At 48.9% G+C, this 121,896-nt stretch overlaps 4 protein-coding genes and 3 long non-coding RNA genes across 18 annotated transcripts; 3 read left to right on the top strand and 4 right to left on the bottom strand.

The window, feature by feature from the left end:
• Positions 1 to 21,241: 21,241 nt before the first annotated feature.
• On the bottom strand, positions 21,242 to 35,728 carry LOC116668253. The gene is made up of 3 exons (XR_004325336.1): positions 35,608 to 35,728; positions 26,353 to 26,570; positions 21,242 to 25,515 (listed from the first exon to the last, which is right to left on the bottom strand). It is a non-coding gene; the product is annotated as an uncharacterized LOC116668253 (long non-coding RNA).
• An 11,308-nt stretch (positions 35,729 to 47,036) lies between these two features.
• C13H1orf127 (chromosome 13 C1orf127 homolog) lies at positions 47,037 to 86,863 on the bottom strand. Its single transcript, XM_032494794.1, is given in 11 exon segments — positions 47,037 to 48,021; positions 48,024 to 48,443; positions 48,476 to 48,671; positions 48,673 to 48,765; positions 48,865 to 48,990; positions 49,509 to 49,770; positions 52,557 to 52,598; positions 52,601 to 52,748; positions 52,882 to 53,123; positions 54,688 to 54,874; positions 85,091 to 86,863. Coding segments are annotated over 11 exon segments (2,283 nt in total). The 5' UTR covers positions 85,358 to 86,863; the 3' UTR covers positions 47,037 to 47,721.
• Positions 86,864 to 87,851: 988 nt separating this feature from the next.
• Positions 87,852 to 96,797, top strand: TARDBP (TAR DNA binding protein). 3 transcript variants are annotated; one of them, XR_004325339.1, is made up of 7 exons: positions 87,852 to 88,001; positions 88,993 to 89,239; positions 90,763 to 90,926; positions 92,088 to 92,228; positions 92,878 to 93,048; positions 93,430 to 95,648; positions 96,424 to 96,797. XR_004325339.1 is itself a non-coding variant. In XM_006179910.3 (6 exons), exons 2-6 carry the CDS (start codon positions 89,002 to 89,004, stop codon positions 93,958 to 93,960), a joined length of 1,245 nt encoding a protein of 414 aa, XP_006179972.1. In that variant the 5' UTR covers positions 87,852 to 88,001; positions 88,993 to 89,001; the 3' UTR covers positions 93,961 to 96,797. The 3 variants fall into 3 exon arrangements, 1 of the variants encoding a protein (XP_006179972.1); XR_004325340.1 differs by having other exon boundaries at positions 93,430 to 94,645; positions 95,380 to 96,797; XM_006179910.3 differs by having other exon boundaries at positions 93,430 to 96,797.
• Positions 96,798 to 97,279: 482 nt separating this feature from the next.
• On the bottom strand, positions 97,280 to 112,412 carry MASP2 (mannan binding lectin serine peptidase 2). 10 transcript variants are annotated; one of them, XM_006179918.3, is made up of 11 exons: positions 112,269 to 112,412; positions 111,954 to 112,182; positions 111,613 to 111,790; positions 110,741 to 110,872; positions 108,590 to 108,786; positions 108,371 to 108,518; positions 104,730 to 104,848; positions 102,634 to 102,712; positions 100,716 to 100,847; positions 100,138 to 100,212; positions 97,280 to 98,784 (listed from the first exon to the last, which is right to left on the bottom strand). In XM_006179918.3, the coding sequence occupies exons 1-11, from the start codon at positions 112,271 to 112,273 to the stop codon at positions 98,021 to 98,023; spliced, it is 2,058 nt and encodes a 685-aa protein (XP_006179980.1). In that variant the 5' UTR covers positions 112,274 to 112,412; the 3' UTR covers positions 97,280 to 98,020. The 10 variants fall into 10 exon arrangements, with proteins under 10 accessions (XP_006179980.1, XP_032351060.1, XP_032351059.1 ...); XM_032495170.1 differs by lacking the exon at positions 97,280 to 98,784 and having other exon boundaries at positions 99,427 to 100,212; XM_032495172.1 differs by lacking the exons at positions 97,280 to 98,784; positions 100,138 to 100,212 and having other exon boundaries at positions 100,712 to 100,847; positions 102,630 to 102,712.
• LOC116668255 lies at positions 103,090 to 103,758 on the top strand. Its single transcript, XR_004325342.1, has 2 exons — positions 103,090 to 103,444; positions 103,612 to 103,758. It is a non-coding gene; the product is annotated as an uncharacterized LOC116668255 (long non-coding RNA).
• On the top strand, positions 103,987 to 108,048 carry LOC116668254. Its single transcript, XR_004325341.1, has 3 exons — positions 103,987 to 104,047; positions 104,736 to 104,852; positions 107,920 to 108,048. It is a non-coding gene; the product is annotated as an uncharacterized LOC116668254 (long non-coding RNA).
• A 5,130-nt stretch (positions 112,413 to 117,542) lies between the features above and the next one.
• SRM (spermidine synthase) lies at positions 117,543 to 121,535 on the bottom strand. The gene is made up of 8 exons (XM_032495175.1): positions 121,245 to 121,535; positions 120,551 to 120,671; positions 119,964 to 120,056; positions 119,076 to 119,229; positions 118,412 to 118,495; positions 118,155 to 118,300; positions 117,931 to 118,053; positions 117,543 to 117,829 (listed from the first exon to the last, which is right to left on the bottom strand). Exons 1-8 carry the CDS (start codon positions 121,409 to 121,411, stop codon positions 117,809 to 117,811), a joined length of 909 nt encoding a protein of 302 aa, XP_032351066.1. The 5' UTR covers positions 121,412 to 121,535; the 3' UTR covers positions 117,543 to 117,808.
• Between the last annotated feature and the right edge of the window lie 361 nt (positions 121,536 to 121,896).

A 121,896-nucleotide genomic window follows, 5' to 3' on the forward strand; every position in this document is an offset into this window, starting at 1 on the left:
TTCTGGTGAAGCGTGAGGGATTGAGGAGGCAGGCGGGCGGAGGTGCTGTTTATCCAGTGCAGAGGGGACAGTCGGAGGCAGGAGAGGGCAGTGGGGGCCAGAGAGGGTGCCTGACCTTCAGGGGCACCGGAATCAGGACTCAGAGCTCTCAAGGACACAGGCCAGGTAGGGACGTGGAGGCTGTGCCTGCCCCAGTGCCCTCCCTGCCTTCGAGTGAGTGTGTGGCCACTTCCTCTGCCCACCTTCCCTAGGGAGGGAGTTTCCAAAGCACATGCAGTTATATGGTCTGGCTAGAGCCTCCCAGCCTAACTCTGTCCATCATAGGAAGTGTGGGGTGGTCGCTAATGTGCTGTTGCTCCAGCTTATCTGTTCCATTATACAGATGAGCAGACTAAGGCTGAAGGAACTCACCTAAAGTATCTTGGGGAACAAATGCTGGGGTTCTGGGTGCTGGCTGCAAAGCCAGAATTGAGACTCTGCAACCCAAGGGCTTCTGGCTGTCAGGGAAGACCCTGTAGTAACTGCATCCCCGAGGACATCAGGGCAGTGAGCAGAGTGGTTGAGGACACAGGCTTTGGGTTCAGATAGTCCTGGGTCCAAATCCTGGCCCCTGTATAGTGCTATGAGGACTCTCTACCACTGTAAAGCCCCTAGGAGATTACTTCTGTTCCTCCCTTGCCGGGAGTCTATGGTGGGGTTGGAGTGGGGGGCTTTGGGCCCAGGGATGGGGGTTTTCAAAATGTGGGTAGGGATTTCTCTTGAGCCCTCAGGGCACAGCCTCCAAGCCTTACTTCCGGGTCTTCCGGGTTCCTGAACACTCCCCTTCCCCTGTCCTCCAGGTGACTGGCAGCTCATTATTTGGGGACCCTCCTGCCACCTTCACTACATTGTGAGCCCCCTGGAGGGCAGGGGCCAGCTCTCCTTGTTGGTCATTGTGTCTTCAGCAACAGCACGTTGTGGGACCTCTGCATGAATGAAATGCAGAAAACAGCATGAATGAAATGCTCCGGTCAACTGGCTGATTTCAATGGCCAGTTCTCAGCCTTCCTTAGTCCATCAGTGGCATTCGCCACACTGAGCCCCCTCCTCCCCAGAACGCTCTCTTGCCTTGGCTTCCTGGCTCCCACATTCCCTCCGACCTCCTTGGTTGCTCCTTCTCGAGTCCCGTGGGATTCCTCGCGTCCTCTTCTTCACCTTGGAGGGCTAAGGGCCCATCCTCAGGGCTCGCCTCTCCCACAGTCGCTCCCAGGGTGACCCTATCCTGCGCACACGTTAACGTCCACCTAGACCCGCACTGTCCAATAGGAACAGCACGCAAGCTTCTTAGGCAATTTAAAAAAAAATTTGATAGCTGCATTTTTGAAAAGTGAAAAGAAAAAAAAGGAAGGTAAATATTGTACTTTATCTAACCAAATATACTCCAAATCTTGTCATTATCATTTCAACTTCTTCTTAATATAAAATATCATTGATCACCTATTTTCCTTTTTTAAAATCCTAAGCCTGTGAAATCCGCTGTGTATTTTACATGTATAGCACATCTCAATTGGACTAGCTGCATTTCAAGTGCACGTGTGGCTCCTGGCTACAGCGTGGAGCAGGAGATGTTTTTATACTAACCATTTCCAATATGCATGTCCAGCCTAAATCTACTTCTCAGTGGTGGACACTGACTCCTGCTCAATGTCTTCGTCTGAACATCTGAGAGGCATCTCAAACTCCAAACGCCCAAAGCTGAGTGCCTGTTCTCCTCCACACCTGCTCTACCCACAGCCTTCCTGCCTCTATTAATGGCAGCTGCAGCCTTCCAAGGCTCAGGTCAAAACCCTTGAAGTGACCCTTGACTCTTCTTCCCTGCCAACCCCTGCTCCACCCATCCACTATCAGCAAATCCTCTCCCTTCTGTCTTCAAAATACACCCAGAATCTGGCTACTTCCCACTTCCTCTACTGCTGCCACCTGGCCCAAACTACCAACACCTCTCACCTGGATAACTGCCTCCCAAGCCCACTCTTGCCCTGGACCCTACAATCTATGTTCCATCCAGATCCCAGAGCAGTCCAGTTAAAACATAAGTAAGTTCCTGTCACCCTTCTGCTCATAACCCTTCAATACCTCCCATCTCCCTCAGGGTGAAAGTTCAAGCCCATAAACCTCGAAACACATAAGCATGTTCCTGCCTCAGGACCTTTGCACTGTCTGTTCCCTTGGCCCATATGGCCCTTCTTATAGATATCTACAAGGCCAATGTTCTCATCTCCTTCAATTTTTTGCTGAAATATCACCTTTTCATTGGAATCTTTCTTGACCTTTCTATTTAAAATTGCCATTTCTTTCTCCATCCTCCCTTTAACCCTCTTTAATTCTCTCCTTTATTTCTCATATGTATAATTCACTCATTTATTTTATTGATTGACTGCCTCTCCCACCAGAATGTCATCTCTACAAAGCCAGGAATTTTTGTCCTTTTGTCTGTTTTGTTTACTACTCCGCCCCAGCGCCGTCCACATGCATGGTGCCTGGTCTGTGTTAGGCATTCATAAATATTTGATGAAGAAATGAATAAACATTTACTACCAAATGGATAGCCATTTGAACCAAGACCATTTATCGAATTCCGTTTATTTGAAATGTCACCATAATCATAAACTAAATTTTCATATAAACATGAATCTGTTTCTTTCTGTTGATTGATTTATCTAATCTCATTCCAATACTACACTGTTTTAATTACTATAACTCTATAAGATATTTTGCCAACTGTTAGGGCTATTCACCTTTGACCTTTTTTTCCAATATTATTCACATTTTATTTATATGAACTCTACAAGTGGACTATCACACTTGGTGAAAATTTGTCAAGAACTTCATTGAGATGGCATTAGATACAGTAATTCATTTAAGAATTAATTTTATTTCAATATTTTCATCACATCCAAAATATATCTCTCCATTTTTTAACTTAAAAATACTAGAGGAAAATATTTTCACAATTTTCAGTAGCAAAAACAAGACATGAAACCCAGGAGACAAAAAGGAAAAGGGTTGCAATCAAAATTTAACATTTCTATGTCACAAAAGATCACCAGCAGGCTGGGAGAAAAATGACCCATATCCAGAATATATAAAAATAGTCCATTAGAAAAATGGACAAAAGATATAAACAGACATTTCACAGGAGATGAAATTAAAATGGCCAATAACCATATTTTTTAAAGTTCACACTCAGTGATCAGGCAAATGAAAATTAAAACAATGGAATTTTTTTGTTTTGTTTTTTGCTTGACAAATTGGCAAAAATTAAGGAGAGTGATAATATCAAGAGTTGATAAAGATGTAATGAGGGCACATTCACACAATGCTGGTGAAGGCGATTGTGAGTCAAATTTTGGGAGAACAATTTGTTAACATCTATTGAAATAAAAAAATGTTTCACCCAGCAATTCCACTTCTAGGGCTTTCTTTACCAAAAAGACTCACCTGGATGCACAAAGATGCGTGTGAGGATGTTTATTACCTTGCTTTGTAACAGAAAACATTTCTGAAAAAAACATGAATGTCCATCAATCAGAGATTGGACAAAAACTGATAGTGCAGCCAAACTGTGAAACCTTGAATAGGTACTTCAAAACAGTGAAGTAGATCTATAAAAATCTACAAAGATCACAGAAAGAGCTCCATAGCACACTGTCAAGTACAAAGAAACAAGTCAGAACAACAAATGTAGTGTGATTTACATAAAAGATAATTAAGATACTTGAAAAATTGGCAAAGGGTTTGAACAGACATTTCTCCAAAGAAGATATACTAATGTCCAAAAAGCACGTGAAAAAGTGCTCAACATCATTAGCCATTAGGGAAATGCAAATCACCATCACAAGATAACCACTTCGCACACACTAAGAAAGCTATAATCAAAAGGACAGACGATAGCAAGTGTTGGTGAAGATGTGGAGAAATTGGAGACTTCATACATTGCTGGGGGGGGGAAGGCTATAACAAGGTGCAACCACTTGGGGAAAGAGTCTAGCAGTTCCTCAAAAGGTTAAACACAGAGCTACCATATGACCCAGAAGTTCCACTCTAAGTATATACCCAAGAGAAATGAAAACATAGGTCCACACAAAAACTTGTACACAAATGAATGTAACAGCATTATTCATTATGGCCAAAAAATAGAAACCCAAATGTCCACTAACTGCTGAATGGATAAATAAAATATAGTGTATCCATATAATGGAATACTATTGAGCAATATAAAGGAATGAAATACTACAGATGCATGCCACGGCAAGGATGAACCTTGAACACATTACACTTAAGTGCAAAAGCCGTACACAAGAGACCACCTATTGTATGGCTCCATTTATATGAAATACCCAGAACAGGCAAATCCACAGAGATAGAAAAATTAGCGGTTGTTTCGGGCTGGGGAAATTGAGGGGAATGGAGAGAGGCTGCTAGTAGGTAGAAAGCTTCTTCCAGAGAAGAAAAGTGTTCCAAAATTGGTGCGGTGATGGTTGCACAACTGAATACACTAAAAACCGCTGAATTGGACACTTTAAGTGGGTGAACTGTATGGTATGTAAATTATACCCCAATAAAGCTGTTTTTTTTTTTAAAAAAAATCATTAAGATGCTTGCATTTGGTGCTTTCTCACTATTTAATCATAATCGAGTGCGTGGACTCTTGCCCACAATCCAATCCACAGCCTGTATCAGCCTCCTTTAAAATCATGGTGAACAATCCATGATGAACAAAATACCAACATTTTAAGTAAAACAGGACCTTATTCCTGATTTTTCATCCGCCATAGGCTTCAATAGGGCTCAGTTCAGCAGTTACTGATCTCGTCTTTAAAATGTTGATAGTTTGTCCATCACTGAATTTTTTGCATTAATTTTGCTTTTTTAAAACTATTGTATTAAAGTATTATTTATCTTGGTTTCTGGAAGTTTTTGGTGCTCCTTAAGTTTTGCATCCGAGTGCTTCAGTCGCCCCACCCTAGTCTGGGCCCTGGGTCACAAGACTATTACCCCTGGCCTTGGCCTTGTCCCCAAAGGAGCCACCTGGGACTCCCAGGCTCCAAAGGGCTAGGAAGGGGAACTTGGTGGCGAGAGGCTGCAAAGCCACTGCCCCGGGCTGTGGACAGAGGCCACCGCCTCCCGCCTGGGGCAGTTGACTGGTCGTCCCCAAGACCAGGATAGCAAGAGACAGAGACCACAGAGAGATGCGAGATGTAAGGGGAACCAGAAGGTGGGAGTCCGGGAAGGAGGGAGAGAGGGAGAGACTGGAGAGAGTCAGGGGCTAGCCGGGAGAGACCAAGAGGAGCCAGGTGGGCGCGGGGGCGGAAGTCCCACCGCGAGGCGCCCCTCCCCGCATCCAGCCCGCCCCCTCCACCTCCCGCCGGCAGCGCGGGAGGCCCCGGAACGACCGTCAGAGGCGCCCGGGCGGAGGGGGCGCTCCCGGCCGCCCGCCGCCTGATGCGTATCGATCGGCGCCCGGGGTCGACGCGGGGGCACCAGCTGCCGGCGGGCGGGGCGACCGCACATTAGCGCGGCCGGCGACCACTCCCCGGAACGCGGGCCCGGACGCCCATTAGACGCCCCTAGCGGGCCGCGCGACCACCGCGCGGGCGGGGCGAGGCTGGCTCCGCCGAGGCGGCCCCTGCGGCGGGCGGGCAGGCTGCGGGGGCCGAGAGGGGTTGCAGGAGCCCCCGAAGCCCCACCTTGCCCCATCGCCCGCTTCCAACAGCTGGTTTCCTGAACTTCTGGAGCGTGCTGTGCCCTCTGCAGGGATGTGCGTCCTCGCATCGCTCCTCACACAGCTGAACCTCCCTCATTCTTTGGCTCTTGCTTGAAAGTAGAGTCTTTCAGAAGCCTTCCCTGAACCCCCAGGCGCAGTTGGGCGCCCACTTTTTCACCCACCTCCTGAACAGCCCCCACGAAAGCTGGGGGTTAGTAATTGAAATCAAGGATTGATCTCAAGTTGTCTGGTCCACCTGGGTGCCAGGTGCGCCGTTGGGAGCTCCTCTCCATGTCACACCTTGTGGATCCTGGGACCAGCAGTTGGAGGCACCTGGCACACCTGTAATGAAGGAGTAAACACAAGAGCTAGTCAGGAGGCAAAATCTGCAGGGCCAACAGGGACCTTTGACAAGGACCTCTTGTCCCCTTTACTTACTCTCCAAGGACGGTGTTGGGCAGAATTAGGGTTGAATTCTAGTTTTGCCACTAAACAGCTGCATGACCAAGTTATTTAACCTCTCTGGGCCTCCGTTCCCCCATCGGCAGCTTTATCAAGCTGTATTCTAATTCCTGTTCCTGCAAGAGACCCCCAGAGATCCTACCCAAGCTGGGAAGGGGACTGGAAACCCCATAAGGGGTGGCTTCAAAGGATGCGAAATGTGCCAATGGGATGTGAGCATGCAGGAAAAACAGGCCATCCTGAAATGCTATTGCTGGTTGGGATTGGGGATGGGGAACTTTGTGGCCGCAGTGACTTTCTCTATCTTCAATCTCTTTCTCAACAGCCTCATTTTTCTCCCATGCATCACTTCTTCCTTGACCCCACCTCCCCACCGACTACCACCCTCTTCTCTCTCTGCTCCTTACCCAGTAAGATTCCATGAAAGAGGTGCCTGAGCCCACTGTTCTCCGATTCCTCTGTTCCCAATGTCTCTTGAACCCACCCCACACAGCTGCTCTAGTCCGGGACACCAATGACTCCATGTCACTAAGGCCAACAATGGTCAATTCTCATCTCTCAATTTACTTGCCCCATCAGTGCCCTGGACCAAGGTGGTTACTCCATCCTCCTTGGAACCCTTTCCTTACTCCGCTAGTGCTCTCCCTTCCCCCCAACTGCTCCTTCCAGTCTTCTCTGCAATATCAGAAGCTCAGTCTTCTGACTCTTCTCCGTGTACCCTCTTTCCGCCGTGATTCCCCACCCCCCAGTGCCATGGCTCTTTAAACATCAGTATATGCTGACAATTCCCAAATTTATGTCTGTAGCTCAAACCTCTCCCTGGAGCTCCAATCCTGTCTATACATCTGTCAACTCAACATCTTCACTTGGTAATAGGCAGGGCTGCCTCTAGCTCATCACAGTCACTTGCAAGTTAGGAGAAATTATCTTTCTTAAGTTTAAAATTAAAACTTAAAAAAAATTATACTACATACTATTCTATCCAACTGTAGGCAGGCTGGCCAGGAGAAAGCAGAATGCACCTGCCCCCTCCAAGCCCTGCTAGGCAACCCCAGACTGGCCCTTGTATAAAGGATGAGGATGGGAGGAGAGGGAAGAGAGACAGGAGAGGGAGAGGGAGAGGTCGGGGAGCACTGGCTCTGGGGTTTAATCAGTAACATCCAGCTTAAACTCATCTGAGTGGCAGTTCCATAAATCAGACTTCTTGTTACATCTGTGGCCAGAGCATATGCGTCCCGTTAGGAAGTGGTGAAGCTTCTGGAGCATGGCTGTGCTCCCTCACTCATCCCCTCAGCTTGGCCAGGATCTGCCCAGAAGGATTTTCCTGGGGGCGCAGCCCTGGCTGGGGCTCATAGCCACACTGTTGTTCACTTCTACCCAGACGCTAAGACAACAGTCACACAGTGAACACTCCTTCCACCACCCCTGTCCTGTGAGGTGGCTGTAGCAGGTTTAGAGTTGGGTAGGGGGTGCGGGGTGGAAATCAGGCCTCCTGAGAGAGTCTGGTAAATAAGAAGAGCAGCCTCAGGGGATGCCCTGAGCATAATTGCAACTGGACACAGTCCTTCACACATGTGCCAGATCTAGAAGTTAGACAAGTCTGTGATCAGAGTGAAACTTCCTTGGATATACTGCCCTTGGACAGTGTACAACCTGCACAACCTAACATGGCAGTCCTACTAATAGGTGTCTGTATTATTCAGAATAGGATAAATTATGCTGTGATAGCAAACAACATTGAAATCTCAGTGCCTTACGACAACAAGCATTCATTTCTTTGCAATGACATATCCAGGGCATGTGGGCAGAGGGCTCTCTTCCATGAGTCACTCAGGGTCTCAGGCTGATGGAGGTTCCAGCTCAGCACATGCTCCTGTGAAAACTCAGCAGGGGACCAGCAGAGTTGGAAGTGATTAGAGGCCCAGCCCAGAAATTACACATATCACTCCACCCACAACTCTCTGGCCAGAGTTCATCCTGTGGCCACATCTAATTTAGGTGGGCAGGAAGTACCATCTTCCTGTACGTCCAAATAGAGAGCAGGCTATGAGGCTGGCAGTGATGGCTGCCTCAGCGCCCCAAACTTAACATGTTGAAACAGAATTCCTCCCACAGTTTTCTCAGCTGTATTAAATGTGTCTCCCATTCTCCAGGGTTCAAGCACCAGACTTTGGAGACATCCTTGATTCCTCTCTAATATCCCATAGCCAAGGGATTTGTGAATCCTGTCAACTCCATTTTCAAAATATATCCAGAAGGAAACCACTCCTTTCCACTCCACACCACCAGCCTAGTCTGAACCACCATCATTTCCCGTCCTAGCTGTCTCAGGGGCCTCCTTGCTGTCACCTTTGCTGGCTAAAGAGATTCTCCACCCAGGGGCCAGAGGGGTCCTGTTAGATGTAAGCTGGACCACATCACTGCTCTGCTCAGAACCCTCCATGACTCCCACTTCCCTCAGAGGAAAGTCCAAGTCCTTACAGTGGCCCTCAGGGCCTAGAGACCTGTACCCCCTCCATTACCTCTCTGACCTCACTGCTCTTCCTCTAGTCTAGCCCCACTGGCCTCCTTGCTGCTCCTTGGTCAATCAATTCACGCTTGCCTCAGGGCCTTTGCACTTGCAGGTCACTGTCTGGAGTGCTCTCCCCTCAGATCCCAGTTTAGCTCTCTCGTTCACCTCCTTCAAGACTTTGCTCTAATGTCTCCTTCTCAGTGAGGCCTTCCCAGTCCTTCTTATTTTAAATTGCACCCCCACCTCTCCGTTCCCTCTCTAATGCAATTTTTTTTTTTTTGGCCGGGAAACTTACCATCTTCGAAAAATCTAAAGATTTCACTTACTGTGTTTACCATCTGTCTTCCCATCTAGAACATAGGGCAGAGATCTTTATCTGTCTATTTCATTGCTGTATATCTATCATCTGTACTAGTGCCTGGCACACAGTAGCTGCTCAGTAAATATTGTTGAGTAAATGAACAAACCTAAACATGGCATAGTGGTGAAGGGCTCAGGCTCTGGAATCAGGCTGCTGGTGTCCAAAGACCAGCTTTGCCACTAACTATCATGAGATTTGGGGCAATTCCCCTACCTTCCTTGACCCTCAGTTTGCTCATCTGTACAGTGGGGATAAGAGCATTATCTACACATGGAATTGTAAATTTCGATGAGCTAATGCATATGAAGCTGTCTGTACAATGCCTTGCGAAGAAATGCTTGGTGTGGGCTGGCTATTCCTGTTTTAATACATTGACCCTATAATTCTACTTCTATCCACTGAAATGAAGAAATCATCAGAGGTTGTTCGGATTATGGGCAAAGATTTACATGTAACAGTGCTCATCACAGTGTTCTTTTAATAGTAAAAGGTTGGAAACAATCTACATTTCTAAGAAGATAAGATTTATTAAATAAAATATGGTACGCCCTTTGAAGGAATACCAGGCAGCCATTAAAACTCAAGTTCTCAAAGAATATTTCATGGCGTGGGAAAATGTTCAGAGCCTAGTGCTAAGTGAGAAAACAGGATATGACTTTTAAATTGAGTAGGGATATCTGGCTATTTGTTTCATTATTGTTCTTTAACTGTATATACGCTTCTCTGTGTATTAAGTAAGTCATAAAAATGCAGGAAAAAAGGCAGGATGCAAAACTATGTGAATCCCAATTTACATTTACATGTTTTATGCACCTTCCTACACCCCTACACATTCATAGAAAAAAAAAAGTCTGTAAAGAAATGGATAAAATGTTAACAGTGGTTCCTTCTGGTTTATCAGATATTAAAAGATCTAAACAATCTTTCCTAGTCCTTATTACATTTTCTAGATTTCTTACAATGAACATGAAAACTGAAATGCTTTGGTAATTAGGAAAAGGGGGAGTTTAAAGATTCAGGTCAGAGTTTTCCAAACACTAGTTCCACGGATGGTTGAAACAAAGGTTCCAGGGGGTCAGGGAAGGGAGACAGTGGTGGGGACAAGGGAGTACAAGCAGTTTCACTCCTGCAGGGCGTCGCAGAGCCTCTCCTGTGGCACCTGTGAGGACTGTCAGTGAGAGCAGCCGCCTGCTGCTTGTGGCGAATCCCTGGGTATGACGTGGCACTGTGGGCGCCACCCTTACCCACTGCGGGGCCTCTGTGCTGATCTCTCCAGGCTCCCCAGACAGGATCAGAAGCCTGGGCCTGGATCTGCCTCTTCCGGTCCCTTTGCCAAGCCTCTGTCCATCTGGAATGCCCTTCCTCTGCACTAACCCCTGCCCAACCCATCCTCAGGGCTCCTCTCTCCCTGGAAGCCCAAGCCCCTTCAGCTGCAGTGGCACCGACTGAGTCACCAGACTGAGTTGGGGGAGTTATAGACACCTCCCTCCCCAACCAGTGGTTTCGTGATTGTATTTGGAGGAGGGAATTGATTTGCCGTCCCAGCTGATCTGCAAGACCCTGGAGATGACGCTCTCTCCGAGGGCTTCCCTGGTCTCACATGACCCCCCGCACAGCCTGAACACGTGCCCCACCAGGAAGCCCACCCCACCCTGCTGCCCTCTGCTCGCAGAAGCCGCCTCCATTCCCTCACCCAAGCCAAGACACCCAGCTGCCACCAGCTCCCAAGGGTCCCGTCCCCCAGTTCCTGTTCCTCTCCTTTCTGAAGACCCCCTGCCCATCCCCTCCTCAAAAAGTTCCCCCGATCCTCGGTCCAGGTGGAAGTAATCCCTTTCTCAGGCATTGCTAGAAAGAGCTGCTTCTCCGCACCCACACCCATGCCAGGCCCAGAGGTGCCCAGACAAATGCGGCACACAGAGAGGCATTGGCCTGTTTCTCTGGAGCACCCCGAATCCAGGTAATTTCCTGGGGTTTGCTGCCTGCTGACTCACCCAGAGTCTGAATCATTTCCCTTCCCTAGGTTTCGGGTTGCCCATCTCTCCGATAGGACCAGGAGGAGAAACATCCCGTTTCTCACCATCGAAGACCCTCTGGTCCATGTGCATGCACTCGGACTAGTCTGGAGTGGGGCTTTTATTCCTGCGATGTGACTTCTTGGGGTAAACAAATCTGAGTGCAATCCTGGGACAGTGCTCACCCATGTCAAGTGCTCATTTCCGTGGGTGTGATGCCTCGGGGAACTGACTCTGTCCCTATGAATCCTGGTGTGTATGTGTGTGTGTACCTATGAATAGACATGTGTGGAGGTGGGAGTACACGTAAGCCAAAAAGCATGTGAACATTAATGAGGGTCTAGTGTCTGACTGTGTGACCATAAGGGTGTAAACACCGCATGCCTGCAAGCGCAAACCCCAGAGGTGTGTGTGGATTGTGTGTGTCTTTGCGCTCGTGGACCCATGGCTCTCAAATGACTCCTTCTCCCATAAGCCCCTCCTTCCCCAGTAAGCCCCTAGAGATCTCTGCGGGCCTCTGGGCTTGGATCACAGGGCCAGAGTCCCAGCTGGGCTGGGGTCTGCTGCTTGGCATGGGGCAGGACCTCACTCCCCTCACACCTCCATGCCCTGCCCAGGGAGACACTACTAAATTCACACCTGCAAACAAAGGAGGGCTGACGAGGCCACTTCTCCCTACACACACAGCCCCTGGAGTAACGTGGTCCCTGAGTCCAGCCAGGCATGTGCTCTAAGGGGCAGGCCAGGAGCCCAAGGTGTCAGAGGCCGCTTCAATACTGCTGGGTCCCCCTATGGCCCAGGACTCATTGTGGAGGCTCCATAGAGCCCTCTCTGTCCCCCCACAACTGGGCTGAGCAACTGGGGAACACCTCCTGCCCTGTCTGCAGGGACCTAGCTTTGACTCACAGCCACAAACAAATGGAGTGAGGACCCCTGGCGCCCCAGCGCCGGCCCTGGTGGCCGCTCTTCCCGCAAAATCAATCATCCTGCCACCGCGTTTGCGGGAAGTGAGGCGCAGGCAGGATACGCACAGGGCACCTGCTTCCTCGTGGGGTGGCAGCCCAGCACAGGCGGTGAGCGCGGCTCGTGGGCACTGGCTGGGGGGCCTGCCGCAGACCCCAACCAAACCCCGGCTCCAGGCCCCTTCCCTGCTGGCCCTGAGCTGAGGGGGTAGAGTGGGTGGGAGTGACCCCAGGGGTGCAGCCAAGGGTGCGGCAGACCGGGCGGGGCGCAGAACAGGGCCCCCGGGAGGCTGGGGTGGAGAGAGGTGAGGAAGAGGGTGAGTGTAACTGCTTAAGCCGTGTTAAGTGTCTCCTGAGTGGGAAGTCGGACCTGATTCATTCATTCGTGTGTTCAAGAACCTTCCCCACGCCCTGGCAGCCCCGGAGGTGACCGCCGAGCCCTCTCAGCGCTCCAGGAGCTGGCATGTTATGATGCAGGAGTCTCGACTGTGGGCGTGGGGTGGGTGGGGCTGATGAGGAAGAGCCCCAGGCACCTCCCCCAGGGGTTGGCATCTGCTGCCCGGATTCCACCATTAGAGAGCTGTCTCCCCACCCCTGGGGAGGGTGACCTCCCCTGCTCCTCTTGTTACAAGGATGCCCCATGGTTGGGAAACAGATAAGGAGCTGACTACAGCCTCCACTCCCACCATCACTACTACTAAAAACCACCATTAACACCTAACATTTACACTGGGCTTTAGCAGATAAAAAGTGCCCTGTGAGGGTGGGCAGGGGAGCAGGCACTTATTTTCACACCTATTTTACAGATGAGGAAACTGAGGCTCAGAGAAGTCCATCTGTTTGCATCAATGAGCAAATGGCAATGGATTGGGGCAGCTAGAGGAGCAGAGGAGAGGCCAGAGTGTGCAGGGCATGTGGTGGGAGGTGGGGGCGGTGAAGTGAGGGGGAGGGGGAGGGCAGACAATCTCCCAGGAGATGTGTTCTCCTGGGAAGAGCACTGGACTAGGAGTCCTGCAGCCTGAGTCGAGCCCTGGCTCCTTGCTGAGCAAGCCTTGTCGCCTCCCTGGGCCTCTACTTCTCCGTCTGTAAAATGGAGTTAATAATCCCTGCCCTGCCCTGTGGGATGTTGCAGGGACCAAACCAGTGTTACTGGATGGGAATGGGCTTTAGAAACTGCAGGGAGCTGCCAGCATGCAGGAGTCATTAGCCCACGTCTGCCTGCCAGCATCTCTGTGCCCAGAGGGAGGCAACCCAGCTGGACCCTGGGTTGTGGAACCTGGAAGTCTGCCCAGCTCAGAGTCCCAGAGCCACACCTCGGAGCCCATTCGGCTCAACTACTGCTCTCCTCTCCGGGCTTTGAGGGGCTGAGGTGGGAACAGAATGTGACAGCCCAAGACCCACTGGGAGCTCCCTCTACTCTCCTCAGAATCTGGGTTGGGGAGGAGGGGCGTGGGGAGTCCAGGCTGCCAACGTGAATATTAGCTAGTGTGAACTAATTTGATGGTGCCGATAAAGTCTGGGCTGCCTGGGGCCCCTGAGCCCCACCCAGCACCCCCCCTCCACCCCCGCTGATAACATCGAGGCTGAGCTGTCCCGGCTCCATTCTCGGTGATGAAATCCCAGCTCTGTGGCGCTGGCTAGCGCTGCAGTTACCAAATCGCTGTAATTGAGATTAATTTGGGTGCCTGATTGGGTCAGCCCTCACAGGCACCCATTAATTAGTGGGGGTGGCTCAAAACCCTAACAGCTGGGCCCTGCACCCAGCAGGGGCTGGGGCCATGGGATAGGGGGTGCTGAAAGATGCCCAGGTAGGTATATGGGGGGGACGTGCCACTCCCTCAGCCCACCTCTTCCTGAGCTCTTCCTCCTCTGCCCAGGACGGGAGGGGGCAGCAGGCCTTTGACTCAGACCCAAATATAGCTCTGGGTCTCCAAGGGTTAAAGGGCTCATTATAGTGGTGGGGGGGTGGGGGTGGGAGCTCAGAGGCTTCTTGGACATCAAATAGCTCTTGCAAAACTTCTAGATGAGTTAAGTGCAAATGAATTTGAAACAGACAATGAAGTTCCCTTTAGAGACACCTGGGCAGAAAAATGAAGGGAAAAGCGCCCCAGGGAGAGCTCATTTGGGGATTTTTTTTTCCTGATCCCAAAACACACAGGGAAAAACAAACCCACCAGTCTACCCTGCCTACACTGGGTGCCAGAGGCAGGCTGGCACACCCTGACTTAGGGCTGGGCTGGCAGTGAGCAGGGCACACACGTGAGGCCCGGGCACACGCATGTGAGTGGAGAGCGGCAATGTGAACTCCTGCAGAGCTGGGAGTGCCCGGGACACACATGCGGGGGTGGCACAGCCCCACAATGGGAGCGCAGCCCGGGCTCGCTGGTGAAGGATGAGGGCACGCGTGTGTGGGTAGCTGGAAGGAGGCCAGATGGGGTGGGGGATCTGGTCCTCTGGGGTGAGGGGCAGAGCCCCAGGGCCCCCCAGGGTGGCAGTGGGCAGGGCCCCCCAGTCACGTGTATGCTCCTGGCCCTGGCAGGGTCCTCCTGATTGCCAGCCAGGTGCCCCACCCACCCCACCCTACTCACCTGACTTGCTCCAGTTAATTGCCTGTGTGTTTTATTTTTTTCCTGTGAATCTCGCAGAGGGACAAAAGCAGGTTCTGAGTCACCAGGAACCAGCCCCTGCTTCCGCCCACTCTCGGACTTACCCTTGCTCCCACCCCAAAGACCCGAGGACCTTGAGGTAGCTGGGGCCTGGCCCAGGGTGGCTGCAGGGCGAGGGCGGGGGTGGTGCCGGACCCTGCTGTGTCTGTGAGGTGTCCCCACCGCTGACCAGCAGGGCCCCCCTCCCCGGGCCCCAGGGCGTGTGACCTCCCTGGGGGGCCTAATGAAGCAGCCTCCTCACTGCAGTGCATTTGCAATTCATGGCTCCAGCCGAGATTGCATTAGGGCCCGACTGTCACTCGTGATGAATGTCGCTTGTTTTTCAGAAAAAAACAGGCCCTGGATGCAGAGTGACAGGGCTGAGGGAGGCGCCCGGCCCTTCCCCAGCCTGAGGACCACAGCATGACTGGCATCCTCAGCGGCCTGTCAGTGGTCTTGGAACTTGACCCATCCGCAGGGCTCTCAGGGGCCCACGCAGCCTTTCCTGTTCGCTGAGCCCCGAGACCTTCAAGCCCTTCAAGCCCTTCGCGTTGCCTGTCCCCTGGGGTTCTCCCAGCAGTCCCTGCCAGAAGGACTCTGAGCTGTTCCACTTGACAGATGAGCAAACTGAGGTTTGCAGAAAAAGGGAAGTTGACGGAAGTGTGTTGGCTGGAGGTGAATCAGAGAGTGGTCCAGGGGTCTGCAGGCATAGGAGGCTTCCTGAAGAGGAAGGTCTGGGAGACTTTAGGGGGAGGCCGATTGAAGAGGTGGGAGGATGAACCCCGGTAGGCACAGCTCTCCCTACTCCACCCTACCTGCAGGGAGTAGGGCCGCCCCAGGGATGGGAGGTGCTGTCTGCCCACGCTCTACCTGTGCTCTGCCTTCTCTCTCCCTGGCGCCATCCTTCCTGTCCAGAAGAGGGGAGGCCCAGAGGTCTGAGGCTCTGGGCACTGCCTCTCGCTAGATGCTAACTTCTATGAAGGCAGAGGGAGTTCTTTCCTTTCCATCCCACTCCAACCCCAGGCCCACAACCAACTCGGAGAAGCAGGGAACTGGGGTGCAGGAATTAGTTGAAGGTCTCAGCTATGGCTCCTCCAACATGTCCCCACCCCTCGGCTTCGCAAAGAGCCAGCATTTCCCAGGACTTTTGGAACAGAGAAGCCTAGAACGGCCTCCTGGGTGACTGCTGGGGCTCAAGAGCCCAACATGGCTCCCACCTTCCCAAAGTTCCCCACCTCTTATTTTGGTTCACCCTTGCTCTTGGCCTTCCCATCTGGTGGCCCCAGCCTGGCAGGGCAGCAGACATAAAAAGAATTCCATCCATGGGTGTCTTATCAGGCCCATTCATGGTAAAAAGAACAATAGCTCATCTGGGGACAGCTTTTACCACGTGACATTTCACCTTTGTGATTTCACACAATTTAGCCGGAAGTTGGTGAAACGGGCGACCGACCGCTAATCCCCCATCACAGATGAGGAAACACGGGGCAGAGTTTTCATGGCAGAAGGTTGAGGCTCTGTCTTCGCCTGGGAGTGCTGTTCTGTGCACTGATATGTCCCTGTCCCGAGAACAGTGCCTGGGTTAGAGTAGGTATCTGATGAAAGAGTGAATGAATGAATGAATGAATGAGTTCATGGCCTCAGCGAGAGACTGGAAGCTGTGGGCTGTTGGAGAGGCTGAGCCATGGGGCCAGGCACTCAGGCCCTGATGCCCCCACTCCTGACCTCCCTGCGTCCCTGTGCCCTCAGTCTGGGAGTAGGCAACCTGCTGACACAGCCTTAAGGGTTTTCCTTGGGCAAAGCCAGCTGTCAGGGGTGGGAGCCTGGCTCTCACCCAATCAGAGGCCAGGTTTCTTGGCACCCAGCCCCAGAGCCCCAAACCCACCCAAAGGAACCAGAGCAATGCAGACCAGAAGCGGGGAAAATGCATTCTCCGCTGGTCTAGAGCCCAAGTCTGACTCCAGATATGTCATAGTAGCAGCTTCTGTGGCCCCAGGCCGTGCTAAGTGGGCACTTCCTGTGTGTTATTTCCTCTCCAGGACAACCCACCACCTAGGAGGGGCCATCTCTGTCTCTACTGCACAGATGTGAAATGAGACTCAGAGACTAAGAGGTGGGCTGGGACTGCAGCTCGTGGACCTGAAAACATCCCTGGTGATGACTTGGATCCTCCTGCCCATCCTTTCTGGGCTCATGAAGCAGCAAGGCGCTACTCCTCTTGTGGCCCTCCCCTCCCCGGTTCAAGCTCCCATTGTGGCATTTTTGTCCAGCGTGGAAAGCCTCACCTAGAATACCAGGGGTCCACTACCACCTGTCCATCTGTTCCAGGGGGTCTCAGGGACATCACTGTCAGAGGGCATCCCTCACTGTCAGTCCAACACGTGGATTTTCCTTGGCAACGAGGCCAGGTAAAGTCCAGCTCTGGAATCCCTTGAGGGACCCTCCCCTGGCTCCCCAGAGTCCAGGGACCAGACAGGTTTCTAGAATCCCTGTCCTTCCCCATGTGGGCAGATGTCGATCCTGTCTGCCTAGACTGCAAACAGCTGCATGGCAACTCAGGAGCCTGTCAGAGGCTGAGGCTCAGGGCCAACATCCTACCCACCCCACCAAATGCACCTTCCAAGAGAAGCTTGGAGACCATTGGCTCTAGAGCAAGCTGGCTCTGGGTTCAGATCCACCCATTGTCCTAGCTGTGTGACCTCAGACAAATCCTTCACCACTCTGAACTCTGGCTTTCTCATCTATAAAATGGACATGACCATGCTTCATGGTTCACGGTGGATGTGAGGCTCACGTGAGCTATATGTGAAGCACCAGACACGGCAGGTGCTTGCTAAGTGGGGTAGGTAATATAACCCACTCTACAAACCGGATGCGCAGTTCAGTGCTCTGAGCCAGTGGGCACCATTCCCGGGTCCCTGGGTCCCCTCCACTCTTGTCATCAGTCGATGCTGCTGTGTCACTTCTGTGGCCATCTGTCAGCACCAGCTGTTGCCTGCGGCCATCAGGGCACCACTAGAGGCCCCAGATGCCCCTGGGCCCTGCCACGCCCTGTCCTCCCCTTCCCACCCACCCCCCCACCCCACCCCCGCCGACTGCCCCAGCCTGCCTCTGGGCTCTCAGATGCAGGACTCCAGCAGCTTCCCCACATCCCAAGGGCACCCTCTTTATCCTCACCCCAGGGCCTTCTGCATCCCCAGGGGCTCCTCACGAAGGTGTGGGGCCCAGGGACCAGACTGGAAGCCCCTCTGTTCCCACAGCACGGCCCCCGCCCCTCCTGCCCCTCCGCTGGCTCTTACCACATCCTGCCGCAGCCCTGCCTCTATTTCATCAGGCCAAGGATTGCTTTTTAAATAAATCTAAAAAACTCCACTTCCTCCTTGGCAAGTTCATTTTAAGTCATTTTATCTCTTTCCCCCCTATATTTTTCCCAAATAATGTGATTAAGTGACTCAGCGCCGGCTGCCTCTGGCAGGCCTGGCCTCTAATTCAGTTTGAGGACGGCCACCTCTGACCCCACTCCACTCTGGCTAAGAGAACACTTAAGCGATAGTCTACCGCTTCCTACAGAGAGAGGCTTGGGGAGGGGGGCGGCGAGGTGGGGGGGCGGCAGCGGGCGGGGGGAAGCGAAACAAACTTTCACATAAAATTATGGTATATGGATAATTGAGAAGTTTAAAAACATGAATCTAATTGTACAGTCCCCGGAGAAGCCCATATCGAGCCACCCTATAAGAGGCCTGGAATCTCCCGATGATGATTTATTGCTAAATCCTAGTATTTTTCAATACATTATAGTTTTTAAATTGTGTTTAAATTGAGTGTAGAGGAGCAGAGGCCATTAGGAGATGCAGAAATGATGATTATATTTAAATATTCATGCACGCAGTACCTTATTATTGAATCTGAACACTAACAAAATCAATATTAAGTGCGGTTTGACATGAATTTATTTATGAATTTCGACTTTCTAAGTACTGTATTTTTTCACTCAAAAATTGTGAGTATAATGTAGTAATGATATCAAAACACAGTGTCAGAGAGCATTAGCTGGGGAGGTTATAAACCTCGGGATTAGGGGGCCCCAGATTGCCCTCAAAAGTGCTTAGTACACAAAACCCAATTCCATTTTTTTTTTCCTTCCCTGTTTCTGAATCGTGCAAATCCACATCCACTCAGAGAGGGCGGCCAGGCGGGGGTGGGGGTGGGGGGAGGGCGGCTCAGCTGGAGTGGCAGGCGGGGCTGCGGGCACTCAGCTCATCGAGGCTGGGGTGCAGGGGAGCCGGGGTTCTCTGTGCGCTCCTCCCCTGAGCTCCGTGCCTGGGAAACAGCCCCTCTGGCCAGGGGGTCCCGAAGGTCTCAAGGAATCAGGTGCTCTGACTCCCTAGAGGGGGACACTACAGGGGCGGGGGTGGTCTGAGGGTCTCTTTATTTCCCAGACTTTTGATTCTGGGGGCAGAGTGAAGGGTGGTGGGATCTGGCCCAAGGAAACCAAGGTAGAGGAGCTAAAAAGAGAGCCTTTGCCCCACCAGATTCTGCATCGGGCCCCCAGGTGCATACCCAGGGCAGAAAGTTGAGGCCACCTCCTCCTGCTCGGCCCTACTCAGCTCACCAGGACCTGCTGCCCAGACTTGGGCGCTTATGCTGGCAAAGGTGATGAGTGCACAAGTCATCCTCCCTGGGCCCCCTTTCCTTCTGTTCACCCACAGCTTCTCCCTCGTGCAGCCCGGGACCCTTTCCCAGCCTACTGTTCCTATGCCACTCGTCCCAGTAGACCACCTGCAGCTGAAGGGTTGCTCCTCCCAGCCCTTCTGGAGACTTGATGTCTGCCTGTTGGCTTATGCAGCCCCTCCACTCACCCTCACCCAGCAGAGTCACAGCTGGTGGTGGTCCCCATACACGTGGAACCACCTTGCCCTGCCCCATTTATACAACCTGGACCTCACAGAGCTCTGTGTAGACACACACACACACACACACACACACACACACACAGACACACACACACACACTACTAGTGTGAGAAGAGACCAGTGGCCAGCTGGGGTGAGAGCCCATCTTTCAGATGGAAAGTGACTCCTGGATTTGGATTTGCAGTCTTTTGGAAAACAGGCAACATGCATTCCCCATAGGGAAGGAACCAAATACAGAAATACTGCTACTCTCAGCCTGCCCCCAAGTATCACACGATTCTGACTCTGATGGTCTGTGATCCCAGTGTCTTCCAAATAGACTCATGACACCCCATCCATAAACCCACAGACACCCCACAGCCCGGCACTCACCACATCCTGCCCCCAGGACCCCCCAGTAATGTAACACACAAGCACACACACCTCAAAACCCACAACTCCCAGCTCTCCCACGCAGAAACAATCACACAGGCACACACACTAGCACACATCCTGGAACACACAGTCAGACCACAATCATCTTGACACACAGCCCCACACACCTTAATACACGGGCACCTCGACACCCCCATTTCCCAACACCCCAGGTCCTCAGCACACGCACACCCCCATCCCGAAGGTGGCTGGAGGCCAGGTGGGCAGTGCAGTCTGTCCAGCGGTAAGTGGATGCAACCTGGGGTCGAAGGTCAAAAAGCACTTAGAAGCTTTGATTCAGAATATTCATCAGCCTTTGGTGGGGGTGGGGGAAGAAGCCCACATAAGGGGGAGGGGGAGGAAAAAACTCAACCCCGACCCTAAACTCTTTTCCAGTAAATCGATGTATTTTGCTATAATTTTATTAGGAATATAAAAGGAGCCTTTTCAAAAGTGCTTAGGACGCAAAAAAAAGAGGCGGGCGATGGAAACATTAGTCTGTCTGTATTAGCAATCCCATAGTCACATTTTATTGTTACTGTCAGGATGCAAAAGCTGTGCTTAAAACAAAATAATACATAATGTATTACTGAGGCATAAACATCAGCGAGCCGCGAGCGGTCGGCATTTTTATTTTAAAAAGAAGATGCAGGAAAAAAAATACATCGAGGGACAGAGAGTGGGGGATGGGATGCGGGCAGCCTCTAAGAATCACAGTTGAGCTGGGATCCCAGACCCGGAGGATTGGGGAGCCCCGAGCAGGGGTGGGGCTGACCCCCAGACGTGATTTCAACCACAATGTCACCACCTTTTCAGCTCCCTTCAGAACAATCCATTCCCCAAATTAACCCCAGGCTCAGGGAGCTCCCACCTGCTAGCTCACCCTTAGCGCCTTGTGATTTATAGAGCTTTGTCCTTCCCCAACCCTGACCCTTGATGAATCCCCAGGAAAGGAGGCCGGGCAGTTATTCTTGTCCCCATTCTGCAGATAAAGGCATTGGGGCCTAGAGAGGGACAGTTATGGACTCTAAGTCACATAGCCAGTGAGTGATGTGATTAGGACTAGAATCCAGGGCAGAGCACCAGAGTCTCCGTTCAGTGTCCTTTCCACTGTACTCAGCTACCCAGGTGCTTGACAGTCTCCAGACAGGCCCCTGGCTCCCTGGGGTGAGCTCTTTGCCCCACCCTACCCCCCCCTGTAATTCACTCTCCAATGTCAACAAGTATAATCTTCCAAAATGCAAAGCAAATCTTGTCTCTCCTGTGCTAATACCCTCCAGGCACATTCCACCCCACCTAGGAAACAATCTGTGCCTTGGCTGGACCCTCCTCCATCAGGCCTTGCCCTCCTCTGTCACCTCCTCTCCTGCCCCTGCCCAGTGTTCCCTCTGCATCACATTCACAGACCTTCACTCTATTTCTTCAGCCCACTAAGCTCACTCCTGCCTTAGGGCCTGGGCTTCTGCTGTTCCCTCTGCCTGGAGAGTCTTTTCTGACTCTTTCATCAAACACCACCTCCTCTGAAAAGTCCTCCTGGTTTACCCAATCTAAACCTGACCCTCTGTTTTTTATTTACTTGCTTATTGCCTATTTCCCCCAAACTAGAGCATAAGTCCCAAGAAAACAGGGAGCTTATTGGTCTTGTTCACTTTAGTGTCCCCAGGTCCTGGCACGTGCACAATCCTTGTGTCAATGGAAGGATGAATGGATGGACAGCACTGCCACTTGGCTGTCATCCTGGGCTGAGGCTGGAGCACATCTGGCCTGTGGCCTATCCTTCCCCAATTCCCAGAGTTCCCTGGGCAAGCCCAGCCTCCCACGTTTGGGGGCTCTACCACCCTACCAGAGCCAGGGCCTCCAACCTGGGCTGGGCCCACCACAGCCTGCACAGGTGGAAATAGGGCCTCCTGATTTCAGCACCATCTGGACCCAGCACTGTCTCTAGTCCCTGGGACAGCTCCTCCCCCATCCTGTGCCTGCCCCCCAAGTTTCTCCCAGCTGTTCTTGGCCCTTTAGGGGAGCTGGTTCTGCTTCCCCACCCTGGGTTTCCTCTCCAGGCCTCTCCCTGTGTTTTTTTCCTCCATTTCCTGGACCCTCAGTCAGGCAGCTGCTGGGGGATCGGGAGAAAGACTCTTCCATCCTCCCCTCCACCTGGCTTTCAGGCCCTGGCATTTCCCCTCCCAAACCCACTCCAACCCTTCAAGTCCCCCTGCTCTGAAGGCTTTCTCAGAGTGTCTGGCCAGCTAGCTCTAGGACCCACTGGTTCATCCAGGGGACCACTGACCCTTATGAGACAGCTTTAGGGAAGCAATAGTTAAGAACAGAACTGGGAAGATAGGATTTGAGTCCTGGCTCTCCTTCTTATTAGCTATGTGACTTGGATACATTGCTTTAACCTCTCCGTGCCTCAGTTTCCTAATCTGTAAAATGGGGACAAGAATGATGTCTACCTCACTGGGCCTTTGTGAGGTTTGCAGGGAAATGTAATGTATGAAAATCCTTTAGCACAGGGCTCAGCACCTGGGGGCTGCCATGACATTCAAGGGAAGGGCCATGGGGACAGGGGGCCCAGCCAGTGCCAGCATGGAGGATGCTGGGACCAGCCCCTCCACCCATGCCAACCCCTGAGCCCTTCTGGGGCAGCTCCCCACTGTCTCAGGGCTCTTGGTGCCACCTAGTGGTGGGTGGGTGCACCAGGGGGCCCAGCAGGGGCAGGGTGGGGTCGTAGGGCAGGATGGATACGAGAGAGGAAAGAAGTAGCCAGGAACAGGTATCCACCTGTCTCGCTGGGCACTGCCTGGGGCCAGCATGCATCCAAGAGGCCACCCCACCCTTGGCCTGGCAGCCATCCTGGGAGGACAGAACAGGGAGGAGCCACCTCCAGGATGCCCTGTGCCTGGCTTAGGAGCCCCTACCAGCCACAGCTCAGATGCCTGCACTCTGATTGAGGGAGACTGACAGCGAAGCAGGAAGGGGCTGGGAACGTGGTCTGCAGCCCTGAAGTGGCCCCAGCCTCCTGCCCATCACAGCCCCTCCATTCTCAGGGCCTGGGACAGTAGGAGGTCTTTTGTGTCAATGCTGGATGACCCTGTCCATTCAGGCACCAAGTCCTTCCACGCAACACATGTCTGTTGAGTCCCTGCTATGTGCCAAGACACTCAGGACAGAGGGAACACGACAAACGCTTGTTTGAAAGTCAGTGGGGCTCATATAGGGAGTAGGATGCGACGGGTGGGGAAAGGCAGAGGAAGGAGCAGAAAAGCAAACAGCAAAAATTCAGTGTGTTTAGCCAGCACAGATGGTTAAAGTACCCAGAGTCACAAAGCAGGGGAGAGGGTCAGCAGGGGAGGCTGCAGTGGAACAGGGTGCAAGGGCCACCTACAGCCGCAGCATCGCCTGGTGGTTAAGGCCTTGGGCTCTGAGTTGCCAAGCTGCCTGACTCTAATCTAGCTGTGTGGCTTTGGATGAGTGTTTTAACCTCTCTGGGCTTCTGTTTCATCATTGTTGAACTGAGGAATAATAAGAGCTACTATCTTACTACCTGATGGCTGGGTTTGTCCCCAGAACTGAATGAAGCTCAGAACACAGGGAGGATCTGTGGCTTTGATAGTAGCATCACCTCTAGGACCCTCTGCTTCTTAAGACCCTGCTCCAGCTTCTTCATCACACACACACACACACACACACACACACACACACACACACACACACACGAGTCTGGGAACACCGGGGGCCATATTCGTGTAGACTTACCCAGGTGGTCTCAGGAATCAGGGCTGAGCCTGTACAAGGCCCTGAATGTGCAAGGCCATGCGTGCCTGTGGATGCCCAGCCCGGGGAGCCCATCTGTGCATCCTCACACACAGTGGGCATGCACGCATGAGCCTGTGAAAACGACTGTGTGTGTACCTGTGTGTCTACAGGGCTGGGGGTCTGCCCCGTGTATGTGTGCACCCTGGTGTGGGGGTCAGGGTTACTGGGAGCAGGGCTGTGCTCATGGGTGCGGAGGACCCTGGCAGGGCTTGTAATTATCATCAATTGCACGGGGAAATCACTGGCGGGGAAATGTCACTCAACCGCTCCTCTCAGCCTGTCCCCAGCCTGGTGGGGTTACCCCTGCTGCAGCCTCTGCCTGTCTAGCAACATCCTGGTGCTTACTCGGGGATCCCCCTGGAGCTGTGGGGGTTCAGCCCTGGGGTTGAGGAGTCTGCCCATGGAGGAAGGCCACACTCCTGTCTTCCACCATCACAAAGCAGAGATTGGCTCTCCCTGCAGCAGTGTCAGATGTCACAGTTCTAGGTTCTGCCTTGCATGGAGGTACCCAAGGATGGGTGGCCACAAGATCTCTGTGGTCAGACAGACCTGGGTTCTAATTTTCAGCCTCACCCCTTCATGGCTGTGTGGCCTTGGACAAGTCATCTAACCTCTCTGTGCCTTGTTCCCTCCCCTATAAAACAGCAGGATTTCTGGTGGGAACTGACATCATAAGAGTGTGTGACGCTTGGCCCATGACACTTGGCATGTTCTCATTAATGGCCTCTTCCATTGTATTACCAGCCACGTTTGTGGAGCCCTTTGCCTGCACTATCTCGGTCTTCAGATCCTCCCAGGAGTTCTCCATAGTGGCTCCTTTATTGCCGTCTCCATTCTTCAGATGAGGAAACTGAGGCTTGCTGAAGTGGAATGATTTGCTTCAGTCATCAGTGTATGAGTGGGTGAAGCAGAACTTGCCTGGGAGATTCCAAACCTGCACTCTTGACCCCCTGTAGTCCTGGTCCTGCCCTTGAAGTTCTCCTCATCCCAGCAGTCCCTCCATTGTGCCCCAGTTCAGCCCCCAGGGCTGAATTTTGCTGAGTGTCAGCAGGCTTCAAACAAAGGCTGTGAAAAGGAACCAGGATGGCCAGGCAGAACTTCCTTGCCCCACCCTATACCTCCCCGACTTCCCGTGTCTTATTATTAGATCAGTGGTGGAGAAGTTGCCTCGTCCCTCTCGAAGGATCCCAGAGCAAGTGAGCTGGAGGACCGACCCCTCAGCCCCTGGCCAGTTCCAGTGTTCTCATTGCTCAGGTGGGGAGACTGAGACTTGAACTGGGAAAAGCCCAACCCCGGTTTCACACAACATCCAAGTCAGGCCGCGTGTCCAACAGTGATCCGTGCAACGAGAGCTCAGGGGATGCAGGCAGCGGGTGGAATCAAACTTGAGGGAGGGATCCGCAGGCCCCTGGGAACAGCGCGCATTCACTGTGCCTTCCATCAGTAGAAGAAGCCCTTCCTGTGCACTTCCTCTGGGCAGGAGGCGAGGGTGCCTAGGGAAACAGGACATGCCGCCTGCCCACCAAGAACTCACAGCCTGGCGGGGGAAACCGATCACTAAAGCTGGGACTTCAGCCAGGCTTTTGGCCAGATCACCACGCGTGACCTCTCTATCCAGTCTTTCCACGTGGGTGAGCTTGGGTTTCCTCACAGCATGGTGACTGGGCTCCAAAGGCTAGTGTCCCAAGAAAACAAAGCAGAAGTGCATGAAACTTAATGATTTAGCCTTGGTGGTCACACAGTGCCACTGCCATCTTGCCCCATTGGCCGAGGTAATCCCAGAGGTCTGCTCAGATTCAAGGGGAGAAGCACAGACCCCACCGCTGGGAGGACTGTTGAGATCACACTGTAAGACCTTGCGGGGTGAGAGGCACTGGCAGCATATTTGGAAAATGCAATTGGCTACAGAGACCATGCACATCTGAATCCTTGGCTAATGGGGCCAACTTCCCTTGGTGTGTGCAGGAGGAAAAGGACACCAGGAAATAGAAAAGAAGACAGAAAACCTTGGGGGTCCAGTGGCCAGTCAGGGGCAGCTGATATCCTGGGTTAGGACTTCCTGGATCGTCCACCAAGGATGCTGCCCAGACCCAGCCTTTCTTGCACACACACAAGAATGGGGCTCCAGGGCCCTTCCACAGCTTTGGAAGGCTCTGAGTTCGGGAAGGGGTGTCCTCCTGGGGCCCCTTTATTCTGAGTGGAGGGTCCTGGCCTCTGGCTGCCTTCTCTCAGGTGCTGGACCACCCCAGGCGCAGGTAAAGGGAGCAGCAGCAAGTCTCAGTCTCCCCCATTCTTGCTCTCACACCCCTGCTTCTGCAGCAGCCCAGGATGCCTCTCAGCAGGTGGGAAACCTCACAAAAGAGCCAGCTGTCCTCTCTGTAGTCGAAGACAGGGATCAATGTACAGGAAGGGACAAAAAAGAGGCTTCTCTCCCAGACCCTACCAGGCTGGGCCTCACATCTCCTCACCACCATGGCCGGACCAGGTGGACAGTCACCTGCAGAGCCCCCACCTTGTCGTCAGGCTCACAAGCCCAGGTGGCAGTGTCAGCAGCCGGCACGGTGTCCCTCCCTCCGCTGGGCAGCCTCCATCAGCAAGGGAACAACGCAGGCAGGGTTTGGCCTTCCAGCCCAATAAACCCAGTGAGTCTGAGTTTATCTGCCTGGACGTCTGTTTTCCCAGCCGCACTGTGAGCCCAGCCTGCTTCGTCTCTGGGACCCAGCACAGCACCTGGCACATAGTAGGGTCTTAGTTAGTATATGTTGAATGGACAAACAAATGAATGAATGAATCTTGCCAATTTCTGTATTCCCAGTGCCTAGCACTGTGCTTGGCACATAATAGGGACCCAATAATCATTTGTTGAATAAATGAGTTTTATTCTTCTCTGGATCCCGAATGCCCAGAACATAGTAGGTATTTAGGATCTACTGAATTGAAAGGACAAAGCAAAACTCCTGAGGGCCTATCTGGTCCAAAGGGGACTTCGGTGATGGGTTACTGCTTAGACTGGTCCATGGGGCTCCAGCCTCAGAATCCTGGGAGGGCCTGGCTTCTGGGCATGCCCCATGCTGTTCCCACATCCCACGAGCTCCCCACCCCCACCCTCCTCCATGTCCAGGGCAGGGGTGAGGGGAGGGAGCTTCCTCTCCCTCGGCACAGAAGCAGATGGAACAGAGGCAGAAGGGAGAGGGGAAAGGCAGACAGCCAAGACAGATGCCACTGCAATGGGCCCTCCCCGCCAACATGACACCAGGGCCCCCGTCAGCATCTCTGGAGGCCCCCTCCTGACAAATCAGATGGTCCCTGTGAGTCCCCCAGTGGAAAAGTCTCCCCGCAGGTCCCACTCCACAGGGCCCTGTTTCCCGCCTCTCAGTGTGCTCAGTAAGTCGGGGATGGAGTGGGGGGGGGGGCAAGTGGAAGGGGGGATATAAAATTCTTCCTGGCAGTTTAAGGAGTTTTGGCATTTTCACTATGGTACATGTAATATTTAAATTACTTCCCCTCAGCACGCCCTCATGCCTGCCTTGGCTTCCCCAGGTGAATTTGTAGGCGCTGAAATGGTCTAATTTCCCACACAAGCCATGTCAAATATAATTTGGGTGCAAAGTTGGTAATTATACGTAACATCAGTCTGATGTTAAAAACACTGAAAAATTTAGCAAGAAGAGTCTACTAGAGAGACACAAGTCTGAGGCCCAGCCAGAAAAAGGCAGGCCCGGGCCCCGCAGAAGCCAAAGTCTTTAATTAATGATAGCATGTTTTCAGGGACTCAAAGGACGCAGGTCCCCAACTGTCTGAAGCTCCTTTGTCTACCAATTACCAGCATCTGGTGGGAGGCAGGCAGGGAGGAAGTCGCAGGGGGGCACCAGATCCTGGCTGAGAGTTGCCAAGGTTTGGGTGGGGCCACAGCTCACCTGAGGGCCAGGGTCCTGCCGCCAGGTGATCCCACTCTGCTCTTCTGTCCCTGAGACCAACCCCCATGAGCCCAGGGTCAGTGGGAGGAGGAAGTTTGTCTCCCCTTGACTCTGTGGGTGAATTGTGGGGAGGGGGTGAGGTTTGGCTACTAGCCAAGCAGCCCCACAGGCTTCGAGGGTCCAGAAGCAAAGCTTGTTCCCCTTTTGATTTAGGTGGGGCTTTTTTCTTTTCTTTTCAAACCATTTAAAGGACTGTTTCTGTTAGGACTGGGACAACATCTTGTTTGCTCACCTCTGTGTCCCTGGATCTGGCACATAGTAGGTGCTCAGTAAATATTTGTTACCTGGACGTACTGTGTGAAACAAGCTCTAATTACTCCTCACTCTAACCCTGTGTGGACCGAGAGGAAGCCCTCCCTCCTGAGGAACAGCACAGGAGACATCCGAGTGACTAAGGGCCCAGGGGCAGAGCCTGGATTAGGATGGTGATTCCACATTTCCGGTTCCCCAAACTCTGCATCAGTTTCTTCATCTGCAAAATGGGCATAGTAATAGATCGACTTCCCAGGAGGAGATTCTCGGCACAGAGGGCTCTGAACAGTGCCAGACAGGTAGCTCTTGTTTTGCTAAGGGGGAAGGGTGAGGTGTGGCTTTGTAGGACTGCTCTTCAGAGGGGTTTCCAGAGGCTGCGTGAGGACTGAGGAGAGGAGGGGCAGCCAGCAGGGCACAGGAACCCAGAGTGACGAAACAGATTTCCAGTGGACAGTTTGGAAAAGTTTCTGCCATGGGGAGCATGACAAAAAATACCTTCTTCCTTGATTCCCTAAGAAATCTTTCATAAACTATTCTGTCTCCTGGTCCGTGTTATGGAGTAATGTCTGTTTGGGATGGATGGCCTCCAGGAGGGCATGGATGTGAGTGGACACCTGTGGGAGATGGCTACATCCAGAGGTGGGTGCTATTATTATTAACATTCTGTCGATGTGAGAGCAAGGCTGAGAGAAGTTAAGTGCTGGGCCCACACATCGCACTTCGGCCTGGTGGGTTTGCTGTCTGACTCTTCACTTACCCTCTGAATGTACCTGAAGATTCTGCCAAACAGTAACAAGAGCCGTAGCTGACACGAAGCCCCTGCTGAGAGCGAGACGTCCTAGTTTAGCCCGCTTCATTGTAACCACTCTGGGAAGTAGGCACTATTAGTATCCTCATCTTATAGACGAGGAGGCTGTGGCTCCGAGGGGTTAATTAACTCGCCCCACGTCACAGGACATGGGACATGGGATGAAGTCCAGGCTGACCCCAGAGGAGCCCTTAACTGGGAAGGGACCACCGCCTCAAACATGGCCCTTTTCCTGCACCCCTGCCGCGGCTACACCTTCTACAAAGTGGTCTCAGCCCTGCACATTGGACTCATCCAGGGATCTTTAAAACCACTGATGTCCAGGTTTGAAGTGACCTGGGTGCTGCCAGGGCAACAGGATTTTTAAAAACTCCCAGGTTGTCCTAACATTGGGGACCACTCACTGCCTCTGCCCTGCTGCAGCTAAGCCCTCATAAGCTTCTCCAACTGTATCGTGGACACGCATCACCCAGATATCCCGATAGAAGGCAGGCTCTGACGTGGTGGGGTCTCTGTGGGCTGGAGCCTGGGATTCTGCATTTCTAACAAGCTCCCCAGATGATGGTGAGGCTGCTTCTCCAAGGCCCGCACACTGAGTACTGAGGGTCCGCACCAATGGCTCTTGGACTTGTCTGCACATTGGGAATCATCTGTGGAGTTTGAAAAAATTCAGATGCCCAGGTCCCAGCCCAGAGATTCTGCTGTCATTGGAAAGGAAAGCTGGCAATTTGGAGGGGCACTTTGGAAAAAATACCAATGCCCAGACCACATCCCAGGACAATTAAATGAGCCTCTGGAGTGGTACCTGGGCACCTGCATTTTTACAGCCCCCAGGTGATTCTGACAAACAGCCAGACTTGAGAACAAGAGCTTTGAGCTGCATATAGTGTTTGCTGTCACCAAATCCTATCAGACCTAGGCTTTGATTTCCTTCTTTACGATTTCACATTCATTGGGTCTAGGGTGGGACCCAGGATTCAGCATTCTTAACACACTTCCCAGGGGAGGCTGACGCAGGTGGACCCCAGGCCATATGTCAAGAAAGGCTCCTCCATCTTCCTCACCTTCAGCCCCTGCTCAGGCAGCAAGAAGTCACTGGGCTCACAGGGCTCCAGGACCCCAACATGGGGAGATGGGAAGACCACACAGGGAGACCAGAGGCGAGGCTGAAGAGGGGCTGGCCCAGACTGTAGCCTTCCGTCACCACCTCTGTGTCTGACCAGCGCTCAGAGGTCAGCTTCGCCCTGGGACAGCCTCGGAGGCAGGACACCGGGCATCTGAGGACAGCAGAGGTGGGGCCACAACTAGAAAACCAGACAGGAGTCCTGTCTAGCCAGTTCCTCTCCTGGTTCCCTGTGCCACCCACCTGGGCAAGTCAGGGCAACACCCCCGACTCCATGCCTCCATTCCCATATTTCTAAAATAAAGAGTAATCTCACCCCACCTCACCTTGTATGTGTGATTGTTTGCGTGTTTTATTTTTAGATTAAAGTAGTAACAGCTCAAGGCAATGAAATCAAACAGATCAGAAGCATGTGAAGTGAAAGGTCTCTTTTGGAGGTACCATTGATAATAGTTTCTTGTGTGTGTTTCCAGATGTTTTCTTTGCATGTACAAATATACAGCTGTGAACACTTTAAAAAACGGGATCGTATATGTTGTTGCAATTTGATTTTTACACTTAGCAATATATCATCAGTACCTTTCCATGGAAGTCCGTAAGAGCTATCTCATCTGGTTTGAAGGCTGCATAATATTCCACAGTATGGATATACCATTGTTTATTTAGCCATTCTCCTATTGGTGGACATTTAGGTTCTTTTGGGTTTTTTCCCCTACAATAGACAATGATACTATGGACATCATTATACCAGTGCCTCTCAGTACTTCTACAAGTATATCCCCACTACCCTCCTGAAAATGGCATTAAGGTTCACCCAATTTCCAGCTCTCCCATTTTATGAGAGACTGACAAACTGGAGGCTGCAATATGCATAGATCTTTAATGAGAAGGGTCAAGTTGGTGACAAACAGTAACTGTCCAGAGTGGACAGGGCTGCCATGGATTTTGTACCACAGTAGGATTTTGCTTAGTAACTGATCAACAACACCTCCCTCATTTCCATTATCACCACCAGCACTAACACTATGGTCAAGTCATAGCTGCCAGCACCACTGTCCCCACGAGTCAGCCCATCAACACCAAAGCCATCACCATAACCACCAACACCATCATTTCCACATCAGCCAGTGTTCTCACTTGCAGACAACAGAACCCTCTTTAATTTAAGTGGAAAAGTATTATAAAAGGGTATTAGGCAAACATCTAAATGTGAAATCTAAAACTGTAAAACTCCCAGGAAAAAGCCATAAGAAAAATCCTCTAAGACCTTGAGTGGAACAAAGATTCCTTAAGACAAAAGAACACACCGTAAAAGAAAAAAACCGATAAAATTAACTTCATCAAAATTAAAAATGTCTGCTTTTTAAGTAGGAAGATAAGAAAATAACAAATCACAGACTGGGAGAAAATATTTGTAAAATGCTTATCTGATAAAAGACTGGTAACCAGATGTATAAAGGACTTTCAAAACTCAAAAATAAGAAAAGAGATGACCCAACAAAAATGTGGGCTAAAGATTTGCATAGGCACTTTACTAAAGAAGATAGATACATTGATGGAAAATAAGCACTTGAAAACATGCTCAACATCAGTAGTCATTAGAAAAATGAAAATCATAATTTTGAATGGTTCAAATTTTTAAAACTGACTCTATGAAATGCTAGTGAGGATGCAGAGCACTTGGAACTCTCATACAATGCTGGTAGGAATGCAGAATGATGCAGCCACTTTGAAAAACTGTTAGGCAGTTTCTCATAAAGTTAAGCACATACTTAACACAGAACCCACCAATCCCCAGATATTTACCAAAGAGAAATCGAGATATATGTCCTTGCCAAAAAAATTGTATGTGAATGTTTATAGAAGCTTTATTCATTACCAAAAATTGGAAACAACCCAAATAGCCATCCACAGGTGAATGGATAAATATATTGTGGTATGTCCATTCGATGGAATACTACTCAAAAATAAAAAGGAACAAAGTACTGGGATATGCAATGACATGGATGACTCTCAAAAGCATTATGCTGAGTTAAGAAAGCTAGACTCAAAAGGCTACATATAGGATAATTCAACTTATATAACATTGCAGAAATATAAGAAATATAATATTATAATATAATATGACATTCTAGAAGAGGCAAAAGTATAGCAACAGAAATCAGATGAATGGTTGTAAGAGCCTGGGAGTAAAGGAAGGGATACAACAGCATCAATGAGGCAATGTCAATGTTTAACGACCAGCTCAGGAGAGGTGGGAGGGATTTCATATATATATAAACGTATGTATATAGATATATGTGTGTGTATATATGTGTGTATACACACACACACACACACACATGCTTATTATAAGTCTTACTGATATAAAAGATGTGCAGCATGTATATTTTAAAAAATTTCTTTACTTTTTTTTGGGGGGGTAATTATGTTTATTTATTTACTTATTTTTGGAGGCGGTACTGGGGACTGAACACAGGACCTTCTGCATGCTAAGCATACACTCTACCCCTTGAGCTATACCCTCTCCTGGCACGTATATTTTTTATTGGGTGAAATTTGTATAACATAAAATTAATCATTTTAAAGTATACAGTTCAACGGCATTTGGTGCAGTCACAATGTTGTGCAACCACCATTTCTCTCTAGTTTCAAAACATTTTTGTCCTCCCTGAAGAAAACCCCATACCCATCAAATAATCACTCCCGTTCTCCCCTCCCCCATCTCTGGCAACCACTACTTTGCTGTCTTTATGGATTTGCGTATTCTGGGTATTTCGTATAAAGAGAACCCTACAATATGTGACTTTTCATGTCTGGCTTCTTTTATTGAACATAACATTTGCAAGGTTCATCCAAGTATCAGTACTTCATTCCTGTTTGTGGCTGAAAAATATTCCGGTGTATAGATACACAATAATATGTTTACACACTTTTCCATTGATAGATATTTGGGTTGTTTCTAGCCTTTGACTGTATAAATAATGTTGCTATGAACATCTACATTCAAGTTTCTATTTAGACATATGTTTTCATTTCTTTTGGGTATGTACCTAGGTAGGGAATTGCTGGATCATATGATAATTCTATGTTTAACTTTTTGAGGGACCACCAAAGTGTTTTCCACAGTGGTTGCCCCATTTTATACTCCCACCAGTAAAGTATAAGGGTTCCTATTTCCTTCGGTAAAGTTTTGTAGTTTTCAGTGTACAAGTCTTTCACCTCCTTGAATTTTTTTTCCTAAGTATTTTCATCTTTGGATGCTATTATAAATGAGATTGCTTTATTTCCTTTGCAGATAGTTCATTGCTTTCATAGAAAAACAACTGATTTTTGTGTGTTGATCCTTTATCCTGCAATTTTGTTGAATTTAAAGCACACAATTTATAAATAATAACATTATAAATTTCATATAGTAAATCGACTCTCACAGAACACTTTAGTTAACTTTGCCAAACTCACACATCTATAGCCAAACTGTGGTTGCAACCGACAAACATATGTTGCTCCAACAAGAATGTCAGTTGATAATTTCCCTCTCATTAAAGAGTGAGGATTGAAACCACCAACCACCTACCTTTGCACAGCTTGGACTCTGAAGACTGAAACTCTCTCTCTGCACACAGTCACGAGACTTCATGCTACTCCAGCAGACTCCAGCCCCTGCACTGAAAAACCCTCCTTAAGCCAAACTTCCAATCCTCAATAAATTCTGACTTCTCTCCCCATCTCAAGATACAATAAAGCCCTGTCAATGTGGTGGTCTCCTTACCATGGTGAGCGATAAACTCAACTTTGTTTTATCGATAGAGTGTGTCGGGGTGATACCTGGGGAGCCACCTTTTGAAACAAGTAAGACCAAAACAAAACTAAGATGAATGTCAGAACATCCTTCATCCACCAACGATGTGAGTGACTTATTTGCTTAGATACTGGAAGAATATTTCCTTAATTTTTTTGCACTATTCACAATGTAATGGCTGCAAGCACAGCACATGTTTAAGTTTAATTTGCATTATTTGCATTTTCTTTACCTCTTTCTTATGTCTAGACAATCAACAAAAAAATAAATCAAACATTGATTTGCAGTTACCAATTTCTCTGGTGCAAATACTCCCACCCACATGAGGTCACTGAATTCAGAGTTGAGAAGAGCTGTTTAATAGCACAACATTATAAGGTATTTCTACCAAACAGATAGACTAAACATGATCTCACGAGCATAAACAGTAAAATGTAGCAAAATCATCAGGAAGTGATGAGTTTATGTATTACTTTTGTTATGAATGTAAGTTGTTAGTCAGTTTATATAATTTCATATTTAACAATGGCTAGGTTTAACAGTCAGCTTGTAAATCTCCTGAAAATTCAACGACTGACTGTCACGAAGGGGTACTAGCCAGATCTAGCACACCACCGGGAGGGACTACAAAGTGGCACTCGGGAACTTTTGAGGGAGATGGAAATGTTTTATATCTTGATTGTGGCAGCAACTATAAGACTGTATAAGTTTGTAAAGATATATAGAACTGTGCGTCTAAAAACCGTGCATATAATTTTACTGGATGTCAGTTATACTTCAATAAACCTGAAATAAGGGATATTTGGTAACTTGCAAGCTTTCCAGAGGCATCATGGAATTAGACTTGGAGGATGGAATAGCACCCAGGGCTAGTGGAAAGACTTCTGCTGCTGTCACTGAACACAGGTATGGCAGTTTACACTACCCAAGATGGGCCAGGATACCCCTGCCAGGACTCCACCCTGCTGCCTCTGGACCCTGGCTGTCTCTCCATCCTGCTCTGGCACACTCATCAGCACTGAGCCTACCGGTGCCTCTTCCCAATCAAAACCCTGTTTCGGCATCTGATTGGTGGAGGAGAGAGGTCACATGGCCACACCCTAGCTGCAAGGGAGGCTGGAAAGTGAATTTCTGGTTTCAGTCTTGAGAAAGCAGGACCCATAGGGTGGGAGATGCCTCAAGTCTAGGAATAGAGTTCACAGGATGCCGATCGGCCACATGAGCACGAAAACTGTCCCCTACAATGACCACAGTTACTGTCACCAGCACATGGCCACTGACACAAGCAACAGGGTCATCCCAGTTATGGTCATAAGTCTGGCCCTGGCCCTTCTGTGTGAAGGCCACACAGTTAGAAATCACTTGGGACAGGTGTTGGACAGGACTTTCTTAGAGAAGCTTACTGTCTGGTTAGAAGGCCCGGTCACCTGCCCTGCAGGGCAAGGTGTGCTCAGCTGCCACAAGGGAGGTTGAGACGTGGAGGACTTTGGGAGTCAGAAGAAGAGGTCCCAGGGACTGGAGAGGCACAGGAAGGCTTCCTGGAGAAGGAGGCATTTGAGCTGAGCTTTGAAGGGTGGGAAAGACTGGACAAGGGCAGCTAGGGAGGAGGGCACCTCACAGAAAGACCCATGTGGGCAAAGACTTGGAGCAGGAACATGCTTGTCATGCGAGGGCGTTTAGCTGGTGCAGAAATGTAGGCAATGCTTCTCAAAATTCTTGACCACCGCTTCAGAGTAAGAAGTACATTTTACATCGTAATACACATACATATAAATGAAATAAAAATTTCACAAAGCAGTACTTACCCTAGTACATGCAGTGCGCTTTGATGTTTTCCATTCTAATCGATTCTGTTTCATTATTTTTTTCAAATGCTTGTCATCACTCATTAGATGGACTTCATGACCCATCTGTGTCTCACAACCTGCTATTTGAAAGTCACAAATGTAGGGGTCATAGATTGGGGGGAAAGAAGCAGGGGCAGGGCTGTAGAGGGCTTTGAACCCCAAGTCATGGCATTTGGACTTCACCCTGCAGACTCTTGAGCCCAGAGGTCACGTGTGAAATGATCACCATACACCATCTATCAATCTTTAAATGCACGTAACATCCGACCCAGCAATCCCACTTCTAGGAGTGCAGCCTGGAGAAATACCCACTGAGGAGCCCAGAGAGGCACAAAAGAGGGTGTTTGCTGCCTCACTGACTCTCGCTGGAAAAATTGAAAGCAACTAAATGTGGACTGCACAGTCCTTCAAAACGATGACGTCAGTCTCCATTGTGGAGAGGTCTCTGGGACATTTTAGGAGGGAGACAAAATCGAGTCACAGAGCCTGACATGTGGGTTGTTTTCAGTTTTGGATAGAACATACTTGTATACGTGAACACACATTTACGCGTGTGGATGGCTTTTTTAAAGATCTAGAAGGAAATGCAGACACATGCTACAACGTGGGTGAACCTTGAGGACATTATGCTGGGTGAAACAAGCCAGTCACAGAAGGGCAAACATTGTCTGATTCTGTTTCTATGAGGTACCGAGAGTAGTCAGATTCCTAGAGACAGAAAGTGGAGGGCGGTTGCTGGTGGCTGGTTGGAGGGAGGGGTGGGGAGTGACGGTTTTATGGGGACAGAGCTTCAGTCTGAGAAGAAGTTCTGGAGATGGGTGGTGGGGACGGTGGCACAGCAGCATGAATGTGCTTAATGCCGCTGACCTGTACCTTTAAAACTGGTTCAAATGGTCAATTTTATGTTACGTATATTTCACCCCGAGCCCCACACTTCCCACACACAGATTTAGAAGGCTCTCCACCAGCCCTAACAGTGGTTGCCATCAGGAGGGGAGTGACCTGGAACTAGTGCAGGTAAAGGGGGTTTTTCACATTTTACTCTCTTTGCTTCTCTGTGGTTTATAATCTTTACAACGAGCACTTATTCTTGAATCACTCACAGGATTTTTTTTAAAACCCAATTAAAAAAAATATACATATATAAAGTTCAAGTGACCCTAGGAGGGCTGGAGGGTGGGTGTGAGGGAGGTGTTAGGGTCCAGAGAGGCCCAAAGGTGCCGGAGGGCATGGCCAAAAGGGTTACCTTATTAGGACCAAAGCTGAGTACAGGGGGGATGTCTAGGTAGCTCACTGGAAGAGGCAGTTATAATCCACTGCAATAAATTGAGAGCTCTGGGAACCCAGAGAAGGTGTTTAAACCAACCAGAGAATCAGGGAGGGCTTCCTGGAGGAAATGGTTGGAGCCAGATCATGGACTATGAGTAACAAGGCTGAATAGCAGCAGCAGGAGACTAGGAGGATGCACCCTCTGCAGCCTGGAGCCTGGTCCCCCAAGCATCCCCTGGGCTGGAGGCTGAGTGAGGGCTGGGCTGGGGGCTGTTGGTCTCACCACCTCCCCGCCGCCACATGGTTCCTGCCCAGCCCCCTCCCCAGAGACTAGTGGAGGGGCAGTATGGGAGCAGTTCCACAAATCACCTCCTGGGTGTAGCTCTCAATATTCCTCAGTGACTGGTAGCTGCAGAACCTCTCTGGCCTGGGTGGGGGTGGGAACAGATGCCTTGCTCCCTTCTCTTCCCCCAGCCCCTCAGCAAGAGCCCCCAACCCTAATTACATCTGGTTCACATTGGCCCTGTTTGGTTCCAATTGTCTCACTTCCTGCTACCGACTCTGGACACCCCAACCCCCACCACCCCCATTTGTGGGAACAGACCCCACCCCCTCTCCTTCTGTCAGCCTTCAGCCAGCCCTGCACAGTGAGGTCCCCAACAGCCTCGTGGATGTCCCCCTGACCCCAGTCATGAATGTGATGGGCCATCTCACTGCTCCCCAAATGTGCTTCCTGGCCAATTATTCTGGGATGCCCTGGCTCTGGTAACACCTACCCACATCCTTCCAGGTCTGGTCTGGACATCTAAGAGCCCTACTCTGCCCTTCACCTGGTCCCCTTCACCTCCTGGGGAAGGAGGGTCTCCTGTGCCTGGCACTGTGCTGGGCTCCTCCATCCTCACACGCAGCCCTCCCTGGGAGGTCCTTGGTCAAGTGAACCAGAGAAGGTGTTTTACTGGAGGGCATTCATCTCCAAAGAAGATAGTCTTAAAGCCACTTCCAGGGGCTGCTGGGCCTCAGGGACAGAGCTAGGATAGGGCAGGGATGGGAGTATCAGGAAACAAAGAGATGATGGGACAGGAGGGGAGGGGAAATGACTGACCTCAGAGAGTAGGCACTCCAGGCACCTACCCAGGTAGAATCAGAGAAGTGATTTGGAGGAAAGTCACCTCTGCAATAAGCTGGGAATGCAGCTGTCTGTCCAGTGCAGGACTGTGCCCCATTGACATATGCTCTGCAGCATTTGTCCCAAATTATCACTGATCACTGATATGCTGCACTTACGGTGAGCCAAGCCCTGAAAGTGTTTAACTCTTTTAATCCTCATGACAACCCCATGAAGGAGCTATCATCCTCCTCCTCCTCTTCATCATCCCCATTTTGCAGATGAGAAAGCTGAGGCAAGAAGAGGTTAAGTTACTGGCCCAAGGTCACACAACCGGTAAGTAGTGAAGCCAGGATCTGGGCCCAGAAGCCTCTTAATCACAGAGGCTTGGAGTCCCTTGGAGAGCTGGGATCTCTGGTTTTATCACTAACCCCCACACCCCACCGACTGGACTAGACTCTGGACAGGGAGCTCCTGAGGGCAGGAACAGGGGACAGGGTTCTTCCGAGCCTCTCCTGCAGCCAGCACTAGACAATGATTCATTCATTCATTCCATAGAATGTTTACTGACTGCCACCAGGCAGTCATGTGCCAAAACCCCTCGGAGCCTCAGGCCCCTCAGCTGCAAGATGGGAATGTTGTCTGAGCAGAAGGGTCCAAATAAAATACATCGGGCCATGGATATATAATCGTAAGTCTCCTAGTAACCACATTTAAATGAGTAAAAATTAACAAATGGAATTGGTTTTAACAACAGACTTTTTGAACTCAATATCTCCAAAATACTATCATCTCAGCCTGCAATCAATGTAAAAAAGATGAATGAGATATTTTACATGCTTTTGTTCTGATTGGCTCCGAGAAATCCTGTGAATATCCCCCTTCAAGTACGCCTTCCTTTGGGAAGGTATTCTGGGCCCGGTAGCCACATGTGGCTATCGAACTGGACAGCACGGCCCCAGGCTGGAGGGTTCTATGGAGATCAGAGGGCACGGGGTGGGTAAGCCTCCAGCTCCCAGCCCGGCCTGCAGAGGGAACCGTACAGGTGCGAGGGCCCCAGCACCGCCCCCCAACCCGGCCAGGAGTCGAGCCCCTCCGGGGGTGCCCCTGGGAAGGCGGCACCGCCAGGGTTCCCGGAAGGAGCAGGAGGGAGGGAGGAGGGGAACAGCAGTCTGGGGCCTCGAGGAGGGAGCTGCTGCCTCCTGGCACGGGGACAGAGTTTGTTTTCACCTCTTTGAAGCCGGGAGATGAAAGCGGGGCCCACATGGCTGCCTTTGATTCCCTCCTCCCCGGGCCCTCGCAGCTGCAGCCAGGCCAGGCCCAGCCCTTCGCTGCCCCAGGGGGAGCAGAAGAGGCCCCAGGCAGGGGCGCTTCTCCCCTGGGTGGCTGGGTGGGTAAGCAGAGGAAGCACCCTCCATCCTGGAGATCTCCCCTCCCGTAGACAGACCCACCCAAAAGGGCGAGTGACAGCCTCCCTGGACAAGAAGGAGCAGATGCGATGCGCAGGATGTGGGGGCGCCTGCTCCCCCAAGTCTCTCTCCTGCTGATGCCCGAGTGTCCACCGTTAGTGTCAGGCCTTATGAATACACACAAGGACATGGCCACTGAGATTCGGGGGAGTCACTTTACCTCTCTAAGCCTCTTTAATTCAACAAATATTTATTGAGGGCCTACTATGTGCCAGCGCTGTTCTAGGTGCCCTCCTAGTAGGCATCACAGAGCAGGTGGAATGAAACAATGCATGTAAAGTGCTTTGCATGATGACAGGCAGGTAGGAGTTGCTCAGTACATGCCATTCAGCGTCATCGGCAGTAGCAGCATCACTGCGAAGTTCTGCAGGGTCCCTTGACCCCTCCTGGCACTGGGGGAAGAGAACCAGCTGCTGGAATAGCACCCACCCCCCGGGCTAATCCCTGGTGCTTTCGCCTGAGCTCTCCTGCCTCGTTTCTCCTAAGTCCCTTGGGGACAGCCCTTGGCCTGGAGGAAACAGGACCACTGACTTTGACCATGACCACTGATGTCTGTGCCCCAAAAATGTAGCATGACAAGCCCTCAGACTTGTCCTCAAGCAGCTGGGGGCCACGGGGCAGTAGCACCACTTCAGAGCAGCAGAGATTAGGGCATCTGCTGTACCAGGGGTGTGGCTTCTGTGCCAAACCCCATACCGTCCCAGCAGCATGGACCGCTATCCTGGGCCCTAATCCCCATCCAAACAGCTTCTGGAGTCTCCCAGCCACCCCGCCTCAGAGGAAGAGCCACCTATGTCCTCCTCATTTTCCTGGCACAGGGCACTGGCTGCATCATCCTGATCACAGCATCCTTGCACACACACTGCTTGTTCATGCTGCTTAGTACACGGGGGAAGGGGGAGGGTCTATGAGCCCCTTGGGGGCCTGCCCCTCACTCCTGGTCCCCTCCTTCTTGACATCCTGCTCCCTCTCATGGGTCAGGGAGGAGTAGTGTTGGCGCCAGAGCTACAGACAGGAGCAAAGTGGGTAAGACCCAGGTCCTGAGCATTCCTGGATGACCACTGGGTTTGCAGGCGAACCGATGCAGGCCCTTCCAGATGCATCTCTAACCCTCACGTGTAGTTGTCCCCATTTCACAGGTGGGGAGATTGAGGCTCTTCCACATCACAGACTTAGGAGGGAGGGCAGCCCGGATCTGGACCCAGGTCCTATTGATTCCAAAGTTTGTGTTCTTTTCACTCAACCACACCACTAAGGAACTCAGCCCTCTCCTCAGTGAGCTCAGAGCAGCCCCAGGCGGTTCCCCCAAAGCCAGAAACTCCAAGGACCAAGAAGCCTGCCCTATAAACAGATGTGATGCAGCAGGAGGAGCGCTGGCCTTGGCGACAGGACCAACTGGCTGGGAATCTCAGCGACCCTGTGACCTGGGGCGGGTCACCTCCCATCCAGACCTTTGTCTTCTCTTCCGGGGATTTCCTGAAACACCCACGGCTGGCAGGATGGTTTTAGGTGATATGGAGGCTTTTCTTTGTATTTTGGTTGTTAGATTTGTTTTATTGTGCGTTAGGACCAGAGAGATGTAACTAACACATCAAACTCACAACTTCATGGATACTTTGCTTAGGTTGTGTCTACATAAGTGAGAAAGGTGCCCTGGCTTAAGGGATGATACTGAGTAAGTGGAAACACGGGTACTTGGAGGATGCGGCGTATTAACACTCCCATGTCTGGGAAGCAGGAGCTGGTACAGTGACCAGCATCAGCCGGAGGGGGACACCAGGTGGCTAAGGGGCTGGAAGCAGTGTGACCTGGCCCCACTGGCTGGGGCGAACTCCACGGAGGCCGGCGGCCGGGACAGGACAGAGGGGAGCAGGCCGGGAGGAGGGAAGACACAGAGAGGCAAGTGGGGCTGCAGGGCTCACCCCGGCCAACTGGCCGTCTGCATCCACCCTGGCCTCGGAGCCTGGAGGCCACATTGCCGCCTCCCCTCCCCGGGCTGCGCAGGCCACAGCTGGCTGATGTAAAACACACATGTTTTGACTGAAGCTGCTCTCCCCCCACCCCTTGAAAAAACGCCAACATTAAAGGGAGCGTAGCTTTGTAAAACTGAAACTGTAAAACGCTTCTGAAACCCAGCCCGGGGATTAAAGAAACCACATGAAAGGGGATTTGGGACGACCTGGGCCCTGACTTCCTGTTCAGAAGTTCGCTCACCATGTGCCTCCCACCCGGCCGGTGGCATGTAGCGAGGAGGAACAGGAGGGAAGAGGAAGGCCTGGGCCCGTGGGGCCCTCGGAGGGCCTCCAGAAGTCCCGAGCTCCCTAAGGTCCAAGGCCTGACAACCTCAGCTGCGGCCCTCCCAGACCTCCAACCTCTGAGGGCTCAGAGGAGAAGGTGCTGTGTTGCCCTTGGTCTTGCAGTAACAGAGGGGTCGCGTGAGCAAAGGAGACCCCAGCCAGCCACCATCTACCTCCTAGCCTTGCCAGTCTCCCTGCTGCTCCCAACATGGTCCTTACTGGCCCTGGTCCTTGGAGATGCAGGAAGTGTTAGGACCCCAGCTCAGCCTCCTGTCTGACCACAGTTAAGAGCGTCCCCCAGGCACAGGAGCCTACTGAACCGAAATCCCAGCTCTGCACTGACTCACTGTGGGACGTCCAAGAGCCACCATTGCAAGCTCCCCGCCTTTTGCCTCCCTATCACTGAGCAGTGTGAAGGTGGAACAAGGATGCTGTCCATGATGGTGCAAAGGTGGCTCTTCCCTCGCTCTCACAAGACTGGGGTTGGTGATCCCGCATTGGTCTCTGTCTTGCTACATGACCTTGGATAAGTCACATTCCCTCTCTGGGCCCAGGACCCTCATCCTTGGGAAAAAGGGTAAGATGGGCTGGGTCAGAGGAGAAGCCTGGTCTACGGACGGACACACACATGCGCGCACACATACACACACACACATCATATCCACTCCCGCAGGGACACACGTGCATACCCCCATCACACACGACACATACCCAGACACACATCACAGGCCACTTGGTGGCCACTGCCACCCCCAGCTTCATTACAGCCCTCCTTCCGTTATATAAACTCCTCGTGCCCTCCAGTGTCCCCCGCAATCACTTACCTAATATTAGGATATTAAAAAATATGGCAAGATTTTAAGAGACTTATTAAAATGCAATTAGCAGCGTGTACGACTTAAGCAGGGAGATTATTTTTAAAAATGACTTGATTGTGCGGAATACCACGCACCTTCCTGAGGCCGTAAACCTGCCAATCACACGCACTCTCAAATGAGGTTTCCTCGCTTTCTCTTTGTCCTTCAAGGTTTTCTTCTGCCCCCAGGTGACCATGAAAGCTGTGGCCCCCACCCACAGAAGCCACCTGCCTACACACGTACACTCTGAGCCCCTCAAGAGGCCCCTTAGAAGGAAGCCAAGAGGTTAATCAGGTCCAGAGCCAAGCCTGAAGAAGTTTCTAGAAACCAGCCAGAGGGTAGCCATGGAAGTGAAGAAGCCCCCACCCCCGACTTACATCCACCCTCATTAAGGTTTGGGTCTGGCAGGGGCTGCAGCCAGATTAAGGGTGACAAACTGTCCTTCGAAGGGCCTGGGGATGGGGAGAGCCCAGGGTGGAGGAAGAGGTCCCAGGGAGTGGGCTGCTGCTGACCTCTTCCAAGGGCTAAGCCTCAGAGACCACCCCCACCCCCACCACGCTGAAGCCCCCCACCCAGCGCCCACTCTCAGGGCTGGAACAGTGGGTTATGCTGCCCCCTGCTGCCCACTCTTCACACTGCAGCCCCACTCCTAGGACTCGCCTGAGCAGAGGAGATGACCTGGTCCCGGGGCAGCCTTTCTCCAGCTGCAAAGTCCATGATAAGGATCCCAGGATCCTCCAGGCTCTTACCCAGAGAGAGAAACATGTGTCTGGAAACACGGACCTGCTCTCCAGCCACCCGCTCCCGGGCAGCCCCACCCCTGGCTGAAGGAGTTTATCAAATGTGCTCACTACTTCCTGGCATTAGGCTCCCGCTGGCACTTTTATTCCAACCATAAAAAGGCTATTTCATTGAGAAATAAAGTCCCATCTTCCTGACGTGTAACTCCTTTCAGAGCTCTTAGTCAGCCGCCAGGCAAAATTTATGTTTCCTGGATGCTTTCTCCTGGGATTGCAACTGGAAATTGGGGGGAGGGGGCTGGAAGGGAGAATTTCCTTTCTGGCTGGTGGACATGTATTTATTCCTTTGGTCTAAGCATCCCCAGAAACCCAAGGTGCCCAGGAGGGAGCTCTGGCCTTGGAACAAGGTGGTCAGGGTTTAATCCCTGATTCTGCGCTCTATTAGCTGCATGGCCTTGGGCAAGGCCAAGTTTCCTATCTGTAAAGTGGGGAGAACACGTCCTCTCTTCCTCAGAGCGGTGGTGCTAGATGCAGTGAGCAGAGGGAGGGGGAGAGTACTTGGACGCTGTACAAGTGCAAGTGTTGCTATTCTTAAGGAGGCAGGAGAGTTCTCTGACTTCGGGGGGTGCCCCTAGCACAGAGTCTCCCAGGCAGTGAGTGGTCCTCAACTGCCATGTGCATCGGAATCACCTGGAGGACTTGTTAAAACACAGGATGCTGGGCCCCACCCCCTGAGTTTCTGGATCTGTAGGTCCGGGATGGAGCCCAAGAATTTGCATCTCTAATGAGTTCTCAGGTGATGCCGATGCCGCTGGTGGTCCGGGGACCCCACTATGAGAACCACTGTTCTGAGATCTGGGATGTGGGACGGCTCAGCCTGGGCCTTGGGAGAGGAATGAGGGACAGGTGGGAAGTCACCTGTGGAGCAAGTTGGGGCCGAGCCATTACAACTAAATGGGAAAAGGCATCGGTCCACAGTCACCCCATCTTGTCCCCCCACTGGCTTGGCCTGATGTCTCAAGCAGCCTCCACCCCCAGAGACCAGACCTGTGAATAGCAAAAGTGTCGGGAGGTGGGCTGAGCTGGGGAGGATGGACCCTTAGGGGTGAGGGGTTCTCTCGGAGCTGTGTTAGAGACTCTTGAGTTGCTATCTTCATGCGCTGACCCCCAGGTCACCCTAGAAAAGAGGTCCCCTGGCCACCGGCTCCTGTTTCCAAACAGCCCCATGCTGAAGCAGGAGCTCAGAGAAGTGAACTGACTTGCTCAAGGTCACACAGCTTAGGCAGGACACCCAGAAGAAAGCTTGTCCCACCACGCTGCCTCTCTGGTTATGCAGTAATTTGGAGGAATACTAAATTGATGACTCCAATTCCAGTTTAAGTAATATTCAAATACCCAACAGAGACTTGCAGCTAAGGCTGAAGGAGCGCATCGTGAAGGAGGAAATCTGACGTGGGAAGCATCTAAAATCTGGAAATTCGAGACCTTCAACAAGGGAAAAACAATGAGCATGGAGGTTTCCGGTTGTGAAAACTGGCTTTGTGCTTAAGAAAGAAAACCCAAAAGGGAAACTGGACCACTGGCTGTTTCATGCAACAGGAGAGAAAGACAACAGATGTATCAGAGACCCTGGACTTTACACACAGTGTCAGGGGTGCGGGGAATGATGGGGATCCAGACTGCCGAGGGTAGGGAGCCCCCAGTTTCTAACTTTCCCAAATCCCGGGTTGTCTGAGATCCCTCTTGGCAGGGTGCTGATCAGGAGGGGAAGAGCCGCTCTCTGCCAGCAATTCACTGATCACGGACGCATCAGCCATCAGCCATAAACAAATGACTGCAAGACCTGGGAGGTCTCAACAGAAAACTGGAGGTCCCCAGGGTAAGGGAAACATTTGTGCACATGCATGCACGGCTGCGGGTCAGACACAGATGCTACTGGGGCCCTGGTCACAGAGCTGGGGTTGCCCCGTCTTGAAGGAGAACAGGAGACCTCCGGAGAAGCCTGATCACTCTCTAATTAAACACAACCGTCCGGGTTTTGAGCCGATGCAGAGCAACGCGAAGGGAAGCAAGAGAAGTAAAGCGGTTTGTTCCAGCTGAGCTGGGAAGAGTGCCCAGAACAGTTAATGCCCAGACCCTCTCAGCCTTGCAAATCGCCGCCCGCCTGGGGGGTGAAGAGCCGTTCATGCCAGGTAAAGGCTGGCGATTTCATTAACTCCTTTCCCTTTGCCTCGTCTCCAAGGGCGCAGGGAGTTAAACATGGGCAGGACTTGGTAAAGGGTCAGCCTGGTTTGCAGGACTCTTCGGGGTGTGTGCACCCCTGGTCTACAAGGTCCCAAAGCTGAGCGGCTCTGCAGAGATGGAGAGGGGACGAGGTGGATGGAGGCAGAGGAGAGACCGACAGACACAGACAGACTGATTCCTGGTAGAAATACTGCCGGCCGGTGTGGTGGGGTAGAAAATATATCGCATCTCAAACAGCACCAGCAGCCACCTCCGCCAAGTCCTCTGGATTCAGGGTGGGAGTGGCACAAGCCCGCAACAAAGAGCCCTTTGAGTCACCTCTCCTCCTAATGGCGCTTCTCCCACCCCCTGCCTTGTCCCTCCGATGTCCCTTGTTCCAGCTGTTTAAAGCCAGAATAAAGGTGGGCGGCTGCCTCAGGCCCACTCCTCCCCTCCACTTCCTCCTGCCAGATGGCCATCTTTCTGTCCCTCCAGCCCTCCTCAGGGCCCTTGCACTTGCTGTCCCTCTGCGGGACATCCCCCCAGCTCCTTCCAGAGTTACTTCCTCAGAGAAACCGCCCCGACCATCCCACCCAAAGCAGCCCGCAACCTGCCCCCACCCATGTTGCGTTTTGGACTCTTGGGAGCACTTGGTGTTATCTGAAATCGTCCATGCGTGGGTTTATTGTCAGTTTCTCTGCCCCTTCACACGCGTGTACGTGAAAATTTCTCTGTCTCATTCACCTTTCCCTTCCGAGCTAGAACGGTGTCTACCCAGAAGATGCTGGTCCATAAATGAGTGATGGGGTCCAGAGTAAGCACTATGGGAAGGCAAGTGATCTGGGGAGCCAGCCAACAGTAAGTCCATCACATCAGTACTGGGCTCTAACCGCTTGCCCACCAGCCTCTGAAGACCTTCTAGCCCTGAAGCCATGGACTCCCGGAGCGGATCCAGGCTTGGATCCTCATCAGCCCAGGCCGCCCAGCCAGGTGTCCAGGGCAGCAGCCAGAGGCTTGGTCCTCCTCCCACTGGCTTCCCCTCTAGGTGTCAGGCTTGCCCTGGCATGGGGGCCGCCATCCCTGGGCAGCAGCTGCCCACAGGGGAACCGCCTGGCGGGGCGGGGGACTGGCCTTGGAGTCACGGCTTGGATTCAAGAAGGGAAATCATCTGAGCTTTTAAAAAATTAAATGGAGTCAGTAATTTGATTTCAGAGAGAAGCTGAAAACCTCGTAATGGCAGGAGCAGCTCAATTCCGTGGTGAAAAGGAAAAGCCTTAAATGGGGCTATTAAGCTTTTGCCTGGGATGGATCTGCCCGGAGAAGGAGGAAGGGGGGTGCGGGGGGGGGGGGGAGAAGTCGTCCTCGAGGTAGAGACCGTTTATCAGCCAAGACAACCCTGATTAGGTATTTATTTATTTATTTCTCGTTCCGGGCGTTGCCGAAGGCCTCCTCTCCTTGGCTGCGTTTCAAATCCCACTTCCAGTGATGGGCCGGCCTGGGGGTGGGGGCGGGGTTGCCACTCTTCCAGGGAAACACAGTGCAGCTCTGGCTCAGGCCACAGATGGGCTTCTAGGCCAGGGAGTCCGGGAACACTAGTGTCCCCAGGGGTCCGCAGGGGTCACGGGGGCTGTCCAAGCCAGCAGGGTACCAGCTGCTGCCATGGGAGCCAGAGGAAGGGAGTGGTGAGTCATGAAAACAAAGCAGTGACACTCCTCGTTCCTCCCATGGGGTACTTTAGAGACCTGGGGTCACGGCCCCCCAGGGCCTGGGGGAGGGGGCCTCTCACACCGTAGGATTTTTCATCACCCACTTCCCTCTGCCAAAGATGTCTGAACTATAACTAAAGGCTTTCCATGCTCTGCTGAAATCAGCGAACACCCCTCTGCCTGGGCCTGGGTGCCCGACTAGTCAGCTTCTCAGATTTGCAGGATTTCTGGGTGACTGCAGTAATAACCTCAAGGATGGTTCTCAGACTCTGAGCTAGAGGCCTGTGTCTGTCCATTTTCTCACCTGCCCCTAAACCCATTCGGGAGGAACTGAATCTCACCCTCTGTTTGACTGATCAGGAAACTGAGGCACAGAGAGGTTAGTGCCTTGCCCAAGGTTACACAGCTAAAGAGTGAAAGGACAGGGACTTGAAACCACAGCAGCCTGGCTACAGAGCCTGCAACCTTTCCCCTCCCCCATGCCAAGTGCAAAAACATTGGGCCGTGCACTCATGAGCAGTCCAAGCAGGGGGGAGGCATGCCCAAACACTGCCCACCTCACTCCTTTGCACTTGGCACCCCCTGGGGAGCTCCCAGGACTCACCCCAGCAAGAATGCCTCTCAGAAGCCCCTCCATGACGTTCTGAAGCTCAGGAGGCCTGTGCCTTTCAGGGCTGGCTGCCAGCGTGAGCTCTGTTGGCTCCTGCTTTGTGGGGGGGTCCCCTGGCCAGCATGGAAAGGGTCTCTAGGCTCGGCCAGGCTGGGTGAGGGAATGTCTGTAGGAGCCTGCAGGCTCCGAGTTTGCTGGATGTGCATGTAGCCCCTGCTCAGCCTCTCCACTGCCCAGGCCCGGCCTAACTTGAGGCCTTGGGCTCTGTGTGACTGTCCCACGGATGAGGCGGCAGGCTTCTTGGAGGCGGAGGCCAGAGGGCTCTTGGGAAGAGCTGTCAGGCGGCTGCCCCCTGCTGGCAGCTGCTCAGGGGTAAGAACTGGTGGGGAAGGGATGGGGGTGGGGGGTGGCGGGGGAGTGGGGGTTGCTGCTGGGCCCACCCTGTGCCTCCTGAGGCCCTCAGATGGGCACTGCTGTCTGGCTGCTGCCACCACACCTTGGAAGTGTTCACGGTTGGGGCAGTGACTGGGGCATCTGTCCCAAGCAGGAGGGTGAGTCTTGGCCCCTCCATGTCCTGACTCCGGGATGACAGGTCCAGGTGCCATCTGGCCCCGTCCCGGGTGCCTCCATTCTAGAGGACATTTCCCAAGTCTCCAGGGGAACAGTGGGAACCCAGTACCTCTCAAGCTGGCCGGTCACCCTAGAGCCTTGTCCGTGGCTGGACCTCCTTGCTGGCCTGGCCGGGGCCCCCGTGTGGGCTCATAGGCAGCCGCATTGCCCCTGTAACAACCCTCCAGCAGGAGGGGCCTTCCTGGTGGCTGGGAAGGGCTCTGCTCAGGCCTAGACTATCAGGGTAACAGACGGCCTTGAGGCCGAGAACACTTTGGACTGCTCGGACCCCCAGAGAGGCAGCTGAAAAGGAGACATCTGAGGACAAACGCGTGGTCCAGGCCTTGGGGCGGGGAAGCCTGGACGGCTACTGTGGACTCTGAGGTCATTGCAGCTGAAGGCGGCGGATCCAGGTAGCACTGCTCTCCCGGGGAAGGCCTAGGGGCCACGCCGATCCTCTGGGAAAGGGGGAAAGGGAGCCAATCGTTTCCCAGCTTCCTCCACAGGTTTAGCCGTGTGCAGGAGGGGTCCAAGCCCCTTCTTCAGCGGGAGAGCAGCAGAGAGAGAGCAAAAGCATCAGAAGTAAGAGGATGTGGCTTCGGTGCTCTGAGGATGGCAGCACAGAGGAGGGCCTGTGGCAGCTGCAATCTCAGGTTAGTTCTCCAGGCCTGGCTCCCAGGCCCTGGCAACAAGGTCCTCTGAGACGTGCCTCAATTTCCCTCCTGTTGGTGTGCACAGCCTCTGACCCTCCCCACCACCTCCTTGAGCCTGGCCCCAAGGCCCTGGGAGGCTGTGAGCCAGGCAGGACAGCGGGGAGTGGGGCTGCCCTCAGGTGGGAGCTCTCAGGGGTCCCCCGCCTTCTCTGGGGAATGGTCTGAATTTGAGGAGGAGGAGACATGGCCAGAGGTCAGAGTGCAGCTCCCTTTGGAAGAATGATGCTGAAAGAGAGGGGCCGCGTGCCTGGCTGAGTTCACCACTGCCTCATGGGGATGGGCCCTTCAGGGGAAACCATGGGTGCAAGACAAGGCAGTGGACGTCCATCGGTCAGTCCATGTGAAGGCTGACAGGCAAGGCTCTGAGAAAGCCCCTCCCGGAGGCCCCTGAAGGCAGCTGATCCTGCAGTATGGACCTGGGAAGAGGCAGCAAATGGCATTTTTGCTGGAGGGGTCTCCGGTCCTGGGGGTAGTGGGGAGGGAGTGGGCCTCAATGTGGCAGTTGAGGCAGACAACTCCCTTCCTGAGCCACCCAGAAGGGAAAGAGGAACCAGTGCTTCTCCTAAGGAAACAGAATCCTCCCGATTCCCTGCTGGAGGGGCCACATGGGTCCCCTTTTTACCGACAGGGAAACAGAGGCTTCAGAGGTCAAGTTCAAGCACTGAGTCAGAAACTGCCTTCGCTTGTTGAATTTCACAGACCTTCGACCTGGAGTCCTTTTTCAAGATGATGTGGGCATCAAAATCTATTCTTGAAACTGAATCACAGAATTTCAGGTTTTCTATAAAGAGCACCCAGCCCCAACTCTCTGCCTCTCTGCTTGATGTCACCAGCTGATTTCATCCCCAGGACATTCCCTATTTTGAGGCCAAATCCATGAGCCCAGCCTCAGGAGCCTCACAGAACCAGACTCTGCCTCAACCCAGCTGACATCCTGGACCAGATCGCTCTTTGTCGTGTGTGGGAAAGGGCTCCTGTGCAGTCAGATGCTCAGCGGCACCCCTGGCCTCTACCCGCCACATGCCAGTAGCATCTCCCCACGTTGTGACAATCAAAGATGTTTCCAGACATCGCTAAATTTCCCCCGGGAGTCCAAAATCCACCCCCAGCTGAGAGGCGCTGGGTTAGAGCTTGCAAATTCTGGCTCGCGGGTCAAATATAGCCCTTAGACATGTTTGGTTTGGCCTGCAGAGGGTTTTAAATATTTTTTAAATTAACTGACAAAATTTTATAAACAGCTTCTTCTGGAAAGTCAGAAGGTTTGGCCACACTGGCCTGCCTCCCTACAAGGCAGGAATCAGCTCCAGCTAAGTCAGGCTGCTCTCTTTAAAGGGGTCTGGTCTCCAACACTGAGCTTCGCAGCCTTCATCATCCTACACTTGGGCCGTGGGTTTTCTTACCCTCAGTTGGTTATACCCCTTGCCTCACCCCTAGGGGCATTTTCACCAGTAACTCCTGCTTTAAAATGTAAAACAGCTGCAGCTAAAACCCCTCCTCTGGGTTTCACTTCTCCAGGCTGGACACTCCATTGCCTCCACAGGCTCCTGACACCTCTGATCTTAAATAACTAGGATTTCTCCCATAGGTTCTAACCGCTTTTGGGTGGGGAGGAAGGAGATTAAAACAAAAAAAATCATCAATTGCTTAGGCAAGCTTAATATTCCACTATATTAGCCACATGTTACCGCAAAGAAATGCTCTTTGTCTAAAACTTTTCATTTAATTCCTGGTGAAAATTCACTCCAACGAGCATCTGGACATAAGTGCTTACCAAGGGCAAGGCACTACGATCAGAACCGTGAAGAGTAAAACGCTGAACGGGACACGGCCCCTGATGGTAAAAAATTCACAGACTGGAGGGAGAGACAGGAACATGCATTAATAATTGTAATAAGAATAGAAAGACCTAGAAACGAGGTGCAGGGAAGGTGTGCTGGGGACCAGCGAGGGGAGAGATTCATTCTGGCTGCTGATATTAAATTAATAAAACGAGGACGAGAACATTCTTTCCCCCTGTAAATCTTTCCAGAGAGGCCAAAAATCCTTCCTAAAATGTTCTTATTGCTGTTGCCCAGCTATTTTTGTATTTTATTTACTAAGTCTCTATCGAGAACCTACCCATTCTTCAAAGCCCAGGACAAAGGCCACCCGCGCTCCATTACAACTCTCTGAACATTTCTTCTCTCCCCTTCGAGAATGGACAGTACTTGAAAGCGAGGTCCAAATCTGGTGACCTCTGTTCCTTCTGGGGCCTCACATGGGGCCTCACTCATGGCAAATACCTAGTAAATATTTGCTGAATAAAGTTCTGGCCCTCCCTTTCCAAAATCAACGTCATCGCCGCAGGAAACTTGTAAAATAAAAACAGCCGAAATGTGTAAAAACTCTCAGGAAACATTTCCATTTTTAGCAGACTGTTAGAACTCATCTCCACCCCGCCTTTTCCTTTGTTTCTAATTCAGAATTTGGGGCTAGATGGTAGGCAGTCCCCCTTTTAATCTTTAAATATAGTTCTGAATATAATTACATTTTTATGCAGCACCGAAACATCATATCCTGGGAACGGGGCATTCTTGCGCTATTAACATCTGAATTAAATCTCCTTCGCGTCTGTCTTCTATTGAGGATAGTTAGGAAGTCTAAGATGAAAGTGATCGACATCATTTGTGAATTATGTGTATTTCCTTATGCTGTATTTCAGTGGGTTTTGCTCCTGGTGGTTTTGTGAATTCCAGGTTGTCTGGTAGCAGTGCTTTCACCAAAACCCCTTTCAAGATTCAAATCCCAGCATCCTGGCGTGGAAGACGCACAGTACGTTTAGAAGAGGGTTTGTCTTGGGTTAAGAAATAAGTGGCATCGCGTAGTGCTCTTTGCCAAGGAGTCTACTCCATCCGGTAAGTGACCCGAGGAACCAGAGCCCACACAGAGAGCTGGGCGATCGAAACGGAAGTGGCTCATCTTGTGTGGGGAACTCCGCTAAGCTCTTAACTCCCACTGTCTCCAGTTCTCACAACGGGTGCCGCTATTCCCATTTTGCAGAGTCTCAGTAAGGTTAAGCCGCGTACTGAGGTCCTGCAGCTAGCTAGAAAGTTGGTGTGCTCCCCACTCCCTCCCTGGCAGTTTGACTCCAAAGTCAGAGACCACATCACACGTGGCTTCCACAGCACTCCTGTTCCTGTGCCAGTTCCAGCCAGTGTGCCTGACCCCCATTGCTTCCTCGGTTGGGTGTGGGACCTGTCAGGCCCAGGAAAGGAAGCTTTGTCACGGGAGAAGGAACCACAGGGCCAGCTGGCACAACCTCCTGGTGACGCTCACCCACACACTGGAAGAAGCTCTCCACCGTCCAGAGGGTGGGGAAGCCATCTCGGCAAATTCCAGGCTCAGGACCACCCTAGAAAGCCTGCTGTTCCCAGGGCTCCTTGGGGCTCCTGGCATTGCAGTGGGGCAACGAGGAGTTGGTTGCACAAAGCAGGGTGCATCCTGTACCATGTGGCAGTCTGCCTATGGGGCCACCCAGGCCGAAGCGCGAGGGCTCAGGTGTATAAGTGGCAAAGGTCCATCTTCTGCTGGCCCCACAGTTCTGGTCTCACATCTCTGACTCCACGTGGCATCAGTGGCCCAAAGGAGAAGGGGCCTGCAAGTGGGACAGGACAGCCAATGCCACCAGCAAGACCCCGACCTGGACCCGGAGCATCCCAGCCGCGGGGATGCTGACCACCACCAAGCCCCTGTTTTCAGTCACCGTGAAGGTACAGGACTGCTGGACTCAGAGGAATTTTCGGCTCAGGCTTTCCTCCCGGTGGGAGCCTCTTTTGACCAGACCCAGTCTCTGCTTTGGGATGTGAACTAAAACCTTCAACTCTGGCTGGGATGACACTGGAATGGGAAAGGACACGTGACACAGAAAAATACACACTTTGCAGGCACATGGACAAAAGGGTGATAGCAGGACCCCAGCCAGGGGCCACACCCATCGCCAGCACAACACATTTTCCAGATCTGTGACGTGAGATGACCTGGTGTTTGGTGTCACCGCCTGGGCCGGAATGTGGCTGCACTGATGAGGAAGAAAAGGAGAGGCCACCCGCAAACATCCCGGATCCTGCCATCTGCAAAGGCCCGTAAGGAAGCAGATGCGAAGAACGTGGCTGCCCCTGGAAAGCTGCAGAAATGTCTCTGCCAAGACTGTCTTCGGCTCGGTGACCCAGCCTGCTGCCCCTTCCATTACCAAAGCTGCTCTTAAGAAATAAAGCTTATATCAGTTGTTTACACTTTAGCAAGAATTTCGTTGTGTCAGCCCTCTCACGGGGACATTTTAAGCCAGCTCTGCAGTGGATAAATGAAAGCATTTGTCTCCAAGTAAAAGGATTTCAAGCATCATGAATAAGGAAAGAGATGTTTGGGGGCCAGGCAAGGCCATCCCCAATGCCCTAAACTCCCCAGAGCCCCATCATGAAACCTGGTCCATGATAAAATTCTCTACAAATGTCAAGTCTTAGTCATCTCTGATAAACCCACTCGGAATGAAGCCTTTGATCCACCTAGCTCTGCATGCAGAGTTCCCTAGAATTTAAATTCCCTGGAGGGAGGAAGTGGTCCTCCAGACTCCGAGCCCCTCTGTATTACACCCCAAGGTGAACGAAATAACGATCACATACAGGGTGTAGCTCAGGGGTCCCAAGCACACTCTACATCCCAGCCACATTCCACACACACTCATATCCCCCACGAAGAGCAAAGTTCTCTTTGTCCCAAGCAACTCAGGAATGCATGGCCAAGACTGGGGCTAAGAAGAGGCGAGGTGGGGTTGGGACCATGGGGATAAGGTGCCCAGGGGAGGGAGGAACACAGAGAGGATAAGAGAGTGATGAAGCAGGAAAGGGTGGACATAGGGCCCCTGAAGAGTAGGCATGGTAGCCGCTCCCCAGCCAGGGAGGCCGGAGCCCCCCGGGGTGGCCAGCACTTGCTGAGGCAGTAAGGCTCCCCGTGGCCTCCAAAACTGCTCCTTCCAGAAGCAAACTCCTTCCACAGGGCCTCCCTCCCACATTCAGACCAGCCTCTTGATTGAACCCCCAAGTGTCACAGAGCTCAGGTTAGGGACTGTTGCTCCAATGCAACCAGGAAATATTATTTAGCCGGGATATTTTTAGCAGGTAGCGGGCTCAGAGCAAATGTCATGTGAGCCATCTTCTCTTACACGGCAACTTTGGGCTATTTAAAGAGCTGGTAATTACGCTCCTGCCACCCTGATCAGGACGAGCTGAACGCGTGATTGCAGGGGCCCCTCATCTGCCGTGTGGAGCACTTGACGCTAATGGGGCCCAATTTTCGAAGCTGCCTGCCTAAATCTGTCCGGTCTCCAGGTGGACATGTGAATTGGCACGGAAATGCCAGCAAACTGCTCTTTGGAGCCTCCGCGAGGGTGCTATGCCTCCAAGGCCCCAAGCCTGGCCAGGCTGCTCCCCACCACTGATATCTTGCCTCTGGACAAAGTTTTACCTTGGGCTTTGGACGGTGAGGATGTGGTGGTGATGTCCACGTGATAATCATGGTGTTGATGATCCCATCAGGCTGGCATCTTCTGAAGAAGCCACCAGCTCCCCTCAGAGGGACAGCAGCCACGAGGTCTGGAGAAGCAGGACACATTCATAAACAATCTGGCCAAAACAGGGTCACTAGGGGGTCAAGGAGAAGGCACTTCAGGGGACACTCAGGAAGGTGACAGGGCCAAGAAAAGATGGGCAGGACCATGAGGCTGGGCAGCAGGCCACTCAAGGAGAAACGCAAACTAGACACTTGTTCTCCCCAGGCACCAGCAGAACAGACCCTTTGCAGAAGCACCGGGCACAGAGTAGGTACATTATGTGGCTGAAAGAACGAATGCGCCACTATTCCTACAAGCAAGGCCAACGGGCGACCCACACTCTGCCCAGGTGGAGTCCTGATCTCTGTTCCCTTTGCAACGCTGTAGTGGGACATTGGCAATCGGGGCTTTGAATAAAGGCAGGTGCCTGGAGGGTGGGAGGCGGGCAGAGAGGGGCTCCAGCCCCTATCCTAGGAGGACAGTAGGAGGAATTCAGGAGAAGGCTTGAAGGGAAAGCTCACTGACTTCAAATATCCAAAGGGATGTGAAACAGAGAAGGGATGGGCTTCTCCCCAGAGACTGCAGAGAACAGACTGAGGACCAGAAGGAAAGCTCAGGGAAACCGCTGTGCCATATGGAAACAGGTGGCCTTGCAAAGGATGAGCTCCCCATCACTGGAGACTGTGCAGAGAATCTTAGCATGGGAAGGACCTCAGAGGCCTCCTGCCCAGCATCCCACCCAAAACTGAGGACCCCTCCCGGGCACCAGGGAGAGGCTTCCAGCTTCAGCTGCCAAGACATGGGCCCAGCAGAGTCGGCACTGTCCACTAACCCACTCCAAAGGAAAAGAGAAGTCAAAACCTGCCTTGGAGTGTCCCCAGGCACCAGGTCTGGCAGAACCTTCCAGAAAGTTGTCTGCCTACCTGTCCACTGGTGCATCCCAGGGGTGGGGCGGGGAGACCTGCAGAACAAAGAGGAAGCAACACCTCCAGGCAAGTGGTAAGCAAAAGTGAGAGTAAACAATTCTGCCAGAGCACAGAAGCGCTGGCAATTACCCCAGCAGGAGGCCGGTGAGAGAGCCGTGCAGCCAGGTTGTTTGCTCATTAAGACAAGAAAATCATTTATGTTCTGAGACTTGAGTGTCAACAGACCCAGGGAAATGTCGTTGCCTCAGCTGCCGCCCTGGGCCTGGCCAAGGGGGCAGCTGGGGTCCCGGGCGCAGCTGGTGATGCTGAGAGCTGGTGCGTGTGGCAGGGACGCCGTCAGGACCCACTTTTCGCCCAGTTATCTTCCAGACTCCCCCACCCCCACCCCCGTCCTTCACCCATTTCTCCCTTGCCCTTTCTCTTTCCTCTTCAGATCCAACAAGTAAGGGTTGGGGAAGTGCTTCCAAGGGCCGGCACGCTCACCAAAGTCACTGTACCGTGAGGTGACCACCCATCCCCGATTCCCAGGGACTGAGCAGGTCCCCCTGTGTGGGACTTAGTGCCAAAACAGCAACAGTCCAATGCAAACTGGGACAGTCGGTCACCACCGTATGGCCTGTGAGCCTTGCAGCCACACCATGGGGGGCACCATTCCCCCACTGCACAGAGGAGGGGAAGGGGATGGTGTGGGCAGGGCACCTTCCCCAGAGCGCCTGCTGCAGCCCACACCCTCCACCCTGCCCCTCTCAGTTTCTTCTACTTGCTCCAAACCCCTCTTTGCGTTTGCTTCAGACCTTGGCAGGGAGGTTTTGGCACAAGGAGGGAGTCTCGGACCAGCAGAAGGCCCCTCGGAGATCATCTGACCCCTGTCCCAGTATAAGGTGGGGAAGTCTGAGGCCAGAGGGGCTGACTCGCCTCGACGATGCCCCCACCGAAGACCACCCCCAACTCCTCCACATGGAGGGACAGAGAGGGGCTCCCAGGAGCAGAAAGAAGCCAGCGGGGTTGGGAGGAGACCCCAGCCAGCTGAGCCTTCTCAGCTCCCCAGCTCTGCTGCCCCTTGGCCAAGAGCCCCTCCTGGCAACAGGTCCACGACAGCCCAGGAGGAGCCCCTTGAATGACCCCCACTGTTTCCTTGTCTTTGGAGGTGCCGCCTTCACTTGGGGAGTGAAGAGGCAGGAATGGGCCCAATGCCTGAGGTTTGGTGAGAGGATGGAGAGGTTTTGGAGTTTGCCTTTGCCACCACCAAAGCATCCCACTCTTCCCACACCTCGTCCTCCGCTGCAGCCTGGAGGAAGACAGAGAAGCCCCTGAAGGCTGGGCTTTGAGAAGGAGGGAAAAGTCCTGCTTAAGGAAGGAAGGGAAGACAGATCAAGAGCGAAGCAAAAACTCACCGTGCCCTTTAAGGCCCCACACGGAGGCTATATTTAGGACCGAGGACATTCCGCAGGACCTCGGGCAGCCTTCTCTGGGAGCAATCGCTAATCACTGCATTGAGTTTACGGGTGCCCCTGGGCACACTTAACCCAGGGCAATGAATAGTTATTGCTGGGCCTCCCGCTCGGGGCCTGTGGGCACACTTAAGCGAGTGCGCAGATCTCTGCGAGCGGGCATGGCTCCGGTACACCCTTGGGCACCCTGCGCCTTCAGTGGGGAGAAGCAGAGTATTAAATATCTATGTGCCCTGTGCCCACAGCTGCATTTAGCCAAGGGCAAGGCCGGCGAAGCTGCTTTAATTAAAACTTAATGCAAGTTCAAGGTGCAGGCATTGAAGCAGTGGCTACAGAAGTCACCAGGAATGAATCAGTCAATTGAATCAGGCTCTCAGGTGGGGGAGGGGGCCAGGGCAACGGGGGACCCGTCTTCTGTCATGTACTTGCCGCCCACTTCTCTGGGTCTGTGATCTGGGACGTGGGGCCACCGCACACTCCCACACCTCGCTTGGTAAATGATGCTGGGATGCGGGCATCCAAGCTTCAAAGACAGGTTGTTGGAGACAAAGCAGGCCCCTGGGCTGGGAGCCAGTCCTGCTTTTCTCAGTAACTCGGCCCAATGTCTTGTGACACAGCAACACCGTCCCCCTGGCGGCAACTCCCAGAATTACAGGTCCAGTGCTGAGGGAGAAGTGACCAGCGTCAGAATTCAAAGGAACACCCTGGTGGCAACACTAGAGGATCCTGAGGTGCAGCTCTGTGATTCTTAGGAGGACCAGCACCAGGCTTGGGGTGGCCACTTGTGCCACTAAAAAGGCAAATAGGCAGAGAAAGCCCAGCCACTCTGCCCCGATCCTTAAGAGTGGGAAGCAAAGGAATCTGAGAGGCCCGCCCATCTTTCCAAGATGGCAGGGAGCCGAGCTCGGAGCCAGAGGAGCACAGGTCCTCTGAGCCATGGGCCGGGGACTCTCTCTGCCAGACACACCTCTTTAAAAATTCAGACCAGAGGAGAGACCCTTCTTGGGGGAAAGCTCTACATCTCTTTCAAATCTGTTCCCTTTGCACCAGCACGGCACCTGGCGTGTAGTAGGTGCTTAATAAGTGCTTGTTGCATGAATGGTGATTGTCATTAGCAGGCTTTTTGAGCCAAACTCCTCCTTTCATTTCTCCTTTCCTCTGTTTCCTGATCTTCAAAATGGAGACATGACACCTGATTGCACCGGAGATACTTTAACGGCTAAAAGTCTATCATTCTTTGATGTTACCCAGGTCAAGAAGGAGCACCCAAGCCAGCAACATTTTTCAATGGAGAGAGAAAGAACAATATTGCAGCTTTGGTGACAACCCCATCCTCCCCCGTCCCCAGGGCCAGCTACGTTGGGAAGTGGAGAACATTAGCTCAGAAATCATTAATACTCCCACCCCTGCTCCAGCCTGCCTCCTCCCAACTTGCTCAGATAACAGCCCAGCAGACCGGGCATCCAGCCAGTGCCCACAAATGTCTTCAGGAGGGCCATGCCACACGGCACCTCCAGCTGCCACCTGCCAGCCCAGCCCCATCTTGAGACTCAGGAGCCATGGCCGCTGGAGAGAAGCCCAGCCTGGGGTCCCCCCACCCCCGGGCCTGCAAACCCATTAGCTGAGTGAATGTGGGCCAGCAGTGGACACACTCTTGGCCCGGCCTGGACGTTATCACTGGACACTTCATTATGCAGCAGTCACTCTGCTCCAACCTTTTCATCCCCCTCTTTGAAATACTCTGATTCCAACCTGTAATTTGCTTTCGAGAAATAGAGCAAATTTCATGAGTGCAAATGAAAGGAAAACACAGTTAATAGGCTGCAATTATAGGTCAGGTAGTCACTGACTGACTCTTCACAGCAAATATGATTAACATCCACCCACTGGAAGCCAGGCAGTTCTTGAGGAAGAGGCTAAGCAGCGAGGCTTCCGGGACTCAACACCTGGGCCTGGTGGCTCAGCCCCGACCAGGGACGCTGTCAGGGCTGGGGAAGAGTTGCGGAGTTCAGGAAGATCAAACCTGGCCGGACAGAACAAGAGCTGGTGCCTGAACATCCCTAGACGGATGTCGAACATCCGCCCTCATCTTGCCTCCCTCGACCCTCATGGGTGTCTCAGCCCCGACCAGGGACGCTGTCAGGGCTGGGGAACAGTTGCGGATTTCAGGAAGATCAAACCTGGCTGGACAGAACAAGAGCTGGTGCCTGAACATCCCTAGACGGATGTCGAACATCCGCCCTCATCTTGCCTCCCTCGACCCTCACGGGTGTCTCATAGGATAGGCTTTCTGATTCCCATCTTAACATGAGGCAGTTGAGGCTCAGAAGAGGTAAATAACTAAGCCAAAGGCTTGTGGCCACTCTGGGACTGGATGCACAGTCCAGTCTCATTCATTCCTGCACTTGCTGTGGGCAAGACGGAGCTTCAAAGATGTCAAACCAGTGAGTCCCACAAGAGATGCTGGGGCTGACCTCATTCAGCCACATAGGAAGAAGCAGAATTGAAGCTTTGTGGTGGGGCCTGAGAAGAGTGTGTATTGATGGGGTGGGAGGCTAGGGATGTCAAAGAGGAGGGTGATTGCAGAAAGGAACAGAGAGAGAAGGAAGAGGATGGTTCCCAAAATTTCTCCCCCTACCATGGACCACAGCCGCCTCAGGAGAAACTCTGGGCTGGGTCGAGGAAGGGAGGACAAAGAAATGAAGGCAAGAGGAGATGGAGGTGAGGAGAAAAAGAGAAGAGGAAAACCTGAGGGCCCGTGGGGCCGTTCACACCCTCTCAGGGGCCAGGCGGTGGAATCGATGCAGCGGGACTGCCCAGTGAGCTGCAACCCTCTGGGCCCCAGGCCATCAGCTGCTGCCTAAATCAGGGTGGCTCCTTGTCCTTCTGGCCCCTAGAGACGCATCAGCTCCCCCTCAGACTGGCATGAGCCCACTCCTCCAACCCCAGCCCTGAAACCTGCTTCCCTGAGCCTTCCCTGGGCGGGGCCCAACCTGTGTGGGGCCTGCAGCTCATGCAACTTGGGAGAAGGCCCTTCTTTAAGAAAATATACACATAGCTTACTTTTGCGAATTTTACAGAGTCTTGTGGTCTTGTGAGCATGCGAGGGGCTGCGCAAGCGAGGGGCCCTGAGCTTGTGCTTGGTCAGCTCCACAATTGATCAGCATTTGCTCGCTTCATTAAGCACTGACTGAGCACCTACTGTGTGCCCGGCCCTAAGGCGACACTGTGGGGATGACTCCCCTCCCCCAAAGACACTCCAGACCTAGCAGGAGATGCTGCTTTTTTTTTTTTTTTTTGCAGGGGTGGGAGTGATTACATTTATGTATTTATTAATGGAGGTACAAGGGATTGAACCCAGGACCTTGTGTATGCTAAGCAGGTGCTCTACCACTGAGCTGTAGCCTCCCCTCTAGATACGTTATTAATGGTGGCAGGTACAATGGTAGAAACAGGTACAATGCACAGAGGAGGAGTGATCAGCTATTAGGAAGACTGCCTGGAGGAGGCAGCATAGGAGATGGGGTAACAGCTCCTAGTGGTCTTCTGAGATCTATGCCCATAAACTCTGAGAGGGCAAGCCTGGTCTCTCTGTCTCCCTCGGCTTGGTTTCTAGGGAGGAAAAGGGACAGTATTCCTTTTCTTGACATCCAAACTCAGGCTTAGCTCCTTTTGTGACCCAGGGTGGAAGCTTCCCAAGAGACATCATCAGGTCTGACACTTCCCTACCCCACCTCCTTCTGCACAAAGCAGGCCATGTATCAGGCTTGAAAAACGAAGTTACCGTAGGGATCATGATACAGGAAGTAGCCACACTTAGCAAGAGAAGAATCGCTGGGGACCCTCCAGGTCCCCATAATGAGAAGAGGACAGAAACGTGGGTTGAGCTGCTGAAGCCACTTCTCTGTGAGATCAGAAATCTCAGACACCAGATATAAACCAAAGGGCTGCTGTGCCCAGAAGCCCCTTACCTGTAAGAGATTTTAAAAAACAGCAGTCATAGGAAAAGGCCTGGAAAGGTTTACACCAAAAGGAACTCCCATTGCTTCTACCTTCAAAATATATCTAGGATCCTGCCCCTTCTCCCCACTCTGGTCCCCAGCCCAGGTTTCTGCTGCTACCTCCTCCTTGTCTCCTAGCTTCAATCCCTAGCCCCTAATTGTCTATACTCCACGCAGCAGCCAGCAGGATCCTTTTCAAAAGTAGGTCAGATCATGTCCCTCCTCTGCTCAAACCTCCCCATTTTTCACTCTGAGGAAAAGCCAAAGTCCTCCACAGCCCCAGTGGTTTTGCCCCTCGTCTCCCTGACCTCTTCTCCCTTTGCTCCAGCCACAGTGACCTCCCTGCTATCGCTCAGGCACGCCAGGAACACTCCTGCCTCAGGGCCTTTGCACTGGCTGTGCACGCTGCCTGGTGCGTGCACATACAGCCATACAGATACCTGTATGGCTCACTCCCTCCGCCTCCTTCAAGTCTTTTAAAAAATGTTGCCTTTTCAAGGTGACCCACCCTGACCCTCGTTATCCTGTCCCCTGCTTCTTTTCTCTGTAGCACTTTATGCCTCCTAAACTTAAGGCTCGTCTCCCTCCACCCAAATGTCAGCTCCACGGGGCTGGGGAGTCGGTTTTGTTCATGGCTGCATCCCTGGTGCCTTGAGCAGTCAGGGATATAGAGGGCTCTCAATAAATATTCGCTGAATGAGTGAAACACAAAGAAGGCTCTCTCTGCGTGGGCAGAGATTATGGGTAGTTTTTATTATCTTCTTTAGATTTTCTCTAGTTTCCATAATTATCTCGTATAGCTTTTGTCATTTTTTTGAAGTCATTTTTAAAAGATAGGAGTTTCATTTTCAAATCCTTGACGTAATTGCGTATTTGATAGGAGATGAATACGCTATTCCAAAAAACAGCTCTGGAAGCCTTTCTGGGGGCGATTCGCTGGTGACGCGCTTTCCTTTTAAAAGCGTGCAGTTTCCACCTCTATCTTTAGCAAGCGATCAGGGCTGTGCCTCTGGCAGGGGGAGGCTCTGAAAGGTAGATCACTGGGGAAATAAAGTGTCTTAGCCTGGATGTGCAAATTGACCTGGATCGTTTTAGTTTTGCATTCACGTTTGCACTTTGTAAATATTTGCCTGGCATCCCGCTGCTCACACCTGCTCGCTGTCCCCTCAAGTTTGTGGAAGGCAGCAGGCACCATCATCTCCCCAGCCCCACCTGGCGCTGCTTGTGCTGTTGCTTGAAAAGAAAACTCTCCCACGGAAGCCACAGGTGTCTCTGACAGCGCCTAAAACTAATGGCCTGTGGCTGGCCGCTGTGACTAATTCTCTGATTATTGACTTTATGATTTTACGCTTAAAACTTCTTTATAATAACACACAGAAATGTTTAATGGGCTCTATCCAGAGCCATAAAAATTACTTATTGAACAAACGTTTTAAAACTATTAATCTATTGTTTTCCATTAATAATGGCTCTCCAAAGAATGGGTGACAGCTTAATGTATCCACAGCATTTCTCCTCGAAAAGTGGCCTTTTAATACATAAATACCGCTCCTGAGGCATCGCGGGCTGGCCGGCCATCGAACAGCTGACACTCCCAGGACAGATGGAGGCTCTACTAGTCCCAGAAGGTGCTTCTAGGGATTTCCAGAATGAACAGGGGCCCTGGGAGACTGTCCCTGTCTCTGAAAGAGACCAGAAAGCCCCTGCCCTCGATTTCTCTCTTTTTGTTCAAAAGAGAAGAGGAATTTTGAGGGCCTGTTTCTCAGTGCCTGTGATGGAGAGCACAGAAGGATGCAGGCAATTGACACATCGCTACCCTTGTTCCTTCTAGAAGGTTCCAGGTAACCACCTGGTTGTACCCACCCCCTTCCCACTTCTTCTGTTGGCAAGCTCATGGCTGAAAGGGTTCTGTGATACTGTACCCTTGTTTTTTGCTATTTTAGGGGCATAATTCCCCCACCAAGCATGAGATGGCCTCTCTTCAAGTGTTTAAGAATCATCTCTTTAAAATAAATCGTCCATTTATTTTTCTGGGTAATTCAGATTGTGGAACATATCAGCACCAGATGGGCCCTTCTTCTAGGGCTTCAGGCTGTTTGGTCATTTAACAAATATTTATTGAGCATCTGCTAAGTACGAGGCTGTGTTCTTGGTTCTGGGGACACAGGAATAAACTAGAAACGCATCGGCCTTGCCCTCATGGAGTCCTTCTGTTGGGGAGGAACGCAGTTGGCAGCAGGTGAACATCATAGAAGATCATTTTAAGATCATTTAAGTAATGAGTGCAGAGAAACAGAATGAGATTGGGACAAGGGTGGGTGGGGACTATCTTTGATGGAGAGTCAGGAAGGCTCCTCTGAGACGGTGGCCTTTGAGTAGAGATCTGAGTGACAGGAAGGAACCAGCCATGAGAAATGGGGGAGAAGCATTCCTGGCAGAGGAAAGGCAGTGCAAAGTCCCTGGGGGTGAGGTATCCATACAAGCATCTCTCACGAGGTGAAGGCCCTGCCCAGCCAATGACTGTCCCTTACCTGGCAAGTGCAGATCTGCTCAGCCACTGCCTCAAACCCTCCACATGGCTCCTGGGGATCCACAAGGCATGTAGTTTGAGAAGCACTCAACCTTGTCTGCCAAACAAGAAGATACTTCGGAGAAGGGAGGAAAGACTTCTCCTCCCAGCCCTACTTCAACAGAATGGTTAGAAAGAGGCACATAAGAGTCATCTTGCCACAACTGAGAAGGACCCTTTACTCCATGCAGAGGTCACAGTTCACGGAATGTCAGAGGGGATATGTCTTAGGATGGGACCTCCCGAACGTCAGGGTGCCTACAAATCACCTGGGGGTCTTTTTAAAATATAGATTCTGATTCAGTAGGTCCAAGGTGCGGCCTGAGATTCAGCAATTCTAACAAGCTCCTGGGTGATACCAGTGCTACTGGTCCAGGGACCACACTTTGAGTAGCAAGGTCCTAGAGGTCATTACATCTCCCTGCTGTTTTATACAGGGAGACAGGGAGCAATGTGACTTAATGGTAACAGTAGGGCACGGAGGTCAGAGCACCTGGGTTTGAATCCCACTTCTGTTCTCTGTGTGTGTGTGTGTGTGTGTGTGTGTGTGTGTGTGTATGTGTGTGCCAGTTGCTCAGTTTCAGTTTCTTCCTGTAAATTGATTGTATGATGACAATGGTGGTGATGATAGTCACGATGGTGGTGGAGATACTGGTGATGATGGTGATGATGGAGATGATAGTGGTGATGGTGGTGATGGCTGTGGTGACGGTGATGATGGTGGTGATGGTGGTGACAGGACGTCACAGGGTAGATGTGAGACTTGAATTCATGCACAATGATCTTCACAGGGTGCCCATCACAGAGAGTAGTGCCTAAAGATGACAACTGTTACAATGATAATTACTGTCACCCAGAGATTAAAGGACACGTACACGGTCACAGAGCAGCAAGATAAGGTGCCTAAACATCCCCACCATCATTTTCCAGCTCATAGTCAACAAATGAGAGTGTCAGAGAAATCGAATAATTGTTAGAATGCACATGACCCTGAATCAATACTGACCCCAGTGTGATGTTCCTCTGCTGACACGGGAGGTACATCTGACTCCTGGCAGGCCTCAGGGTCATCATTGTGGACACAGCCTCCCATTGTCCGGGAGAGTCGGTGGAGAAAGGGGGGGCTCGGGGCTGAGTCTGCACAGCACAGATGCGTGATAACCACGTGCAGTTTAAAGGTATGAACAGGCCTCGGATAGGAATCGTTTACGAGTCACTCAACTCATAAAAGAGAAGTAGGGGGAAACCAGGGCATTCTTGGAGCTTTGCAGCTCAGCTGAGGACTCCTGGGCACAGCCCGAGGTGAGAGGCAGTATGCTCACCCCCAATCCAGTCTCCAGACAGCATTCAAGAAGGATCTTAAAACATAAATGAGATGTCAGTCCTTTCTCAGAAGCCTTCAACAGCTCCCCACTGCCCTTGGAATAAAATTCAAACATTTCTACCAACCACACAGCCCTGCCCACCTCTCTGTCCTCTTCCATTACCACGCTCCAGCCAAGCTTGACTTTTGTCCACGTCAGGGCCTCTGCACATACTGTTCCCTCTGCCTGAAGCACCGTTCCCTGTTCTTCACACACCTGGCTCCTCTTCATCCAGCAGGTCTCAGCTTCAATGTCACCTCCTCTGGGAGATTCTCCCTGCCCATTTCCATCTCTTCTCTACCCTCGCCTTGTGTTTGTTTCCTTCCTGGCTCACATCGCTGTTGGAAATTAAGTTATCTAGTGGTTCCCAAGATTACTGCTTATTTCTCCCAGTTGGGTGAAGATCAGTTGGGTGAAGATAAGTGCAGGTAAGCTTGTCTCCCACTCAAGTGAAAACGAGCTCGAGGAGGGCAGTGGCTGTGTCTGTCTTGTTCACAGTCTATTCCCAAGGCCTTCTGTGGACCAGAGCCTGATGCACAGTAGCTGCTTAGTAAATACTTCCTGGGAAATGGTTTCGGCTGCAGCCCTGCGTGATCAGGAGACCAGGAATGACGGACGAAGTAACTACCTGGTGATCTGTCTATTTCCCTTCTCTCTGCATCTACTAAAATATAAGTTCCACGAAAAGGCATAAATTGTGTCTAACTTATTCACTATAGCACCCCAGCCCCTTGCCCCGTGCCTGGCATCCACAGACACCTGATAAATAAGTGTTAGATATGTGTTTTCATTCCAAGTACACTAGAGTTTTCTGTAACCACACAGGAAAAAAAAAAATCAAATGCGATAGTAGAATCTTGTTGGATGCAATGTAGCTCCTTGAATAGAGCCCTGCCCAGGCCTCCCTAATGGCACAGAGTTGATAGAGATCTTAAATTAAATGTACTCTAGACAAGACTGATCTGACAACTGGAGAAATGGGAAGATGGAAAAATCTTATCTCCTGGGTTAATTTCTCTCCCAACAGAGACATTAAAGCTGCCGGGAAGAACACAAGATACATGGGGCCCTGGGGTGGGTTGGACTGTCAGATTTCAGATCCTGGATCTGGCTGTGTGACCTGAGCAAGTTCTTTCAACCTCTCCAAGACTCCACTTCCTCTCCTGAAAAGTGAGCCCAAGCTCAAGAAAGGATTCATCTTGCCCATAGAACGATTTGGTCCTTTGCCCCCAGCTCCTAGGAGGTGAATTCTAAGCCTGTGGAATATTTCACCTGATAAGAGTCTTTGTCTACCTGCAAGCTTGGGCCACACCGGATGCTTTTTGCTGATTATGTGAGATATTGTGGTGGACCTTGGACATTGTGGTATCGGCTCAAGGTATCTGTAGGGGCTGGAGACTAAGGTCAGGTGTCAGCTGTGCCTGTGTGACTGACCCCCAGTAAAAACTCTGGACACCAAGGCTCAGGTGAGCTTTCCTGGCTGGCAATATCCTGATATATGGTCACACATCATTGCTGGGAGGAGTTAGCTCTGCTCTCATGACTCCACTGGGAAAGAATGACTAAAAGCTTGTACCCGGAGCTGTCCTGGATTCTGCTCTGTGCGCCTCTTCCTTCAGCTGAGCTCAGCCTGTGTCCTTTCACTATAATGAACCAGAACCATGACTATAACAGCTTTTCTGAGTTCTATGAGTCCTTCTAACGAACGACCAAACTGCAGGTGGTCTTGGGGGACCCCTGAACTTGAAGTTGGTGCCCTGAGCAAGGCTGGTCTTAGGGACTCCTGAACCAGCACCTCCCTCTTTGGGTTTCAAGAAGGTAAAACGAGATGATGTACGTACAACCACCCAGAAGATGTGTTCGACAGAGATGTGCCATTTTTCTAGTGTCTTCTATCTGGTGGCAGAGCCTTCGGAGTTCACCTGCCTGGGGTGAAATGCTGGCTCTCCCGTTCACGGCTGTGGGACCTGAGACAAGTCATTCCTGCCTCTGGACCTTGATTTCCTCATCTAAAAATCGTGCTGTCATAATGCTGAGTTAATGGACACAAGTCCCTGAAAGCAACCATGGCACACAACACACACACCACGTGCTGGGTTTTCATTAGTGCCAAACTCCAAGTCAGAGGATCCAGGCCCAAACTCCATTCTGGCACCAGCCAGCCACGTGACCACCAGCACTGGGCTCCCCGGAATCCCATTTCCTCCTCAGGAGAATGAGAGATTGAAATGTAGCTTCTGCAGAAGGCTTTCTCACTTCCCAAGTTACCCAGTATTACCAGGTTGCTTCTCAGTCTGCTCCATGGGGAAATGCCTGAATGATGCAAGTCATAAAAACATCATTCATTTCTCTGTTGAAATTTCAAGCCAGGGCTTGGTCTGTCCTTGTTTGACCTGAAGGGGAGGAGCCCTGGGAACACCACAGGTAAACACAGGCAAGACAGACAGCCCGGCAGGAGAGGAGGGGCAGGGAGGGGCTGTTGGCTGGGGTGGGGGGACTGGACACAGGTGCTGCTGGGGCTACCTTCCTTCAGTCAGTCCCTTCTATTTATTTGGAGGTCCTACCCCAGCAAGTGACCAAGACAGGGAAAGACCCACCCAAAACAAGGAAAGAAATCAATGAACAAAGCAATCTCAGAAGACAATCCACCTCTGAAGAAAATAAAACAAAGCAATGAAATACAAAGCAGTTTGCAGTGCAGAAGGTTGGTGTTAAAAGAGAATTTTCAAAAAAGGTAACATCGTGACTTTCATATGGATTAAAAAATGAACTCATGTGAAAGATGTTATTTAACCTTATTAATGAGGGAATCAGGCAGATGTTACAACCAGTTCAAAGGAGAAATCAAAGAACAGACATATTGATAGATGAAAAATGTTGGAATGAATTTGCAAATAGACCAAAACTGGCTCCTTCCACAGAGGGTGAGGGAAGTCAGTTGAACTGCCTGTGATGCAGTTTATCCGCACGTCCAAAGACAAGGATCATTTGCCTTGTCATAGGCGCTCTACAGCTTCCAACGCTGTAAAACAGCTCAGAGACAATGCAAGACTAGAATCAGATAGCAGAAAGAGTGTCCTGTGAACCCTGGAGGCAGGCAGTTATATTTTTTTACCTTATTTCAAATTTCCTATGTCAGGTAAAATGTTGGTGAGCAGTGACATTTGAGCCAAGATGGTGTGTCAAGGAGTCCCAGGCAAAGATCTGGGGACAGGTATCCCCAGCAGGGGGAACACCAGGTGCAGATTTTTAAAATACAGAATGAGTTGGGTGTGTTTAAGGAACCGAAAGAAGATCAGTGGAGCTGGAGCCAGTGACAAGGTTGCAAGTGTTGGGTACAAGGTGAGACAGGCGGGGACCTGGGTGAAAAAGTGCAGACTGGCGTTGTATCTTAAGAATGAAGATTCTTGCCCTGGAGAACTCCAAGCAAGGAAGGGACAGGAGCTCCCTTACGTTTCAAGAGAATCTTCCTAGCTGGTGAGACTAGCTATTTTAAAATGACTGGAGGCAAGAGCCTAAACTTTTCGGAAAGCAATTTTCCTTAGGGAAGTTCAGAAAACAATCCTGGAGCCAGAAGCTGGAAAGAGGGGCTGACAATAACAGGAAGAGACAACAGGACACAGAGCAGTAGGAAGGTCCTGCCTCCCAGTGGGAATGAGGTTGGTTCAACTACTTTGGGAACCTGGTAGGAGTTACTCAACTGCACATACCTCCACCCTCTGACCTCCAGCAATTCCACTCCCACTGAAGTGTGAGCACGTGGGCACCAGAAGACACAGAGAAGATTGTTCACTGCTGCTCTATTGTTTCCTAAAATTGGAAACTGCTCAAATGCCCATCAATAGTAGAACGGCTATGGTGGTCTGTTCATCCAACGGACAGTGTGATAAAAAAAAGGGATGAATTACTGACGTGCACAAATAAATCTCAGAAACATTTTGCTGAGTGAAAGAAGCCACACACGAAGAGTACATACTCTTTGATTACTTTAATAGAAGTAAAAAAAAAAATAGATCAAACTAGCCCTTGGGTTTGGAAATCCGGAGAGTGATTAGCTTCAGGGAGGAAGATGAGAGTGAGGAATGAATGAGAAGCCTAAGAAAGGCTACCAAGGTCATGATGGTCTGTTTCTTGTCCTGGGTGGTATTCACAGGAGCGCTTGCTTTGGAACAATGAATGGGGCAATGCACTAGTGCTGCAGGGGAAAACTGTGACATCCTTTGAAATCTATCCCCAGCATTACTAGGTTTCTTTAACGGAAAATCAGATGTGTCTAGTGCACTTTGGGGGATTATTTGATTCTCTGCACCTTTCATCGCCTTTGAGCTACTTTACAACTCTGTACGTTGGTGAATACTAATAAAAATGCAAATGACTCTTGTCCAGAAAAATGCATATTGTGTCCAGTGGAGTCGCGGTTGATTCCTGACTTATGGATCATGACCAATTTTGTATCTAATAACCTCTTTCCGGCATTCCTGACTGCCTATATGTGTGTCTGCTCCTTGGGTTCTCCTTTGAACCGATTATAATGTCGTACTGGTTCCCTCGTTAGTTAATGAATTAAATAAGATCTCTTACATGTGTTCATTCAATATTTGTATGAAAGTCATGATTATACCATTTTTAAAAATTCTTCTTTAACAAGATCTATGTTTTTCTGTATGCAGTGTTAAGACTCAATTTGAAAAGTTACATATAAAAGGGCAGGATAGGGTGCTATGATTTCACCTAAGAATGCTGTCCCCAAGCCCGTCGACTCCTGGGTGGGACAGGGCCAGGCCACCTGCCAAGGCTCACAGTCTACACAGAGTGGGCTGGCCAAGAATTCCCTGCAGGGAATCTGAGCTGAGCCCGCAGCCTTAGAGCCAGTGGAACAAGAGGCAGCCAGCTGCCTAACTCCACTCATCGAATTCACCTCGCCGGCAAGTGCGGGTCCCTCTCCGAGGGGGCAGTCTCCTCCCCGCTGGCCAAACCTGCTGCAGCCAGCGTCCTCTGGCTCCCAGACAGGGGGAGCACTATTATTACCTGATTAATTCACAAAACAAAGACCTGGCTGGGGCAACTGGGCTTGGAGTGAGGTTCTCTGAGGGCGAGTAAATCTGGAACTAGAACAGAGAAATAAACCAGGGAAGAAGTGGTTGTCTCTGACATTTAGCACCATCCTCACCGGGACTTTGCCTCTGCTGTTCCGTTGAGGAAAGCTGCACAAAACTGACCTTGCAAGAGACTGGGGCGGTGGGGGGGGTGGACGACCACCCCTCCTTTGGTACCCACTCCAATACTCCTTCTTGAGCTTCGGAACCCCCGAAGATTGACAAATGGTGAGGAAAAAGATGTAGGTTGGGGTTTTGCCTCCTCACTTCTGCAACCCAGCTACAGAGGCCCCTGAACTTGCCCATCCCAGCCTTGGGGTAGAATGACCCTCCATCCCAAAGCTGAGCCCCCTCTCTGGGCATCCGTGAGAAGGAGATAGGTCCTGGGGGCTTTCAGGGGGACAGAGCCGAGGCCTTCTCTTCTCCCACTCCTCTACTCAGCTTCTCAGTCATCTCACTAAACAGGAGCCCTGCCAGGAACGGCCAGCCTCCCACCCGGAAAGTCAGCTATTGTTGACATTCAAGCTGGTCCTTGGAGGCCTCACTTCCCACTCAACAGGAGCTTTTCAAAGTGCTTCTTAAAAGTGGATCTCCCCTGGGGAAGGGAGGCAGCAACCCTGCTGCTAAGGCAAATGAGATTTTTCTCCATAGCCTCGCCAATTCAACAGCTTGTGACTAGGACCCCTGTCATTTGAAAACTCCTTGAGATCAAGCATCTCTTGGTCAACTTGAACCCAGCAGCTGCCTCCTGGCCTGGACAAATGTACCTGGAAGCAGTTCCAAGCACATAAATAAAAGGTCAGCTCCCCTCCTCCCCTCCAGCGCAGGTCTCAAGGGTCACTCAGGTGCCAGAAAGCTCAGGTAGGTGTTAGCATCTCCCAGCTCCTCGAATTGGTGAGATAGCCCTGGGACTCCAAGTAAGAGCAGGGACCAGAAAGATGTCAATAGATCGGTTCCCCCGAAAGGCAAGGCCTCCACCTCAGCCTACAGGAGAAGTCTGTGCAGGGAGGAAAGAAAAGTTTTCCCAGACCCTCTTAGGGTCCCTGGCAGGGGTCTCAAAATGAAGCTGACAAGACAGATTAACAGGAGAAGAACATACATGTTGATTTCATATAAGTTTTACAAGACACAGGAGCCTTCATAAGAAAACTGAAGACCCTAAGAAATGGTTCAACCAGAGTGTTTTTATGCTGGGCTTGAGGAAGAGTGGAAAATCATGGAAAGATGAGACGAAGTGTATGAGGTGAGTGTAGGCATCTGGGGAGACTTAGCAAGGCCTGTTCGTTCAGATGCCTCTCAGTGTCCCTCGTCTTGGAGGAAAGGATGCCCCCTTCCCCTGGGTATACGGAGGGCTCCTCTCACCTGAGGGTCTTATGACCTGCTTCAGGGGAGGTCAGAGAGTCCTTCCTGCTTCTGCTGTTTTCCCAAACTCCCTCAGCTTAAAATATCCAATATGCCAAGATGCCATATTATGGGTGGTGTGCCTGAACCCCGTCGACTGTCTCCAGGCCAAAGGAAGGAAGGAAGCTGAGCAGCCGAGTTTAACCTGAAGAACAGTCATGCTCTCTTGACCCGACTTCCCAAAAACCTTCCCTGGGGTCCCACCTGGCAGGGTTCAAAGGGATCTGAGAGCAGCCACTCCCGCCAGCTGAGGCTTGGAGAGATGCTGAAACGATGAATGGAAAATTGCTGAATAAACCAGCCCAGGTGAGAAAAATCATGAACAGAGGAGGGACGGCAGCTGACTTAGGTTTTGCAAGGATCACAACGGGCACTGCATTGAGAATGGCCTGGAAGGGGGTCAGGGAAGGAGTAAGGGGGCTAGCTGAGAGCACAGGACCATCATCCATTCAGGAGACCAGGGTCCCCTGCACACTCCAGCCCTCCTGCCTCCAGGCTGTGCCTTTTCCTAGAGGCTGCAACCTCCACTCTCACTCATTAGGTTACTCTCCTCCAAGTTCTCCAGGACTAGCACCGCTGGCCTGGATCTCCTTGTTAGACATTTTCAAAGCACATAGTGCTTTCGTGCCACAAAGCAAAGCTACGAATAAGAGTGGAAGGAAGAACCAGACCAGAAGTTGGGAGATACATCCTGGCCCCAGTTGTGCCGCTGACCAGCTCGGGCAAATCACCTCCCTTCCCTGTGCTTGCCTTTCCACACCTGCTGTTGGGGGCAGAGTTCTGTGCCCCACAATCTCAAAAAATTCATATATTGAAGTCCTAACCACTAGTACCTCATTACATGACCTTATTTGGAGATAGGGTCTTTACAGAGGTAACTAAGTCCAAATGAGGTCATGGGGGGCCCTAATCTAATCGGATTAGTGTCCTTGTAAGAGGAAGCTAGGACAGACACACAGAGGGGGAAAATCCACGAAGACATGGGAGAAGACAGCCATCCACAAGCCAAGGAGAGAGGCCTCAGAAGCAACCAATCCTGCTGACACCTTGAGCTCCGACTTCTAGGCTCCAGAACTGTAAGAAAATTAATTTCTGTTGTTGAAGTCCCCCAGTCTGTGGCACTTTGTTCTGGCAGCCCCAGCAGACCAATACACCTGCACAATGCGGGCTTGGGACCCTAAGGCTCCTAATGCCCCTTGCCAGTGAAAAATACATGTCTTGACTCTAACTGTTCTAGTCTATCTGTACATATGCCTCCCCCCAACCCCACCCCCAAAGACTTGCCATCATTGAAAGTCAAGGAACTTCAAACTTCAAAATCCCGGCAGAGTCCCGGGCACAGAGCAGCTCTTAACAAACACTTGCTGAGTGAAGAAAGGAAACAGGGCAGAAGTAATAGGGAGCAGCCTTAGTTCTGCAAAATACAGTGGACAGTCATTCAACCGATGTTCATTGAGCACCTGCCACGTGCCAAGCCCTGTTCCGGATGCAGGGGTCACAGTGGTGAGCGGGAACTCTCTTCCCTGCCCTCCTGGAGGTTTCTTTCTAGTATGAGGGAGAGGGGAACAAACCATAAAGACATACGAAATAAATTATGTGACACTGCCAGTCAGTCCGTCCCAGCTACTCATTGATCAGCTGCTTTGTGCCAGGAGCTGCCCCTCCTGTTTCAGCTGCAGCCCAAAGCAGCCACTCTGTTCCTGAGCAAAGTCCCATATGCCAGGTGACTGACAACCACAGAGACTGATTCTCACAGTTCTGGAGGCCACCAAGGTGTCAGCAAGGCCATGCTCTTTCTGAAGCCTCTAGAGGAGGCTCCTTCCTTCTTCCTAGTCCCTAGTGGTTACAGGTACCCCCTCGGTGCTGCCTTGGCTTGTGGGTGCATCACTCCAGTCTGCCTCCATCTTCACACGGCCTTCGCCCTGTCTGTCTCTGGTCCAAATGTCCCTCTTATAAAGATACCAGTCACTGGATTAGAACCCACCTAAATCTGACCTCATTTTTACATTGATTACTTCTTCCAAGACTGTGTTTCCAAATAAGGCCCCATTCACCAGTACGAGGGGTCTGAACACAACTTATTTTTTTTTTTATTTTAATTTTTTTAATTCTTATTTTTTATTGAAGTGTAGTTGATTTACAATGTTACTTTCAGGTGTACAGCAAAGCGATTCAGTTATATATACATCTATTTTTTTCTCAGATTCTTTTCCACTATGAACACATCTTTTTGACGGATACAAGTCAACCTGCAACAGCCACCAACATGCTTTGCCCATTCTGAGCGAGTTAGGTTGCAGCAGAATTTAAAGGTCAGGGATACACTTCTCCACTTCATTCTTGGAATCCAATTAATTCTGTTATTCATTTTTGGATTTTTTTAAACAGCTGGAAGAAAATTATCCCAGCTACATCAACATTTAGGGGTCAAGGGATAACAAGACCTTTTTTTTCCCATTTGGATCTCTCCCCTTACCCAGTATTTTATTATGATAATTTTCAAACACATAGAAAAGTCGGAAGTGTTCAATGAATACTTACGGAGCCACCACCAAGGCTCTACTTGGACTGTTTATCTATTGCTCCGTCTGTTTGGGATGATTTCTTTTTGACTCATCCCTCTGTCGACGAAACTTCCTTAATCCCACGTTACTTTGGATTTATCCTGAGCCTCCAGAGAAGGGATGGGGTTGGAAGCCGGGACCCAGGGTGGTGCTGAAAGGCTGCATTGTCACAGGGTCTGTTCATGCACAGGTGGGAGGCCCTCAGGACACCCAACAAAAGCAAACAAGAGCAAAACACACAGAGGGGTGGGTAGAGCCCAGTGGTAAAGCACATGCTTAACATGCATGAGGTCCTGGGTTCAATTTCCAATACTTCCATTAGGGAAAGAAAAATGGTAAAAAATAAAATAAAATAAAATAAAATAAAATAGCAGAACACACAGATGGTTAAACCTTCACAGGGACTTTTTGAGAGTGTCGTGGGGCCTGGATGCCCTGGCCGTCTTCAGAAGGCTTTACCCAGGAATGCCAAGGCCAGGGCAAGTGTCCTGGTACCCAACTCACTCATCTCACTCAAGAGAACCTACAGCCACCACCCACAACCTCCCGTTTAAACCTGAAAAAGATAAGAGGAAACAGGAATCGAAAAGCAGCTTTTCTTCCCTATTTTGACAACCCCAAGTCCATTCCTCCTTCTATACACAGAGCTACACACTCCTCTACAGACCCTTACACATCTGCCCTTCACACACACACACACACACACACACACACACACACACACACACACACACACACGGGGCTCCTGTGTTGGACATTCTTAGGGAAAGCGGTTTCATTGGAATCTTCTCAGTTGCACTCAAATTTCATTTCTCCATTTGGGAAAAATCACATTTTCAAAATTGCTTTTACTCAATATATTGGACACCTTGGGAACTGGCCGAATCACAGCCCCCGCAGTTTCACCACGGTTTTATTTATTAACACCCTCCCTTTCTTGCAAATGAGAAATTGTGAAATTCTTTTTAGACTGAGGGCTCTTCTACCTACTAAGCCAGTTTTTCAAAAACAGAAACCACTAACCCACTCACTGGTTTCTTTTGATACTTAGAGGTCAAAGGTTAATATAATATATTAACTCCAATTGTCAAGCTTCCAGAGCATTTTAAGTTCACCCATCTCAGTGAGGTCTGGCACCATCATGACCACTTTATAGATGAGGAAACTGATGTTTAACCAAACGATTACCAGGCTTCTTGAGAAGCTACCTGATCAGTCAGTTACAAAACACACACAGCATCCTGGGAACCAGGAAATGAATGGACAATGAGTTGTGATAAAGATACCCGACTTTCTTCTTTGCTCTATTAGAAGGAGAGATTTAATCCATTTTAGGGAAGAGTTCCCTCTCCTCTGGGAACAGAATGCAAATCTTTGATCATCCTTCCCTCCCAGAGGGGAGCCAGTTTTTCTGCTACCAAGATCCACCATTTATCAAGTGATTCCAGAATCAGGCACGGTTCTAAGACATAGAAAATCTAATGTGGGGATTCCTACCCAGAGTCCACCCCAAGGGTATAGGTGTAGAATTTGGGGAGTTCTTGAACTTGGATGAGGGGAAAAATTACATATTTATTTTCACTAACTGCTAACTGGAATTTAGCATTTGTTTCTGTTATGAAAGTAGGCAATAAGCCTCATCATTGTTATGACTCTGTCCCCAGTGGAAATCCCAGATATTTGTATCATGTGAGATGTTACAGAGTGGTTCAGAGATCTTTTATGGGTATCACTGCTTTTGAATTATAGTAGTGAATTGACCTGCTGCCACTTAATTCCTAAGAAAACAGTCCTTATTATATCATACATTAGCTTAATATTTTGATAACTGAGCTTTTTATTTTTTTATTTGTATTTTTTAAAATTGAAGCACAGTCAGTTACAACATGTCACTTTCTGGTGTACAGCACAATGTCCCAGTCATGCATATACATACATATATTTGTTTTCATATTCTTTTTCATTAATGGTTATTATAAAATATTGAACATAGTTCCCTGTGCTATACAGAAGAAACTTTTTTAAAGTCTGTTTTTATATATAGTGGCTAACATTTGTAAATCTCAAACTCCCAAATTTATCCCTTCCCACCCCTTTTCCCCAATAACCATGAGATGTTTACTATGTCTGCGAGTCTGTTTCTGTTTTGGATAACTGAGCTTTGATATAATTTTTCTGTAAAGCACCTCTTTTATTATTTTAACTTGTGGTAAAAACCACGTAGCAACATAAAATTGACCCTCTTAACCATTTTTAAGTATACAGTTGAATGGCATTAAGCACTGTTGTGCAACCATGACCATTATCCATCTCCGGAACTCTCTCTGTCTTACAGAACTGAAACTCTGCACGCAATAAACAATAACTCCCAACCTCCTCTCCCCCAGCCCCTGGCACCCCCATTCTGCTTTCTGTCTCCTTGAATTTCACTAATCTGGGGACCTCATACAGGTGGAATCGCACAGTACTTGTCCTCTCGTGACTGGCTTATTTCACTTAGCATTACATCCTCAAGGTTCATTCATGTGTCGGAATGCCCTTCTTTTTTAAGAGTGAATATTCCATTGTATGTATGCACCACATTTTGTTTACTTATCCATCTGTCGACGGACACTTGGGTTGGACATAACTGTTTCTTTGTAATCCCGTGTATTTTACTACATGCATTTAAAAATGTTATTCTGAGAAGGGGTCCACAGGCTTCACCAAACACCCAAGGGATCCATGTGTAATACACAAAAGGTGAAGAAGCCCAGTGAGACAGACATCAGAAAAAAATGGGCTCAGAGAAGTTAAGACACTTAACAAAGGTCACCCAGCAGGGATTCAAGCCCAGCTCAGTCAGAATCCAGAGCCCACCTGTACGGTATGATTTCTCTTTCACTGAGAATGACTTAGATCCTTGTTTCTACATACATTTGGTGTTTTTCCAGATAGGCCCTCCAGGAGTGCTGTGGAGGGAATAATGATGGCCTGTGTCTCAGCACCGAAGCCCAGGGCGTGGGTCAGCACTTGCAGAAGAAAGTTCAGCCCTCTCTCCACTTCCATTTCTTGGGCAGTGCCCACTATGTCTGGGTCTTCACTCTGCCTCTGTTAGACTCCCTGGTGAGGACCCTAGGACAACTGAGACACTAGAGGACCTCTGGATACCTCCTCATGTACCTGACCCCCCAGATAAGGGACAGTGTTGGGTGTGCACCCCATTATCATTCTCAGCCAACAGCTGGAAGAGAGCAAAGATTCCCAAACCCCTTATGAAGTCATGTTGACAAACAATCACATGCTTTAACTCCCCAATATAAACTTTGCTGGCTCTGTAATTGCTCTAGTCCAGCAAAATTTCCCCCTGAGAAAGCTAAGCACTGAGATTACTCACACTGGTGTCATGGGAGACCCTCGGAAAATGCTAAGCTCTCTGACATCACCACATAATGATTCCTTTCCCCTTTCTTGTGAGCTCTAATGGGATTAAGAATAGTAGCTAATACTGATCGGAACCTTCTGTGTGCCAGGCAAGTAAATTCTGCAGCAATCCTATGCAACAGAGACTATTGCAGCCCCCATTTTACAGAGGAGGAAACAGAGACCCTGAGTAGTTAGTAATTTTCAAGTCACACAGCTAGTGACTGGCTTGAACTTTGACCCCAGGTGGCCTGCATGAAGCACATCATGCCAAGATCTGTGAGTCCCCGTTCTAGAACGCAAGCCTCAAGTTGTAACAAGGGAATAAGGCATGGAAATGTCTGTGAATTTCTTTGTTAAAATGTGTTTTTTTTAGGGGGGAGGGTAGAGATCAGTGGTAGAGCACATGCTTAGCATGCACAAGGTCCTGGGTTCAATCCCCAGTGCTTCTATTAAAAAAAATTAATAAATAAACCTAATTACCTCCCCCCCAAAATAATTTTTTTAAATGTTTTTTTCACCTTGTGTAGAAGATATACTAGTTTGATTTCAAGATGCAAATTAACAGTTAAGAACCCAGACTCTAGAAATATTCAAATTCACTAGATATCAGAGAAGTGCAAATTAAAACCACATGATGAGAGAGCATTTTACACTCATCAGAACAGCAAAAATTAGGAAGGTGGAAATGAGAGAGGTGGAGTGTTGGCAAAACCGTGCAGAGAGGCAGGAGAGCAAAGAGCTCAGAGTCCAGGTGCCACAACCAGTCTGGGGGGAGTGACACCCACCCTGGCATTTCTGCACTGGTTTCCTTATGTGGAAATGGAGGGGATTTTTATCTACTTCATAGAATTGTCATGAGGATTTCAACAGCTATTGACACCAAGTGCTGGGAAGGGTGCCTGTGAATACAGCACAGGCAAGTGTGAGCGCCAAGACAAGGAGTTTTCTCTGTTAGCTGTATCCCCAGTGCCTAGAGTAAGTGGGCACTTAGTAAGTGAAGTGCTTAATTAATGTTTGTTGAATGAATAGATGTATTTACAAATGGTGTGGGGAGAAGGGCACAGACACCTCAGCACCGTTTGATGGACGTCAAATAATGAATAACTGAAAATCTTAGAAATTGTGCCAACACAGAAGGAAGGAAAATGAAGTGTGTGTCCACTCCATGAGCCAGCTGTCTCACTTAGATGCATCTCAGAGACTTTCTCCTCTGGTTTGCAGTGGGTAACAAACCAGGGGACAAACCAGAGACAGTCATCGGGAATAAGCAAGGCAGTATGGGAGAGCCACACGATAGAACATGCTGCAGCAGTCAGAAGTGACCACCCCGAGCAGGGCTTGGCAAGTCCTTCTCTAAAAGGCCAGGTAACAAAGATTGTGGCTTTTCATACCAGAGGGTCTCTGCTTGCCTTAGATGATATGCAAATGATGGGCGTGGCCATTCCAACAAAACTGCTTATGGACACTCAAATTTGAATTTCATATAATTTTTCTCTGTCCCAAAATATTATTCTTCTTTTGGTTCCCCACCCCCAGCCATTTAAAAATCTTTGCTTGCAAGCTGAACAAAACCCACGGTGGCCCAGATTTCACCCATAAGCTGTAATTCGCTGAGCCCTGTTCTAGAGACATTTGCACAACACGGACAAATTCTAAAAGCACAGCCAACAAAGCTGGTGATCTTGGGCAGGATGAGGCTTAAAGAGAAATGGCCATACATCCTAGTTTCCCAGAGACAGACTAGTTTACCCTACATTGTCCCAGTAATGAATAGTTTGTCTTTCAATCTCAAAAGTCCCAGATCGGATGACGTGTCCCCCTCCCCAATTAAACCATCATTCTAGTTATATAAATTAACAATACTACGCTCATTCGTGTATCCACAACATCTAGAGCAGGGGTCAACTTTTTTTTTCCCCATAAAGGGCCAGATAATAAATATTTTAGGCTTTGTGCTAAGTAATCTGTTAATGCAGCATGAAAACAGCCGGAGACAATACAGAAATGAAGGAGTGAGGCTGGGGACCACTACAATCTACAGATGACACTGAAATTTGAATGTCATATATAATTTTCACATGTTACAAGATATTTCCACACTGAAATTTGAATGTCATATATAATTTTCACATGTTACAAGATATTTCCTTCTTTGGATTTTTTTCAACCATTTCACTGTTAAAAAAAAAAAACAAAAAACCCACTTTTAGCCCGTGAGTCATATGAAATCTGGCAGTGGCTGGATTTGGCCCAAAGGCTGAAGTTCGTCGACTACTAGTCTGGAAACACACCTGGCCCTGTGGTAGGAGCTGCATAAATGTCTCGTTTTTGCTGAATACACTCACGGAACAACCGTGCCTGTTTTACAAAGACACAAGCAGATTTCAGGCCAGGTAAACACCTGAGTGAGGGTCTAGGAAGGGGTGGGGGGAGGGAATAGGAATTGGAAATAAATGGAGAAAATTATTAAATAAGAGAGACTTATTCCCAGGCTGAGGAGGACGATAAACTCTGCTCTGCTCCTGAGGTCCAAAAAAAGAAAAAGGAGGAAAAAGAAAAAAAAAAAAAAAGTGAGCACTCTGGAGTCAGAGAACCTAGATTTGAAATTCTGAAGCTGCCCTCACAATCTGTTGGCTTTGGGCAAGATTAACCCCTCAAAGGTACTTTGTAAATTGGAACTAAACATAGTACCTACTTCCTAGGGCTGCTCTGAGGATTGAATGAATCCATACAGCAAAGGGCTTGGGCACAGTGTCTGACACTTGGTAAGTGGTCAATGAATGTTATAATGTTGTGGTTGTTTTTCATAAAGAAGAGAGAAACAGGTGCCCCAGGGTTCCAAATAAGGTGATTGATTAGAGGTGATTAAGAGGACAGGCTCTGGAGCCAAGACCCCAGTTTTGCCACATACTGGCTATGTAACCTTGGCTAAGTTTTGTGTCCTTTCTGTGCCTCAGTTTCCTCAGCTGAGCAATGGTAATAATAGGGTGGAGGTAAGAATTAAATTCAAAACAGAGCCTAGCATACGAGTGCTCAAATAAATTAGTATGTTATCACTCTTGATCCACAATTTCTGCCCCAGAGGAAATTAAAAGAGGTGGGGTGAGAACAGCAGCCCCCTGTGAAATACTCAAAAAGGTCCAAGGAGTTGGGCTGTGAACTTTGAGTAAAGATTCCGTTGAGGAAATATCTAACACGAAAGACAAGACCAAAACAAACAGAAAATAATTACCCCAATGGAACAGACATAATGTTGTGTGCAAGAAAATATTGGAGAAACTACCATTAATATCCTCAGAGAGTTAAATAAAAGTCTTACCTCCATGAAGCAAGAACAGTTGCTATAATCAAGGAGAAAATCAGAGAATAAGGAAGATCTTTTGGAAAATAAAAACACAGATGCTAAAGATAAAAACCCAATAGAAAGACTGGAGGTAGTGTCAAAGAAATTTCACATAAAGTATAACCAAAAGAAAAATTTGCACAACAGAAGAAAAAAGGTTTTTTAGTTGATGGGTCATTGTGGGTGATTCTACAGCTAATTAAGGAATTCTAGAAAGGGAAAATCAAGAAAGCAGTGGGGAAGAAGCAATCAAAGTAATTATATAACAAACCCTTCCAGAACTGAAGAACAAGAATATTCAGAATGAAAAGATCACCATAAGCCCAGAACAATGAATGAAAAAAGATCAGGAAGACAAAGTTACCATCTTGAATTTCAGAATACAAGTGATAAGAAGAAGGTTATGAAAGATTCCAGACAGAAGATGCAGATTATGTGAATGACCAAGTATACAACGGACATCTCAAAATCAACAAAAGAAGCTAGAGGATGGTGGGAAAATATCTTCAAAGAGCTGAGAAAAAGCGACTTTTAACCTAAAATTCTGAATACAACCAGACTATCAGTCAAGTGTGAGAGTGGAATAAAGCCAATTTCAGACCTGTAAGGAAGTCCCAGATGATAGCTGATACAAGTCCCAGAAAGCAACCAGGAAAGGAGGTCTAAAGCCTCCAAGAAATTTTAAAATGGAAATGATAATTGTCTGACAGATTTGACTGTAAGGAAAACCTTAAGAGGTTTCTACACTTTTTGGGGGGTGTAGGAAGATTTAGATGTTCAAAGAAAGCAAAACAAACGAAAAAACAAGGCAATTATTAACTGCATGAAAAATAAAAAGTTGTACTAGAAAAGTTACTCCTTAGCTCAGTATTGAACAAAAACTAGGTAGTCATAATAATAAGAAGATTGAATGTGCATTTAACCAAAACTTGTGATACAGGTATATTAAGAGGATGGAAAAAATGATAATGGAGTGTGCATGAGTTAAAAATCCTCACTAATCATAATAGGAAATCATCAGATGTCTAAAATAGATGAAACAAAATGTTGCAGAATAGTTTTATTATTTAAAAATATGTAAGTATATTCAATATTTTGTAGTAACCTATAATGAAAAAGAATATGAGGGGGGAAGTATAGCTCAGTGGTAGAGTTCGTGTCTAGCATGCACAAGGTCCTGGGTTCAATCCCCAGTACTGCCATTAAATAAATAATAATAATAAATAGCAGGGGAGGGTACAGCTCAAGTGGTAGAGCACATACTTAGCAAGCACAAGGTCTTGGGTTTAATCCCCAGTAACTCCTCTAAAAACAAATAAATAGACCTAATTACCTTCCTCTCCCCTCCAATTAATTAATTAATTAAACCTGATTACCTCCTCCTATCAAAAAGAAATTCTAAAGAATATGAAAAGGAATATATGTATGCGTATATATGACTGAAACATGCTGCTGCACACCGGAAATTGACACCTTTGTAAACTGACTATATTTCAATCAAAAAAAGGGAGAAAAATATATAAGTAAATCCATAAGAAACAACTAAAAGAATGGTCACCTCTGAAAGGGATAGGAGGGGGTTGGGGAGAACAGGGGGCTTCAGTTTTCTATTATTGGTGTTTTTGCACTGATTGACTTTTTACAAAAATAATTTTAAAAATCTAAGTCATATGCCAAATAGGGGAGGCATATCTTAATGTTGGCAGGTTCTAAAGACATTTAAATTAAAATGAAAGTAAGTCATGATGAAATGAAAATAGCTTGCCTTGGTATTAGACTATTTCACCTTTCAGAAATGCTTGTGACTATCAGAGCAGTAATTAGCACACCTAATGCCCAGATTCTAGTTTCCAAATGTCTTTTCTGACTAAAAGGAACCAGCCCTCTTCAGAGGAATGGCTGATTCCAGGGCTGGCGTAGGGAAAGCATGACGAGCCTGGGACATCTTATTGTGCCAGAAAGCAAGAATGTACTCAAAGACAACGGGAACACATCAAAAGGACCCAAAGCCAGTTTAAAGGGTTTCCCCAGGCCATAATTAGGACAATTTGATCATTAAGAACACTAATGACTGTAACCTGTTGCGAAACATTGAATAAATAAGATTCGAGTTCATAGTGACCACCAAAAAGGGGGGGGTGGATAAAATTAATTTGTTACCATTGGAGATGACTATTATTGGCAACCTATGCTGAAAATTGATAAAAAGCATTTAGGGGAAACTGGAGTTCCTCCCTAGTTAATGAAGGAAAACTATTCCTTATGAAAGAATGTAGCAGAAATAATACATCTAAAATTTTGCCATTTTGCAACTCCCAGTGAAGTAACTGAGTCAGGCAAGGATCATCAGTGGATGCTAAAACCATTAAGTGAAAGGTTGTAGGGAAACGGGATATTTGCCTTGTGCCAAAGTATCATCCAGAGATTACTTTGCAAATTGCGAAGAGGGACAATACACCTTTTCTGTGGAGGCATCCAGTGGTCACAATCTTAACCAAGAGACCAAATTTAGCATCGCTGAAAGGGAGACAACCAGGTATTGTGCCCCTAATGGGGTGCACTGGAACATACATGGCTTTGCCCACAGAGTGTTCTGGCCATTGTGTCTAACCTGAATGTGATTGTGTTTTTATTTTATTTTATTTTATTTTTATTATTATTATTGTACGGAGGTATTGGGGATTGAACAGAGGACCTTGTGCATACTAAGCATGCACTCCACCACTGAGCTACACCCCCCCCCCCGATCATGTTTTTAGACCTAACTTCTACTACGCAGGAAAAATAGGGCAGAAAGGAATGAGTTGAATAATGCTATGAGGAACCAATCAGATGAATCCAAAATCTACAGCTGACCCTTGAACAACACAGGGGTTAGGGGTGCTGACCCTCCCAAAGATCGAAAATCCAAGTACAATTTATAATCTGTATCCATGGTTCCTTTGTATTCTTGGTTCCCCATCCTCGAATTTAACCAAAGATCGTATATAACTGTAATATTTACTATTGAAAAAACTCCATGTATAAGTGGACCCGTGCAGTTCAAGAGTCAACTGTATAATATTACACAAACTATCTGGCTGAATCTTTTTAAAAAGTCAGTATCTTAGATGGGGAGATTATTCTAGACTTAAAAAGACCAAAAGATGTAATAACTAAATGTAATGTTTGAAAGTTAGTTGGTTCCTGGGTCAATAAAGCAGCTGTAAAAGACATTTGGGGGAACAGCTGTGAAAATTTGAATATGGACTAAATATTAGATGATACAAGGAAATAACTGCTAATTTTTTGGGGTGTGACAATGGTATTGTGGTCATGTAGGATAATGTCCTTGTTCTTAGGAGATAAAGGTTGAAGCATCTCCTGACTGCAGTGTATCTTGAAATGATTCAGCAAAAAGGTAGAGAAACAGTATAGACAAACAGATAAAACAAATAGGGCAAAATAGTTGCATCTAGGCAGTGGCTATGGACTGTTGCTTCAATTTTCCATGCTTTGAAATTTTTCAAAATGAAAAGTTTAAAAATTAATTATTGAAGGAAAAAATGGAACTAGGAAATCACCATTTTGCAACCATTCTAATAATAACTAATTAGGCAAAAGTCATCAATGGATCCTAAAACGAGCAGGTGAAAATTTGAAAACAGACAGGATATTTGGGATCATCTCAGTGTGTCTACCCATAGACTATTTATTAGTTACAAAAGGGGGAAATGGTAATTTTACAGTGGAGAATAGCACCACAAAAAGGACACAACACTGCTTCTGTGGTATTCTTGCCAAAGATTTATATAATATAATATTATGTTATATTATATTACTGTTAAAATTCCTGAATATGATAATAGTCCAGGACAGAGTTACACACTTTATCATTATTTTACATATCTTTATATAGAGAGAGGGAATGATAAAGCAACTGTGACAAAATGTTATCAGTTGGCAAATCTGGATAAAGTGTGCACGGGAGCTCTTTCTACTGTTCTTGCAACTCTATCATAAGCTTTAAATTATCTCAGAGTAAAAAATGTTTTAGAAAAATCTAAATTAGACCTAGACGAGCTCCTAAAAACATAGGGATTAAGAGAAAATTAAATCTTGATGAAATAAAGTTACTTTAATTTAAATACCTTTATTACCTTGGCATGTCTTCTTGGTTTCAGGAACACCTGTGGACTGCATGGAGCTGGCAGAGCTGGGCCTCCAAGCGAGGCATGCACGTCCAAGTGACCGGGTTGCAAACTGAAGTCTGTACCCTGACACTCTGGTCCTCCTGCCAGTACCCTTTCTTTCCAGTTGAGACTCCCTATGCTTATGCTGAAAGCCAGCCCCGCAAAGAGTTGTCGGAGAACCACGCGGCCCCTCAGCATCTGCCCAGCACAGGCACCCACATGTTTTATGCCCATTGGGATTGTTTTCCAATTATTCTGTCCCCACCGGCACCTGAATTAGACCACTCCATCCGGGCTTCCATTTTTCTTGTGTATCTTTTCACCATAGTTTCAGCACAGCACTGGATAAGGCATAGAGCTCAGTAAATCCTTTCTGATCCATTATCTTCGGAAAGCATTTAGCAAAGGCTCAGAAGGGAGGAGATAGGGAAAAACAGGTCCTTCCTGTGGCCCTCTCACAAGCTTTGGGCTTAATGTGTGAGGGATATGAACAAACAAGCAAGCAAACCAAGATAATTTATGAAACACATTTCAAACAAGTAGAACTTTTCACAATGAGCACTGTCAAGCTGAAACCCAGAGACCAACTCGGCAAAGACCAGGAGGACTCCACTGTCCAGCCTTCCTCTGTTCTTATCAATTATCTTCCTGAAGGAGTTATTTGCCTTCTTCAAGACGGTGTTTGCTGATCTTTTCAATTTGCCTGAAAACTTCTGGGGGAAGGGACAAATTTTATGGCTTTGTCCCTGTGTGGTTTCTGCTTATCCAGCTCTACCCACTTGCAGCAAGGATCCTAGGTCCCTTGAAGCCGCCCACACTAAATGCCTCGGCTTCAAACTTGTCACAGAGTGGCCCAGGGAGGCAGAAGGAGCACAGCTACAGCCTGACAAATGCTGGCCAACAGTTTATGGGCTGGGTGACGTTCTCGGGCAAGTGTGTGACCTCAGGCAAGTCACATGGCTTCCAAGCCTCAGTTTCTTCTTCTGCAAAATGGGGGCAGTAAAACTGACTTCTCCCCCAAAATGACTGGGTGAATTGTGATGATGAGGCCTCTCTGCTTCCTCCAGTGTTTGGAAATGTTAGTGAACATTAGATCAGGCCAGCTGTCCAGCTTCGTTCCCTGTGTGTAGGGCTACCCCTGGGGGCAGGCAAAGGTCACTCATTATGACCACTGCCACTCCCCTCTCCCCACCTCTCCAAATTGGTTCAGATATAACCTGATTAATATGAACTGCAGGCGTCAGGGATGAATGAGCAGGACTTAATATTTATTCCCTAGGAGGCTCTAAGAAGCAGAAGGCACCCACTCCAGAGCCAGACTGTCTGGGTTCAAAGCCTGGCTCCACTATCTGCTAGCCCTGTGAGCTTGGGCAAGGCTACTTACCTCTGTGCCTCAGTTTCCTCATCTATAAAACAGGAATAACAATGGCACCTACCTCATAGGATTGTTGTGAGGGTTAAACATTCATGCATAACTTTAGAGCACTTTGCTATTACTGCATTTCATTGAATCTGATATGCTGGTACACTAAAAAACTAAAATTGTTGCCAATTAAACCAGGACATATCATCAGTGGAACTGGAACTGAAATCACATATTGATTTCAGAAATGTGAAACAAAATGTATGTCTTAAAATAGATGAAGTACACTTTTTTTCTTAAAGTATATTCAGTTACAATGTGTCAATTTCTGGTGTACAGCAATGTTTCAGTCACATATACATAAATACTCATTTTCATATTCTTTTTCATTATAGGTTACTACAAGATATTAAAAATAGTTCACTGTGCTATAGAGAAGAAATCTGTTTTATCTTTTTATATATAGTAGTTAATATTTGCAAATACAGAACTCCCAATTTATCCCTTCCCATCCCCTTCCCCCCAACCATAAGATTGTTTACTATGTCTGTGAGTCTGTTTTGTAGATGAGTTCATTAGTGTCCTCTTTTTTTTTTTTTTTAGATTCCACATAGGAGTGATATTATATGGTATTTTTCTTTCTCTTTCTAGCTTACTTCACTTAGAATGATGATCTCCAGGTTAACAGTGCACTTAGCTTAAGTATGTTAGCATTAGGATTAGGGGTCAAATCCCAGGCCCACCACTTACTACCTGGGTGACTTCATTTTTCAAGGTTCTGAACCTCCCCATGCCTCAGTTTCCTCCTTACCTGTACGTGCGGATAAAATACCAATAGCACCTGTCACACAAGACTGTTGGAACAATTAAATATTTGAGGACCTACGAAGTACCTGGTACGCAGTAGGTGCTATTATTGCTGTTATTTAGAATAAAGTTATTCTCTCCCGGTGTGGAGGCTGGCTAATGCAGAAAAGAGAGGACGCATCTGCCTAGCTTTTGAGGTTACGAGGTCTTGGCTTCCGCTGCCCTCCCCAGTCTCGCGAGGGTCAGGCGTGCCCAGGACCACCCCCAACGCCCCGCCCCGTCCCGCCCAGCATCTGCGCTAGTCTCGCGCACTTTTAAAATACGCGAGCTCCGGCCGAGACCCAGGGCCGGCGGTTGGTCGGGCGAAGCCATCTATTACGCTACGTGGGGGGAGCTAAAAGCCTTCGCACCCAAATTTTTTCAATTTTTAGCTTTTCAGGCCAAGGTTCTGGTCTTACTCTAGCTCTCAGCATGTTCCATGTGCTCAGACTCGAGGAGGGGGTTCTGACTCTCTGAGGAGAGGGTTGTTATGTCTCTGTGCGGCGACCTCCCCCTCTTGACGGGGAGCCAGTAGGAGAGGACGACGGCCGGAGGGGGGAGGAGGCGGCCGTAGCGCCATTTTGTGGAAGCGAAGTGGGTAGCTAGGCTGCTCCTGGATCCCTTGCTGCTTCAGCTTCCCCGTCGGACTTCCTAGCAGCGGCCTAGCGGGTGAGTGGCGGACGCTTCTCACGGAGGGCGCCCTGCGTGCTTCGGCTCCCGGAGGGGTGGGGGCGGCCGCTGCCTCGGGAGGGGAGCCGTGGGGCCGGGCCTGCCTTGTCCTGCCCGAGCGGACTCGCGCGGGAGCGACGTTAGGGCCTGGCGCGGGGTGGCAGCGGTGCCGAAGCAGGGGCGCTGGGCCCGCGGAGCTGTGTACCCCGAGGCGGAGGTTTGGCCTGGCTTCCGGACGCGGGCACTGCTTTGTGCCTTCGTACTTTGCACTCTGGAGGACAGCGTTTAGGCCTAGTTCCCCGGCGGTCCCACCACGGGCCGCGCTTAAGAACTCCTCCCTCGGCCGTCACGTACTGGCTTCTGGGAGGCGGTGGCCTGCGTCGTGGAGGACCTGTCGCCGCTATCCTGGCGGCTCAAGTTTGGAGAGCCCCCGGAAGTCTCGAAATGAGGAACATGGAGGAACTTTATTCTCTTCACCTGGCTCACTGCTCCTAGTCGGTCCTCAAGATTCAGCTTGTGCTCTTCAGTCCTCAAGACTTAGCTTCTGCATCCCTTAATTGGGGAAACCTACTTCTACGTATACGTCTCGGCGAGCTTGGGTTCCCCGCAGTCTTTTAAGACTATTCACCTTATGTTACGATTGTAATAGAGTAATTATTTGTTTGCTGTTTTGCTTACCCTACCCCGCCCCCAGCCAGCATGCCCCCGGGACTGTGGTTTCACAGGTAGTAGTTGCAGCACCTGATGCAGAGTAAGCACTGACCAAGTACTTAATGGAGTGAAATAGCAGGGCATTACATTTTAATAGGAAGAACTATCCCTGCCTTTGCTGCCTCATCTTTCGGGGGAAACTGACAAATCTAAGAACCCAAACAGCGAGACTTTTTCTGGGAGTCAGAACAGTGACATGGTAGTGATACTAATCAGCTGATACAAGGAAACGATTAGTTTAACACAAGTGTTGGTCACTCATATTTCTTTTCCTTTTAAGAAAATTACGATGTCTGAATATATTCGGGTAACCGAAGATGAGAATGATGAGCCTATTGAAATACCGTCAGAAGACGATGGGACAGTGCTGCTGTCCACAGTTACAGCCCAGTTTCCAGGGGCATGTGGGCTGCGCTACAGGAACCCAGTGTCTCAGTGTATGAGAGGTGTTCGTCTGGTAGAAGGAATTCTTCATGCCCCCGATGCTGGCTGGGGAAATCTGGTATATGTTGTCAACTATCCCAAAGGTTTGTTACCATTTGTTCTTGCAGTGATGCTAAAGTATAGTCTCAAGTATAGATTTGTGTCTCCTTCTGTCATAGATCATTGACTCTTAATGGTGAAACGTTTCCTGTAACCCGTGTATTTCTTTAAAAGTTACCATTAGACAAGTCTGGAAGACCACTAGTCTAATAAATTAGTGAAAATTGACAATTACAAAACTTTTTTTAAAACTATTTTAATTATCTGAACTAATGTTGCCAAGTTAATGCCAAATTTAAGGAACTATTAATATTAATGCTTTGCAATTTTATCAGTCTGTTGTAAATAGAGTCTTTTAAAGTGCCCCAGTATTTTAATTTGGTGTTTGTCCTTGCAGGCTTACATCATTCAGCTAATCTTTTTCTTTTTTCCCCCTTAAATGAACATTGATTACAGTAGCCCAAATCTTCAATTCGTGCAATCCTAATTAAAATTTGGGGTTCTGGACTTATTCTCACTACCTCTTGTCTATGATGTTCTTAATCTAAGAAAAGGAAGCATGAAGATATAGAAGTGTGCCAAGGAAATAGGTACATTTTAGCAGTAGGAATGTGTGCTAGTTGATATAACTGTGTGGTGCTTTTATTGTAACCTGATACCGCAACAAAGTCATATTATTTGGTCAGTGTTTCAGACGTTGCATCAAGAATTTTTTTCATATATAAGAACGTTTTTAATAGCATCAACTTGGTTTTTTTTTAGCATGCAGTTTCTTGGTCCATTGGCTATAGATTAATATCCAAACTTAAAGTGTCATTTAGATAGTGATGTATCAGTGTAAGTCCACCAATTGTAACCAATTTATGGGGTATGTTGACAGGGGGGTGGGTGTGTGCATGTGTGAAAGTAGAGAGTAAATCCCTCAACTTTGCTGTGAACCTAAAACTGCTCCAAAAAATAGTCTATTTGTCTTTTCTCTAAATGTTATTTAGTCTTCTCTGCCCTTCCAAATATTGGGTTTTTTTGAATAACCTAAAGTTTTCTTTTTTATTACAAAATTAACCCGAGTTTATTGTTGAAAGCTTAGAAATGAAATAAAAGGAAAATTGAAATCACCCTTAAATCCAAAACTGGAGATAAATGTTGCTTATTTTTTTAGTAGCCGTCAGGTTGTAGACATTCAAATAATCAAGCAGATGTACTTAATAGGCACAAAGATAGTATCACGCTGTTATTTAACCTGCTTTTTTTTCTTAATGTATTTTAAAGTCAAAGTGAAGTAACTTCTGTTTTAATAAACCTTTTGAGAGGGGAGAACATAAAATTGTAATCTTGAGATACTACAAAACTAGAAGTGGGAATCCCTGGATTTGCTCTAGAAAAGCACCTCTGCCACTTAGACAATCCCTTACTCTGTCCTTGAGAGCGAACAGCTCTCTTTGCCAAAAGCTTCCAGTATCTTATTGTTCTTAAGATATTTTTGCTTCTCATTTCTAGATAAAGGAAATAGTGCATTTTAAGAAGTGTTAAATGAGAGTTCTAAAAGGTTTCTGCTCATTTTATTTAGATAACAAAAGAAAAATGGATGAGACAGATGCTTCATCAGCAGTGAAAGTGAAAAGAGCAGTCCAGAAAACATCTGACTTAATAGTGTTGGGTCTCCCTTGGAAAACGACTGAACAGGATCTAAAAGAATATTTTAGTACCTTTGGAGAAGTTCTTATGGTTCAGGTAAACTTTGATTTCATTTAACAGTCTTTCTTTTTCAGTGAATGAGCACCCAGAATTCCTGTTGTTTCAGTGGCACTGCCCTTCATGTTCAGGAGGTGATACTCTTAGTGTCTGTTTTATGTGTACATAACGGATGCTGAGAAGAAATTTGACTTATACTGTCTCCCTTTATGCATGTATCATATTTTTGCTTTTGATACTGCATAAAGGCCTAAGGGAATGAGGTGATAATTAGCTTTTTTTCTTTATAATTTATATTGATATGAGATTAAAAACATTTATTTTTCTGTCTTTGGCATTTAAGTAAGATTTATAAACATTAGGTCTAATTTTATCTTTGCATTCTAAAACATTTTGTTAAAATTGAACTATGTAAATGATTTTTACACTATTAACATTTAGATTCAACATGTACTCTCCTGTTGCTTTTACTTCAAGAGTAACTTGGTTTAAGTGTTTTTTCATATTTTTATATAATTTTTTTATTGAAGTAGTCAGTTTACAATGTTGTGTCAATTTCTGGTGTGCAGTATAATGCTTCAGTCATACATGAACATACATATATTCATTTTCATATTCTTTTTCACCATAAGTTACTACAAGATACTGAATGTAGTACCCTGTGCTATGCAGTATGAACCTGTTGTTAATCTATTTTACGTATATTAGTATCTGCAAATCTCAGACTCCCGATTTATTCCTTTCCACCCTCATCCTCCACTCCCGTAACCATAAGTTTGTTTTCTGTCTGTGACTCTGTTTCTGTTTTGTTAATAAGTTAGTTTTTTGTTTTTTGGAGTTTTTTTGGATTCCACATGTAAGTGACATCATAGGGTATTTTTCTTTCTCTTTCTGGCTTACTTCACTTAGAATGACAATCTCCAGGTGTGTCCATGTTGCTGCAAATGGCATTATTACATTTTTTTATGGCTGAGTGTTATTCCATTGTATAAATATACCACAACTTCTTTATCCAGTCATCTGTTGATGGACATTTAGGTTTCTTCCATGTCTTGGCTATTGTTTATAGTGCTGCTATGAACATTGGGGTGCATTTACCTTTTTGAATTAAGCCACTGCATCCAGTTGAAGCCAAATTGTCAAGGAATTCTGATTTGGTTGTGTGTATAGATTTAGTAAGTTTAAATGATTTTTTTCTAGGTCAAGAAAGATATTAAAACTGGTCATTCAAAAGGGTTTGGCTTTGTTCGTTTTACGGAGTATGAAACCCAGGTGAAAGTAATGTCACAGCGACATATGATAGATGGACGGTGGTGTGATTGTAAACTCCCAAACTCTAAGGTACTTTGCTCTTTTTTTCCTGTTTTGACAATTTTGCTGACAAACTTCCTTAGAAGGTGCTATAAAATAAAACATAATGGTTGGAAAATGTGGCAGGGTATGTTCTTAAAATCTTTTGCCTTGTTAAAGTCTTAGGACATTAATGCATACTGAATATTTTATATGTTTATTTGAAATATCTAGTTTATTACCTCCCCAAAATAAGACATTGTTCATTCTATTCTTTTTTTTTTGTTATTTTTAGTGAGTTAACAATTTCTTGCACAGCTACATCTTAAAACATAAAGGCAGTTAGAGTACATTAATCTTGTCACAAAAGCCTAACTTGTTCCAAGCAAGCAAGACTTGCTTATTTGGGAACATAATCATCTTTGCGAGGACATTTCTCAATCACTGACTTTCTTTAATTCAAATATACTTTTATGAACTTTAAACTTTAAAATTTTATTCTTCATCTAAGTCTTACAGGAAAGAGAAGTGCTAGTGCAAAAAAATAAGACTGTACCTACTTTTCTTAATGCTTCACCTAATGTAAAAGGCAGATAGGTTTTGTTACACCCTCTATAGTAATGCCCTTTTCATTGCTCAGGTGAAATATTTCTGATTTTTTTTTTCCTTCTGATTTTTTTTTTCCTTCTGATTTGACCAGCAAAGCCCAGATGAGCCTTTGAGAAGCAGAAAGGTGTTTGTTGGGCGTTGCACAGAGGACATGACTGCTGACGAGTTACGGCAGTTCTTCTGCCAGTACGGAGAAGTGGTGGATGTCTTCATTCCCAAACCGTTTAGGGCATTTGCCTTTGTTACGTTTGCAGATGATCAGGTATTTTTCTCTTAATAATTTTGTTCTAGCTTATTAGATAGTTTCTGTTGAACTTTGCCCTTCCAGCTAATTGCCATCTTTAGCTAAGCTCTCTGATCTTGCAAGCTGTGTGGTATATGGGCCTAGATAGTTGTGATAGCCCCTTAGATTTTTTTTTAGTGTGTGACCTTTAAGTGGGAGTGTTACATATCCTTTGAAAATAAGAACTCCTTGCTGCCATTACTAAAGCTAAATGCTATCTTACGGGCTTAAATTAAGTAAATGTTCATTGCTTATTTTTCGTCCAGTTTAAATAATGGCTGGAAGTCTAAGTTTTATTGCTACTTTGACGTATGAGCCAATGGTTCAATCTCCTTTATTTACATTCTTTATTTCTTATAGGTTGCCCAGTCTCTTTGTGGAGAGGACTTGATCATTAAAGGAATCAGCGTACATATATCCAATGCTGAACCTAAGCACAATAGCAATAGACAGTTAGAAAGAAGTGGAAGATTTGGTGGTAATCCAGGTGGCTTTGGGAATCAGGGTGGATTTGGTAACAGTAGAGGGGGTGGAGCTGGTTTGGGAAACAATCAAGGTAGTAATATGGGCGGAGGGATGAACTTTGGTGCTTTTAGCATTAATCCAGCAATGATGGCTGCAGCCCAGGCAGCTCTGCAGAGCAGTTGGGGTATGATGGGCATGTTAGCCAGTCAGCAGAATCAGTCAGGCCCATCAGGTAATAACCAAAGCCAAGGCAACATGCAGAGGGAGCCAAATCAGGCCTTTGGTTCCGGAAATAACTCTTATAGTGGTTCTAATTCAGGTGCAGCAATTGGTTGGGGATCAGCATCAAATGCAGGGTCAGGCAGTGGTTTTAATGGAGGCTTTGGCTCAAGCATGGATTCTAAATCTTCTGGCTGGGGAATGTAGACCTTGGGTTATAGCTGGTCAGTATAGACTGGTGGGAATTCAAATTTTTCTAAACTCATGGTAAGTATATTGTAAAATACGTATGTACTAAGAATTTTCAAAATCGGTTTGTTCAGTGTGGAGTATATTCAGCAGTATTTTTGACATTTTTCTTTAGAAAAAGAGGAAGAGCTAAAGGAATTTTATAAGTTTTGTTACATAAAGGGTTGAAATATTGAGTGTTTGAAAGTGAACTGCTCTTTGCCTGATTGGTAAATCAACACACTACAATTTATCAAAAGGTTTCTCCTGTAATATTTTATCCCTGGACTTGTCAAGTGAATTCTTTGCATGTTCAAAATGGAAACCATTGATTAGAACTACATCCTTTTCTCCTTGTTTTTAATTTGAACCCCACCATATGGATTTTTTTCCTTAGGAAAATCTCCTTTTTGGAGATCGTGGTGTCACAGTGTTTGGTTCTTTTGTTTTTGTTTTTGTTTTTTAACACTTGTCTCCCTTCATATACAAAAGTACAATATGAAGCCTTCATTTAATCTCTGCAGTTCATCTCATTTCAAATGTTTATGGAAGAAGCACTTCATTGAAAGTAGTGCTGTAAATACTCTGCCATAGGAATACTTCTGTCTACATGCTTTCTCATTCAAGAATTCGTCATCACACTGCACAGGCTGCGTCTTTGACGGTGGGTGTCCCATTTTTATCCGCTACTCTTTATTTCATGGAGTCGTATCAACGCTATGAACGCAAGGCTGTGATATGGAACCAGAAGGCTGTTTGAACTTTTGAAACCTTGTGTGGGATTGATGGTGGTGCCGAGGCATGAAAGGCTAGTATGAGCGAGAAAAGGAGAGAGCGCGTGCAGAGACTTGGTGGTGCAAAATGGATATTTTTTAACTTGGCGAGATGTGTCTCTCAATCCTGTGGCTTTGGTGAGAGCGTGTGCAGAGAGCAATGATAGCAAATAATGTACGAATGTTTTTTGCATTCAAAGGACATCCACATCTGTTGGAAGACTTTAAGTGAGTTTTGTTCTTAGGTAACCCACGTTAGCTGAATGTGTTAAGTGAAACGATACTTGTATTTTCCCTACCCCTTTGTCAACTGCTGTGAATGCTGTATGGTGTGTGGTCTCTTCTGTTACTGATCTGTAAGCGTGGTAATGTGAACTGAAGCTGATGGGTTGAGAACATGGACTGAGCTTGTGGTGTGCTTTGCAGGAGTATTTGGAAGCAGAGTTCACCAGTGAGCTCAGGGTGTCTCAAAGAAGGGTGGAAGTTCTAATGTCTGTTAGCTACCCATAAGAATGCTGTTTGCTGCAGTTCTGTGTCCTGTGCTTGGATGCTTTTTATAAGAGTTGTCAATGTTGGAAATTCTTAAATAAAACTGATTTAAATAATATGTGTCTTTGTTTTGCAGCCCTGAATGCAAAGAATTCATAGCAGTTAATTCCCCTTTTTTGACCCTTTTGAGATGGAACTTTCATAAAGTTTCTTGGCAATAGTTTATTTTGCTTCAAATAAACTTATTTGAAAAGTTGTCTCAAGTCAAATGGATTCATCACCTGTCATGCATTGACACCTGATACCCAGACTTAATTGCTATTTGTTCTTGCATTGTCCAAAGTGAAAAGTTTTTTTTTTTTTTAATCTAGTTTTTAATAAGTCTGGGTGACCGCACCTAAAATGGTAAGCAGTACCCTCCAGCTTTTTCTTAGTGCCTCTGTGCATTTGGGTGATGTATTATTTACATGGCCTGTATAAATCTCCATCGGGAAATCATGCCGTCTAAACATATTATTTGGGGGAGTGGGCAGAACAATGTTAATTATTTTAAAATGCTTTGTAGCAAAGCCTATCAATTGAAATGAAGGGAATATCAGCGCCTTTCTAGTCTGGGATTTGAAAAGTGGAATTAATTGCAATAGGGATAAAGTAGAAGAAACCACAAATTATCTTGTGCCTAAAATCCATTAAGAAGCCTGATAGCTTTAAGAACTAGCAGGGTGGGTTGTCTGTCTGGGAGCGTTAAGTGAAATGGGCTTTGTCTTCCAAAGGTGGGAAAATAGAGTAATGTTGAATAAAATTGCTTACGGAACTCAGATTAGACTCTCACGCTGCGTTGTTAAGTATGTAAAAGCAATAATACATTGATGATTGTGCTTTTTATGTAAATAATTTCTGTGAGAGTCGAGCTCGTTTTCTAATGGAAGAATGTAACAGTTTCTGTGTTGATAGTTTATCTAATGCCCTTCTCTAATTAGATTATGATAAATAGGTTTGTCATTTTGCAAGTTACGTGTTTTAAATTTTTATAAATGAAGTTGTCCTTTAGATTTGTGGTTGCCACATTGTTTATTCAGTTTCCTCTGTAAAAGGATCTTGCGTTGTTTTAATTTTTTTTTTTTCTGCATCTAAATTGCATGATTTCCAAACCCTGTACCATCTGAATTTTGCATTTTAGCACTTGCACTGTTACTCAGCAGCAGTAACATGGTAACACTTAAAATGGTATTCGGGGACCTCCAAAGACTAAACTGACAAGCCTTCAAGGAGCCCAGGGGTAAGTTAACTTGTCAATGGCATGGTTTTAATCCCTTATTTACACTTGTATAAATCTAGTTACCAGTCTTAGAAGGCGTTCAGTGTTGAGTAGCCTTCTGTTTAACATGTTTGTGGTAATACATAGCTATGGGTATTTAATTCTACCCTTAAAAAAAATTGAAGTTTAGAAGTAAACTATTTGGCAAAGATTTGTTTTTAAAGTATTTGGTCATCTAAATGCATTCATCTAAAAACTTTTGAACCAGTTGAATAAAAATTTTTGTTGTCACCACAGTTTAGTGTCTGGAGTCTTACTGGAAAAACAAGTTTTTTTTGTTTTTGTTTTTTTATGTGTGACAAAGATGCTGGAAAGTTTCCTTTAAAAAGTGAGTCTCAAGAAGTTGCACTTTATATGCACGAGTTAGTCAAAACTCAGTGAATTTTTACGTATAATGGTAACTGGCCAGAATGAAAAATTTTGTTAAATGCTAGCTATTAAACCTTTTTAGGGAGGAGTGGCCAACTAAAATGAAATGAGATTTTTAAGGTTAAGTGTGAGCTTAAATTTTGGCGTTAGGAAAAAGATGTTAAGTACTTAGTAATTCAGAAGATATATGTGATAATTAGAATAATTTTTTTGTTGAATATTAGAGTAACTCTTAATTGTGTATTTGAGTTCTATTTTCAGCTATTGTATGATCTGTAATCTGTTGTTTGATTAAATGTGCCCACATACTTCATGTTCATTGTAAGAAGGAAAACACTGCAGATTTATCTATAATACCACCACTTATTTTTAATGTTGTATTTCATCTTTTGGAAATGCCACATTTGATTCAACTGTCTTCTGAATCTGAACATCATTTAGGTTATCTCTAAGTGCTAAGAACATCCTTACAGCTAAATTAAAATCATAGCATTGGAATTACCAGGTCAAAGACTATGCATACTTTTAAGACTGTTGAAATATATTGCCAAATTGTCCTTTAGAAAATTTGTTGTCTTTGACAATGTGAAATAGTGCTGTTCCATGTTCTTTTTGTCTTGTCAGTTTGATAAGTGAAAAATTATATCTCACCATTTTGTGGTATTGGTTTTAACATGGAAATCAGTCAGTATCTAGGCTATAAAGTATTGATATTTCCAATTTATCTATCAAAAATCCCTATGATTCAAGGTAATTCCTGAACCACTACTGCTATAATATATAATGCTCTCAGAGATCAGTAAGAAAGAACAACTTTGTAAGTCAATGCAGATTTAATCAGTGAGTTTCTGTTGGATTGGCAAAGACGAAAATTGCTACAATGGTTTATGTTCCCTTGAATCAGAGAGTAAGTGGTGGAAAACTGGCAAGTGGAGACCACGTGCTTGAAAGGCAATCTCCCCTGTCGTTTGGTTTGGTTTGGGGGTGAAACGGCAGCTGTGATGTAAATGTTTCTTAGGTCAATTTGCTAAGATCTTTGCTAAGGTATTTTTAAAGATAGGGAATCATTTACTGATGGAAAACATACAAATTAAAAATTATTAATTATGTTCTTGATCCAGGGAATGTAGTTAATGACTTTTGTGTAGACCCCATACTGATCTGCTTCCCCACAATGAATGGAACCCCAAGACACTATTCCTCCCACGAACCACCTCTGTGTCTCATTATCGAGAAACACTAATGCCCCTCCACTGTCACCTTTACAGCTATCCTTGCCCCCCGCTTCTAAACCAGCACAAAGCATGTTACCAGTTACCTTTCCCCCTGGATAGGACTTCTTTTCATACGCAGCGGTACATTTTTGATGGTCAACAATTGGTATGTCAACAAACATTAGATTTCTGGCGAGAAAACCCCTTTGGGTTAATCCCCATCCAGATACAGTTCCAATGTCATTTGTCATCATGAAGGATTCAGCTTCTTTTCTTGGCAAACAGATAGGCATGATGTTGCTATTGATTACAGCCCTGTTCTTCAATTTAATCAATGCTATGTCATTATCATAACCAGCATTGTGAGTGTAACCTTCATGTATAAAAATGGCCTCGGCCCAGGCTTGTGTATAATGAGTTGACAGTCTCTTCAGGGCAGCCATTCTAATGTCCAGGGAGGAGGCATCTTCTTTTTGCCCATATACATTGTGAGCAGCTGTTAGGATCCAGTTGTCATATAGAAGTGCACCTGCTGCTATGGTTTCACCTAATAATAGGACTTGCCAAGGAAAATCACCAAGCTTTGCAGGTTGTCCTCCGTATATACGGCCTCCTGTGGTACGGGTTGATATTCCACAAACTGGGGAAAAAAGCAGATGTATAGAACCTTTATAGAAACCTAGTGGTGTTTTTCTCCAGTTATTACCTCTTTGGAGTTTTGTATATTTAACGTTGACCAAAAACTGCATCACATGAATTGGTGGGTGTCCACCTATACAGGCAAGTGAGGCTGCTTAGAACCATGTTAAAAGACCTGATAAAAAACTGTTTGGTATGTCGCAACCCCTCAGAAAATGAGGTGAGTGAAAATTAACTTTTAGAAATAAATTTGTTTTGTTAAAATAATTTGGTCTCACAATTGGGAAAATTATTTAATAGGGCAAACAGGAATTGTCTGAGCTGATGTGCATAGGAAATGAAAGGAAATAAGCTTTTCATTGCTTGTTTTCCTACTTGTAAAGTAGGGGTATTTACCACGTTCTAGGAAAGGGGAAACTAGGGTCACTGTCAGGGTTCGCAAAATTACTTTCCCCTTTGAACGTTTGAATTTTTTTTTAATTTTACTTTTGGTGGGGGAGGTAATTTGGTTTATTTTTAGGGGAGGTACTAGGGATTGAACCCAGGACCTTGTGCATGCTAAGCATGCGCTCTACCACTTGAACTATACCCTCCTCCAGAAATGTTTTAAAAATTAGAATGTTGCAGTTGTAGCCAGGAACCTTCAGGTTCAGAAATTATTTTTGGTCTAGTTGATTCCTAAACACTAGCCTTTACTACATATATATATTGCTAACTAAATACTTATGTAATTAATGTAGCAAATGTTTCCTGTTGTGGCAGAATACTGTTACTAAAACTTGGAAACATTGTGTCAGCTAAGAGGGTTTTTTGGGGGTTTTTTTGTTTGTTTTAAAACTAAGCCAAATAACATAGGGGTAATAAATATATTATTTTGTGATTTTTTTAAAATCACTCAACTGTATCTTCAGAGCCAATTCTGGTAAAACATTTTTTAAAGTACCATTAAAAGGCAAATTGCATTAATGTTTAAAAACTAGATGTCATTGAAAACAATTACTTAGGGAAATAATGAAGTTATTGGCTTTGGGTTTTAATAGCATTTTTACAGAGAAGTAGCAGAATTCCTGTTTATAAATGTATAAATGGTTCAAGATAACTTTTTAAATTGTTTAAATTTTTATGCTTGCCTAGTAAGGTCAGAAATAATCAAATGACTGATGCAGTCAGCACCTAACAACCTCTCCGTATGGAAAAGGGGATAATGAGAACGTATTACTTAGAAATAATAAGTTGGTCTAAGCCAATTGCTGAAGTTACATTTCTGCCTACACAGCTAAAGCTCTACTTACTGTCTCCTACCCAGTTCTACTTCCCATCAATTACGAATCTCTTGTATAAATGTATCCATTACCAGGCTCACAGACTGGGAGTGATTTTTCTCCTTTGGAGCTCGTCCAGAATCCATCAGCCTCACACACATATTTACCTGCAAATCATTGAAAAAGCAAAAATGTTTAACTGCATGTAGAAGGTGGTTGTCATTTGCTTGAATACCCCCCTTGAAAAATGTTGATTCTTGAGCATCAGTGGGAAATAGAGGTGTCTGAATAACCATTTTACATGATTTCATAAGTAGGAGGTCTCTGCATTACCATGTTTGCTTGCAAAGTGGAAACCTTTTAGATGTGTAACTTGAATATGTATCAAGATCTCAAGTGCTTAATGATAAGGTTTTGACTTGTTAAATTAAACCATTTGGAATATATTGTGTGTTTGTAGTAGTCATTTACTAGATAAGATCTGTTTTCAGATTCTTGCAAATTGACATTAAAGTCACTTGAACTGCAGTAGCTCACTTAGCAGGTGGAAGAAAGTGCCTTTTAATCTTTTGTCTAGTCTTAGCCAAAAAAATGTTGGTAAGTTTATTTTCCGATCATGAGGGCTTAGGTTCCAATAACACCCACCCCCAGCTTCGAGCAGTTTGCTTACCGTCGTCTTTTCTCATTACGTAGAACTCGTTACAGCGGTATTGAGTCACGGCTTTGTATGTGGTCACTTCGGGACCTGTGATGTACTCTACTTGGCCATTGGGTAGATCATCAGGAGGACCACAGTCAACGACTGATAAATGAGGGAGAGGGAAGATTCCGTCTGTACTTTGAATACTAACATCAAAAAGACATGGAGCCTGATAGGTGGTTGTGCTGTGTGGTGCTGTAGCTTGAAGTGTTTGTTTTCCCCTGTGTGGTGGACATCTGTTTAATCTCTGAAAATGGAGAGAATCGCCCTAGTGTCGTTTTAAAGCATCACTCACTCCCATTCCTGACTAAACGGCTGGGTTGAAGTGAAAGCCCCTGGGCAAGGAGTGGCATGATGCCTTCCCTAAAGGAAGCGAATTTGAAACCACCTTAGCACTCACTCAACATGTGAAAGGTGGTTGTCATTTGCTGAATACACCCTTATGCAGCAGAACACAGCACCACGGAAGGAAGGAAACAGCACAGCCTATGCAGCCGGATTGGATGTAAAATGGCAAAAATTTGGTTGCCCTTAAAAGATAGAAAAGGATACAACAGTACAAAGATGACCGAAGGACTCAGCTTTTTCTCACGGTCCTTCTCCTAAGTTGAACTTTTCAGAAGGCCTGGTTTGGGGTTAGAATTCACACCTGTTAGGACTTAAGAATGTGAAGTAACCAATTTGTGAGACACTGATACCAGTCTGAGAGTCATAATTTTCTACACAGTAAACATTAAAAATTGTTGATGGATTTCTGTGGATATTTAAAGACTGCACTTAGATTTCAGCAACTTAATAGCAGTGTGTCTGGCTCTGCCGATACGTTGTCTGATTCTCTACAGATAAGATGCCTGTAACTACCCAGTGAAAAGTGGCAGAATCGGGGCTCAAACCCATACCTCTTACTCCAACACTCCCTTCAGTGCCAACTCTACTGTTTTTTGAACTAAACGAATTGGTAGTCTCATGGGAATGTAAATTTTTGAAATGAATAAATTCTCCTGGGAATTTTGTAGAAACTTGTGCACAAAATGTGAAAATCTATGTACAGGTATTAACTACAGCAGTGTATGTGATAGTAAAACACTGGAAATAATAGAAATCATGAGGTAAAAGCATAGGAGTTCTGGTGGAATACTATGCAGTCATTAAAAGGACAGGTAGCTGTATTAATACTTGGATTGATGTGGAAAGATATCCTAACATTATGGAGGGAAAGAGTACACTGCAATCAGATAATAGTATCTCATTTTGGTTAAAAAGTATGTAATAGTGAAATACGTTAGTATAAATAGCATAGGAGATAAAAGAATGTGAAAGAATGGACCCGTGTCTTAGAGATACTTTGGGGCTTTCACTATAAATTTTTGTATGTTTTTTGTTTTTCCAGTTCATATGTATGTTATAATTTAAAAACTTAGAAATAAGATACATGATTCTTAGTTCACAAAATAGTAATGAACACCCTCATCCCAGTTTGGTGTGTGTGTGTGTACACATACCACAGTTACCCCTATCCCTACAGACGGTAGCCTGTACGTGTTTACGTGTGTGAGACATGTAACTGGAAGGAAATACACCGAAATAGCAATGGTGATTATGCTCTCGTACAGCAGGATTCTGAATATTACAATGTAATTTTCTCTGTCCCGTCTATGAGTATTTTATACTTAGAAAAATATTTTAAAATAGACCATTCTAAAGCAAATAACCTCTCCTAGTAGCTTGGTCCCATTTTAACCTCCAAGAGTGCAAGAGACTCAGGAAGAGAAGCAAATTCAGAGTTCAAGCCCTGGTAAATAAAACCATTTTTTAAAAAGACCAGAAAAAGCGATAGAAGCAATAATAGCAGAAAACAGCTGTGGGCATTGTGGTCACACGTACGTACTGCTGCACTCGGGCATCGGTCGGTCCCAAGATCCATCTTTCTGACAGACTGCAGCAAATGATTTCAGGGGCAAATTACCCTAAAGGAGAATTGAGAAAATATTAATGTCCTTGTTTACATCGTGAAACCACTGCCCAAAGCTCTGCTCCCACAGTTCCTCTTCTAGTGTTTCAGGAGATGCTCCCAAGGGGGTGCTGTACCCACATGACGACACGCAGCCCAACTGCCTTGATACATGTGCAGATTTGGTATGTCACCTATGTGTATATCTCACTTTTCAAGATGTATTGGCATTTTAGGAATCAAATGTTGACCTCTGCAGCAACTTATATTTTCTGCTTTCCACTTTAATCCAAGAATATATCAGATCTCACAAATTGATCAACAATGCTGATGTTCCACCATCTCTTAAAAGTGCCAAAGGGTGATGGTCAAAAGTTTGGGGAGGGGGATGGAAATAGCTCAGTGGTAGAGTGTGTACTTAGCATGCGCAAGGTCCTAGGCTCAATCCCCAGTACCTCCATTTTAATTAATTAACCTGATTACCTCCCACTCACAAAAATTTGGGGAAGGCCATGTCAGCATTTTGTGAAAAACCAGAATTTATCAGATGAAAGCAGTAATTGAATCAAATATACTTCAATATGCACAAACAAGTATTCTTAAACTGGAAATAAATTATAAATTTATAAATTATAATAAATTATATCTGTTAGAAACAATGCAGCCAAAAGATGTGAATCTGAATAAATTTTGTTGCCAATACTTTATAGCAAGTACATGAACCAAAGTGATTTGAGTTTGTAAAAATGTAAAATAGTATGGGGGGAGGGTACAGCTCAGTGGTAGAGCTGCATGCTTAGCATGCAGGAGGCCCTGGGTTCAATCCCCAGTACCTCTATTAAAATAAATAAATACATAAACCTCCTTACCTTCCCCCCAAAACAGACTTCAAAAAAAACAAAACAAAACAAAAAGGTGAAATAGTATGAACAAAATTTGCACTATACCAGATTTGAACATCTAGTGAAATTCACCTTCCTACTAAGTTTTCAGCATTGTATTCTTTTGCATTCATCTTTTAACTTTTATTAAAGGTTCAAAACCAAAAAAAAAAAAAAAAAAGTTTGGGGAAGGCCAAGCTGATCAGACAGAGTGAATGCGAATGGATTTTTCTAGCCTGTGGCTATTAGCTGGAAGAAAGTCATTAAAAATACTTCCATAAGCTTCACACGTGTGCTCAGTTTCCAGTGCTAATACTTAGAGTAAAAGATTTTCACTTATTGAAACATAAGTAAAGCTTTGGAGACGCTTTATGCTCCAAAGGAAAACAGGATGATTTTTTTTTCATCAGAAACTGAACAAGTTTGCAGCCAAAGATGATGTGGAAAGAGCCTGCCCAGAAGTTTGCAAGGTGAGAAAAGTGCCTTTTTTTTTTTTTTTTTTTTTTTTGGTTTTGCCCCTCCACAGGACTGGATTGCATAGCTAGCTAGCATTTCAATGTTATTACTTTTTACCACTGGGATTCAGTGACAATTTTGAAGAACATAAAGAGGACATGTTAATCTCTTACCTGTGCCCCTAAAGCAACACACTAAGCATTTTTTTGAAATTACTCTCTCTCCCCTTTAACGGTGGTCACTGTTTATAACTTTGCAGAATATACTATTTGCAGGAGCTAATTTTTTATGGGGCCAGGATTTGTTTCATGTAAAGGTCATTTGACCAGGAGGAGGAGCTTGATTTAATGCAAGGTGATACCACAGCGCGTGTGGAACGTGGATGGCAGGCTCGTTTCAGCCATTTTACTGAGAGCTGCTGTAATGTGTGAACAGAGAAGAGGTGTTCATTTTAATCATCAGCTTTCCAAGAAAAGCTTTTTCAAAAAGCAGAATTCCTAAGAATAAAAAATTCTCTATAGCCATTTCTCTTAGCAAATGTATCGTTTCTTTGAATTTTATTGTTTAACCATAGGGAAAAGATGACCATGACAACACTATTTTCCCATTTTCCTTTCACACATTTGTTGATATAAATATGAATGCACTTTTAAACTATCATGGTTATGGCGCACTTACAGTTTTGTATTAACTTACTTGCAGAAGTTCGTAGCCTGTCTCGCAAAAGACGAAGAAGCGGTCTTTCAGGATATATTTGGCTTGCACGGGGGAGATGTGGCCATTAGGTGGCGCCGTCGGATCAGGGCAAGGCTGAGCTAAGTAAGGAAACCAGGCGTGTGGGTTTGGATGTGGGCTATAGCAGGCAAGTCTGAGTTTAGCAATTAGAAGTTCTTCATTTATAAATGAAACATCCAACGTGTAAAGAGAGCTTGCCACAAGTTGGGTAGGGTTCTTAAGATTCAAAACCAAAGGGAAGATTAAACTCTCGGTGTTGCATATTGTACAAATTAGGATTTGTTGCCTGGACTGGGCTTTAGCCAAAAGTGATGGAAAGAAAGCCAGGCCCGCGGTAAGGAAGCACAGCCACGGCAAAGGGAGCATCTGCCCCTTGCCAGGAGCCTCGCACTCATGGCTGAGAACGGGGGAGTGTGACTTGGAGGGAGCAAGCTGGACTGCATGGGTTTGCCTCACAGGAAAGCCTGTTTCCTCGTCTGTAAGCTGAGAGTGACGAGAATGGCTGCTCACCTTCAACGGCTGTTGTGAGGACTGGATGTGAAGCACGGACGGAAGCGCTTTGCTGATGTCCAGGGATGTCCTGGGTGGCCCTGCAGAGGCCCAGGGCTTCCCGAGGCCGCTTCATACCCAAGCCAAGGCCCTGCTCATGCCTTCCTTTGCCAGAACATCTAGGCTCTGTCCCTGCCCCTTCTCACCCACCAGCCTGGCACACCTGACTCTTCCTCTGACTTGCTCTGAAACTAGCACCCCTGTTTTGGAAGTGTCATAATTTTGACCTACAGGGAAACAAAAGGCTTTCAAAAAACAAACGGGAGGAGGGTATATAGCTCAGTGGTTCGATCCCCAGTACCTCCATTAAATTGATAATAATAATAATAAATAAATAAACCTAATAATCTCCACCCCCCCAAAAATAAAATGAACAGGAAGCACATGAAATGTTCCCAAACTGCTGGTCTCTTCCCTCCTGACCAGTCTCTCACCCTTTCCCACACTTCCAACAGAGATGGCCCAAGGGTTAATCTTTTCTAATCCAGTTTCCTCATTTTTTAAATTACTCCAGTGCCTATAATCTGATGACCACCTCCTCCACGCACACCATGTGCCCGTGCCTTCTGCCTTAACCCACAAATCCCCACCTTTCCAAGTCCTTCATTGGATAATTGGGACACCAAGGCTCAGACAAGTTATGTAAGAGGTTCAATGTCATCTGGCCAAGAGGCAGTAGAGCCAGGACACAAAACGGGGCAGTCTGACACCCAGCCTGTGCTCTGAGCATGCCTTGGGTCCTTGGGTTTTTTGCTTTGGAGCTGTCTCCAGTTCCTGCCTCCTCAGCTCAGTTACTCTGTTTTTCCAAAAACATCCTGAAAGACCTGTTGGCTGAAAGTGGTGAGAGGGGCAGACGGGTCCAGAGGTCAGTGCTGGGAAGGTGGGGGGACTTGGACTATGTCTAAGGAGGTGCCTCCAGTGGACTACCTTCTAGCGCTGGAGGGTCTGTCACAAGGAAGAGGTGGCAGAAGGCCCGGGAGTTCCCCAGCGTGGAGGCAGGGCCAGTGGAGGCAGTTCAGGGAGGTGGAGTGCACAGCTCCAGCTGCAGACTCTGCCTGTAGCTCCAGTCTAGACCCCCCCCATCTCTGCCCACCCCATCACACCCTCTACAGCTCCATGCCAAGAAGGCGGAGCCTCTGGGCTTTTGCACATACTCTTCCCTTCCACTTGGAACACCCTTCCACCTTCCTCTAATACCTACTTACTCTTTAAATCCAATCTCGCATTTTTTCTGTCCCAGGATGCTTTCCTTAGGTTCCAGCCCCTGCCTGGGCCAGGTCCCTCCCCTGGACTCTTATCCTGCTTGGTGCTTGTCTGTGCTTGTCCCTGGGCTGTGGTCACCTTGCTGTGACTAGACTGGACTGAGGGCAGAGGCATTACGTATTCCCCACACAGGGCCTGGTGCACAGCCATACGACGGATGGATGAATGGAAGCACGGGAGGGAGGGAAGGCTGGACAGGTGGATGTATGTGATGGGTGGCAGGATATTGCCCTCCAAAATATGCCTCTTTGGCATAAGGATTACAGTTGTCCCTTGGTGTCTGTGGGGGACTGGTTCCTGGACCCCAGTGGATACCAAAATCTGCAGATGCTCAAGTCCTTCAGATAAAATGGTAGAGTGTCAGCCGTCTGTATCGCTGTATATGTGGGGGGCCAACTGCATTTTGAGCTGATTATTTTGTGAAACAGTGAACACAGGAGAAACTCTGAAAATGGAATAGAAATTACCCTTTTCTAAGGGAAATTTACATTTACAAAGGAAATCTCTATTTGTAAGAGTGTCTCCCACTCTGTATCAGGAGAAAGATGACAAAATCACTAGAAACTCTTATCAAAGGAGAGGGCAGGGTCTTAAATCTGCATAACCAACCTTCCTCCTGCTTACATGCTTTTCCTGGTCACCTCTCCATAACTGGCCTCTGCTATTCCCTTTCTCTTTTTTGTCTTTAGCTGGAGATGGTATTTGAGCCTGAATTCTAAGCCACCTTTGAGACTTAACTCATTTTCCTCTGGGTTATCGCCCATGTATACATGAGACATACATGTTCACAAACTTCTGTTTTTCTCTTGTTGGTCTGTCTTTTGTTCCCAGCCAAGAATTTAGAAGGGCAGAGGGAAAGCTGATTTTTCCTCCCCTACAGATGGAAGAAGGGATGGTTGGCTGGCTGGGTGGATGGATGAAAGGAGAGATGGTTGGATGGGGGGAGGGTGGGTGTGTGGGTGGGTGGGAGTGACAGTTGTTTGAGGGGATGGATGGGTGGGTGGAAGGAGGGATGGTCGGTTGGAGGTGTGGGGGGCTGGACAGAGGGAAGGTCGGTTGAGGGGGTGGGTGGGTGGAAGGAGGGATGGTCGGTTGGGGGCATGGTGAATGGGTGCATGGGTGAGTGGGTGGGTGGGTGGATGGCATTTCCCTCATGGGGACCACTGCCTCACAAACCACCCACATTCAAATCTAGTCTGTCTTCTGATGGAGTGCAGGACACACTACCCCAAAATACAGCTCCTTGGCAAGTTGAATATTTTAAGCTGAGAGGGTTTGAGAAAATGGCAGAAGCAGGAAGGTCATTCTGACTCCCCTACCTCACCCTTCTCCCCTGAAGCAGGTCACAAGACCCTCATGTGACAGTGTCTTCCCTATACCCAGATGGAAGCCTTATCACTGAAGACAAAAACGTGCCAAGAGGAATCCTCACAAACGGGCCTTGCTAAGTTACCCTGGTTTACTCCCCTGTGTCATACTCGTTAACCTGCCACACCTCAGCGAGCCTGGCACAGAAGCGCACAGGTCTAGCTGTCTCTTTGGGTCTTCGTTTTTTTATGAAGGCTCCTGTGCCGCATACAACTTACATGAAATAAATGTATACGCTTTTTTCCTGTTAACCTGTCTTTGTCAGTTTGCTTTTCAGACCCAGCCAGGGACACTAAAAGGATTAAGGAAAACTTTTCCTCGCCTACGCTCCCAGGTCTGGCCGAGAAGAGCTCCATCCTGTGTGGCTCCTTGACATTTCTGGAAGAGCTTCCTGCTGGAATCCAAGGCCCCCCTGCCCTCACCTGTGCTGGTGTAGTGGATTTTCCAGCCTGCGTGGTCCCCCGACTGATCGGTGACAAAGGTGATGGTCACAGTGTTGCTCTTGGTTTCAATCCTGCGGGGCGACGTCTTCCCACAAAACGGGCCATATTCCTCTTTATCTGTTTGAATCTGAAAGCGTAGAGGCCCTGTCACCTCAGGACCTGCTGAGCCAGGGTGAGGCGGGGGCCCGGGAACCAGACCTTGAGGGAGTCATAGGGGCAGTGGCTCTCGGGGTGCGTCTCCACGTCGAAGGACTCCACGAAGTCCAGGATGACACTGAACCCCTCCTCCAGGTGGATGCTGTAGGCGCAGCTGGAGAGTTTGGGGTATGGCTTCGGGTATTCAGGGCTGCTGAGCACCCCAGACCGGGCGGTGAAAACCTGGCCTGAACACTGGGCTTGGGAGAATGGGGAGGGCAGGCAGGGTGAGCTGGGTGCAGGCAGCGTGGCTCAGGCCCACCTGTCCACCCTCACACGCCAGCCCCAGAAGGACCTCCCAAAACTGAATGCCTCACCCCAGTGTCTGAGGGACAGTTTAGTGGGAGGTTTTCCTGGCTTCCAGGCTTGAGCTGAAACAGGCGACACTTGGATATACATTCTCCAGAGGCCACACTCACAACCCCAGGGATGATGGGGGCCCTAAGTTGAGGCTCGTGGTGTGGGGAACCCAGGGCCAGAGTCACAACTCCAGGGGTGAGGGGAGTGTGGGAGGGATGTCATGGTCCGCCTAGGGTCTGCACCAAGAGAAGGGAAAGGGACTTTCCTTGTTCCCAAAGGAATCGAGGGAGAGAGGGGGGAGGAGGGGACTGTCCTTAGACTGAGGACCCCTCACCCGGCGCTGACTCCAGCAACTTCCAAGTTCATCCACCATGAGGGTCCCCACCCACCAGTACCCAGGCCTGGCCAGTCCAGCCCAGCTTCCCCTGGGCCCCCTTCGGGAACGGTCAGGGCAACCTATTACCCTTGCCCACCTTCCCTGAGTCTGGGCTCTGCCCTGGGCAGGCAGGTGAAGGAAGTTCAAGTTCATATGGATCATAAACGAGTCTAGTGCCTGCTTTCCCCATTGGAACAGCTGATTCTGCCATTGCAGAGGGAGTGTCACTCATGGGAGGGTCTGCCCCCGACTCCCCATGGACAAAGCAGGGGACACAGGCATTTGAGCTAGAGGCTTTCAGAGGGGTCCTGGTACTGCCTTTCTTCTTCCACATGGCTGCCCCTCATGGGGCAGAGGGAGCTGTCCCTGGATATGGGGGACCAGCCTGCCCATCGATAAATCCATGATATTTCCCTGGGCCTCCCTGCTCTGGATCAGGCTCCCCCCGCCCAGCACACATGAGACCTGAGTTGCCCTCTGAACAGGAGGCAGACCCAAGGATGGTCTGCGCTCAGCACTTGGATTCTCAGTGGGGGAGTAGTCAGCTTGCTCCCCTGTGTGAACTCAGGCCAGCCCCGGCCCCTTCTGGGCCTCAGCGCCCTGTTTTCAAAATGAGGTTTGGGGAGCAGAGCAAGCCCTTCTGATGAAGGAGCCTGTGGCCCTGTGGAGGGGGCTCCCATCGACTAGAGTTCCTCAGGCCAAGATGAGGGTAGGAGGAGAGGGGCCAGCATGCAGACCGCTGCCCCCCTGCCCCCCCGCCCCTCCAGAGACACGCAGCAAGTGGAGGTGGAGCCAGGTTTATTGTTAGGTCCGAGGTGGGGGTCAATGGGGGCTTCGGGCAGCAGCACTCTCACCCAGCCCAGACTGGAGCTGGAGGGGAGGCTAGGGGCTCTGCTCTGGAAGAGAGAACAGAGAGACAGAAATACAGGGGAGGGACGCTGAGTCAGGGGGGAGGCAGGGTCAGCACCGAGGGTTGGGGCTGCTCGCTCCCCAGGGCACCAGCTGGTTTCCCGTCCAGGCCCTGGCAGAGGTGCAGAGCAGGGTCTGTGCAGTGGAGGCCAAAGAGTTTGGCCTGCTGGGGGCCGAACCAGCAGCTTAGAGCAGGCCCTGCCCCCACGCTGAAGATTCACGGAGGGTGAGCCCTGGCTGGCCAAGTACATAGTGAGGGCTCAGCACATGTTCACCAAGTGAATGAGCTGAAAAGGAGTGAGAATGAGCCAAGGATGGGGCAGAGGCGGGCAAGGAATTGGAGAACATGAGTGGATGGATGGGTGGATGGTTGGGAGAGAGGACAGACGATCACAGGAGGGGCCGCCACCCAGAAGTGTCCAGTGGGCCAAGGCCAGTAGTCCCTTCAGTTGCCTGGGCAGAGCAGCTATGGCCTTAAGGAGCCAGCTGTATCCTGAGGAGGGTCAGGGCTGGGCCAGGCACAGGGTCCTCCCCGCAGCCCCGTTCCCCTCTGTGCAGCCCCAGCTCACCTGAGCAGGTGCGCTTGTTCTGGTGGAGAGCATAGCCTGCACGGCAGGAGCAGTAGAAGCCGCCCAGGTAATTGTGGCAGTGGTGGTCGCAGGTGGGGGCCTCTCCTGGGGGCGCCTGGCACTCATCGATGTCTGGGGGAGGGGCGGGCCAGGCAAGCAGTCAGCAGGGAAGGAGATAGGACAGCGCTGAGGCCTGGGCCTCATGGCTGACCTGAGAGGAGCCTCCTTGTGTCTGAAGGTGGCCCATGCCCGGCCAAGCACTGGAGGCCTAGGGTCACGGCCACCTCCCTGCAACACTTGGAGGTGACATAAACACCACTTTTTAAAACCAGGTTAAGTGTCCTGCTCAAAGTGGCCAGGCTAGTGAAGGCAGCAGCAAGGGAACCAGTGGGCGGGCCTCTACGCAGATTTCACTGAACCCTTGTAGCAGCCTGGGAGGAGCATAGAGAGGTTGAGCCACTTGCCCAAGGTCACACAGCAAGTCCCTGTAGGAACCAGAATCTGAAATCAAGTGTCAGACTAGAAGCCCACATGCAGATGCTGGGCTCAGGCTAGCAGAGCTTTACTTCCCCGCCTGTAAATGGGCTCACTCGGCCATTGCACCGCAGATGCCCGTGAGGCTGTCCCTGGCTCAGCACCTGGCGCGGGACGGGACTCAGTCTAGAGCAGAGGTCATGTCTGTTACTGGTGTTCGCAACACAGTGACGTCAGAGCAGGTGTGGACGCCTCTCCTGCTGGTATGGCATGAATCCAGCCTCACGGAGGGAGGGAGGGAGACTGGAGGGAGGACAGGCCTGGCCTGAGACAGAGTTACTCCCCAGCTGCAGTTGGTCATCTTAGTCCCTCCTGCACCCGGCCTCCTCTCAGCTCACCCTCTGCTGAGTAGAAGGCCTCAAAGCCCGTGAAAGGCTTCTCGTTGGAGTAGTCAGAGCGGAAGGTGACGTCCAGGCTGGAGCCGCGTGAGTAGAAGGTGGTGTTGCCGGGCGCCTGCTCTGTGTCCGTGCTCTCCCACCCGCACAGGGTGGCCAGCACCTTGGTCCCGGAGCTCAGCTGTGGGGTCATGGACACAGGGAGGGAAGAGAAGACCCAAGGCCTGCCCTCCCTTCTTCCCAGGCCAGACCCTGATCCCAGTAGGCCCTGTCCCCTAGCCCTGGTCGGTCTTTGGGGACAACCCCCAGCCCGAGTGTGTCCAGGCCATCCAGCCCTGTGGCACCTTGACGAAGTCGTACTCGCAGAGGTAGGAGGGCTCCAGGTGGAAGTGGGTGAAGTAGAGGCGCAGGCGGTAGCCGGGGGGTGCAGTCAGGGTCCAGCGCTGCTCCTCGTTGTTGCCATACGTGCCTGGGAAGCCGGGAGATGCCAGGCGCCCAAACATGGGCTTGGGCCACTGCGGGCCCGAGGATGTGGCTGCCGCGCCCCACAGCAGGCCCAGGAAGAGCAGCAGCCTGCAGGCAGCACGGTGGGGGTGGGGTGGTGAGGCCTGTTCTCACCCCTCACCCCTGCCAGGGAGGCTCGGGGGGCTTCTGCCCACCTCATGGCACTCGTCGTCCAGCTGGCCAGGCCTGATCTGGAGTCCCAGCCTCTGATCTGTTTGATCTGGAGTGCCTCACCTTTGATCTGTTTGTCCAACGCCTGGCCCTGCCCCCAGCCTCCCTGACCCTGGGATTCTGGGAATATACCCCATGACTCCTGCCTGCCCAGACTTCCAGGCAGGGAGGACAGGATGCTCCAGGAGCCAGGGGCTGAACCTGGATGACAGCCAGCCCTGGGAACAAAACCTGGCTCTGTCCCGCACCCTTAACCTCTCTGGCTCCCCTGAAGTGTGTGACATCTGAGGTCAGCCAGGGTCTCCGTGACAATGATCTTGACAATGATGGCTTCTAGGTAGAGATGGGGGAGTGCACACATGCATCGACCTTTCCCTCCTGAACGTACTTTAAGACAGAAAAGGGAAGTTTTAAAAACACGAGTCCACAGCCACGGGGAATATGGGAGAGGAGGCAGCATCAACATTTCGGAAACTGGAAAAACAGATGGACAGGTGGAAACAATGCTCCAGGAAGCAACTCTAAGCTGGCAGTGGAATCAGGAATTGGCAGTACCAAGTCCTTCTGGCCACGTTTAAGAATCCTGCCAATCCCTACTTCCCATCCCCCGGCCCCAGCAGGAACTCGGAGGCTTATTCTTGGAGGGAGTATACGGAGAGCCCTAGGCCCGGCTGAGCATGGGAGGGGCACACAGAAAACAGGGGCCTTCAGCAGCCAGGCTGGCCTTCCTCTGACTCAGCTCCTAGAATCTGGCAGCCACCAGGCTTGTCCCTTTTTCCTGGGAAGTGTGACCAGTTCAGGAGAAAAGACCTAAAGATACTGATGTTAAGGTTCTATAAGCAAATGACTCAGCCACATCACCCACTGTGAAACTCAGCTGACAAACCTGTCAGAGCTCAGAGCTTCCAATTAGCTTTTTAGTCCCTAGTCTTACATATGAGCAGAACATTCAAAAGGATTACTGAGGGAAACCTCACGTGTGAGAAAGACCTAAACAATTCACCACCACCACCACCAATAACAAAAATACAGAAAAAGGCAGTGAGAAGAAAATGTCCAAAACTAAAATGAAGCAGCCATGAACATCTTCCAAGGAAAAAGGCCAGGACAAGCAGCAGGAACAGAATGCTATTTAACAAGAGTGTTCAGAGAACAAGAAATAGTTTGGGGAAACAAAAACATGATAGAAATGAAAAACTCAATGTTTGGAAGACAAGATTGAGGAAATCTTCCAGAAGATAGAGTAAAAAAGAAAAATAGTAAAGAAACAAAGTAAAAATAGAAATAGTAAAGAAGTCCTATACAGTATGTCAAAAATTGAATAACAGGAATTCCAGAAAAAGACAAGACAGAGGAGAGGAAATTATAAACAAAATTATGCAAGGAAATTTCTCAGAACTGAAAAGAACACAAGTTTACCAACTCAAAGTGTCCTCCAAGTGCCAGAACAACAGAGAAAAATAGAAATTGACACATGATATTTCAAGACACTGGAGAGGACAGTTATGTTCTACAAACTGAGAGACAGAGAGAGGAAAGGAGAGAGAAAACAGAGCAGATCACAAAGGATCAGGAAGAGAATGATGTTGGAGTTCTCAAAGTAACACCGGAAACTAGAAGCCAGCCTCCAAGACAGCCTCCCATGAGTCTCATGTTAGGGTATTCATGCTCTCATGTGTAGTCCTCTCCCACACTGAAAAGGGCTTATGGATAGGAAGGATATGGCTAAAATAATGGTGTGTTATGTGTGGCTAGGCCATACAAGACACTGCAGCATCCACCTGGCTTTCTCTTGGGTCACTTGCTCTGGGGGAAGCCAGCCGCCATGTCATGAGGACACATGATGTCTCTATGGGGAGGTCCACTCGGGAAGGAACTGAGGCCTCCTAACATATGCCAGTGTCATTTGCTTGTCATGTGACTGAGCCATCTTGGAAGCTGACCCTCCAGTTCCAGTTAAGGCTGCAGGTGACTGCAGCCTCATGAATGAACCAACCAGCGAAGTCACTCCCAAATTCCTGACCCACAGGAAAGACATGTTTATTTCAGTCTGCTATATTTGGGACTAATTTTAAACACAGCAATAGATAACTAATAACAATGGAAAAGAGCAAATCTCAAAATGTTGAAAGATCATTTCCAACATGTATACTCATCCAAATTCTATGCCCATCCATTAAGAAGGTGGAATAGACATTTCCATGCATGTCAGATTTTTTAAAACCTTCATCCCTTGTGCTGTTTCTTAGAAAGCTCCTCTAGGATATGCTCCACCAAAACAAGGGAGTAGGGGGAGGGTACAGCTCAGGGGTGGAGTGCATGCCTAGCATGCATGAGGTCCCGGGTTCAATCCCCAGTACCTCTACCAAAAGTAATAAATAAATAGGTAAACCTAATTACCTCCCCCACCAAAAAAGATTTTAAATAAAAAAATTAAAAGTAAAAAACAAAAAGGTGGGGGGTAGTAAACCAGAAACAGGAAGACATGGGATCAAGAGACAAGAGTCCAACAAGAAGTTCCATTTGGGGTAGTGAGGAAGATGAAAATGAGGACACCTATGGAGTCCAAATATTCTTTAAAAAAATGTTTAGTTATTTTTCCTAAATGATGTTATATACATTATGGTACAACTCACAGTAAAGAAGTAAAGTACATAGTATGTACATTAATATTTCTTATTACTGAACATTCCATTAAATATAATCATGAATTAATTATAAACTCTAATGAGACTAAGTAAAATACAAATCTCACAATTTAAAAAAATCAATTAGCATATTGACCAGAACCTCAAGAAGCGTGTTGAGTCCAAAGATCTTAAGAGCTTTAGAGACTTGGTAAAAGTTTGGGGCTAAGTTAGTGATGAATGTATTGAAAACTAAGCGAATGAGAAAAGCCTCCAGGGAAAACAAGAAGCTGCGCCAGAGCTAAAAGTTAGTTTTCTCCTGGTCTCATCTGCGAATGGCTTGTGCATGGCTGTGCTGGTGCAAACATGGGCTGCTGTGCCAGCCGAGATCAGCGTTTCGTTGCTGAGAGCATGTTGGGAGCAGGTGAGCGAAGAGCTAAATCCTCATCTTCCCGAGCGGGAAATCAACAGATTATGACAAAACTGACTAGGTGAGAAGTAGTAATACAAGCATGTTATTTAGAGACAGGAAGGTAAATACCAAAGCAATCAGCTGGAGGAGGTGACGCGCTGCCTCCGAGGAGAAGCGGGCAGAGGATGACTGCTAGTTTTCACCTAACAACCCATGTGGGAGCTGTATGAATCTTTCAACTGGGGGCAGGGCTGATTTTAATAACTGAGCTTCAAAACTCTAGATTTTATGGAGGAGTGATTTTATTCTCTGTGCTACAGACATGGCCTGTTCACTGCCCTCTTCCAGTTTTCTGGGACTTTGGAGGACTCAGGTTACATCCCCACCAAACGCCTGCTTCTGCTTCAGTGGATCAGTCCATGTCTACATCACGTCCGCCCAATTGTAGGGTTCAGTGCTAGTTCTTAACGTCCATGCCTGCATATATGTGCAGATTTCACTAGAAGTTGGGAAAGTGGAGGGGTTTACACTGCAGACAACTTCTACTTTCTGGTTAGGCATTTTTGTTTCCCGAATGGCCCTAGCTCTCTGCAACCTGGGCCCGCTCCCCTCCTTCTCTGGCCCAAGAAATCCTGATTTTCACCAGCTCAGTGAGCACTGAATGACACATACTCCTTAATGAAGCCTTGTAACAGGTGCAGACCATTGCTCCCATTTTACAGACGGGGTACCCGAGTCAGGAGTTGTGAGCAGCTCAAGTCAGAGTTAATGTAACCCATGTCCAGTACCCCTAGAGCTGGAACCCCTCCTTCCCTGCCCACCTTCACTCCCTGGGTCGTCCTCATGGATTGTCCTGGAGCTTGGCCAGTAAGATGGGCTGTGGGGAGGGCTGCTGAGTGGAGGTCCAGGTGGGTGCCCCTGCTGGGATCCCCAGGGTGCTCGGGCAGAGCTGCAGAGGCTGACTGAGTTGGGTGGCCCCTGGGAGGCCAGTTGCCTGGCATGGCCTTAGGCATGTCACCTAGTCTTGAGGGGACCTAATAAGACCTTCCCCGTGGGCAGACAGTCAAGTTTAAAGGAATTAGAGCAGGTGATGAAGCAGCACTAGCCATGCTGGTCTTCCTTCTGCTCCTGGTCCAGTGGCTTCCTGAGGGTGAAGCACAGGAAGCCCAGAGAAGGCTGGGTGACTGGCCGAGGCCATGCAAGGAGTTGGTGGCAAAGCTGGACCCTTGTTCCCCATGCTCATTATGACTGCAGTCTTAGCCCCTGCTGAGTGGGGGTTCCGAAGTGGCTGCCCAGGGTAGGGGTGGGGTTGGGGGTGTTATCAAACCACCACCAGGTTGGGGCCACTCCCTTGTCCCCTTCCCTACCCCCAAGTCCCCCATGTTAACACATCATCTGGCCATGCCCTGTTAAGGGCAGACGTGGGGTGGAGGTTGGTGACATCCTTTTGCAAGGAGCAGGGACCTTCCCTGCCAATCCCCTTGAAGTAGGAGTAAGCTAGAAGCTCCCTTCCCCAATCTGCACCCAGTTGTGGTGGCTCCTGTCCCACCACCAGAGCCTCAGTCCCAGCAGTCAGGAGGGCTGGGGTGCCCGGAGGTTCAGCACCTTGGAGAGGGGACAGTCATGTGCCCACAGTCCTGGTGTGGCAACCCACACCTCCCTTCTCAACCTCTCAGCACTTGAGAGAAGCTTCTAGGAATTTACCAGAGGCCACACTCATGAGGAGGGGCAGGCAGGATTTGAACTCAGGTCTGAAATCTGAGCCAAGTCAAGGCACCTGATGTGCAGGCCCAAGTAGCTGGACCCCAGCCAGCTGCAGTCACCTCCAGCATCTACCCTAGGGTGAGACCTGGCCCAAATTCTCCTGAGAACCCTGTCAGGTAGCCCAAAGGAAAAGCAAAGCCTTTGACTTAACAAGCTCCCAGCCCTGGCCCCACAGGTGTCACCACCAATCTTGTGTGGGGCTTGGGGAAGGAATGACTAAGCCTGCTTCTCAGGACAGATCTGGGTCGTTTGATGACCAGTTGTGTCCCTAGGTACTACAGAGGTCAAAGGACCGGTGCAAGCTTATACAGGGAGGCAGGCCTGCCTATGCACACAGCAGCTGCTTAGAGGCCAGACGGCAGGGCCAGGAGAGTCTGGCACACTGGGGAACCCATGAATAGCTGATGCAGCCCCTGCCTGGGACCATTTGAGGTCCAGGGACACACAATTCAGAATTTTGTTATAAATACACGTGTTTGGTGAGTGAGGAGTGACAGAAGGTGGAGATGGCACTGTACACAGCTGGTATAAGCTTGGCGGCTGAACGCCACAGAGAAAGACAGACAGTCCACCCGGTGGGGCCGGCCGGGCAGCATTCTGGGGCCTGTAACACTTGGCTGGTGGGTGAGCCAGCAGGGGTCTTGTCCAGGGCTGGGGGGCCCAGGTGCCCTGGAGGCTCCCTGGCCGAGGTCCTGGGTGGCGTCAGCAGCGGCACCTGGGCTCAGCTCGTATCATTCAGAGCCTGGTGGAACATGAGGCCTTGTCAGGAGGATGCTGGGTTGCGTGGAGGCCAAGGCGGCCCCTCAGGGAGCCCTGGGTCCCCCTGCCCCACAGGCGGCTCACCTTACGGGCAAACTCGGGCAGGACGAAGGCTGCCTGGTGCACGTCGGAGTTGTAGTATTTCAGCTGCATCTGTTCCACCTGCTTCTGCGTCAGCTGCTGCACAGGCTCCCGAAAGTTGGTGCTCTGGGGACCGGGGCGGGGGGGTGGCGGGGGGGAGGGTCTCAGGCGAGTGCTGTCCGAGCCCATCAGCCCGCTCCCACCCCCAGGACAGCCCTGCAGCTCACTGGGTTTTTGCTGCACAGCATGAAGCCGATCTGGCCACTGGGGTACGTGGGGATGGTGCAGTAGGCGTAGTCCACCACGGGGAAAAGCGACTTGCAGAACTGCCGCATCTCCTTGATGAGGTCCAGGTGCAGCCACTGACACTCGCCTGGGGGTCAGGCAGGCGGCGGCAGCATCAGCATCTCGTCATTGGCATCGGGCAGGCTGCTCCGCCTTGTCCCACCCCAGCCAACCCTTTCCTGAGGGAAGGCCTGCTCACCCTGGCAGCAGAGGATGCCATCCTCCTTGAGGGCGGTCTTCATGAGCTGGTAATAGGACTCCTTGAAGAGACTCTCAGCAGGGCCTGCGGGGAGGAAGGGGTAAGGGCCTGGCCACTGTCACCCCACTGCACAGACCCAGGCAGCTGCCAAGAGGCAGAGCTGGGAATTGAAGCCAGGTCTTTGGAATTCAGAAACCAACCACAAATAGGATGCTTTTGAGGGATGCAGGGTTCCACTACCCCAGTATGGGGGGAGCTCCACATTTTAACCCCATTCCTGGGGGATCCTCATCAGCACTGCATCAGGGGAATCTCTGCCCTGGGCCTTGGTCTAAGACTAGATCCCTGCACACACCTGGATGCTGGTCTGTCAAGAGCAGAGAGGAGGCTGAAGAGGAAACTGAGGCCTCAGCGGACCAAGGCCAGAGCCCCACTCTCCTCCAGGTCCCCAACCAACTTGTGGACTTTGGACAGTAGCCCAGGCCCCCTACTCTGCTGAGCCATGTTTGAGGGGGTAGAAGACAACTCAGAAGGGAAAAGTACCACACTAGGTCTGGTGGCTCCTCTGTCCTCTCCTCCAACTCAGACCTGGGACACAGATCGGGAGGCTGCCCCACCCCCCCACTGGTGGCTGCCGGAGGCCCCAGGCCCAACCCTTGCTTACCCATGGGGTCTGAGGAATCAGTGATGATGATGTCAAAGGCGTCCTGGTTCTGTTTCATGAACTCAAAACCGTCACCTACATGTAGGGTCAGTTTTGAGCTAGAGTAGCCAACGGCCATGCCCGGCAGGAACTTCTTAGAGACCTGAATGACATCCTTGGGAGGGGATAGGAAGGAACAGGCTGGGCCACGGGGGTTGGGGGCCCTGGAGCCAAACAAAGTCAAGTAGGACTCCCTCTCATAGCCCAGTCACCTTGGACAAGCCATTCCCTTTGTGGAACCCCAGTTTGCACAACTGTAAAACAGGGAGCAGTCTGGTACCTCCCCATAACTTCTCAGAGGGCCTGATCCTGTTCCCTCTCCCTAGACTCAACCACCCCAACCGAGTGGCTTTCTTGCTATTTATTTCAGAGGCGGCAATTCCAGCCTCCACCGGGAGGGCCTGTCCCTGCCTCCACATGGCCTAGCTGCTTCCCATTCAGGCCTCAGCTCCAATCCACGCCCTAGGGGCCTGCTTCGCCTTGCACATCTTTATCAGATAACCCTTCCTCCTCCTAACCATAACATCAGCTCCAAGGAGGCAGGGCGTGGACCTGCTACACAGGTGCTCACGAAAACATGCTGCTGTAAAGGGGGGATGCCCTAGTGGCTGGAGTCCCCTGGGACTTCTGTGACAAATCACCTCTTAGTCTTACTAAGAACTAGCCTTGGTGGCACACCTATGTGTCAGGTGCTTTACTGTCTGATTTTTCTCCTGAATCCTCCCAACATGTTCTTGAGACCATGAAACAGTCCTAGAAATGTTAAGCAACTTGCCCAAGGGTAAACAGCCAATTCAGGGCGAATTGGGACTTGAAGCCAGACCCCGCCCAGCAGCTCTGGGCACTCACCTCATCAATCTCGCACTGGACCACGGACTCCACAGAGGAATGCTTGACCACTTCCCGCAGGACACCCCCATCCCCGCCCCCGATGATCAGCACCTGGCAGGGGGAGGAAGAATCAGCCATGAGCAGGGCTCTGGGCACCAGCCCTACCAAGCAGGCTCCAGCCCTACCAAGCAGGCTCCAGCAGGGCTCAGTGGCCTACCTGCCTGCCCCTCAAACTGCACTGAGCAGACAGAACCATCTGGAACAATTTCTCAGCTCCTCTGATCCACAGACCTCAGTACTTCACTTTCTACTTTTAGAAAAGCTTTCCTGCCCCAGGAACCTGGCAGGAGGTGTCCCCTTTTCCTGGAAACTCCTACCAAGGCTGCTCCTTCTCAAGCTTCAGGCCTCAGTCAGGCTGTGTCTGCCCCCAACCCTTGTGAAATGGGAGTGCTCCTCCATTAGGCCCCTTGTCCTTACCAGCACTTTCTCTGACAAGCATTTGGGAAGCACCTGGGCTGAGCACTAGGCACATCTGGAGCCCCCCAAACTGTTCTATGGGACCTATCACTGGGTTCAGGGCTGGGTCTGGGTGGGAGGGAGACTACCTTGCGTGGGTTGGGGTGGCTGCAGAGGGGCAGGTTGGCTATCATCTCCTGGTAGGAGAACTCATCCCTCTCTGTGCACTGGATGACGCCGTCCAACACCAGCACATTGCCGTAGCTCTTACTGTGGGCAGGAGTGACAGTCAGGGACCTGGGTTCCCTGGGAGGGGGCAACATGCCCCTGCTCGCCCTGGGTGAGAAGAATCTCCCCCAACCTGCCAAGGGGCTCCAGGGGTGAGTCCTGGGGATGACACGTGGCGAAGATCGGCAGCAGGCCCGCTAGGTGGAGGCTGGACTCGGGGTCCCAGCTCTGACGTGTCTGGGACTGACACGTGGAGCTCGGCGCGTCGGGTCGGCGCAGACTCTGGCTCCCTCCCCGCCGAAGAGGACCGCGCGAAACGCCGGTTCCCAGCCCAGGGAGAGGGGAGGCAGGGTGGAGAGGGGACTCCGGGATGAGAGGGGCCTAGTTCACGAGAACTTCTGACAGTTCTGCAGGGGAGGAGCGGGCAGAGACGGCCGGGGCGTCCGGAGGTAAAGGGCGCAAGACCAGGGGTCCGGTAGGAAGAGGGGCAGGCTGGGCCGAGACCAGGGCAGGAGTTCCAGCGGGCTCGCGTCGGGGTGGGCAGCCGGCAGCCGGCGGTCTGGGCTGAGAACGTCGCGGGAGCTCGGGGGCGCGGGCCCGGGCCGGCAGGGATACCTGCGGAAGACGAGGATATCCTGATACCGCGAGCGTTGATGGTGTAGCAGCTGCTCCACCTGCAGAGACAGGGCCTGGCCGGGCCACAGGCTGCACGTCTCGCGGAACCAGCCCTCGCGGATGGCAGTGGGGCCGGAGGCGGCGGGGCCGTCGGGGCCAGGCTCCATGGCGGGCTGGCAGGCGGGCAGCGCGGGGCGCGGGCCCGGGACTGCAGGCCGAGCGGAGCCGCAGCACAACGGGACCAACTCAGCCCCGCCGCCCGCGCCGCAACCTAACCTGGCTGACGGGGCGGGGCCTGTTGCCAGGGGCGGGCCCCAAGCCCTCCAGTGGCCGCCCGAGTGCGCGGCGGCTCGGCGGCCCCGCCCCCGTCGGCGCTCCGCTCGTGCTCATTGGCCGCCGGTCCGCAGCGCGGCCCCGAGTGGCTGGGGCGGGCCGTCTGTCGGCTGCAGCAGGGTAGTGCGGCCCGCTTCCAGGGGCCACGTGGGGCCGGGGTCAGGGAGGCACTGACGGGCTTGGAGAAGGAGCGAGGGGGTGCCCGACTTGGGAGGGGAAACTTGAGCTGACGTTTCTGGCTCAGCGCGGAGTTTCCGAGCGCCAGGATGTGCGGACCGCCGGCTTGAACCCTCGGGCTGGAGACACCGCAGCCGGCGGC

This window comes from Camelus ferus, chromosome 13 (genome assembly GCF_009834535.1).
Source record: "Camelus ferus isolate YT-003-E chromosome 13, BCGSAC_Cfer_1.0, whole genome shotgun sequence".
Taxonomy (NCBI): Eukaryota; Metazoa; Chordata; class Mammalia; order Artiodactyla; family Camelidae; genus Camelus; species Camelus ferus.

Excerpts from the sequence above, each read along its gene's own strand:
- MASP2 (XM_006179918.3), bottom strand. Across the intron at positions 110,873-111,612 it reads GGCCTTCTACTCAGCAGAGG|ACATCGATGAGTGCCAGGCG; the intron begins GTGAGCTGAGAG and ends CCCCTCCCCCAG. Across the intron at positions 98,785-100,137 it reads ACTCCCAGTCTGTGAGCCTG|TTTGTGGAATATCAACCCGT; the intron begins GTAATGGATACA and ends TTTTTTCCCCAG.
- TARDBP (XM_006179910.3), top strand. The coding sequence starts at position 89,002 with ATGTCTGAATATATTCGGGTAACCGAAGATGAGAATGATGAGCCTATT. Across the intron at positions 89,240-90,762 it reads TGTTGTCAACTATCCCAAAG|ATAACAAAAGAAAAATGGAT; the intron begins GTTTGTTACCAT and ends CATTTTATTTAG. Across the intron at positions 93,049-93,429 it reads TTACGTTTGCAGATGATCAG|GTTGCCCAGTCTCTTTGTGG; the intron begins GTATTTTTCTCT and ends TATTTCTTATAG.
- SRM (XM_032495175.1), bottom strand. The coding sequence starts at position 121,411 with ATGGAGCCTGGCCCCGACGGCCCCGCCGCCTCCGGCCCCACTGCCATC. Across the intron at positions 119,230-119,963 it reads TCCAGTGCGAGATTGATGAG|GATGTCATTCAGGTCTCTAA; the intron begins GTGAGTGCCCAG and ends TCCCCTCCCAAG. Across the intron at positions 118,496-119,075 it reads TGATTCCTCAGACCCCATGG|GCCCTGCTGAGAGTCTCTTC; the intron begins GTAAGCAAGGGT and ends TCCTCCCCGCAG.